Raw genomic sequence first — 126117 nt, 5'->3', positions numbered from 1 at the left:
CCCCCCCCCGGAACCTTTTGTTTGTTGCTGGAGCACTCATTTGTGAAACATAGTAAGAACGCAACCCTAAAGAAGTTAGTTCAATTAACTTGTAAATGAGTGCCATCACAGCTCCTGTTTTAATAGGGTGGATTAAGGGGCAGTTTAGTTTCCGGTAGTATTTGTTATTCTTTAACTAATCGTAAACTCAGTAAAGTGTTGCCTTTCATTGGTTGAGGAATGGAGGGCAGGTGAAAGAAGTAGGAGTTCTGTGTAGTGGAATGCTGCGGTAGTTAGAAGCAGGCTTAAAACTCAGCGTAGGTGTTCTTGAGAGCTGTAGTTGTGTGGAACGATTGCTCTGCTCAATGTGGAACGCCTACTGCTTTCTTCAAGGGCAGCATAAACTGGTGGTCTTGTTAAAAACGAATGCTGCTGTCCCTGTACAAGCACAATGAATTTCCACTGATTAAAAGGAAGAACGCTTTCTTTGCAGGCTGGTTCTGTTTCCTTACTGAAGGAGCAAATGGAACTTTTGCAAGACTTAACCAGATTCCTATATTGAGGTTGTAATCCTTCTGAAGTGTGATGGAATCATCTGAATTTAATTGTTTTATTGGTTGGGCGCTCCGCCATTGGGCATAAGTACTTGATCTAACACGATGGGTGTAATAATCTATGATTAGATGTAGCTGTCCTTTCCAGATTCTTTTCCACAAGATGAGTGTCATTTGCTCATCTAGCTATTGCTTTATGATAGCATTCATTTGTCAGGGAAAATGTTCTGATTCAGTGTTTCTCTGTAAAAACCAAACAAACAAAAAAACAGTGGAATATCCAGACTGCTCCTTTCAGCCTCCTTTATAATACACTTCTGAAAGTGCACCCTTTCAAGACTTATTTTTCCTCTGCTTACCTAGTCGAGACTTTATTCTGTACCGGTACCCTGGAAGGCCACCCACTTATGCTACAGACAATGGCTTTGAAGACAAGGTGAGGAGAACTGAGGCAATTTCTTATCCCTACCCCTGACTCCTAGATACCTCTGGTCCCACTTAATTGTGAAAACTTCCTACTGGAGTTGTGCTCTAACTCAGTCTTCCCTTGTGCATTTAAGAACAAACTCCCAGAGCTGACTTCTGCTCATGGTAGAAGCACATTATTTGCACAAGATTTAATCAAACTGTAGTACCTTTGCTACTGAGGGTTGATTGTGTGCTGTTCCCCTGTTGATCTTTTTATAACAACTGCTCATTGTTGGAAACAAGTCTAATTTTAATGGGAAGAGGTAACATAATTCCAGAATGCTATTTCATTTTTCTGAATTTTTGCTGAGTGAAAACGCTTCCTAGTGGAAAGTGGGCTGAACTGACTAGATACAGTGAGATAGCCAGGTTGAGTTTTGGAAGAGCAGAATGAGATGTGCACTAAGTATAGTGTATACACTAAATAGAGCATATGTGAGAAGGCATTCTCCCCAATCCTGGTGCCTCTCATCTAAAAGTCAGCTGAGATGTGGAGGTTTTCTCCCTGAAGAGGGGATGTTGATAGAAACAGATTAATATAACAAGTGACTCATTTAGCTGACATGATAGATCAAGTTCCATTAAGAAGGAGCTAATGAAACAGCTTAAAAAAAAAAAGGGAACTTATACAAGAAATGCTCTGTATTACATCCCATCTGACCCCTCTTGGTTTTTTTCTGGACTTATATTGATATGCCCATGCAATTATGTGAATAGCTCAAGTGTGCTGCCAGTGAAGTTGCTGCAGTGTACACTTCTGGATGGGCTATTATGTGTGCTCAAATGGTGAGCGTGTTCTGAAATCTGTGCAGCTTTAGCTCTTCTGTTCTTGGCTAATACACTGCTATCTTTATATGGGCTTCACTTGCACCTAAAATGTTCTTTTCCTCTGTGTAGATTAACCTCATTCCAAAATCCACTAACTTTAAAAATCAGGCAGTATGGTCTAAGTGAGCGTTTGTCCTCAAAGATTTTACCACCAGAGCTTTTGTTAAGAGTTGTCTGCTATTAGACTGCACTACAGTTCTTTCTGGTTTTGCATATTTCACCATGAGATGAGAGACTGTGTTGCTAGAACAGAAGGCACATGGAATTAAGAGTCCTGGCATCTCGACTCCTACTGGGTGGCTGGAGGCATCCTTGCTGGCACTGTGCTAACAACAGCTGCACAAGGGCTTTTGCCAGTTGCAGTTACCTATTCGTGGCCTTGTGCTGAGATGCAATGTGATAGCATGCATCTTCTATGTCTATCAGTGCATATGTTGCAGAAAGCATGCAGCTTCTCAAAATTCTGCAGTGTAAAGTTGATTAGTATGAGCAAAACTTATTAAAACTTACTGAAGGCGGCTAGAGCAGCAGGTGCTCTTCTGGTCCTCCAGTGGGGAAGTGTGGGAGTGTGCCTTTGACACTTACACAGTGTGCTTCATAGATTCTGCATTTGATGGCTTGTGTTTTAATGGTAGTTTTAAATGGTAACTTAATTTATGATAATTATAAATGGTAATTTTACCTCTTGAGCAGCTGATGGTTTCAGAGCGGAACTGGAAACAGGCGTTATTTATTGTTTAATGCATTGTGATATACAAAAGTATGGTTTTTGTTTATATAATAGCTGTAAAGTTTGTAAATAAATTCATAAGATCCAGTTTTAAACTGATTGTACAGCTCTTTCATATTCATCTTTGGAAGATTTACTGTTTCCTTAAGTTCACGTTGCCTATTGAATGCAATAGAACGTGAGCTAGAATATCAAGTAAGAAGTGTTGGGTTTTATGTCACTCCATCCTTAAAGTTTGTCTTCTTTATTTTCCCAGATACTACTGTGCTGTTCTGGCAATGGCCATTATGACTCTGTGTATACAAAACAATTTCAAGCAAATGCTGCTATTTGCCAGGGTAAATTTGAAATTATTGTGTTGTGTTTTGTTTTATTATGAAAGAGAACTGTGTGCTTTTGTATGTTTATAGGCTGTGCTTATTCTGGTTTCCAGAGACAGGGAGGGCGAGAGATGGCAGCTCATTTTTTGTGTTAATGTATGCATACTCTCAGTATACTTATCTGTTAAGTAGCATAATGAACCAAGTGCCCTCCATATGTCTCTTTTCACCTGAATTATTTTATGATCCTCTTCTTAATTGAATTCAATATATGTAGTGTTTTGTAACAGTGAATATTGCCTAAAGATATGCTTACCTTGAAAATAGGAGCTGTCGTACGTCTGATATTAATTTGTTCTGAGCTTTGTCTTGGTTTGTCCAGCTGTATTATATGAAATCCTGTACAAAGATGTGTTCCTCATGGATGAGGAAGAATTAAGGTCTGCAGTTGAGATGTTTCGAAGTGGTTCCAAGAAGAACAGAAACAGTGGCTGTGTAGAAAGCGAGGATACAAACTTCGATTGTCTGCATGAAAAAGTACCCAGAAATCCATCAGGAAAGAGGTAGTGTTTGATGGGGGGTTGTATGGTAGCAGGGAAATGTTGAAATAAATAAAGTTTAAAACCTTGCTAAGGGCAGTGGGTTAGTAGGCTGATTTCTCCAAGTTCCTTTGAATGCGCACGTGGTACTAACAGTGTTTCGTGGCATAGGCTCAAAGCTGAAGTGTGGTGTAGAAGAGACAGTGTACTTCAGAGCTTAGTACTGTCATGGAATTGGACATCCTCTGCTACTGGCTGTGTTATATTTGCATGCAACTTTGTAAAATGAGTGTTTGTAAATAAAATCTTCCCTTTGTCATCAGAGTTCTCTTGATGAGAGACCTACTAGCTTCCTCAGCCTCTTTAGCTTTGTACAGGCAACAGTTTATTGAGAAAATTAACTATTTGTATTTTTTCCTTAATTGAATTGTACCCCATATAGACAATTAAATGGGGGAATCGTTGAAGTCTGCTGGATCCGTTGGAGTGAGGGGAAGAAGCGAGCATACCTGCTGAAAACCTTGATGTTCTTTAATCACAAGTCACCACAAAGGCTTGAGGCAAAGTGTGTCTGTTAGTAAAAGCTTTCAGGTGACATTGGTTTTGTAGTGCCTGGAGCAGAGTGGTGTAATAGTCAGCAGTGAGAGTTCAGATGTATTCAGTGGGGTCATCTTCATCCTTTCCAAATGCAAATAGTGGCTATCCTTAGGGATAGGTTTGGGGGTGGTAAGGGTCATGATCTTAAAACTAGGAAAAGACTTGTCCTCTGCTCCCTTACAGCCTTTGTTTCAGGCAAAATCTGCCACTTGATGGCACTATGGTGCTTTTTTCAGGTTTTGTGAAAAGTTAGTTATTTTAACCCTTCTTAGAACTTATGCATTGCATCGTTTGTAATCTTATTTTAAATTGTTTAGAGGTGATGACTGGGAAGGCAATGATCCTGACAATCCAGTGGAAGATAAGTTCAGACAAGGCACTGAAGAAGCAAAGGTTTGGCAATTAGGGAAGAATTTCTTGTGTGTGGTTGGGTGTTTTGTGTTTTCTCCTCCTGTTGTTGCAGAATGTTACCTACGTTAGGGTAATGTTTCTACTTCTTAAAAATAACTTCTTGAAAGCAGATTGCTTTTTTTTTTTTTTTTCCTTTTTTTCTTTCTGTCTGCCTGTCTTTTGATTTTTTGCCAGTTTTTCTTGAATTGGATAAGCCTTACTCCTTTTTGAGATCCTCTTGTTCTTTTATAGCTGATGTCTGGCTTGTTGGGTTTTTTTTTTTCCCTCCAGAAATTGAGCTCAGCAGACACTTCCTGGTTTGCTGTTTGCTTGTCTGAAAAGTGGCTTAAGTCAGCCCACTTTCATTTTGAGCACAGTGTAAATATCTTTGGAACAGGTTTTAAAAGGCCTTTAGATGCCTGTTTCCAGATGTAACAACTGGAATTCCCACCAATTTTTAAGTCGTGGTTTCATTGGTCTAACTAGTTTCTCTTCACTCAGAAAGAATTGAAGGAATGCAGAGTGTTTCTCTTAAGACTATTTTTGATCTTTCTGTAGTCTGTCAGCTTAGCTTCTGAGTTGAACAATCCTCAATTCCTAAATTCATGTTTATGTTCTTGGTCTTTATTCTGCATAGTAGAAGTGAAAGTTTGGGGAATTTGGGTGTAGACAAATGGTCCATAGTTGGTAGAATAGAGATTATGCTGAACATTTTAAATGTGTTTGTTAATGATAGTTCATTTCAACTCTATTTCTAGACTCCAGAAAATTCCTCAAAAATGCCTTTCCCCTACAAAGTGCTGAAGGCTTTGGACCCAGAGATTTATCGAAATGTGGAATTTGATGTTTGGCTGGACAGCAGAAAAGGTATCTTTAAATCAAAAAGTCCTTAAATCCAAACCTTATTTTTGCTGTGAGCTCAGAATTAAATGTATGAATCTGATGCTTTTGACACCTTCTTTCAGTACAGCTGAGGTATGAAGGATATTAGTTAATCCACTTGATATTTGTAGGTAATATGTCCTCTTACCAGAGCTATTTCTTGGTTTCATTTCAAAATACCAGGTCCTGTTCTTGGTGTTGTATAATGGTTGTAAGGTTGCTAAAAATCTGACGCCTGATGCTTAATGGCTATAATGTAGGAAATACCAAGACTCCAAGCAGAGTACAGAACAGAATTCTGTGTTACTATTCAGTTGTGCTGGGAGTCATCCAAATTTGAGCCTACAGGTGTTTATTTTTAATGGTATGCCTGAGGACTCCTAAAGCAGCGTTTTAGATTGTGTTCTGTCATAATGAAGGTCTCAGCTTTAGCAGTGAGATATGTCACATGAAATGAGTTGTCTTTTGCTTCCCAGCTCTCCTGGGCTTGAGCATCCTAGAGAGATTTTGTGGTCTTTGTGGGTTCAATAGTTGCTGTTTTATGGCAATACACTGTGGCTGGTGTGTGAACAAGTTGCCAAGGAAGATGAATTTTGAAGTTGCATCATTGATATTTGACCAGGAGAACTTTGCATACTGAAGAACTCCAGCATCTTCACAGCTGCATAAGTAACAATGATTGTCATTAAATTCTTGAAATGGAGTACTGTAACTAATTATCTGTGTTGAGTACTGATATACAGAGAACCTGGGCAGGGAATGGGGGGGGGGGGGGGGAGAAAAGATTGAAGTCTGAAAACAAGGGAGAAAGCTGAATTAACACAGTACCATCATAAAGGGCACAAGCATTGCAGTACGTAGGTTAAGTAGGCCTACTACTTCATCAGCTAGATATTGTTAATCTCTTATGACTTAGGTAGTTATGGTCTAAGAGCAACTAGAGTTACTTCATCATTACGGTGAGGAATGCTTATATATACATAGGGAATGTTAACACACCTGGCCGTTAATTAGTAACTGAGAGTCATCATGAAGTATTTATAGGGTACTTGAAGAAAGAACAGTATTTATTAGGCTTTTCTCCTTTTTATTTATTTATTCGTTTGTTTTTAGAGCTTCAAAAAACTGACTACATGGTGTTTGCGGGGAGACAGTACTATTTAGGAGACAAGTGTCAGGTTAGTACTCAAAGGAGGTTCAGTTATGGTAAATTACTAAAGCTACTTCACATGGAGCATGGTAATCCATGAAATGACTTCATAGAATCTTCCAGGGCTTTTCTCATTTTCTGTCTTGTAATTATTAATTTTATTTTAGTTTTTAATTAAATTTCTTCCTAAAGATCTTTCTTTAAATATTGGGCGTGAATGAAAAGCTACTTGGAAATTCATTGAGAACCAGTGATACAAATAATGTGAATGCTGAGGTTCTGCACTGGGAGCTCAAAGTGCAAAGTATGTGCAAAACTGAGGTAGTTGTCTATTAGATTTTCACTGGAAGTCACCAGCAAGTCTGTCCAGTCTTCTGCTTCTCAACGGTAACGTAGCAGGTTTCTTTTAAGTAACTGAGAGGGAAGAGAAGAGTGGCTGGGAAATGCTGAAATCAAAGTCAACTTCCCTTTTGTTCTCATGTTGTATGTAGTGAAGGTGTACTTCTTAAAATCACTTTGAGGTGGTGCTGATAAGTCATTTAGTGACTCTTCTTGCTCACTAGAGCTTTCTTGCTTTATTTTTTGTTCTGCTCAAGTTCTTACATAGTGGTCCTTATCTGTTTGACACAGAGTGTGAAAGTAAGTTAGAAGGCAGAAATCGATCTTAAGCCTGTTTTACAGGAGTTTACACATTGCTTGCAAGACTGTTTCTTTTCCTTCTTTTCTTAAAGTAGTATGGTGCTGTCTATCTTGCCTGGTCTGTTAGTATTTGATATTGCTGAGCCCAGCTCATAACATAAAATCAGCTAGGGGGTAGGAACTTTGCTGGTTTGTAGGCAGTATTTGGTCCCCTGATGCTGTTTAGTTTTTTCAGGGTTTCCCTTGTTCTCCCTCCAGGTGCGTCTGGATCCTGGAGGTAAGTATTACAATGCTCATATCCAGGAAGTTGGGCAGGATGGCAACACGGTGACTGTTTTCATTGAGGAGCTGGCAGAAAAGTAAGCAATCTGGTGACAGTTTCATGTCTGAACTTTTTATAGTGGAGTCTGTGCAGTCACAGATGGTTAAGATAGGGTTGTTAAGATACTTTAAGAAGAAAAGAGAAATGAGGCTTTGAAATAATTGTGGCTGCTAGAGGGAGACTTGCTTCTTTGTTGGTTATCTCTCTTCAACTAAGATGTTACAGGAAAAATTCACCTATTTAAAATAGCAAAAATCATGATGCTTTATGTGGAGTCTTATTCTTCTCAAGAATCTCTGCAGTTTGGGCATAACTCCTGGATAGCAAGTTATTCTCTGCTACCAGTTTCTCTGAAGCTTTTATGTTGTAATCCCAGAAAATAATGGATGTTTATGTTGAATCTCATCACACTCACCACCTTGCTGTTCAAAGCATTTGCCCTTCTCCAAATCTGCAGTTAGGCTTACCTACATTTTGCAGAAATTCTGTCTCTTTAATTGCTTCCGGATAGACTTCTGAAGGCATACCAATGTAGGGAAAAAGGGCTTGACCTGTGAAGTCAGTAGCATTGGGACTGAATCCTACCTTACCTTTTCTAATGTACAAAATATACAAGTAACAGTAATACGTGCTTCAGAGAACAAGCTTTTTTTTATTCCCCCGAAGCTCCCTATAGTCAATGATTTTGCCTTTTCCCTATTTTCTTTTTTGTAGTGTTGCTTCAGCATATGTTGCTGTGTTCCTGCACATAATGTATTCTTGCAGCGCTGCTAACATGAATGTTTTTCATGTAGGCATACCGTTCCTTTGGCAAACCTAAAACCAGTGACACAGGTGGCACCTGTCCTTGCTTGGAATGTGGTTCCCAGCCGAAAAGGAGGAAGCTATCAGAAAGTAGCAGGTGGATACTTCTCAGGAATAGGTTTGTACAAGTTTTCCAGAGGTGTTCCTTCCTTTAGAGAGAGGTAGGATAGGGAAGGACAAATTTTAGCAATACCAGTCCCTAGATGTTGAAAGTAACTTAACTTGGCCTGTGATATAAAATCTAGTTGTGACAAGGACTTCATGTAAACTGATGCTTCAGACAGAAGGTTGAGTTTCCATATGTAAAATAGCAAACCCCTTGAAAATACACAGAAAGGTTCATGTTGCTCAGAATTTTAAGAAGAGTTTTGACATTTGAGAACTATTTATGAAGATTCGATCTGTGAGCCAAAAAGTATATCAGATTTGGCCTTAGAAGAGGTGTATGGAAGGATTAGAGTTTTGCTATTGAAGTAAACAGGAATTGTATTTGTTTTGTTTAGAGAATGGTTTTCTGATTGAATAAATGTAGCTTTTATGAAGGTGTTTGAATACTGCAAATACTAGTTTGATCAGTTGAAACTGGGAATGTGTTCATGTGAGCGAGGTGCTTGTATGCAGTTCAGAATGCATGTTAGGTTCTTCAAAATGAGGATATGAAGTTTGTGTGTTTTGGATGCTTCTTCCCTGCCCTGGAATAGGCTGTTGATTCTCTTCGATATATCTAAATAATGACTCTTCTCAAATGATAGAAAGAAAACATAGCTCTAGAGTAAGCTGCTTAAAGTATAAACCTTTGTTTTCTGTCCTTAACTGAAACTGCAGAAATGGATGTGAAAACACGGAAGAGATTGCTTAAGAAAGTTCGTGGAAAGGAGGTCTTTATGACAATGGCTTATAGTAGGGGCCAGCCAGTTCTCCCACCCCGGCTACAGCATGGTGTTCCCTCAGGGCGCTCTCCTCCAGTTCACTGTTCACAGGGTGGTGGAAACATGGCACCTTATGGACCCTATCATCCTCAGAATCCTCCCCAGAGGCATAACCGTGGATTTGGAATGCCAAGGTATGAAGCCTTATCTGAGGTTACTGCTTGTTCTCTGTTCTTGCTGTGGACTAGTTAGGAGAGAGCTTGTGCTACTTAATAGATAACTCTATAGAAGAGTTCCATCTGAGAGGCACTTCCTGGTAATTGCACCTTTTACCCTTTAAACTTAGGGGATCTGCCCGATTTATAAACAGGCACAACATGGTTGGCCCTCAAATAGCATTCTACCCCAGTCCAGGAAAGAGATGCTATCAGAGCTATGACAGTTTCTCCTGCAGGTCACGGTAAGTGCATACTAACCTCTTTACAGAACATTGAACACCAAAAGAGCTGGGGAGGGTGGTGGGAGAGGGATGTAGAGGGCTGAGTTAACTGTTAATGGCACAGTATTGAACACTGGGATTATTGTGCCTTTCTGAAGAGAGTTAAAATCGAGCAACAAAACTAAGGTGAAAATCCAGATAGCAGTAATTCTTAACCTTTTTTTTTTTTCTTTTAAGTTCATACAGCCGTAGCCGCCGTCAGATGCAGTGTGTGAATAAGGAATGTCAGTATGGGTTTGTACCAGAGAATGGAGAAGAGCCTCAAGGGTCAGAAGAAACAATAACTTTCTATGAAATTGAAGAAGGGGATGAAACTTCTTTTCCTGCTTTAGCAGTAAGTTATGAATGATGAGTATGTTGAAGCTTCTCAAAGCTTCTTAAAAAATTATGCATTATAATTAAATATTATTTTTTTCTTGGAATGAGCTTTAGCAGGAGGGGAAGGGAAGGCTGAAATTGGAGGAGATCTCGAAAGCTCTGCTTAAAGCATCTAGTTTTCTAAGCTTTTCCTTTCTTTCTCTTGTTCCTCTTTCTGTCCAGCAGCATTTGTTTTGTTTTCTCTTTAGCGTGTTTTAATAAAATTAGGGCTGTATTTTTACTTCCCATGACAATTTGAAAATGAGATTTGGGGGAGAAAAAATTGCTTCCTACAGTCAGTGTCTGTCTGATTGTAAGTATTGCGGGAGGTAGTACTTCAGTTGTTTTGCTGTACTCTTAATTTGTGGTTTGAGTAACTAGTTTCAGAAGCTGTACAGTGATAGCGTGGATTATTCCTAGGAATTCACAGTTGAGATGTTTTGGGCTAACATTCCTGAAACCATTTTTTCTGCTGCAGAGATGGGAGAAAAATCCAAATCTAGCTTCTTTTAAAAACTTCATAGTGTGCTACTTTCATCTTCAATCTAATACATTTTTAAACAGTGAAATCAATCTTTCAATTTTTATCTAAGCTTAATACAAGTTACACTTGCATTTAAATAGATGAGAGGATGAATCTGCTCAGTGTTTTTTCAGCAGCCTTTGTTTATTCATCTGCCTGTTAAATGTGTGATCTTTGCTCTTTTCTTCCAAGGCTGTCAAGAAGTAGGGGCAATATCTTATAATGCTCCTTTTTCTTCTCCATTCCCCCTCCCATTAAATCAGGATAGATTTCTAGCTTGTTTTTTTTCCTTCCCATTGCTAAGCTGTACACCTGTGGCATCCAATGAGTAGTTTTTCATGTTCATTCAGGCACTTTGTTAGTGTCAATGCCTAAGTCTCTTCCCTGCATCTTTTCTGTCTCCTTCACTGAAGGAATTTAACATGTCCTGGGGATAAATGTTTGTTGCAGAAAAATCTGCCATCCTGCTAGAGGCCTGGTGGGAGAATCTTCTGACTCAACACCGGTACTTCACTGTTGGAGATCTTATAAGCCTCTTTTTCAGTCTCATAGCTGTCCTATCTTCTGAGGAGAGAGTGAATGTCATAGTCATTACAAAAGAGTGAATCAGTTTCTCTTACTTATGCTCATAATCCTGTGTTCCTCCTTTTGAGGACTCTAGATTGTAATTGTCCAGCTAAGGGCTGGCTTTATACAAAGACAGTGTGGGAAACGTGATGAGCGCTGCTCCCTGAATATGACAAGCATGTCTGTGTGGATCCAGCTAGTGCAAACAGCGGGAGCTATGCCAGCTGCCAGCCATGTGCTATTTCTGGATGAACTCATTGGTTGTTGGTGTGGTGGGAGTACCTCAAGGTGAGGAATACAGGAGTATATACTGGAGGTAGAGAGTGGCTGGTAGGGGTCTGCTTCCTTTTTCAGCTTTGGTTGAACCTAGGTCAGAGCTGGCTACATTCTGAGAACATCTTGACCCTGTCATATAGGACAGCTGTAAGTCTTCAAAAATAACTTTTGCAAAAGATGGTAGGCAGAATGAAAGGTAAAAGAGAAATATGTCCTATTGGGTGCAGGGTGCAAAGAGATGGATGGAGGAGCTGAATTCTAGTAACCTTTGGTTACAGCAAGTTTGGTTTTCCAGCCTGTTTCTATTTGGCTGTGTGTTAAATATGGAAAGTCTTATACTATTTATAAATGCACACTTCTTATTTTGCTTTTTAGGGCCAGGGTAGCCCTACTGCAATTGTCCACAGTCCAGCAGGTTTTTGGGTAGCTAGAAGAGGCCCCAACTCAGTTCCAGCCAACAAGCAGCCCCTGAATCCCTCAGAGGAGGATGTAGGAGAAACAAGTGAAAATGGTGAGTTCTTAAAGAGTTAGTTATCTTTGTCTGATTTAAAAAAAAAAAAAAAAAGAAAAAGTCACTGTTCCATTAAAGCTTGCTAGAACATCACTATTTTGATAACATGGGTTTGTAGCAAGGCAAGCTGCTCTGTGATCTGGCAATAGCAATCTTGATATTGCTGGAATAGCAAAATGGGGAAGAGGATCTTGGATCTTGCTATTTTTCTGTATAAAACAAGATGATATTGAAAGCAGTTCAGTTAATTAATGCAGTGAAATACAATTTTAGTAACTTTGGCTTGAACTTCTATTTTTCTGGAATCAAAGCTTTCTGTTCGCTCCCTTCTAGGGAAATTTCATGAAGAATATCTGTATGCACCTCCAGGTAAATAAAATGTTAGTCTTTACAGATACTACGTTTGGTGTATGTGCTCATTACAACTTTTTAAAAAGGTTCTGAACAATTAGATATAATGCTGTATTTTTTTATTAACTTTGCCTATGTCTTTCAGATCCAGACTGTGAAACGGCAGCAGTATTTAGTTCAGCAGAACCTACAGCAAACTTGGTAAGTGTTTGTCCCTGCCTGTTCAGATTCCTAATCTTCAGGTATGTGTAACATTCTTCATGGAACCTGTCTTTGGAACCAGGCTTAACATACTAGGTCAGAAACTGGTTTTGTCACAAAGGATTGATAGTTTTACTTCTGTAGTTCTGCCCTCCCATCTCCTTTCTTTTTAAATGGTGAGGGTTTTTGTTGGAGTCTATAAGTACATCTAAACTGTACTTTCTATCTTTCCCCTCTGCCAACTGTCTGAGCACTGTTTACTTTTCTTCTTTTTCTGTTCCAGACAGCACTTGCTTTTGCCATGCCTCTCGTCAAGTCATGTACTAGTTAGTCTTATTCCACCCACCAATGTGTGATGGAAAATATCTCACCTTTGATAGAACTGGCATTGAATTTTCTTATCTGAAACTAGTCAGTGGCTACCTTTCAAGTTCTCCATTCACCTGCTGAACTACAGTGGGTGTGAAATCCAGTCCTGTGCACATCAGATGAAACTGATCTCTCATGAGTTATGAAAGGAGCTTAGTGTAGTTCATAATTGGAAGATTCTTAGAAATCCAGCAGTTGTGGTTTTGTTACTTCTCTGCTTCTAAAATGGAACATTACTTTGGAATCCCTTCAGGAAGAAGGGCCATTGGCTGTGTCACCTCAAGATGGAGTGGCTTCCTACAGCTATCCCCAGAAGGTAACATGTAGTATGTTACTGTGGTAGCTCTTTGGAGAGATGACTGCTGTGTTTGGTCTCTTTGGGATTTTATTCTTGCTCTCTTACACGGTTTTGTTACAAAGAATATAATCCTCTATAAATAAAGCATAATGGAATGGTGAAAAGATGTGTTTGCAAGTTCCTGCAACTTACTGTTATTTTCAGGTTGGCATTTTTCCAGCCAGTTTTTAGAGAAACTTGGATAACTAGCTGTCTGTACAGCTAGAGCTTTCAAAATGCATTTTTGTGAAGTGAAAACTTTTTGAGTCTGTGATGTTTCCATAGCTCTTGTCACAGCGAGTTATAGAGGTAATGTACTGAATACTCTGACTTTCTTGCAGGTGATGGTGAACTCTGCAGTAATTGCTACCTCCGCAGGTGTTAATGCTGCTCCACCTACAGTCTTCTCCTCAAACTCTGCCTCCACACAAGCCAGTGTCACAACAGCTGTTCCCCCACAAACAGCAATTCAACCTGTTCTTATATCTCCCACTTCTGTAGGGAGGCCAGGTAGAGTGTGCTAAGGCTTTGGTCTTTGATGGTCTAAGCTTTCAGTTGCCTTCTTCTCTCCTGCTTTGTTTCCACGTATCCAAAATAAATGTGGAAAATTACATGGCAATAAAGTTACACAGCTACTGATGACTTCCATGTTTCCATGCTTTGAAGGGGATGCTTGCCTCTGTTCTTGCATGGGAACTGGCAGTCTCTGCTCTGGGGTTGTTTCCCTCACCCCACCTGTCTTTATCCTTCAGTGCCAGGTGTTTCACTACCAGGTTCCTTTTTAAAGACAGGTTCATGGTTGCTTCTCCCTGTTTTGTATGGTTAATTTCTGGTATGTTGGGCTACTGGTGCAAATTTCAAGGTTTTACTGTATCTTCCAGTAGAGTCACAAGTTCGAGCACTGAATCCAGTTCATTTTTGTGAATTGTTTGTCTTAAGAAAAAGACTTCCCTTTTACAAAGAGGATTTTTCTTGGTTTCCGTACCTTTTTGTTTAGCATGAGGGGAAAAAAAGAAACCCTCCTTCTACTTTTCTATTTGTTTGATTATTTTTTTTCGCACTTGAGAGTGCAGTCGGTGCAGTTCTCTGTAAGCTGTCTACTTGATGACAGCTTTATGAGGAACCTGCCAGTGTTCTAGAGATGTGGGCCACCTAATAAATATTCAACAGAAATTTGTCTACAAACTTCTGCCTGATACTTGAACGTTGCCTTATTTTTGTAGGTTTATTGTGATGCTTTTGATGGCTTAGAGTATTCTGTTCCCTGTTCTAGGACAGATAATTATGTAAGAAAAGCCTGACCTACTTCTAGTATGAAGAACTGATTGAAAAAGAAACGTTTGTTCTTAACTGAAATATGAAGCTTGAGAACAGACAAACAGCTAAGGCATCTGAAATTGGAACCTTCCTATCTGGTTTTAAAATTTCTTTTGGGCTTCTTTTAAAGTGGGAGGGAAGCAATTATTAAAGAGAATTGAAGTTAGTCACTGAGCTGTAGGGAAGGAAGTCCAGGCCTGACTGTGTAACTTACCATTTTCCTTGCTCGAATAAGAAGCCATTGTAAACTTGACTTTTGTTTCCTTCTAATAGTACCAGTTTCTTCACTGCCATTCCCAATTTATTCAGCTCCTCTTCCTCCAGCCAATGAGATGGGAGAAGCTGGTGCCATTCCTCCACCTTACTCTTGTGATCCCAGTGGCAACGATCTGCCTAGAGGTAATGAAGATGTTTTGTTCTTTCTATTATTGCTGCACTTCAGCACACTTCTGACTTGTGTTCTTTATGATACTGAACAGAATACCTGTAGTGACAAGAAATGGCTCCCTGCAGCTCAGAGGCAGATAAAAATATTTTGATGCTTATGTTAAAAATTCCTAGTTCTGAATACTAAGTTTGTATCAGGCTCAAACATGATTTACCACAACTTTAGACCACATCCTAAAGATCCAGGTATCAGTGGAGAGTAGAGTGCATGTTCTGTATCTTATCAGCACTGCATGGAATAATTTTTCTGATAACTTGATTTTTTTTTTTTTTTTTTTTTAAATGCATTGAAAGTTCTGGTATTGCACAGTTCAGTGGATATTGTGTGTTGTCCTATATACTATATAGAAAAAATATATATAGTATATACTTCTATATAGAAGTGTTACTCTTAGATGCCATTCTGTATTATCATAAATATGAGTGTAAGGGTTTCTGTTCTGTGAATGCACAGCCTTTCTGTATACTGTCATTGGTTATAACAGCATTTTTTAAGGTGGATTTTTGCTCCCAAGCAACAAGCATGGAAGGACCAATGCAGTAGCCATAGCACTCAAAATTGGCTTTCAACTTTGTCAGCTGAACTTGAGTTTCGTTGTGGTGGTCTTTAATCAGCTGGCACTTTCTGCTTAATACCTGCATGCTGTGCAAAGTTGCATCAGGCAGCATAGCTTGGTAAACAGCGCAGCAGCAGTGCTTGATTTGGGAGTTTATTAATATAGCCCCTTGTTCTGTCATTGCGGCTTTCAGGACACAAATTGGGCCTGGAGTTTGCAGAATTCTGTTTAATAACCTAAAGATCAAGCCATCTGCTGTCCTCGACTGTGAGTTAAGTGCCTCAGCTATAAGAATGACAGTGCTGCTTATTGTTATGCTATGTATCTTGCTTTGCTGTAGGTAGGAATGCTCTGAGGCCCAAGAGTGCCACTATCACATCGCTGCACACATCTCAAAAGGCAGATAAAACTATTGTGATGCACTGTCTCAGCTGATAAAGAATTTCATGGCTGTATGTAGTTTTGGGCAGCTGTAGAAAATCTTTCTTCCCTGCGCATGTCCCCGTGCTCAGCCCTCTGATGGTGCACTGGCTCAAACTGCCCTAAGGAGTAAAATTTAGAAGAACTGTAAAAGCAGATTTGGTTACTCAACCTGCTTATTGAGGAAGGTTCATTTGGTCATAATGTCATGCTCAGGCTGGAGCACAGATGCTCTGGATGAGTGCTGGTGTTCAGTCATGGCTTACCTGTGTTGCAGCTGCAGTGAATACAACAGCTTCAGCTGTCACTGCCTCTTTTGGCAGGTAGCACACGGGCTGTTTTTGGCAGTACTGAGGCCAAGCTAAAGATGAGCTGTAGCCTGTACTTGAGAGCAGCAGTGCAGAACTGTCAGCTTGTGTTTGTTGTTCTTGCACTGGCTCTATCTCTGCGCGTTGGCCGAAAAACATGTTTTTTATGTATTCCTCTCATAAGACTGGGTTTGAATGTCTGTGTGTGTTTCTGTAGCCATCTAGAGAGACAGAGAGGCTGCTGTGACTTTTATCAAAGGCTTACCTTTAGCTGGAATACCTGAATCTCCCACTTTCTCTTCTGCTAATATGGACAAGTAGCCTTTCATTTAGGGTTGAACAAGGAAAAGAACCGTCTGCATAACTATAGGGTCTGTAAAATCCATTTCTTTTTCCACCATTTTGAACGCCACAGTTTCACTCTAGCTATCTGACTCGATTTCTTCACCACCATCACCCTGGAAAAACAAAACAAAAACAGCATACTCTTGGAACTGGCTGTATTTTAGATGTAGGGCAGTTCTGAGTTCTACTGCTTCAGAATAGAAAGCTTCTTACTTTTATTCTGAAATCTATTTGAAGGTGGAGCATCAAATACTTCAGTAATGCAAATTGTCTTCATGCTCAGTTCAGCATACTGCCATTTGAAGTAGTTTCATTGTCCCTGTGTGGAAGTCTCATGAAAGTACTAATCCTAGAGGGCCAATCTTAGATAATATAAAGAGCTACTGTTTATATCTACAGTTCAGATAGCTGCATCTGCTGGATTGTAAAGCAGCTTTGGGCCAGAACGTTAAGGATTCTTTCAGTTGCATTTACCATGTAACATGTTTATTTTGCCAGCCGTTGATCTGGAAGTAAGCAGGATGCAAAAACTTCATGGCAAGACTGCTCAAGGTCTTCTCTTAGAGGCATTGCTAATGTGTTTTGCAATAACTCCTTTGCTGGTATTCTCAATTGCTGTTTTTTAATCTGGAGTATTTGACTTCCTGCTTCCCTACTGCAGCAGTACCACTGGAGATTATTTTATATACACATCAGAGTTAATTGTCTTCCGCTTCAGTTAAATGCCTTTTACTGAGGCTTTCAGCACTTGGGAGAATTGGGTGTTAAGTATGCTGACAAGAATCTGCAGTGGATGTGGATTAATAATCTCTTCAGACCCTTGCCTGCACCTCTTCAGCTCTCTTATCGTCATATTGGCCATGTCCTTCTGGGGATAGGCTCCAATTTTTTTTTTTCTCCCCAGGATTTTATGGTTAGTAGCTATAAGAAGTTGCATGTAGCATTTTTCCTTTTCTACAAGGAGACACTGAGTGTCACTGCAGTGTCACTGCATAATCTTTAGGTTGAGAAATCCAGCAGTTTTGGAGTAGGGCATGTTAAAGTCTTTGTGTATATTTGTGTATACTTGAGAGTTCTGTGCAGTTTGCTTGAAAAAACAAAAACAGAAAACCTGTATGACTGGTATTTGGCCTGGCATGGTTTGAAATCTGACTTTAACAGGCTGAAGTCACAGACTGGTGAGGAAGACGGTGCCTTATTATTCATTGATACAGCTGTATCCCAATTCCCAGAGTTGCTGGAATATTTTTAGTGACATTTAGGGCTTGTGAAATGGCTTCTATTAACACAGTGACCTTAGGTATCTTACTCTCATCTGCTCCCTCGCGTTTGAAGCAGCTGCGTAGGCTGCTTGCTGTTCTGGAGACTGCTCCTTTCCTATGGCAGCATTCAGGATTGATCTGAGCTACTCACCTGAAAAGCAGACTTTGTCCTCATGCACCCTAAGATTAAATTTTATCAGTAGTTGATGTGATCTTCATATTTTCATGCCATGGTGGTGAACTTCTTCTGGCTTAGCTGTTATTTCACATGGTAGTTTTGTTATACTGAAGACTGACTTGACTTCTAGACATCTGAAAGAGGAATATAGACGAAAAACTGGTCCCCTACTGTAGTGGCTTCTGTTGCAGAACTCTCCAGACATCAGTATTTCCTGTTTTAGTTTGTCACCTCAGTCTTCCAGCTCCTCCTTTGTACTGTTATCTCTGTTATGAAGCAGCTGTTTCATTCAGTTCTTAGGCTTGTTTTGCATATATTTGCATAATCAATTGAAAAAGAAAATCAGATTAAAAAAATCATTTTTCCAAGGTAGACGCAGCTTCAGCTAGATACTAAGAAGCTGACATTTGTGTGAGCCTTCCAGTTATTTTTAATATTTAACTGGTTAATGTCAGAGCCAAATCAGCAGCACTTTTGAGCGTAAGCTGTTAGCTGTTTTTGGCAAATGCACACAGATCCTTCCTTGCGTTTAAGTAGATTGTGCCCTGATGTGTCCAATATGCTGAACAGTGAAAGAGTTGAGAATTGGCAAAAGAGGAACCAGTCCTCATTCATTTCAAAGTAGGGATTTGCATTTCCCATTCTATTCCTGCTTGCAGTAGACAACAATACTCAGTACTAGAGAAGAGCAGAGCTATGAAAGCATGCGTGTGCAGTAGCTGAATAGCAAGCAGGAAAGCCATGTGGAGGCTCTAGTTGAGGGAAGAACAGAGGTGGTAAGAAATCAGCAACACTTCCAGAGTTCCCATATAACTCACAGTTGAAATCCTTACTGGCTTGCTTATCTCAAGTCGTTCTGCTTTGCTGCTTTGATTTATTCAGGTCCTCTCAGTACTGATTGAGACCTAACCTGTTGCTGTGGAACAGGTGACTATCCTTCCTGAGCCTTTAAAACAAGTCTTTATTAAAGACTGAGAAATGAGTTTCTTATGCACTGTTCTGTTACTGCATCATGGGTTTAAAACATGCTTGCTTTTCTGCTTTCACTGGCAAACCTGGAAGGTTTTAAACAGCTTCACTCTTCTGGGACTGTTAAGACTTTGAAAATCATATTATGCTTGGCAACTCTTTTTAAAGTTCTTCTAAGCTGCTGGGATTGCTGGGAGCAAGTTCTCCAGTATACTGAATAGACATCTAACTGGATTAGCTTAAAGATGCAGTATTTATAGCAACCAGTTAAACTCAATATATACTTTTTACCCTTAAAACACTGAAGAAAAAATAATGCTAGAATAGTTACTGAAGTGACTTAAAATATTCTCGATGTATGTAGAATTCTTTATGCTCATCAGTTTATGCTCATCTGCTCTTTAATGCCGTATCCTTTAATTTCAGATACAAAGGTCTTGCAGTATTATTTTAATCTGGGATTGCAAGTAAGTGCTTTTAAAGTGAGTACAGCAAATTGCCTGTAAAAACTGCTGCTTTTCTTGGCAGATGTACTGATGTATTTAAGACTTCCAGGTGTGCTAAATGTGCATACTGTGTAGCTGACGATCATTACAAATAAGCTTGGTTGGAGGTGTTCTAACTCAGATGGTTTGAGTCCTCTGGGGTGTGCATGGCTCTGACCAGTTAGCACCATTTCTCTGTCTGGGAACCATTGCTCGAGCACTGTATGCAGCAGTTGTCTGTGCACCAGCAGTCATAGGTGACTCTGGAACTCTGAGAAGTAAAAGCACTATGCCAGATTCTTCAACTAAAGAAATGGAAAAATCTTGAATACAACAAAGTTGATTATAGAGAATCAGAACTCCCTCTTAAGAAATAAAACAGGTTAGAACTGAGTTGGTAGTTGCAGCTATTGCAGCAAATTTTCTGACAGTCTGTATTCTTTTTTTTCTCCTTCGTATGTAACATCATCCTACAGTAGCAGAAGGGAAAAATGCACATATTACTACTCTTTGATATGAAACAACTGGTGGTTTGGAGGAAGGATGGAGACTGTGGTTGTATGCCTGACCTTGTTTTCTTGTTTTTCTCCTCAAAGTACTATCACCAGAGTTACTGGCATTCCATGGTCTATGTACAGCCGGTGCCACCAGCGTCATCTGTGGAGGCTTATCCAGCATATGCTGAGCCAGCTCATGTCCTGGATCAGTCAGTACCTCAGCTCTATGATGCTGGGCGAGCTGAGGTCCATCAGGTTCCCCTCGATGCGCCTACAAATGGTTAGTATTTGACTATAAGAACACATACAGAAACTGTCAATAGTGAGGTTATGGCTTTCAGAGTATGGCTGCTCCACAGGAGTTGCTTTCTTACATCTTTATAGTATAGGAAGCATGGGTCATAGTGCAGACATTATAATGAGTTATTGTGAGTTCCTTAAAATAATGCTAGAGCCACTTTTGTAGGCACTGATGCCAAGGGCTGTTTAAAACCATGAAAAATAAGAAGTAGTCCTTTGTAGGTTTGTACTCGGTGAACTAATTTTTAGTTGGGGGAACTTACTCTGAAATTATGTTGAAGGTATATCTTCTTGCTCATTGATAAGCTAATAATTATGATATCAAAATAATGCCTGTTTTTAAAGTAAAAGAGACAACTCAGTTTTGGCAAGCCCTGAGCATTGCAACTTTCTGCAAAGACACTGCAAACCTTAGCTTTAGGCTCTGTGTGGAAAGCTACAGCAAAACTTAGTGTCACATGGCTGTGCAAGCAGCTTGTAGATGGACTTGGCAGTAAGAGGATTGTATCAAATGAAGAAAAAAATGTCAGGAAGGTCAGATGCCTGCCTCGACAAAATCTGAGGAATGTGGTGAATGATCAGTGCTGGGAAGGAGCGCATTTAACGGCGCTGTTGCTCAGATGTATGCAGGCTTAATGCTGATAATACTTCAGCCTGTTCATCAGGCGCAGTTCTGCTGTGTAAATATGTGTATTCTTTTCTTTCCAAGGTAACTTCCAAAACACAGAGCCTCCAGCCCTGTCCCATGGCACGGTGTATTACCCAGTGGTGTCAGACCCCTACAACCAGCCATCTGCTCCAGGATTTGACTCTTGCATCTCTCTAGTACCTGCCTATCACTGTATTGGCTCGTGGCATTCATTAAATCCCCCATATGGAAATTCTCCACGAGTTCCTAACGCTGTAAGTTCTGGACAGCTGCACCAAGTCAGCTATGTTGCCTCACCTAACCCTGCAACGCATTATGTGCATCAAGGAATGTAAGTCCAGGAGGGTGTGAGCTCATTTCTTGCACTTAGTTTTTCTCATGCCTTTTTTCATGAACTTACATTGTTTTGTAAGTCTTTGTCTCAGTGGGCTGGGGTGACTGATTAAATTGTGTTCGATTCCATGTTTCTTTCCAGGCTTATGCTAATGATAATCAGCTTGACAGGATGAAGTTTTGGTAGTTCATCTAAGGCAGCATAGGAGAGGCGTATACGTAAACTGTAGCACGGGGGAACACAATGTGTGTGTTAGACTACATAAAAAAATGTGTAAAAACATACTGTCACTAAGGGAAAATTGCATTACATACCCGTGTGAGTGGGTACACTGTAACACTTGAACACGTGGTTCTTGTACAAGCACAGCTGCCGTTACAACCACAGCAAAAAATTGGGTGCAGAGTTTGTTAGAGGACAGAATTGCTGGAAATAAGTTGGTGTTCTCGGATTTCACAAAACCAAACTTTGTTTGCCGTTGGTGATCACATATTTATAATATGTGATTTTGTTCTGTGTTGGCTTCATGTCTCTTAAAAGTGTAAGATACTGCTTCAACCTGTTCTACTGTATATCAGTGTGTGTTTGTAAGATGTGTTTTGTGAAAGCTGTTGCACGAGTGGTGGTAGTTCTGGTGTCTGATTTGCACTGATAGCACAAAATAAAAGCATCTAACCCGTGGAAATCCGTGGTTGTTCATTACCAGCACTTCATGTTCATGGGACTAAGTTACACAGCAGACAGCATTGAAGAAGTACTGTCTTGTTTGTTTCCTGCCTCCAGTGGGAAAGCATGGGCTTTTTCAGCATGAGACCACAGTAGCTCTAGCTGTTTCTGTACTCCATAGAACCTTGCACTGCATGTGCAGAATTATCATATGGTGGCTGCCAGCTGGAGCCTGCTCACAGCCAAGGACAGGGTGTTGGCATAGCCCTGTTCTAGGGGTAATGAGCAAGGGCACAGGTGCAGGTTAGGAGAGCTTGGTACCAGGGTCCCAGAAAAAGAGCAAAGTAATCTGTTTTCCCAAGGCTTGTGGGTTTGTTTTTTTTTTTTTTTTCCCCACATGAATTCAACGTTTGGGTGTTGGAGCTGCCTTCCGAAACTCACGGCTGCCAGATTTTGTAGGGAACTTGAGTTATTGTAATTGAAACACAGCCTGCATGGGGGACATATGGTACAGATAAGGAGGTGCTGTCAGTAGCTTCAGAAAGTGGCACAGTTGTTATTTGGTGAAGCTGAAAGTAATTGTGTGTGCCCCTGAATTTATACAGCTGAGCGGGGATGAAAAGAGGAGTGGCTGTGCTAAACAGAGGGAGGGCAGTATGCTTCCATCAGTATACCTGTTAAATAAACATGGGATTGGACCAAAAACAGCAGGAGAAAGTTGCTCATTATGAGTCTTTATAGGCTAGAATAAAACTATGAAGTTTTTTGCCCCTCTGTTAATAAAAGTGGTTATTTACTACTTTTGGCTAGGAGGTTGTATGCTTGGCTTCTAGTTTGTTTCTTCAGATCTCCAATTACTGCTGTACATTTAACTTGGGGGTTTAATAAAACTCTTTGAGTTGGAGGCGCCAGAGGGAAAATCAAGGTGTGAATGGAAATGATCCCTGATTAGCTGATATCATTTTGACCTGCTGTACTGCTTGGAAAAGATTCCCCAAAGGAACTGGAGACCATTAGGACTTCAGCCTCAGCATTTCTGCCCTTTTGAAAGAGTGCTCTTAACTTAAACAGGCCTTTATGAGAACAGGGAACAATGCCACAAGTTTTGTTAAAACTTCCTCCAAAAAATAATTCACTAGGTAACCTCTAAAGGGAATCTACAAACCATGTGACTAACTTTATGCACCTGAAGATTGAACAGATTTCAGAAGTGCAGTCTCCATCATGAAGTCATCAAATGTTTCCACTTCAGTCTTGAGTGCCATTATCTGTCACATCAAACAGTTGCTGTTAGCACTGGAGTGAATCTCTCCACTTGAGCTGTGAATAATGCCTCTTTCCTTACACTGTCAGTGAGACGGCCTTGCTTTTTTTCAGTGCAAATGGTTATTGTAGCTGGAAGTTATGTTTTATCTTTCTTTCTATTTGTCTCCAGGAGTCAACTTCTTTTTTTCCTCTTAGAAATACAGACCAACGATTGTGGTAGGGAGTCAAGTTTTTCTCTCTTCTCACTTATAGCAGCTAGATTTTTGTTAGTTGCATTAGTGACCCTGTTAATCACCTCAATTGATGTATATTTAAAAAGAAATACCACTGCGATTTTTACACTTGTAATCTGCGTCTGGTGAACTTGCTCGTGGATCTGATACAAACAGATACAAGCAGGCATCTCAGCTGTGATGTTTTTATCAGGGCTGTTGAGGCTCAGAAGCAATTCTTTAAAGCAGCACGCAGGGGTTGTGGAGCAGTTAATGTGCTGGAGCAGGTTCATCCCTGCCCTCTATAGGGTAGAAAATGTTGCTGCTGTATTACAGCATAAAGCTGTAATGTTAAAAATACACTGAAATAAGGGAGGGTCTAAGAGTTGCTGCTGTTGGAGTAGTGGTTTTGAGGACCTAGGCTTCACTGGGACCATGTGAAGGTGTGAACAGCAAGATTGGGGCTTAGGGTATTTTTTTCTTTTTTTTCTGTGAGGAGCCTGGTGTCGGATGATGGTCCAAATTTCTCATCTTTGGTTCAGTTACACATCAGAACCAGACCAACACTGTTTTGTGCCTGGCTGCATTGGGCACGAGCAGGGGAGTATGGCTTGCAGCCACATGCATATTTTAGCATTTATTTGAGTGGAGGTATAAAATCTTTGAGTATTGATTTCTGATTGGAACAATAATTTCCTTCAGATTGATTTTTTTTTTCCTCTCCTCTTTTGGTTTCTTGTTATATGTTGCATAATAATTAATTCTTTAAGTAGATTTGATCCTGAAATGCGTTGGTGTCGTGTATTTTTATTTTTTGGTGGCTGGATTTTCAGCTTGCCAAAGGGAGAAGGTTTGTGCTGCCAAGCCTGTGCCAGTCATGCTTGCCGCCTCCTTTTCCACACCACATTTCTCTGCATGAAAGGCAGCAGCTCGGAGTGGATTATCACCTGAAGACTGTGGGAAGGAGCCCTGGCACAGAACACTCCTGGCAGTGCAGGATGAAGTAGGCAGTGATAGCTGTAGTTTTCAGGTGTGGACTTTGTGTTTTTAAGTATTCCACCCTCTTCTAAGCTGCTACAAACCTTTCTGCCCTTAGAGCAGGCTCTTATCCAGCTGTTTGCCTACAGATCCGCCTGTGCCAGGGCACACGTCCGTTCCTGAGCACCGTGCACTGATGGCATGCTGCAGCCTGTGCTGGCTGAGGGGTGCTGGGCCACCCGGCTCCCTGCAGGCAGTGAGCTGCTCCTCTGCTTGTTAACATTCTGTACAGCGCTGCTGTGTGCTGAAGGCACAAGTCTCTGGAGTTTGTTGAATTGTAAAATCCATCTGTTATTGAAGGTAATTATTACAAATGCTGTAGAGACTAATCTTGCTGATTCTGCCTGCCGGCAGCATTGTCCTGCAGGGCTGTGCTGGCTGCTGTTCCCGTGCTGTTTTTCCCCATGGCCGTGCAAGAGTACCAAACCGACTCCTGTGGCTGTTGCTTTTCCAGCTCAGTTGTTTTATTTTAGCCTCCCTTTCTCTCTGCAGTGGTGCTGGAAATCCTTCTCGTTTATAAAATCACACTGTCAAAGGCTGCATGATGCGTGGGAGGTGCTCAAATTTTAAATCCAGACCCCCAGTTCAAAGTGCCCGCCCTTAAGAGGGAGGAAGGCAAAGCTCTCAAATTAGAACTTTGTGGCTTTGAAACAAGATCAGAATTTAAATGTTTCAAGGCAGAGCTCCTGCTGGTCGAGTCACTGCCACTCACAGCAATCTAGCACAGAGCAGTCCAGCCAGCAGTAGCCATAGACGATGGGCACTGCTCACAGCAATTCAGTCATTGCCACAAGCGTGCTGATCTGCAGCACCAGGAACACGTGTGTGAGCCCTAGCAGGGTGTTTTTACAGATTGAACTCATTTATGGTGTTCCATGTATTCCTTCTGCTGAACATTGCCTTCGCTGGAGCAGGTGAGCACTCTGCCACCAGCGTACCACGAGGTTAACAGCAAGGTAAGAGCCACACATGGCTGTGACAGCTGCTTGACGTCGCTGTGTTATGGAAGATGGTCCCAAGAGAAAGCGGTGCATCCTGCAAAGATGAAATTAGTGGACCTTCTAACTCCCTCTGCCCCTCTCCTTTGGGTATTTTTCCTGTTTTCTACCCTGCCTGTTGACATTCAAATTTCAAACTGTGGTTTCAGACTGCTTTTTAAACCAGTTTGTTTTGTATTTTTCAGAATTGAAAGCAAAAATGTTTAATATTTATGGTGATTACTTGAGCACATGATTTGTGTTTTCAGAAGTGCAGTAAGAGGAGATGGATTATACTGCAAAACTCCTTCTATCTCAGCCCACTTCCCTCCCTCCCTGCTCCAACCTGGTGTTCTCTGCTGCAGTGCATCCTTCTGTCCCTGTAGTCACTGTACAACGGAAGGTGTTTTCAGATGCAGTTTCTGTTCCTGAGGTAGAGAGCACAACTAGAGATTCAGGGTGCCTCAACTTTGAAATTCCAGGTTTTATGGTCGGAGTAAGGAATATGCACATCAAACTCTAAAAGAAAACAAAACCCAACAGTAATAATAAAATAAAATTGCAGCCTTCTCACATCCTTGGTGTGTTTACAACTCTGTAGCTGAGGACCGCTGCAGTCCTGAGCCTTGCTGCAGCTCTCACAGTGGGCTGTCTGTTCCCATGTGGGGCCACGTTGCCCAAACTGTACCAGGATCATCTGCATTTCAAGGAGAGGGGCACTGCCCTTGTGTAACTTCAGAAAACTCCCATTCTTCTGGAGGTATGACCAGGGGCTCCTGGTGGCTGATGGAAACCTTCAGAACTTCAACAGCGTGCCTCCGGTGCCTTGATGAGATCTGCGTGGAGGACTGCTTCACATTAGCAAATTAAGTTAACGAAGTTGGGTTGTTGCTTAATGACTCTTTCACGCTATTAGCTATATTGCTGCGTATTCCAAAGTGGATGATGTAGTTACGCTGGTCAAAGAATATCTTGAGGGAGCAAATTAAAATGGAACGATACGTTGGACTCCTTTGTACTGCAGTAATTGCATTCATGTGGTGCATTACATTTACCAGCGCTCAGTGTGGATTTGCTGCTTTCTGTTGCAGAGAAGATGTAATGATTGGGATTTTTTCAACTTGTGCGCAGTCAGGTGTGGCTCAGCTGCTGCCCAGGAACGCTTGCTCAGATCTGGCTGATTGACTTCGCTGCAGGTAAGCAGGCTGCACCATGTCTCTTCAAACACCAGCGTAAATCTCCACAGATATGGAGCCCTGAAGTGCTCCTTGAGGAGGCTTCCAGTGCAGAAGGTGGTAGAAATTACTGAATGTCATCTGCTTTGCTGTTCATAAATGTTTATTATCAATAGGTAGCTGGAAATGTTACATCCGAAAAGGTAGAAACACCTTGAATTTCAATAGGCTTACATTTTTGGGAAAAAAAGATTAAACACTTTTTTTTTTTTCTTCAGTTTACATTTAAGCTAAAAATACACATAAAATAAATAATTTTATTTATTATATACATTGTTTCATTTTTACATGTTACATGAGGGAATGACATGGGATCTGCACTATGGACAGAAAAGGTGCAAGTAGAAAAGTACGCAAAATGGAGCGTTTGTTTTTGCTTTTTGCTCTGCCCTCTCCATCTCCCCCTCTCTCGGGGTGGCTGCTACCACCTAATGGGTAAATGCTGAGGTCCCTGCTGTGTCTCTATCAAATACACAAAATTCTCTCTACATCTAAAACCTCTGTTGCCTGGAAAAGGCCATTTGATTTCTGACCAAAATTAAAGGGAAGAAGAAAATCCTCACCTTTTTTTTTTTATCCCATGAAATAAAACACATCTTCAACTATGATCTGCCGTGAAGCTGTTTCTGTGATAGCTTTTTCATGAAGATTTAATTTGATATTAAAACTGGGTTGATTTGAAACAAAACACCCACAACCATTTCCAGTGTAAGCCCAGTTCTCCAGGGCTTCCTGAATAGAAAACTGAGTACTTACACATCTGCAACCACCCTTTACTTCTCAAGGATCCCTAGCTCTCTAGTTTCCAGACCCACCTTATAAACACATTCAGTAGTTTTTAAATAAAACTGTACAATACCTCAAAAATAGCTACACCAAAAGCGCCCCTTTGCTCAAAAGCAACTATTTATAGTCAAAAGGCATTTCATTCTGTTGGCAAAAGGTATCACAGTGTTCTGTTAGCTCACGTGCTAATGGCCAGCTCCTTGGCTGATCACATCTCATTCTGAGTGCATTGTTTCTTCTGGCTTAGAGTCACTGCTGATGGAAATGCTTTAAATGGGAGGGGAAGAAATCCCCAGAGGAAAGAAACAAGCCATGCTGAAGGAGGACATGCCAGCCAGCAGGATGGGCAGTGCTCTTCTCCATAGTTGGTGAGCTGTAGGTTGAGAAGGGTCTGTGTGTAAAGAATGGAATGGTCAGGTTGGCCTCACAGTAGTGGGCGATGGGAGCTAGGTGGGGGCTTCTGTTGTTGGTTTTGGGTTTTGCTTTGCATGCCTTATAAAAGCAGAGCAGGTAGAAGAGTTTCCCTGAAACATAACATGCTGTCATACATTCAAAAGATGTTTTTGCCTTTTAAATACACTTCTCTTAGATAAAGCATATTCTCTTTTAAGAGTCATTCTTGATCATCAGTTTACTCCAGAGCAGCAGTTATTCTGGATGGGGGGAATTATGTGAATAATATATAAATGACTTGTTTGTACAAGTGTAATGGTCTGAAACAGGGAAAGCAGTGTAAAAATTAAATGCAATTGAATCATAAATGGTTTGAAAATACATTAACGTGGCCAGCCCAGAGTGCCTCCCACTGCCTCCAGAAACTCAGTCAGGGATTGATTTTATACTTGTGAAGGTTCAAGTTACACGTTCCCTGAAAACTGCAGATTATTTTGGTGACACTTTAATTTAGATGATACTCTAGTGGGTTGATTTACTATTCCCTGTAGTCTTACTGATTTCAATTAATTTTCCCTTTGCATGAATGGAAATCACTGATGCTTCTGGCACACCTGGGCAGGTGCAGCTGCAGAGGGGGGCAGCGACTTTCAGTGCATCCACCCCAAGGGCAGCTCCAGAGAGTCACTGGGTAAGTAACAGTTTTCATTTGTTCTGGGCAGCCTCAGTGGTGTGGATGCCTTTTGCTTTTTGTACTTCTCCATTCTGGATGTCGGTGGAATTGTAATGGGGCTGGGAGGCTGATGCTGCTGTTTTGGAAGTCAGCCTTGGTGGCTGTGCACAGCTTTCTCACAGACACGTGTGTGGGACACTTGGCACACTGCAGTGCAAGCTGACTAAAGGAGAACTCAGTCAAAAATGGAGCCTTTTTCTGGTGTGTGTGTGTGCATACATATAAAATATGTATTTCTGCGAGATTTTGGCCTTTAGAAAAGGAAAGAAAAAAATGAAAGCAAGACTGAGAAGTTCCAAGTGTTGTAGGACCTATACCTAATAGTGAGAGAGCAGTTGGTATTCGCCTGGTTTTCTGACTTGGTGAGATAGCCCTGGAGTAAAGGGAATCCCTGCTTATGCTGTTAGTACTTTTCCAAAGTGGAGGTTTCCCTTGTGTGCCTGTTTTTTTTTACTTCTGTGTGTACATAAACTGTGCTGGGCTGACTGTGGAACCTCCCCATGCCTGGAAGTCTGTTGTGACAACCAGCTTTAATCTATTTAAAGGGTAAGGTTTTGTATAGGAATACATTTATATAATAAGTACTTACAGTGGCAATTTCTGTTTAAAAATTGTTACAAGTATCACTAGAAAAAGGGTGAAACACAAGTGTACAGTAAGGTGAGCTTCCAAGTGAGACATGTCACAAAACCAAGGAAGTTAGCTGAGGCTCCCAGGTCTCTGTCTACTGTAGAAGTGCCCTAAAATCCCCTGGTGGGAAATCATGCTTTTTTTCTACATGGGAAACTATCTTAACATAGTGAAATCCTAACCTGAATTAGTCTTCAGAAGACAAAAGTACGTACCACTGCTACGAGCATTGACTAGTTACTGTATATAGCGCCTTTGATTCGAAGATCTGAAAGTGCTTGTAAATAATGAACTAACCCCCCTGCGAGGTAGGTAAGGAGTATTATCCCTATTTTACAGATGGGGAAACTGAGGCATTAGAGAGGCTGTGTGACTTGCCCAAGGTCACAGGTGAGTCAGTAGCAGAGCTGGGAACAGACCTCAAGTCTTGTTGTCTAGTCCTGTGCTCTGTCACTGTGCATGCTGCTTCTGTAGGGACCACATATACAAATAGTTGAGTATTTACATATATACCAGTACGTGAATAATATACAAATACAATTATCCAAATAATCTGCAGAGATGTTACTTAATTTCTTATTTCTAAAGCAACTTCAATCTCTGACCTGAGTACGCTGCCTTGTAGCTCTGTGACGGTCCGTGTTTGGGGGGTCTGACTGCCTATTGGGGATTGTTTGTAGGTTAAAAAGCCAGGTGAAAGTGATGCCAGGGATGGGAGGTGAGAAATAAAGCTACTTTGAAGAGCAGGAAACCTAAAGAATAGGCCAAGTGATCAAGACCTGTGTGATTCCAAATTCCAAATAGCATACATATGATGATTGTTGTTGGAGCATCCAGTACAGAGGCCAGGCATAGGCCAGTTGTGACACAGCTGTGCGCCCTGAACCAGAGAATAAGTTAATTCCTCACAGAAGATGCTCAGTGTCTCATAAGCTCCTACCCCAGCTGCTTGCACAAACTGCAGAGAGATGCTTCAACCATTCCTCTGAAGGAAAGAGTAAGAAAATGGAAGAATGTAAGTAAAATCCGCAACAGTCTGACTGCAGGTGATTTTAAAAAGGAAAAGTAAGACTGGGATCAATCAAATGTATTTTTTTCCACAAGATCTTTCAGTTTCTTCCCCTGATGCTCCTCCTTAACAGTAGTAATGATAATTCACGAGCTGCTATAAAGCCTATTGCTACAAAATGGGGTGCATAGATGTGATCAAACAATTTGGCCTTTTGGGGAGACCAGACTGACAATTTCGCAAACTCCTGGATAAACGTATTCATCACTTAGTCAAAGCAAACAGTTGTGTTCAGTGTGAAAGTCAGCTCAAACTACTTCATAGCTGGAAGCATCTGAGTCATGAAACAAATCCCCCAGGAGCTGCAGCCCAGCAGCCCTGTGATGTTCCTCTCCTGTTCAACAGAATGCTATCAAGAGATTATTGCAGTGCTTTATCCATCATGCCATTACAATGTGGCAGCTCCTACCCCTGCCCTTTCAGGACACAGCAGGAGGACATGACTCACACGATTTGCACAGAGGGGATTTGCATTACCCTCTGCCACTTCTATGTTTTTGAGGGGCGTTGCTGCAGTTATTTGCATTTCATTTTGAGACTTGTACCTGTTAATGTAGGGCTGAATTTGAATGACACCTTTTAATCGGAGCCAGCTCCAGTGTGCTTGATTTGTGGAAAACTTAAAAGCTCTTCTGCTGTCTGAGGATGTGAGCCCTGCATCTGTCCCAGCCTCCAACTCAGCTGATATCATCTGCACAACTAAACTCAGGTGGTTTTTATGCCCACTTGTTACACTGGTAATGTAAAGATGCGCTGCCCTAGAGTTCATAAGCTGCAGTATTTTTAGGTGAGGCATAAAATAATTCAAACCCTTCTCCTTACTCCCTGTAGCAGCTCACATTAATGTTCATGCTTCTAAAAATAGACTACATTAGATTTATTAAACTGTGGGCACTTATTGTGGGCTGCTTAGAGCATTCAGCTGCTTCTAACTGCAGCTCTCGTTAGGTGGGTGGGTTTGCCTTGTAAAAGACAGAGTTGTTGGATTTCTCACTGAGCAATCAGCAAACTGCTTCTGACCCCCAACATTCTGCACGTCTCCTTGTGACGCTTTGCTCAGCCTCACTTTCAGGAAGAGAAGATGCAATTGTCAAAGGCTGCTATAACCCTGCAGTAAGCATGAAAGCCTGAAGTCTATTCACGCTGAAGTGCTTTTTGCTCTCTCACGCCTAGCACAGCTAGAGGCTTACATCCTTTGGGCTGTATGCTGCGTGCTGCTAACAAGGAGAACATTTCTGAGTCTCTCTTCCTGGTTGCTCTTTTTTCTTAGTGCTGTTGCTTGCCTAAAGCCTTGCTTTCCCCCTCAAGTTCTGCATTCAAAGCTTCCTCTAGCCAAGCCTGTCAGCATCTGCAGGTCTGCTACAAGAGCTGTTCACAAAGTTGTTCTCTATAGGTGTCCTCAGGAAGATCCCAACAAGGTGGTGGTTTTCCATAACAGGCAAAGCATCAAGGCACCCCAGCATCTCATTTATGCAGGACTGCACTGCCTCTGCAGGAGAGGTGATTTCTGGCAGTACACCTCAGGATGTGCTCCAGCCCACATAACCTGTCCTGGAATAGAGCCTTCAGCCTGACACAGCCATGGTGTAAGGAACAGCCATTTCTCAGCTCCTGGTCAGCACTGACTTCTTCCTGGCAAGCAGCCAACTAACAGCAGTTCTTAAGCAGTACTGAGTGCCAATCACCCGTGTATCTCAGCAACAGCACAGAAAGTCCAAGTATCGCATTGTGGAGAATCACCGTGTCAACCATTTTGCTCTTGATGGGGCATCTTCTCCCCTTTTTGATGCTACTTAGGACAAATGAAACAATGGGAGTGCCCGGACATGGCCTAGCAGAAATGGAGGGGGAAAATGAACAATTGAAAAAACACTAACAGAAGGGTAACATTTCCTGCCATGCTCCTTTTTGTTGCACCTTCGTAAAGGGACTGCAGAGACTTCCCAGGGTGCCAGATCCAGTCCGGGCTGCTCTAAGAAACTTCAGTTTCTTTTCAGGAATGCAGCTCACAGACCCAGAGACATCACAGGTGGGTGGCTTCTGCCTGAAACGTGACATTGGCTGGGAAGGCAGCAAAAAGCAAATGAAGCAGTGGAAATAAGAGCAAGAATTTCAAAAACAGATGCAGCTTGGTGTAAGGGTGAGGTTCGGGGCTGGGTTTTGGTTTACCATTAGTGATATAAGAACCACACTGAGGTTTCTGTCTCAGGCAGCCACAGCTGGTTTTGGGTTGTTCATCAATGCAGAAGTTGGGAGCAAGGCCAGCTACTGGCTTCCCCTGCCTGCCTCACTGGGAGGCCATTCTGTTCCCCACCAGGGCAAATCATAACGTGTTCCAGTTGCATGACCATAGGTGTCTCTTAGTAACAATTTACAATATGAATATAATGACCTGAAAACTATACTACTGCAAGAATCAGAGGTTGTATTGCTTAAAGAAAACAAGAAGCCAGTTCTACCCTTCCTAAAAAGGTTTTACGTGACTCCCAGCCTCGTGCTAAGCCACTGCTCACCAGCTGGATGTGCTGATGAGGACTTCAAGCAGGAGGCAGAGTGATAACCCAGCCGTGCTGGGGTGATGAGGAGAGCACTGGAGGAATCCTCTACTCTGCCACTGGTGTATCTGAATTAAGTGGGATTCAAAGACTGGCTGCAGCTGAATGAGTACTGTGGTTTACAGTGATTTTGTAAATGGTAAAGCCTTCCATTCAGTTTTTGTGAAGATAAAACAAAAATAAAATAATAGAAGGCGCAGATAGCTATAAAATAGGCTAACAGAGTTTCACATTTGTTTCATCCTGTGGGCAGAAAAGAATTCATAATGCTGAACCAGGTGAGAGCAAACAATTACAAATAATAACAACCAAATCTTCCACCAGGCGTTAAGATAGCCTTACTTATAGTCGCGTTGTAACATGGTCCTCTTGCCCCTCTTTCCACTGGTTTATAAACAAGTCACAAGCCTCTCCCCATGAATCAAACACATCCTCTGATGAGTCTAAAAGTTTGGAATTAGAGGAACAAATACTGGAAGCACAGTGAAGGGAGCTGGTACAAACCACAGGGCACTCCTTGCTCTGTCCTGTAAGTCTTGTGTTCCTACTGTAGTCTACCTCATTGAGGTTAATTTCACTTTTGGAACAATTCTCTTCTCTCTCTTTATCAATCTGAGAATATTTGATGTCTTTCCACATGTAGTGTGGCTGAATAATTCCATCTGAAATAGTGTACATGGGCTCTGAATTTGCTTCAGGTACATGTCCATTCATCTTGGAGAACAGCAGCCCCAGTCTCTTAAAGGACTCTTTCTTGGAACTGGAAAGCCTCTGAACTCTATTTCCATTTCGGATGAAGGAGCGCTTACTGATCCCATTGCTTTTTGGCTTCTCTTCCACCATATCAATCCCAGACATTGTTTTAATTAGCGCAGATACATTGAAATCCTTTTTTTTGTTGGCTACATTGAAAGACACACTTTTGACTTTGGGTTTTTCTCCAGCACTATCCTCATTTGTTTCATCCTTTTGAGACACCTCTGTGCTACTGGTAGAATAACTTCTCCTCTGTGGCTTCCTGTTTCCCAGCAGGTCAAGGACTTCATAGCGAAAACTTGAGATGTCCTGTTTTAATTCCTAGGGCAAGAGGAAAAATGAGGTACGCTCAGCACCATTATCTGTGAGGTGAAAGAGTGACCACATTCTCTTGGGAGGATTGCTCAGAGGTAAGCAAAGTGCTGATACCAAATCATGCTTACAAGAACACCACATAGATGAACGCCTACATAGATCATCATTATTTGATGACAGAGGAAAAGCAAAAAAAAAGGTATTGTGAATCCTGACAAGTGGAAAGTTTGCAAGTTCTTTACCACCACAGGCTGTGGCCCAGCCTTTGTGAACACCCCTTTCCCCTTCTTCCTGCCTGAGCAGTGGGGGACAAGCTGAAATAAGGCATTTTATTATAGAAGTGATGAAACTGTTGGAATTTAGAAATATTACAGGAATCTTTTAGTTGGCGCAACTTTAACTTTGTTTACAAGTGTTCTTCACATCCACTAATCCAGCCTCAGTCTGGGATTAGGAGTGCGAAATTGATGCAAATCAAGTACTTTGCTTAAAGCCGTTGCCTACGTTCAGTATTGTGTATTAAAATCTGTGGAAGTGACCATATTAGAAGACACCTGAATGAGGAGTATTTTCTGCTCAAAGGGAAACACATGCACACCAGCTCCTGTAAAGGTTGAATTTCCACATTTTTCCCCCAATTAGTGGGAACTCTTCAAGTAGCTACTCAAATTAATATGATCATTAATGAGAGAAAAAGTTACCTTGAAATTTTCTTCAGTTAAGCCTTCATTGGTTTTGGAAGTTCTTATCATTGCTGCAACATATCTTTTTACAAGATTTCTAATCACTTCCTGAAATAAGAAACAACATGAATGATTCAAATTCTGGCTCTGAACAAATTCCATTCTTGGTGTACTGAGCACTTACTGACAGTGGTTCTCCCTGTTTTGCTCTCTTAAAATGAATTTAAAGAAAAAAAAAAAAAAAAAAAAAAAAATCACCATTATCATTGCTTTTTTTTTTTTTTTTTTTTTTGTCTTGAAAGCTGTTAAGTATTTTGCACTTTTCCAATTGTAAAAATTGTTCAGCAAAATTTTCTTATTATCTTAAATATCTTCAAGGTATTTAAATTCCTTCACTGCAGTTTTTAATCTCAGATGCCAAAAGTTCAAGGTTACCAGTCTCATGTATACTGCGTAGCTAAACTTGCCATTTTAAGATGGTTCATTAAATACTGGAAAGATGGTACAGCATCAGCAAATAACCTGAAGAACAGCCAGGACTCCACGGGGCAACGTTAACCCCCAGCTGCCTGGGTCTCCTCTGGTGGTGGATTTGAGAACTCCTTGCAAACCTGCTGTGGCATCCACTGACACTACTGGAAGTACTGATTCTTGCCTTTGGTGACTTCTCTAAAGGCTCTCACTCCTCAGTGTTAACCTGAAGACGTCTGTTACGGTCCAGATCTCTGTAGGATGAAATCCATTTTGCTTTGTGTCTGTGTCCCTCCTTGCTGGCTTGACATAAATAGACTGTTGTTTGAGGCTTCTATGGTTATCTGGCACACACAGCAGCTGATCTCTGTATACAGAAAACACTATCTCAAACCTTTCCTCCATTTTCCCTGTTCCAGAAACTGTGACACCAAGTCTGAGTATGACCAAGCACTAAGATGTTCTCTGCACCAAGGCTTTACTGAGAGGTGTTTAAGAAATCCCTGTACCAGGGAGCACCAAATGTACACAGCCAAAAGCGATCATTCTAAACATTGGCTCCAGATGCAAATACTCTTTAGAAAACAGGAGATGTCTTAAGAAAGATGAACTGTGGGGCTTTTGACAATATAGCCTGATGTGCTGCCTAACATTCAGGAGACCTTTTTTTTGGTTCTTCCAGCATGCTGGCGTAACGACTGCATTGAGTTCAGGTACTGAAGATGGTGTTTTTCATAGTTTCACCCTTTCATAGGTTGAATTTAATGAACTCGATAATGAACTCAGCAGGCTAAGAAAGTACAGAAACAGCAGAATTGAACACAGGAACAATTCCTCCTTCCTAAGCTGCCCAGAACAGAAGGAAATCTCAACCACTGTTTGATGTAGGATTAGGGATGCCTTGCAAAAAAGAGTAGAAGAGCAACTTGAGAGGCCTTCTGTAAAAATGCTGCAGAAACAGTTATAATCAGGGTGACATGGCAGCATGATCCCTCTGAAGTCACTGCTGATGCAGCCTCTGACTTAGCAATCGTGACACACAGTAATTTTTCTGCTACTTTAGAGCAGGTGGAAGAGTCAGGAGTGATTTAGTAAACCGTGTCACCTTTACTGAGGAAATGCTTTAATCCATAAGCAAAATCCTGTCAGAGTTCCTACATTTGTATATGTTCCAGAAGAAAACAAGAAGTGAGGTACTAGAAAATAAGCAGGAAGAAGAAAAAGCAAATGAAAATTTGATCTGCTGGAGAGCTTACCTGGTAATGTTGATTCTGGATGAGGTTATCGGCATGGCGCTCCTGGAAAGAGAAAGGCACAGGCACATTACCCATGTCATCCTACTTGTAATGATGGCTCTTGGCAAGTTATGATCCAGCAGCAACCTTCTACCACACCAGTGTACTGGTGATCCTGGTGACCCTGAACATGCACTCCCAAAAACTGAAGGTTAAAACCATGCAGCTTCTTACCGTGAATGTTTTGAGGTTTTCATGTCTCTTCTGCTCATTGTCAGAATCACTGCCCGGACACAGCTGATTGTGAATCCACTTGCAGAGGTACCAGAAAGACTTGGGACTTGGGATGATGTTAAAGGGAGGAGGCAGGGTGGCCCCTTCGTCAAAGTAACTCATCCAGAGCTTTGTCCGTGCAAACTTCCACTCTATGTCTGCATGGTCCTGTGGGAGGGAGGAGAAAAGAGCATCAGCAGTTTTAGGCGGGCTGTACTGGAGCAAATACCAGTGGCTGAGGAGGTGACATGAACAAGAAAGGAACTGGCTGCAGCAAAGCAGTATCACTTCTTCAATCTCCTTGCTGGGAGTGTACTTGAAAGTGTAGAACAGCTGAGTAGAAAAATACCATCCTCTCAAATATAATTATAGCAATATTCAGTGAAAAGGTTTGAGAAGCTGAAGCTTAGCTTCATCTTTAGAGTTGATGCTTATCACAGGCTTACCAGTAAATGAAGCAGGGATACTGTTTTTCTTTTGCTTTTTGCTAGTTTTTGTATTACCACAAACTGTTGTTTCTCATGTCAAAAGCCAATGAATTCTCACACTTTTCCCTGGAAAAAGATATTTCATAGTTTTTGTTGATTTTTTTTATAGCATCTATTAACTCAGCACTTGTTCATAAACAAGTGGTAACATTTTACTGCGTGCCATGTTTTAAATCTCACCTCTGCAATATCACTACACCAAATTGGAGACAGCTTACTGATTTTTTTATTTATGCTATCACCACAACACTGTGCCTGCTTGCTTTGCTCTAGTGCATTTCATCCCAATGAAGTAAAGGTGGAAAGTTACTTGCATCATTTTACAGCTACAGAGATACGTGTTCATACCATCACCAAAAAATGAATTGCAATGAATTGCAAAACTGAATTCCAAAATGCAAAATGGTGATCCCTGAATTGAGGTATTTGCCATTCAATCTGTAGAGCCTGGGCAGGCAGCAGCCCTCAAAACTACACCGTGAAGTGTAGGACAGGGAGTTAAATATGTCTGAACATCATGCCCCAGAAATTACTACACTGGCATTCTGGCTATGCTCCAATGCTCTGACATGGCTAAAATGTGCTCACAATTCAACAGTGAGGTGCAGCTCAACTCCATTTTAATAGCACTCTCAAGTTATGTGCAGCTCTTGATTTAAAACAACTGCCTTGGTGGCTGAGGAGCACATTAGTCTCTGCAGATGGTGTGAATCAGCTCAAAATACAAGGGCCTGAGCTGCATCTCCCCCTGGACACGCTCACTGCGAGGCAAAGGGGAAAAATCCATGTGAAGAGTGACTGCATGTGAAGAGGCTGCAGACAGTTGGTGCACTGATAGATCGAGTCTCTGAAGCACTCTGTAGGGAAATATGCAGATCATGCCTGGCAGCATGAGATGTGTTGGGTTACTCAGCCACGTTTTAAGGAACTACAGACACTTGGAAACACTGACAGCAATATCTGGGGGTTCAGCTTAAGATGGTGAGAGAGAGCACAAGGTTGTTACTTAGAGACACATATACACCAGGTTTGTTAATGCAGAAACATAAAGGTCCTAATGGGGAATCAGAGGGGAGATGTTTGTTTGGCTAGATATCCACCCTAGAAATCCATCCCTTCTACAAGTGTCCATGACAGCTGGCTGCAGCCAGTGCTGGGACAGGATCAGATGTGCTGACATGCTTCACCTGTACTTCTTCACAGTCTTAGTCACAGAGCACAGTATACCCTCATTTAAAAGAGGCACCCCATACTGTACTCCACGTGTCTTTGCTGTTTCTCTTCCTCTCTTTTACTGCTGTTAATTCCCCTGGGGTTTATGAACTCAGCCTGTCTCAGTTACTCACCTTGATGTTTTGAGAACCTGAGCAAATCAGCTGAGAACTGGCAGCAGTTCTGAGCTGGAAGTGCACAGAAGAGAGAGACTTCAGTTTTACTGTTTTTTGTTGTTTGTTTGTTTTTTTGTTTTGTTTGGGGGAGGGGGGCAGGAAACCACCATTTTCTTGGTTAGAGCTCTCTTCAGTGCTATGAGTAGTGAACCTGCATGTGAAGCAGCAGCTTTGTGAACTCACTTCCCTGTGATGAATACCAGCAGCACCACACTTCAGCAATCACCTGATACCCAGCCCAGGCCTGACCACCACATACAAAGCTCCACAGCTATGGACAGTCTGAAGGCTCCTGCAGGGCCACAGCAGATCATGTAATGTTTTCATACAACAACTTCTGCAACTTTTATAATAAGCTAAAGAAACATCTGTTAGCTTTGCAAGCGTGACCTTGTTGCATTAGGAATTTAAATCCAAGTTTGGAATTCTTTGTCCTCTCCTCAGGCTCCTGTTGTGTCGCCCTTGCTCTTGTCACTATTTCCTCTCGAGCACTGCTCATTTCAGCTGCAGAACACTCTGCTTCTAGGAGAGCTGAGCCCTCACACTCAGAGTGCGTGAACTTAAAGAAACAATGCTCGGTTTCTCTCTGAGGAAAAAAAAAAAAAGTATCACTTACAGTCACAATGCAGATGTGTCATACTGGCCACATAATCCTCTTGCAAATCTCTGCCATTTGAAGTTTAAATTAATCTCCCATAAAGATTTCCCTGGGGGATTGCTGGAGCCATCTTACTGCAGCAGTTGTGAAGATTCTTTAATTCAGTCAAAGTGATGAATTCACAGATGTGCCAGATTTTAAATAATTACCTGCTACATTAATTACACAGGATAATTCAAGCATTAATCTCCATCTTCATCTCTGTATAGAAAGTCTGTTGTTTACATCTTGTAATTATTATTATTATTATTATTTTAAAACACAGATCACTACTGCCATCTCCTTACTGGCCATATGGTTTAGATCACGCATTGCCAAATAACTTCCTGTTTTTTTGGCTGGTACTGCACCAGCCAGCACAGCCCCAGTGCTGGGAGGCTCCCTCATACAAGCAGGGAAACACAAAGGTTGGAAAAGACCTCTAACATTATCTATAGTCCAGCTGTCCACCTACCACCAATTACTGTCCTCTGAACCACGTCTCAAAGTACATCTCCACAGTTCTCCAGCTCTCCCAGGGATGGTGACTCCATCGGGCAGTCTGTGCCAGTGTCTGACCACTCTTTTGGAGAAGTTTTTCCTAACACTCAATCCCCAACCTCCCCTGGCACATGCTGAGGCCATTCCCTCTCTTGCTATTGCTAGCATGAGAGGGCACTTTCATCCTTGTGTCAGGTGGCTACTGCTACCACTCCACCTGGGTTCCTCAGCTTGTTCTTGGATTTAGTGCCTAGGCTCCCTGGTGGCTGAAAAGCTGAAGGAAAATACTGTCACTTGTAACTTAGCACAATCCTGTTGACAAACACAGGAGCCTAATCTCATGGCTCTTGAAGCAGCATCCCTGAAAGCTCTTGATGAATCTGAGTTTCCATCAGCTCCGGTCTGTGTAATGCTATAATGTGATGGAAAGTACAGCAATAACAGCAGGGTGGATAAGTTTTCAGCTACAGCAAACAAGAGCAAGCCCAAATACAGCAACCACAGACACAAAAATAAAGGAAAACCAGCTGCTTACCTTCACAAGACTTCAGATAGGCAGGGAGCTCCAACATGATACCCTCACCTCCTCCTGCCAACCTTTAAATGAGGTATGGAAAGGGGTTGATCCTGGCTCCACCCCTTCCAATCACTCAAATACACTGCATGCACCTGGGCTCTCCTGGGTTGGCCCTGCCTTCCCACCAGGTGCTCAATCACTGCTTCAGGTTGTGACTTAGCATTTCCACTGCAGGCTGAAATGGGTTCTGACAGCTCCATACTCACTGATGCTGCACCCCTGCTCAGCTTGCGTGAGGCTGGTGTATGGCCATGGTACAAGCACTCAGTGAGAGCAGCAACAGTAAAGTTGGGCATTCAGGCGATCTGATACCTTCAGACTTTTCCACAATCACAAAACAAGCAACTGCTTCAGCTTCTTTATGCTACGAAGTGTTGCACGAGGGCTTATCTCTTTACTCAACAGGAATAAAGAAGTGTGTTCCTAGGATACAAATCCTCCCCACACCCCTTTGCACAGAATAATGAATAAAGATGTCTGGCATCTTTCTAGCTGGCACAAAAAGGGCCGCGTATGCCTTTCTTGTACTTTATTACACAACAGTCAGTGGGCTAAGCTGGAAATCAGGCTGCTGCCTGTCAGATGCAGATATAGATGGCTGTGATAATGCCCCCAGGACCAGGCTGTCTGGCAGTGGCTGAGCACCGCAGAAGCAGGGCAGCGTGTTGTGCAGGGAAGGCTGGCAGCAGCCAGCAGGATGTCTGCATGGACAGCTCTGCTGCTATCCCAGGAGGTGCAAAAAAGGTCAGGAAGGGCCCAAGCTGTATTACTTTCCTCCAGGGAAGAAGGAGGAGATGCATCACCCACTTTTAAAGGAGGTCACAGACATGTCTTATTTGCAGCTGGTGAGTAAGGGGGGGGCTCATTCCCTCAGAGGCACAGGAATGTCAAAGGTGCTTTTTGTTGTATCATCAGCTGAGCTGCTAAGAGTAGGGGAAAGTCATTAAACTGTATTTAGTATATTTCTATCTCCTTTGACTCTTTATTGCTCTTTGCAGGATAAATCCAGAGAGTGACAGCACAGAAAATCCATCAGTAATGGCTTTCAAACAGGCTAGCACAAAAAATATGCCCTTGTGTGTCTTGAACAGAAAGCAGTATAGAAAGAGGGCCAGGAGAAAGTTAATCTTTGCAGAGCTTGACACAGACAACTTTTCTGCAGTTTCAAGACTGTTAATTTTGTAATACGTGTTGTGCAAACTGCTAATAACATCAGCAGAGATTGGGGGCTTAATAACAAGCTCAGAGAAGCAAGCAGCAAAAATCCAAGCAGGCTGTTTGAGCTGGTGCTGCATATTTTTCAAAGAGAAATATTTTGTACAAAGGAAAAAGCCATCTATGAGTGAAATCTGGGACCTACAAAGGCAATTAATGCATAGGTAATTCAGCTGCAGCTGACAACAAATGACTTTGCTTTCAAAGCTGGGGATGACATACTGAAGGATAAGAACTTAATGGGATCAATCACAAAAATAATACAAGAAAAATTACTAAAGGAGGACAATCTAGCATTAGAAAAAGCAATTAGAACAGTCAGGGAATGAGGCAGACAAAGGAGAGATGAAAGCACTGTCTGGCATGAATCGCACCATGCCAGGCAGAGCATCCAGGCCCTGGGCAGCAGCGGGCAATGCCAGGAGCACGGCCAGGGGGATGGCTCTGCAGAGACATGGAGCAGCACACACAGGGTGGAGGAATACCCAGGGTGAGGAAGAACATGTCTGGAAAGCACAGAGCACACAGCATGCAGCATGGCAAGCAGAAGGGATAGTGTCGGCATTGGAAGGGAGTGCTGCTCCTCAGCTGCAGCACAGAGAAGCTTTTTCATAAAGCCTATGCAGGTCTTCAGAAATATGCACAAATACTGACATGGGGCTACAAGAAAAGTGAATTCCTGGGCCAAGATACAGGTGAAGGCTTGATTTCAGCAAAGTACAGGAGGCAGTAAGGGCTCAGAGATTGAGCCTTTAAAACTTGAACGCCTGATAAAAGCCTAGCTGTGGTGCAGCCCATTGCACAACATGCTAACAAAAAGAGCTATGAAAGGATTTTGTTTTGAGGTCCCCAATGTCTTCCAAGATCACTTCAAACAGACCAAGGAGATGGCCAGTATGACATGCAGCACAGTAATTGCTCCATGTCACTAGATGGATAAAGGACACCATATTCGGAGCATAGTCAAACAAGATGGAAAAATATAGAAGAGGAATTGGTCACTGGTTGCAATGGAGAAGAAAACCACTCATGGCTTCTGAAGACACAAGGTCACGTGAAGAGCATGGGAATTCTCTGCTGGGACACCACTGCAGCACTATACCATGCACACAATAGTGCATCCAGATGTGAGCACTCCAGGAGAACCTGGCAGGGAAGCAGCATGGTGTGCCTTTCAGTGCCCAGTGGACCCAGCTGTGCCAAAAGCGTGCCTTCTTATGCACAGGAATAAAGCAGCTGACATATCAAGATAATGTGACCCCCCCCAAGAAAATGAGATGTAGCAGTGAAACAGAAAGGGAGGGAAAGAAGGTGAGAAAGGTGCAAGAGACAACAGCACCCCTAGCTGGCATGACTGATGCTTCACCTGCATCCCTGCCCAGACAGCATTCACCCTGCCAGCAGGAGAGGTCTGCAGCCTCTCAGCAGCACTCAGCTGTGTGCTGCACTGCACAGCCCCAGTAATGTCCACTGCCACGGGCTGGTGGCAGCAGGGCAGCCTGTGCTGGTGCTGCAACACGGGAGGAAGCATGGTGGCTCAAATGCCCACAGGAATGGTAGTCTTAATGCTTTAAACTGTATTGAAGAAAATAAAATGTAAGTTATCTTCACCATCTTCACAGGGACTCCTGCATTAGGAGCTATCAAATCTTTTCCAAGGACTTAGCATATAAATCTGACTGCACCTCAGCATTAGCTGGTTGCTTTCTCAAGCACATATTCTTTCCGGGCAAGGTTAAGTCTGATGGGTCCCAGTTAATTTCCATGAAGTCCTTTTGGGAATTTTTTCTCTCTGTGCTTGGGTATTGCCCCAGATATGCTCTGGGCCTGTTGGGCAGTGAGAAGAACCAGTGATGTTTCTGTTGCGTAGCTGTGTCTTCCCCAAAATGCACCTCTGTACTGATTTCCCCAGCTCCAGGGAATCAGTTTGTCTGTACTAGGAAAATGCATGCTTGAGCATCTCTATTTATATCTTCCACGTGCAGAATATATTCATAATTAAAACTTTTATTATAGCTTGCAGCGTACCACATTCCACAATGTATTCAGGTTTTCATCAATTACCTTTAATCTCCCACCAGCACACTGGATGGAAACAATGATAACTAATGAGAAGGCCAGGGAATAGTGTATTGGAGAGAACACAGAACTGTAGATTGTGCTGGTTTTAGTGCAGTTAAATTATTTGAATCTACTCTTTTCTGTTCAGTCATATTCTGACAAAATTCAGCTTTTATATTAATAGTCAAATAGAGAAGTGTGAAGGTCATGTAGACAAATAGTTCTCTAAGAACCTTGGCAAGAAGAAACAATGAGAGAGGTATCAGTAATGCTTTGTTCTTCCTGTCATCCACTCTCTCCCTTATCACTGCTGATAAGGACATCCTTTCAAGCTGGAAGTCAGAGAGATAAGGAGTATCTGTGCTGATAATGGTAACTACCTCCAGCCAGGTCAAAATCAAGTAATTCACACATGCCCGTGGAGAAATGGTGGGCTGAAAAACTGTATCTAACCTGTAGTACTTGAGCACTGATGACCACGTTAATATACCATGGCAAAAATGAACTGAGAAAGACTCAGTTCTGCTCACACTATTTCCAGAATATCACATTTATTTTTTCTGCATAGCAGATCAGCCTGGGATTTGAGTCTTCAAAGGAAGAAGAAATACCCTGAATTTTATTGCTAGACTGCTGAGAGGCAGATATAAAGGAGAATCACGTACTTCTCTGTAACTGTTCTTTCCTATAAGAGCAAGTGGTCCCAAGAAACAAAATCCCAGTTCAGATCCACTTGGGACTCTCAGATCCCAGGATCCAGTCTGTGCTGTCACAAGGGTGTGCTTTCACCCAGGAAATGTGGTGTCAGCTACTCCCGCAGGCATTTAAAGCCCCAGTGGCTCATTTTATGTGTTATCTAGATTGAGCCATTTGTAATTCTCAGATCTGAGCTCCGATTATGATTTTACACAAAATACAGCTGATGTTCTTTGCCACCAACTCCTGTGCCACACAAGTATTAGGAAAATATCTGGTCTCATCCAGCTAACCAGGAAAGGCAGCGACAGCAGAACATTCGTTACTGATCTGACCACAACTGTTTTCATGTACTGCAGGAATGTCCCTGAGCATCAGTATCTCTTTAGGCTTAACAACCTCTTTATACACATACATCTGCAGCTTTAGATTCCATCTTTAAGTGCCAAAAAAGAACAGTATGAACATCCCCAAACTTTCAGAGTTAATAAAACCATTCGGGTACCAAATGCTTTTCTAACTTTTTGCTTTTGTAACTGGCCATGACCTGCCTATCTTCAGCAGGAGTGGAGACAGACTGCGTCTGTTATGAGTCTGTAAAGGTCATAGCCACCAGTGGGAGAAGCAGCTGCTGACAGCTCCAGACATCAGCATGCATAGGTGCTTAAATAGAGTGCAGGAGCTTAGCTGCCAAAAATTGAAAAACTGCTCAAAAGAGAAGAACCAGGGCTAAGTATTCTGATTGTTTAAATATATCCTTGAGGCAAAAGAAAGGGAACCATTATAAATGTATGAGATCATTCAAATCCCTTAACTGAATCTTGAGCCAGACACACAGCACTGATGTAAGAGATGAAGGCCCTGTTTCTCCTGTTTCTCCCAAAGATCCTGGGAGCAGGGTCTGCAGCCATGGGGACACCAAAGCTCTACCGGCACAGAACTGCAGTCAAGGACCTCCAGCACTGCACCCAGGTTAACAGACATCTTCCCATTTAATTGGATGGAAATGTATGCATCCTGTTTCACCTGCGTAATTAGCATCATCTTATTTGCTATATTTCAGTATACTGAGGAGGAAATCCATGAAGCACTGGAATCCAAAAAGGCATGGTTCAGAGGACTCAGTATAGCTGCTCCCATTGCTCATTGTCAGGTGAGAGTTTAGAGGATAAATCCCTTTTATTTTTGACTGCTTTTCCCTCAAAAATATTTCTCCCATTTCTTTCAGTTAATCTTTTTTCCTCTGCTCTCAAAAAAAATAAAAAATAAAAAATAAAAATCCCCTTGATGCAGAAGCAGAAGATAATGCTAATTGAGCTTGTCAGCTCTAAATAAAAGATGGGATAATGCAGGGGGCTGCAACCTATGTAGTTCCATCTGGATACTTCCATTTCTATCATGTAGCAAGAGCAAACCTTGCTGTGCTGCTTCACACATAATGGGCAGAGAATTATTGACCTGTCCTGTGGGCACTGGTGTGCTAACTACAGCAGAGGAAACAAAAGCTACCCACACAAATGCCAGCAAATTTCTTATAATATCTTAGATCAACCAGGGTTAATTGGCACATTGGAAGCTCTTCTTGTTCTTTACTTAATTGTAGTGTTTCCACTGCTCTGAATAAGCTCCAGACTGGTGTGGACACTCTGGCACATGCGATCAGATGAAGATTAAAAACAACAGAAAGCATTCACTTTTCAATCCTGCTGACACATGTACAGGTGTGGCCTTGCAGAATGATTGGGCCTAGGATGGAAAATCTGCTTGGTCTTGTTTTAACAGCAGAAGAAAGATGCTGCACATGAAGTCAGAGCACATGGAGTACTTCCATTTAGAGGCTCTGCAAACACCAGGCGAATATTAACAACTTGATTCAAGTCCATGGGTTATATGTAATTAGGCCAGAGCCAGCAAAAAGACAAACAGTTCTACACCTTCAAATGAATCCTTCAGCTTGCTAACAAAAAGCAATTAAGCCGACTGCCAGTCTACAGGGCTGATTTCACACTCAGGCCTCTTGCTGCATGGCAGTACCACAGCACATCGTTGCTGCAGTGCATTTCCCTTCACTTTCAAACGGGAATCCCTTGGGAGTCCTCCACAACCCTTACAAATTCTAGAGGCTGCACCCAGCGTGGGGAGACAGTCCTGCTCCTCAGAAGAGGCATTGCAGCCACGAGGAGGGAAGTGGGAGCAGTGGAAAGCTGTCTGGAGGTCACAGAGAAACTGGGTAAGTTCAGGAGAGTTAGTGATTTCATTTCATTATTACTGATGGCATGAGTGAGTTTCGAGAGCACAGTGAGAGAGGGGTGGATGAGCACAGCCACACTGCAGATTTGAGAAAAGAAGTGAGCACATTATCCACACCTAGAGCATGGGGCTGTACATCAGGTGTGAGGAGCAGCATGTGAAGGGCTGGCTCAAGCACCAGAGGGCCGTAAAACTGGGGAACAGATGGCAGAGTACTTCATTCAGCTTGCCAGCCAAAGGAGAGGCATTTAACTCGCTCTTTCTAGAGTCCAGTTGTTTTGTTACTCCATAAAAAGCTCCGAGATACTAATCCCAGCTCATACAAGGGCATAATTTCATTTCCTGCTGTAAGAAAGAGTTCAAAAACAAACACATCTCAATTTTGACTAAGAAATTTAAATTAATGGTTCTGAAACAGAGCTTACAAGACAAATACACCCCAATGCTTAACACAGCTTGAATATTAGTGTGGACTTTAGAGCTGGCATTACCTCTCCAGTGGGACAGCCTACCACCCCACATGCTGCCGTGTGCACAGACTGTCCAGCTGTGTATTTTAAACTAAGTTTTGGGATTTGTAGAATTCTTTCTTAGCCAAAACACCAAGAGAAAATTAAATGTACCAAAGTAACACTTCCATTTTCATGCACAGCAGTAGTATTTAAGGACGATTTTTCCCAGACCTGCTCTGGTGTGATGCTATTTCTGAGGCATGAAGTATCTCTGTTCTTTCCTAAAACTTCCAGAAGCTGCAAGGGCTTGCATCTCTCCTAAACATGTCAGTGGGATGCTTAGTGCTGCAGTGCTGTTGTGTACCACTTACTGCTCTAATCTGCTTGGAATCCAGATCACAGCCCTATCATTTTCCTCCAGAATGAATCTTAGTTCCCATTCTTCCATCAAACTTGTCCCCACTGTTCCTGTGGCTGTACAGTCAGAAAGGTTGGTACAGATCCAGTGAGTAATTCTTGTGTGATTTCCCAGAATCTCATGGAGCCATAGGGAATATGCTTTCAAAAAATACATATTACTTATAGATTAAATCCAGGCAAGATGCACCTGCGCCACTCTACATCAGAAAGGCCAAAATACCCCTGTGCCCTGAGATCATAGGAGATGTGCATGCTTGGGTGTCAGCAGCATCCACAATCACATTATTCTGAAAATACTACAAACTAGCAGGAGGATTCTACAACTAAAGAGACAGCAATTTTATGAGAAACAGTCTATCACATAGAATCTCCTCATTACCCACTCTGTTACTGCATGCTACTCATGAGTGATGGAGCCACCTGGCTTTTCCCAGATAAGTCCCATTGTCCTTCCTCTTGTCATCATGACATATTTCTCTTGCATACATCAAATGATGGTATTTCTGTCACATCTGGAAAGGTATTCTGATGAGAGACCCAGCAGTGCATGACATCCACTTGCATTCTGTGCTGCTTGCATAGAAAATTCTGATCCTTACAAATTGAAACAGCCCACAATGCATGGACATCTCATTGTGTGTGGATTTTGTTTACTTTTCTGTGAAATATAATGCCTCCTGTAATCCACTACTGACAATGATTTGGCAAAAGCAAAAAACATCATATATGAAAAAAGTCAGTATTGAAATTCCATTAGGGTATCACCAGAAAAGTATGTTTATTGAAGTCTGAAATAGCTTAGAAAAAAAAATAAAATAAAAAATAAAAAAAAATAAAAAAAAATAAATAAAAAAAGATTGTGGAACAATTCTTCCTCCTGTGAGTCAGGAATCCCTCCAAGCTCTGTAGATGTTTTGCTCTTTGCTTGCCTTGATCTACCTTGCATAGATTCCCAGCAACGTCACATTGGGTGCATACAGCTCTTAACAAACTCTGAAGCCCTACCTCTTGTACTGGGCAGGTATGATGAAGAGCAGGGAAAGAACAGCCCAGATTCTACTTCCTCTAACTTCACAGCAGAAATTCTTGGATAGAATCTTAATGAATATTAAGATGTTATAATTACAAAATAAACAAGAGAGTTAGGCAAAGCAGCTTACGATAACAAAAAGAGAATAGATAGAAAGCTTACCCCTATCCTGTGCTCACTTACAAAACTCCAGCAGAGCAGATCTCCAGAAGAGATCCTTCCCACTGGTAGCCAGCTCTTAAATAGGTCCAGGATGGGTGGCAGCACAGTGAATTGCCTTCACCTGTGCTCCTCTGGCTGGCTCATGGCTCGCCTCAGGTGATCAATCAGAGGTTCAGGCCATGACTCATCAGTTCCCATACATGAGACAGTAGAGAAAAGCAAACCAGAATAAAAGCTGCTGTGAAGTGATTGACAGACTTAGTTCTGGGAGAAAGAATGCTCACACAGCAGCCACTGGCCTATTAACAAGTGGAATTAGAAGATGTGTTCTGTCTGCTCCAGCATATGTAAATGAACATACAACAAGAAAATAAGCTAAGGATCAGGAATGAATCACTGTCATTCCTGATCCTTAGCTTATTTTCTTTCTCTGCAGCCCTACATGGGGTAGAAGTTTTTCTCCTGCTGTATTTTAGGAGACCTTCACCCCACTTCAAGGGTGACATGTCCCTTCTCCTCCTCTCTCCCTGGAATGCCATCTCTCAATGTACATTCAGTGTGATATAAATATCAGGAGGAGGAAACGCCCTGTTCAGCAACCTGCCCAACTGTGATTCAGAGGGGGGTAGACTACAGGAGGTTGAAAAATGACCTACGGTTGCAAAGCTCAGCATTTATTAACAATTCATTTGCTTCAGTGAAGAAATTAATTGATATTTGCCCTTAGAAGCACATGAAGCAAACTTGTCTCCAGGAGAACATTACGAGCACACAGGAACATCAGTTTCAGAAAACAAAGCTTCAGTGCAACATGCCAGCAGGGGCTGGGACTGACAGTCTCTTGTTTTCCCGAAGGTCACTGCTCTCAGTAGCAATTGCAGTATGGCAGGGTAAGTGTCAAAAAAGCAGCATCCTGTAGCATTCCCACCGGCACTACTGTGAGGAGCTGCTTGTTTGCTAGGCTCTGCCTCATGGTTCCAACCTGTTACACCGGTCTCCTAGATATACTTTCAGATGTGCCACTATTGTGATGGATCTAAGTCGTGTGGGGTTGTCTCACTGCATCACTCAAATTATTCTGGGAAAAGAATGATGAGTGGTTTCTATTTCAGTGAATAACAAATTCGTTCATTATTAGGCCAGTCCAAGGTTCAGGCTTTGTGTTGGTGACAAGCCTATCTGATGACAATAAAGCAAGGGGAATGGGAGAAAATGCTGAAGAAACCATCTTTGTTTTCCACCCCTCATTCCAGTCTCCCTGGAATGTGATGAGTAGCAGTGAACAAAGAGAAGGCTCTTTAAGCACTGAAGCGGACTTATAAAGGAGTGATGCCTTTGTGCTAAGCTGCTTTCCTCCTTGTTTGGAAGGTCAAGGGGCCAGTTTTTCTCTCATTTTTTGAATGTGGCAAAGATCAGATGTTCAAAAATATCACCAATTTGTCTGGGTTTGTACTCAGTTTGACCAAATAACCGTGCTCCATCCTGTTCTAGAGTAAATTCAACAGTCATAGAATGCAGAGCAGGCAGTTTCTACTTTAGCTGTCCTTCTGAGTGACCAGCTGAGGACACAAACGATTTTCCTAACACCTGTTTCTGTCACGGTGATACACCTCTTCATCAGCTCACTATCTCTAAGCCTACCCTACGAGGCGTCAGAACTGGAAGCACCCACTTGTTTACCTTAGTGCTGCACACACAACTTTGAGCTTTGCTCCATATTGTTTCTAAGTAGTTCACCTGAAGACTTTTAAAATGCAGAGCCATGTTGCTTTAGTTTTCTATCTGTTGACAGAATGAAGTATAAAAGTACTGATTGGTTTTAGGCACACAGAATGCAATTACAGTAGAGAAACAGTAGAATTCTGAACATTTGACTGAAGATAAAGTTTGAAGTTTGAAAATGGCTCCACGGCCAACTGGCAGCCATGAGCTGCCTCAGTTCAGATCCATCCAGCACTGAGGCTACCCAGGAATCTCACATTACAGGTTTACAGAGTTAGCTGCCAGGAGACTGGTTGTGAGTTCCAGATGGAAATGATCTAATTTCAGTGGGAAGACTACGGAATAAGAAATTGCACGTTGGGTGCCCAATACATATCCCTTCAAATGAGAAAGCAGTGGTAGGAGAGAAGCAACAAATATACCAAAAAAATTATGCAAGTTAGAACCAAATGTGTTAGGAAGTGGTGGGAAGGTTTCCCTTTCTGTGCCCTCTTTGCTCCTAAGTAGTCAGTTGCTAAGGACAGGGTGATTGGTGAAGTTAGTTTACAAGAGAAGACAAGGGCAGAACACAGGTGATAAGCCTCTTCCAGAAAAGAAACATTGTAACAGAGCAAAATGTCCTCCACCAGCATGATTCAGGCTAGTAACAGAAATCCCTATCATTTTTTGTCAAGAAATGGGGGCAGCAGTCCTCAGCACCCCAGAAGAAACACACGGCCAGGCACACAGATTAGGCATATAATAAAAAATGAATGCAAAGAGAGAATCGGATAACTTACAGCGATGAGCTGATAGGAGTTGTTCATCATGGCTATGAGCATGTTCAGCAGCACGACAAGAGAGATGACGTTGTAGGTACCAAACATAGTGGCCCCAACAAACTCTGTGAACTCATGTCTGGCTTTCACATTGGTGACGTAGAGATTCAGCAGTCCAAACACAGACCAGAAGAGAGACTGGAGGGTCTCGAAAAGTCTGGAAAAACAAACAAACAGAATTTTACTTGGCTACTTGGTTCTGGGAAATGGAAATCAATGCCTTTAGGGACCCTGGATTTGTTGAGGATGGGTGTCACCTGGTGTGAGAGGTCTATTGGTAGCATTGGAAGCACTCCATCACTGGGAGCACCGACATCAGGTGGGGAATACACCAATATCAGGAGCTGGCGAGCATCAGTACAGTACAGAGCTCAGCAGTGCCCTTTATTCTGTATGCACTCCAGCCACAGGGACCCACTGGCCAATGACTGCAAGAGTTTTATCACATCAATAAAATTCACCACCTGTTTGAGAACCATATCCATGTGAGATGCAACAGCCTAATTGCCATGAAGAAACCTGAGGTTCTATTCCTACTCTATATACATGCCAAGAACAAACACAGTATATTCCCTTTAATTAAAGTTGGCACAGAGTGCTAGTGTTACTGCTGTTATATATAGATATAACTGTTGAAGCAGTGCATGCATCATTAACATGTCTATAAACTAAATGCTTAGAAAGTCCATGCTTTAGTTCTGCATGACCATAGTAGTTAAATAGTGCTCTATCACAGGGAATCAAAAGGTGAGAGATGCAAGAAATCACATCCACTTGAACCTCTGCACTAGGATAGGCTGATAGCTTGTCATTACTTTGACTGCAAGTGAACCAGGCCAGTGTTCTAACACCCCATTTGACAGCACTGCACGTGGCCAAAAACACTGGTTGTGATGGCTTGTTTGTGAAGTAGCTCCCACCCACCACAGTGCAGTGCCCTCAACATCATGCTGCAACAATTGATCAGTAATGACTCAGATGAAAGAGAGTCATCACATTAATTCAGCTTGAAAGGTTTTCTTCATTTGAAGTCTTCCATCCATAGAGGAACTAGACCTGACCTCCCATGCTTTACAGCTGATGAGATCATCCCAGGTCTCTGTTTGCTTCAGCCAGACAAGTGACCTTTTGCAATCACGTCAAATACATAATCAGCAATCTAAATAATTGCTCTATTTGGGCATCATTTGTTTTGGCTTTCAAAAATGTGGCATTTATATCATCAAAAAATGACATTTATATGCCTGTTTAAGAGTTTCCATTTTGGCCTAGGGTCAGTGGATATTTTTGAATGCTCTTACCAGAAAAATAAATAAAAATAAATTCAGATACGTTACAAACCAAGAATCCATTCTCCTGAATTCTGTGTGCATCTTTTCCATACATAGTGCCATGCTTTACATGGGGATTTAGTTTCTTTATGTTTTGTGAACAGAGGTTTTCACTGGCCAAAATCACAAAGATTCTTTAAAGCAAAAATCCTTTCTCCCAGAAGTCAAGATATTGGGCTTATTAAATAAGCGAGGTAATGGTATAATAAGGATTAAGCAAAGAATGATGAGCAGTTTGCTATTATGAACAGTGGAGTAGTCACTGTCTTTTAACTTATTTTAACTACTGGTGGTAGAAGTACTGATTGGAGTGTAGGCTCAGGAGAAACTGAGGTTCTTGTCATGGTTGAAACTGAAATAAACCTTCTATGTGATTTGTGCATTGCCTTGAATTCACAGTTATAACCACGACTATTATTGCACCAGGTTGCACCCAATATATTTGCATGTAGGCATGTACACAGAGAAAGCAGGTGTAAACAGCACCTGGTTTTTGCAATTTTGAATAGAAATAAGACTTCGTCTTTTGTCCCTGTTTAGTAACAGGTGAGAACCACAATCTCTTTCACTAAGTGTTTCAGGTGAGGCTCATACTACTTCTAAGAAAAGAATTTTGGTAATACAACTGCACTCTCTTGTCGAGTATGTTTTGGACCTTAAGCAAACAGGAGAAATCTCAGAGCTCCAACATGCTCCTGAGCAGCTAAGGAAGAACAGGTGCCCCCATCTCTGCCAGGAACTCTCCCAGCCTCCTGCAGTCACTGCCAGGAAATGATCCCAGCTGTCAGCTTCACCCTTCATGAGAACGACCTCCCAGACAGTCAGGTGTAATGGCTTCTTCCTTCCCTTCCTCCTCTTCCTCTATCCTCTCCTTTCTCCATCTACCAGGATCACAGTGCTAAACATACATTTACATTAAGCAATAGGCACTCCGCTTTCTAAAGGATGGTTAGGGCAGAGCATAAAACTTAAATTATTCATGACTTCACCTCATTGCTATCACAAAGGAATATTACTTCTCCATGATCTGTGTTTGTGATGCCGAACACTTCCACACCTAAAAAACATTAAACTCTTCCTCCGGGAGCAATAGGAAATAATGCAGCAGTAAATAGGTGTCACATTTTAAACAAGCTGTACAAACACGAACAACGCCCTGCTTTTCCTTCCCTTACAAAATTAGATCTTATTGTGTGACTGCCTAGAAATGCTGGTAGGAATCAAAGGGGACTGATTGAAAGCTTTTCACATTTTTTCTTCCATTAGGGATGAACTATGAGCAAACTCGAGGCAACACCATCTCTGATTTGAATTCACTGCAGTCGTGCTTGCTTTCTCCAGCACAACGGTGTAATTTTCTGTTTTGCAGGTTGCTTGTTCTTAGCCATTCACCCATGCTGTGCATCTGCTCAAGGGCCAAATGTCAGCTTGTACTGGGGGTGTTAATAATGACTATTTAAACTTTTAAGAATACGCTAAATAAATTTCTTAAGCGAGGCTCCAACAAAAAAGTAACTGCAGAGCATTCTGTCCCCTGCCAGCAGACCTCAGTCCTAATGGATCCCCTCCCACTGCGATTCTGTTTTAAACAAACCTCTGTCATAAAGGCTGAGCCCCCTCAATTTCCTTCCTGTGCTCTGTTCTCCTTGGCAGGGGGCTTAAAATGAATGGTAGGGTGGGAGAAATTGTGGTTTGTATTGAAGCCGATCCATACTCCTTCTGTTAAGCGGTTCTGTGTCATTTCTAGTTCCAAAGATGTTGTGCCTTCTTACTGACTTACAGATCTTTTTTTTTTTTCTCATTCCTGCTGAACAAATGCTCTTTTTCTTTAGTCAAATCCTCTTGTTGCTTCCTTCACTAATCTGCCAACGCTGAAAACTAGTTTGTAATGGAGACAGGTCCAAACTAGAGTGCAGAACTGGAACACATCTGTTCAGTGTCGCTCTGGGGAAAGGCACACTCCAGTCCTAAATTTCGTGGGTTTGACCCTTCCTGAGGTAGAAGCTGTCACTTAACAAACATGGTGCTTGCCAAGCATTTCTCCCTCTGGCTACTGCATCAATATAGATGTAGATAAGGAAATAGCATCTGTTATTTAACTCCTTTGCAAGGACAGCACAATGCATTTTTGGAGCATTCAAAGCAATTAAGACAGAAAAAAGACTGAAGTCTTTAATTCTGTTTTTCATTAGCACAGTGCAGTTCCATTCACTTCCTCCAGATATAGATGAGTTTAATGAGAAAGTTAATCAAGTCTGTGGTGTTCCTCCTCTGCAGTGGAGAAGAGCAGCACACCTGGCCTACCAGGACACCTCTTGTGAGTTTGGACTTCATCCTTAGAAAGTCTCCCTCTTCTTGTAAGAATGGAGCCTACAGGATAGTACCAGAGCCTTTCCTCTTCCAACCTAGTCATGTGGCCTAAGCTGTCTTTGCTTTTGATAACAATGCAATGTCACAAATCCTTTTTTTAACCTCCAGCCTTCAGCTGAAGAAGATTGGAGAATTACTGGGCATGATGACAAGTTTTATTTAATTTTGCCTGACGTGGTGGACAACAGTTTTGTTTTGCTTGCTTGCAGGTCTTAGGCCCTTTTCTAGATGGTGCTTTATTTATTTCTCTTCCTGTTGTGTGTTAAGTACTGTGCAAGCAGCAAGAACAATTGGAGGGGGGCTGATTATTATAATTATTTCCACTATTAGTAATTAAAACAAATAGATCACAGAGACAATTCATGTTATTTTTCAGCATGTGCTATCACTTTCAGCCCTGCCAGCTGTCATCACAGCAATTTCCATGCCAGCATCTCAGTAATGTACTAGTATTTGCAGCAAAATTGATTTTGATGTGATTTTAGTCTCACCCCGCTGCAAGGGAATCAGAGGAGCCTGCAACATCATGTGTGGATAAAAATGGCCTAGATGAGCTTGTTGTTGTTGTTGCTCTGCCACATTATTTATTAATACAGCTTTTTCCTACGTTCATCTCCTGATTTCTACATTTTGTTTAGCTTTCTCTCCTTTCTCCCAGAATAAGACAAAACAGTTATTGCAGCGAAAGGATACCTGTTCTCTCACATGCCAAAACTGAACGCAGCAGTAATAACATTTCAGTTGCAGGATGATGCAGAGAGACTCTCTGGACCAGAACTAAAATGATTGTCTCTCACTTCCAGACCTAAGAGGCTTTCTGACATCAAAGCTCAGCAGAATGTCTGCCCCAGTTAACTCACACCTTTCCTGCACAGTCAAGCAGCTCACCTGATATTTACAAATGAATAAATAAAGTTGCTTTTGGTGCAGTGATACACAGCATGCAAAGGCAGGTAAGAACAGAGGACAGTCAGAGTTGTCCTCAAAATCAGACAGGAAAGAACATCTTACGTGGAGAAGGCATTGTTCTGTTTCTCACATCGGATCCCCTTGCAGTTGTTGGGTTCCTCCGAGGCACTGGTCTCATAATAAAAATAAAGCTGGTTCAGTCCATTGGCAAAAGCCAGAAGCACCAGACAATAGATAAAAAGGAATTTAAGGATGTCTAGCAGCATGCGTCCCAGAGAAATCTGCAGGGGTCCCAGGTGTGAATTTGCTGTAAACAGGGATATGAGACGCAAAGAACTTAAAATGTTGGATATTGCAAAGAGGGCTTCTGCAATGAGAGTCGGGTGCCACATTTCCCATTCCTCCCTTGGACGTGAACCGTTGTACTGAAAGAAATAACACAGGTATAAAAGTGAATTACGTTGTAATCATTTTGAGGTAAGCTTGAAACTCAAACCTGCTAATACTAATGCTTTACCTATAAACATTGACCAGACAAAGACACAACAAGTACTTTTCAATTCAAAGTATCAGGATCCCACTATCAGTCAGGATTCACGATTGAAGCTCAGTTCATGAGAACAAATCTTTTTAAAGAATTCTTATGAGATCCTCTACAGATTTAGACTGTTCTCTAGAGATATTTTTGGGATATCAGCTTTTCTCTGGGGGTTTCTGGTATGTGGGCTGTACTGAGCTAAAGTTTGATAACAGGTCTTTGGAATTGGATAACTGTGGGTAATTCAGGTCCTTGCACTGATATATAACATCCTTCTCTTACAATATTTAAAGGGGTTCTGACTGCTCCTTAGCAGGTACAGATCATTTCCAATTACCTTTTTTCTCTTTTTCCTCCTGAATACTACCATACCTTTGAAACATTGCTTATTCCAGGATGAATGTGAGAGAGAGACAGAAAGGAGAGAAGAAGGCAAGCAATGAACTAAGGAACATAAGAAGTGAATGCTTTCCCTCTGCCAAAAAAGCGCCAACAGCCCAGAACCAAAACATGTTCTTCATATTAATTTTCTTATTAGTTAATTTGCCGTGGCAATTTTAGGAAAGTTGCTTAGGCAGAGGTCATAATTACAGCCAAAATACTGGATACAATTGAGTGCATCAGTTATAAAATTAACTTGGTTTGTAACGCAGCTGTAAAAGCAGAAGCATTATCTGGGCCAGATGCAGCCAGATGTAAATAGGTAACATGAAAGAGCTGGTTGTAAACACACAACTTCTCTGGCAGTAGAGAATGGAGTTCAAGACATTTTAACATCGAGGAATTATTTATCTTTTTTAACATTTATTTCTGCTGATTTAACACATAAAAAGGCAATAATGTACTTAGGATTGTATTGCTAGTACTGTAGCCAGAATGTTTAGGACTCTAAAAACTTTTAAAATACTTTTTAAAAGGAAATGGTATCAATATATCACTGGCAGATGGGTTTGTAGGGACTTCCCATTTAAATCTGAAGGTGCAATACATGAATTCACATTTTTTTCAAGGAGGCAACTAAAAACAATAGTTTTAAACTGTTCCTCCATATGAGGGCACTGAGACATGATAGAATTTCAATGTGACATGTGATTGCTTCTGAAATTTCCAAACTGTTCATTATTTCATGAACATAACAGCCTGAGCTTGTTAACTTGATTTGAAGATGGGTCTTAAAACATTTACAAACAGGTGGACATTTTAAACTTTTCTGCCAATAATCAACAGTGGGAGTGGATAGATGTGATCAGCAAGCCTCCCCTTCCTGGAGGGAAGATTTGCACAGCTTCCTTCTGCATGCTGACTGAACACATCAGCCCTGGGGCTCTCTGCCAGGATAGGATGCATGTAAAGGACTGTGAAAAGGTCCTCATCTCACATCTATTTTTAAAGCAATTTGCTAGGATTGTATTTTGGCTCCTTGCTTGGAAAACAACAATCACTTTTGAACTGTCAACTGCAGGTAGCAGAGAAACTGATTTCAGAGTTACCTAATGAAAAGGCTAGAGTTGTTCAATTTAGGCTTCAGAAGATGAAAAACAAAGTATACAGAGTAGTTCAAACAAGTTATAACAGACAGGCATATTTATCCTTCCTCATTACATGATAATTCAATGCAGAAAATGAAAACTGATTAAGAAAGTATTTTTACCCTATAATTAGACTGAAGATTTCATTGTTACAGGACAATAGTGAGGCCAGGACTTGAAACCAGTCAAATCAGGGGAAAAAAAGTCTCCACATAAAAATCAGGATGGAAAACATAACCGTCAGTATACAATTTATTTTCCTGATATTTGGCAGAAGGCAGAAACGTCCATGTAATCCTTTGGAGTTCTAAGAAATGTTGGACTATGGTGTATTGGCATATATACCAGCCGATTCCAGCCCTGGGCTGTTCTACAAATAGCAAAAACCTTTACAAGTCTTGTTGCAAAAGACTTTGAAGCCATTATCAATGTTTTAAATCCTCGTGTCTCAGAGCATACTGCAACCTTTACTTGACATAGGTCAGAACTTCTGTGGGCATGCTGTTTCAGAGCTACCACTGTAGAAGGTTTTAAGCGCTTCTCAGTATTGTTTGACATTGGTCCTTATCAAGAGCAGATCTTAGGTTAGCCAGGTTTAATTCAAGTGGCACTGATCTGCACTCAAACGGATATATCCCTGCAATTATTCTGTATTCTTTTTTGTGCTGATGTACAGCTCTTTGTGGTTAGTCTGTGTGTTTCTGTAGTCCTTACAAAGTATATAAATGAAACTGTACTTCCTTTGTATGTCTGGTTTGGCTGTAAGTTTAAATCTCAGTGTGTGACCATGTAAGTTTGTGGATGCAGTGCTCTTTTGGTAATTTGTATGTGAGAGAGAGAGAAATAAAAAGATTGTTAGCATTTTAGGATTTGTTTGTGAATGCTACAATTTTCAACATTTTCTGTATTGCTCACAGATTAAAGACCAGCCTTTCAAGTCTCTAATTTCCTCACTGGTTCTGAATGCCGGGAAAAAAAGATGTGACCTGTTTTTGCTTTGATGCTGTCACAGAGCTGCTTTTTCAGAGAGTAGCAACTGTCTTGAAGTTTTTCCCTTGAAAAACTAACTCACTACCATACATCCTTCCGGATTTTCAACAGGCCCTGAAACAATACAGTTTTAAAGATCCAGCATGTTGCTTTGTCATTTTCTTGCCTACAGATTAAACCTTGAATGTATATTCAAGAGAAGCTGACTACTTTACATCAGATGGAAGCCACCTACAAGCAGGTGTGCTCTCAGCAGACTTTTCACAGACAAGTAATCTACAGATCATGGGTCTCAGTGACTACAGATTGTAAATCTTGGTTGTAGATGTTTTCAGATAACCCTATTCTTCTTGTTCCTTTATTACTTTATTTAAAAATCACGCCTTCATGAAATTTAGCATTGTTGAAAGAGATCCAATGTCAGCATGGAAAACAAAAGGTATCGTGGGCAACTGAGTAGCTACAAAATGCACAGCAAGTGGGGAAACTTCCACCCAGTGCCCAAACAATCTAATTCAATATTAGTCGAGGAGTAGTGATGGGAAGGAAGGTCATTCTCTACGCAAATTAATAAAGCTTTCCAGGTGAATTTTCAAATCTGAACTGTTGCGGTAGCAGCAATTCTTAGATGTCTGTAATTGTGTGCTTGACTTTCTATCCTGTATACCAGGATATTGTGTGCTTTGACTGTTTCTATCCTGTATACCACAGTTCTCACAAACAAATTACAAATTCTCTTTCCCAAGTTACTGTACCTTGACATAGGCAACAATTTTAAGGGAGATAGTTGCAAGATAGAGGGAGTTCATTGCAAAATCCATCAGATTCCACCAGTCATGTACGTATTCATTGAATCCACCGTCCCACATTTCCTTGATTTCTCCCCAGATAAAACCTGTTGAAAGAAAGAGTGTTCACTGTCATGAGAAAGGTATTATTTTCCATTAAAGCATTGTGTATATGTGATGTGGTACAACTATAAATTAACTGTGTAGAAAAAAATGCCTCATTCCTTCTGTCTTCTAGAAAGTAAAACTGTGCTGATTATGAGGCATTTTAGCTTCATTAGGAATGCTATCTAGAGAGATATGAGAAAGACCTCCATTTCCTACGTAGGGCTGCAGATACAAACACAAGGACACTATCTGAAACCTGAAGTTAGCTGTAACTACCTGAAGTTAATTGCAACTAGCATGAGTGGATTGACTCAGATGAAATTTGTTTTATACGATTGAAGTATTTAAATCACTGTATTTGGTATAGTTTTTAGTGTATTGTCTGCTTCCACAGTAATCTGTGGCTCAGATGCACAGTACAGATTTTTTCTGACCTCCTCTGCAGAACATACAACACAAGTGTACCAGCTTCTGCATACCAGTATGTTCCCTCCCTGACCTGGGAACACCACAGCAGAGATGAAAGAAGTGAGTTCATTCACTACACTCAGTCACTGCATTTATGCATCTTGCTGCACAAAAAGCCTAGGGACTATTTGGGGGTGGGGGGGAAAAAAAAAAAACAAAACTAAAAGGTACAGCTCAGCATGAAAAAGGGCACTGCAGCTTGGCATCATATCTCTCAGCAGTGAGTCACATCATGCCAACCACGGCTATGGGTTTTGTGAGGTGAGAATTTGTTCCCAAAGCTATGGCGATAGCCCATCCTCTTTACTCTGAAATGCCTTCTGGTAATAATTGGTAGCATTTGCTAACCTTCACTTTACCTCTCTGCTGCTGCAGGGGTAAAACAGTGAGCTTCCATAGCTCATTATCAGACTGCTACCTGGCATAACAGTTTTATTATAAGTAACTTATGTGCCCTTTATTTAAGACCTATTTAAGTACTTTTAAGAACCTAAGCCCAATTTAAAAGTGAATGGCAGGTAAGCTCCTAGGTCACCATGTTTCTGAGTACATCCTTAGAGCTCTCAAATGTTTTGAAATAGCCACTTTACAATATCCTTGAATGAAGACCTGAAATGCACATGAAAAGAGACAGAACAAAATACACATCAAGCTGTACTACCGCTGCAGTTACTCAAATATCTACCCATGCCCAACCACGAATACTGCAGTGGTCACTGAAATGCCAGTCCCAATTCATTTTTAGGACCTGAAAGTTCAATCTGAAAAGCAGACAATGTTGAAATGAACCGCTGCAAACATCCGAATATCAGTCTCAGCCCTTCAGCTTCCAGTCAGGTCAATGGTCAGACAAGCATAATGTCAAGGCCAATAAGGTAATTTTATTACAGCTGCCTCCAAAATCTTTGCATGCACACAAAAACATAGAATAAATCAATGGAGAAGAGTCTGTTGAAGAACTCATACACTGTATTTATAGTGAGTTATCACTGCTGGTTACTATAGTTACAGCAATGCTGTGTGTGCTTGTTCACTCTCTCTCCTTTTGTAGTGGAAGATATTTCATAAATAATTACCTTTAATCGGGTGAAACTGTTCTAATTTCTCCATGCAATAAGCAATCCCACAATATCCCTATTTATCTGAAACAAAGGAACTCAAAAGTAAGAATAGAAAACTGTAGCAGGCTATTCTGAAAGGCTTTTTTGTATGGATTATCCTTTCATCTGCACATCAATTTTGCTGAAGTGCCCACCATTTCCTTCAATTTAAACCATGAAGTAAAGGATAAAATGAAGAAATCACCTTAGTTCAGAAAAGACATTCAGTTTTCTCAGCTTATTCTGAAGTTTCTACCTGCACATACATTTCAATGCCATAACTTAGTTTAATGAGATAATGAGGTTTGAGTTACCTTTTTTATGTTGCAATGAAGCTACACAAAGAACAAAATGCCCTCGGTCATGATGGAAAGTGATTTGTGAGCATGATTGCAACTCTTTTTCTTTACGCATTTCCCATCAGCAGTTTTAGCTTTGGCGCAGTGAAGTCCACTCAGCACAGAACCCGTTTGCTGCTGAGCCACCACAAGAAAGAGCTGGGTCCTGGCACTAGGCCAGGAGAGGCACCAGCAGGGAGAGCAGAGGTGGACACATAAGAAGCAGTGAGGAGCCACTAGGAGAGCTCTGGAGATGGAGGTTTGCTGAGAGAGATGCCCTTTACTGTGCTGTCTACAACAGCACAAGCATGGTTTTCCAGGCCCTTGACCCCAAGCATAAAACTGCAGCTCACTAATAGCTGGGGGTTGTGAACTGAGCTAGAGTGCACAGAAAGGCTGAAAGAGAGACAGGAGAGCATGAAAACCATTGCCCCAAGTGTGCCTCGTAGTATCACCTCAGCTCTCAGTGGTGCTACATGCTAATGGCAGAGCAAAGGAGATGGGGGCCTAAGGAGAAGAGAGATAATATTCCTAAGAATCCTAGGTTTTCACCTTCTGTTCCCTTTGAGCTCAGTTTGAAAGGATAAATACACCTTACCAAAAATGCACCTAAATTTGCTTCTCTGCTCTTCTCCTCCAGTGGCTTTATTTACTTTTTCCCATCTCACCTTGCTACCTCCTCACCCGTGCATCCTGCCTTTGGGGTCCAGGCACCCCACAGTTCTTGCCCAAGCCAGAACAGGTAACAACCTGAGGCTCAACCTGCTGTATTAGATACCCCTTCTTCTGCCTATACTGGAGTGATTGATACTGATTTGTTCAGCGTATATCAGCACAGAGGCATAAGGCAGAATGAGATTTATCTTCCCTTCTCTGCTATCCTGTGGCCCAGGAACAAGCAGGGCAGGTACCTGTGTGCTGACTACCAGAGCACATCAGCGAGAAGGCAAAAGCCTTTGGCTCTGCCCCCTGCCATGCATCAGCCAGCAGAAGGAAGCCAGCATTCAGGTGGCTTTATCTGATACTACCATGACCCAGTAGCTAATTCTTGCACAGATGATGTGGGAAGCGGGGAAGAGAGCTGTGTCTGTTCAGATTTACTCAGGGTCATCTCTAAAGGCATGTCACATGGCAAAAGGGACAGCAGAAGAGCCCTAGGCCAACAAAATCTGTTGTACCAGAAGGAGCCCAGCTGTTTCATGCAGCTACTGAAGCTGGCTGCCAAATCTCTTTACATGACAATGATGCTGACATTAAGTCTCCATACAGTTGCCATGGGTGCGAGGCAGGAGACTGCAGATCAAGCATTCTTGTGTTCCTGACTTACCTAGAACCCAGGGCAGGATCATCCACTCCACGATGGTGGGAGGTGGTCCCTGCATGTGAAGGTCAGTCCTGACGATATGCTGCGATGCCAGCAGGAGCATGAAGAGGAAGGTTAGGTATGAGCCGGTGTGGCAGATAAACTTTATAAATGGCTTTTTAATGAACAGTCCCAGCCTGCTCTTCGGTGCAATCAGATATGCCACAGATAGCACAGGGAATAGCAGTCCGATGGTGACACAGGTCAAGAGTTTTACTGCCCAGTGTTTCCGCCTCCAGCCTGGAAAACCATCATACCAAAGTGTTGCTAGTAGCTGCTGGCAGTTTGGCTGAGCAACAAACTGAGGAGGAAGAAAAAAGAAAGCTTATTACTGACTCGTACTTCATGTATGCTCTTCCTTATCTTACAAAGATCCTTATACAAAACTTTGGGCTGGATATGGGGTAGAACTCCACTCTTCTTTTGTACACAGGATTTCAGATTTCTTCTAAGAGATCTTTTCTATTTGAATTATCATTCAGTATATCAGGTACTCGCGATATATAAAGCCTCATCCAAAAGTGATACAACTAAAATTACTATGAGCTTTTTCTCTTCTTATGGTTTTCCTTTCAGAACATTTTAGGTTTCGACAGTCTCAAACAAATCACTGTCAGCATCTTTAAAAAGTGACTAAAAGAGAAGTCAGGAGGGAAAAGATGGAAAGCTCCAAGTGTGTGCGTGTGTGCATGTGTTAGAGAGAGGGAGAGAAGATGTCTACAAATTGTGTGGGGTGCTGCACATGATTTTGTGCAAGGACTCCAGCATATGTGTGTGTGGGCTGAGCTGGGCATGAGACAGCATGCAATAATGCAAAGTTCAGCCAGGTGACATCTGCTGAGAAGCAGGACGGCACAATTGTAAATGTGTCTCTTTATTAAGGAAGAGAGCAATTGTAAAATGTAAGAGATTAAACAGAAGCAAAAAGAAACCTTTGATCACAGCAGCAAAAATGACATTTGAAAGTTTACTTTCTCGCTGTAAAATAAAACAGCTTTGTGTTGGTGATACGTTGCATTTCGGTGACTCCATACAAGAAGTGCTCAGGTTGTAACTCCTGACTGTTTTAATATCTAACAACCCTTGGAATTTCAGACTCAAGCCAAAATATTTCTGGCCTATGCCAGAAGACTTATGTTCTTGATTATAACTAGACAGCCCCATGGTTTCCTAAACTTTTCAGACCCACAGCTAATTAGAGATATCTGCAAGATCAAGAAGGTTGCATTTACGTATTGGATTTTTAACCCATATTAATGAAGCTAAGCAATGACACAGGTTGCCTTGAGAGGCTGCAGAATCTCCTTGGAGATCTTCAAAGGCTTCTCAGCATGGGTCTGGGCACCTTGCTCTTGTGGCCCTGCTGGAGCTGGAGCATGGGTGGCACCAGCTGGACCCAGAGGTCACTTCCAGTTTCAGCAATTCAGCCTTTTTAAACTCAGATTTCTGACTGTGCTCTGCAAGTTTAAAAGCCAACTTCTGTTTTCAGGATATCTGTTATTTTTGCTCTAATTACATTTAAAACAAACAAGCAAAAAATAACCAATTGTTTGAGCATGGATACAGCTATCAACAAAAACAATCCTGTCACAGCATCTGTGACAGGACATAGCTGTATCAAAAGAATCACACTTCCAATTGACTGTACTACTAACAGCATTCATCAAGAAGAAACCTCTGAGCAACCTGAAGATGATACTACTGTTTATTACACTTGGCTCATACATATTTAAAAGGGTTCTCTGTGAGGGATGTAGTGCTAACATGCTCTACATCCCCCAGCAGAGAAGCCAGATTTTATCAGCAAAGTACTCTTTCACCCCCATAATTCAAAGCAGCTCTTGGAAGGAAGATCTGTGGTGGCAAAGGGCCTGGATTCTAAATACCAGATTCCTTCTTAGTGTTCAACCCTGGAAGAAGCTCCCATCAGATACCGTTCCCCACAGTGCTGACACAGGCCAGGGCTACAGATACATAGTCGTCCTTAACACATCTTTGATTTGTGCCTAGAATTTGCCATAGCTCTTAGTTACCTGAAGATCACATGTGGTGTAACAGAGACTTCTTAAAGGTAGTTTCAGCACACACCTGTATCTTTTAAAGATTCTCTTGCTGCCAGAAGTGCTTAGCATTATTTAGCATGCACAGGGACTTTCTATATGCAATTCTCAGCACTCTATACCAGCAGAGCACTATCACTGCCATGTTCAAAATGGGAAACCAACGTGAAACAGAAGAAAAAAACAAGATTTGCTCAGTATCAGAGGAAAGACGGCAGCAGAACTCATGGCTGGGGTCCCTCAGGACCTGATCCTGAAGCACAAGTCAGCAACAGAATCCCAAGCTGCTGTTCTGACAGCAAGTAGTATCTGAAGGCACTTCTCTAGAGCTCCCACAGGACCTGAACACAGTCTGGGATCAGCACCAGGAACAATGTACAGAGGGAGGGGAAAAAAACAACCAAATAACTTTTCCTGCATCTCTTGTATTTCTCTACTTTTTCCTAGAACAGATTTTTGGTGTGAACAATGTTGTAGAAAACAAAATAGTATGTGACAGAAGTCAGGCAAAGTCTGACAAAACCATTCATTTCTGCAGGTATTTTTTGATTTTGTGAATGTATCTTAAACGCTGTAACAGGCTGCCTGTATCAGAATCACACTGCTTTTGGCTTTTGGTAGTTCAAAGATATGGACTGACCAAAATTAATACTGAAAACAAAATCTCCAGGAGGCATAAAAGGCATTTCTGAAGTTGGACATTTACATGGTATTACTACAGTAAATGTGGTTGCTGCATCTTACATAGAAGCGACACAACACAAGTGGGCACAAGAAAAGAAAATAAAAGTGCATCTGATTTGGGATTAACTTACACACACAGCAGAAACTGGGCAGTAGCTGATATGGAGACGAACTCCAGAAAAAGCAAAGACCTGTTGCTCATAACTACCTGAAAGTGTGTGATGGTGAAATGCGAGACCTGGGGATGGTGATGAAAGAAACAATTCTACAGAAATGGAAAAGAACATCAAGCGTTGATTCTCACTTGGTTTGTTTTTTAATCTGTTGTTTCAGAAGGGTCAGGACGTTAGGTTTAAAAGCAAGAAGATACGGAAGGCTACACTGCAGTATTTTTCATTTCAGATCACAAACAGGAGCTGTGACCGCTAGTGTTCTGCAGTCATTTGCATGGTAACACATACTGCTGTTTCTCAGAGATGAGACACAACTTTCTGTTGAGGGGAAAAATGTATATACGCATTTTCTCTTTATCACATATGATAGAAACCTTTAAGGGAAGAACAAACTGTTTTTCCCTTGAGTCAAAGTCAGAGTCATTTGAGAAATCAAATGACTATGTTCCTCTGGTTGCTGTGCAACTTGTGAGCATCTTAAAAGTGCCTCCTCTCTGCCTAATAGCTCATTTATAAAATCTGCTTTCCAAATTGCATCTGATGTTAGTTCTTCAGATGGAGAGAAATTCACACATCATGAAAGCACAGCTTTAAAGATCAGGTTGGCATAAGGCAGCGGAAATGGAAAAAGCCATTACATTTTCCAATCAAGCCCATCTCAACATCACTAAAAATGGCCTGGGGGAAATTTAAGCACACCACACTCAAAAAAGCCCTCCTAATGTCATAAACCACCAAATGTTGCCATTATTAAAGATAAGTCTAAGCACTTACCACTGCAGGATTTCACTAACTCGTCTTAGTAAAACTCATTAATCACAGTGTTAAAATTAGTAAATACTACAGCTTAGCTTCCACATGGCACAAAGACTACAGCTGGCTGAAATGCAATGTTTTCAACCTGCAGAAACACTGCAATTATCTGTCTACTTCCCTGCATACTACTGCAAATGTCAGTCTCATCTTTGTTTCTAGGTGTTGTTACCAGAACCCATTGGCTAAACCACTGATGGCTCAGCTCCTTAAAGACTGTCCAGCACTAGTGAGGCTATAGCAATACACATAACATTCAAAACAGGGAAAAGCTCATCTCTAGCCTTTTTTAGGTGTGAAATGGCCTGAAATTGTAATAGAATTGTGGGACTTTTGTTTTCATTTATAATTTAAAATTTATTTACAAAGTTTAGGAAACAACCTTATTTTTATTTTGCAAATAGGCGAAACTGAGATCTGGAAAAGCAAGCTGACTTCTCCAGTATCACTTATTTGAAGGCCTTTCCTGAATATAAGTTCTGTCTCAATGTAAGTATGGTCCCAAAGGCGTTTTTCATCTTTTTTTTCAAAGCCTTTTCTTTTTGCTGTAGGTAGAAATACTGCATATCACAGTCTTTTATCATTTCACATGAACATACCATATGTGACAGGACTTGATATCAGTTAAAGCTTCTGCACAGTGAAAAGGGAAGATCTTGACCGTTTAAAAAAAACTACACATTGTTCCAGTTTTGTAGGTGGTCCACAATCAGTGGCAGATGTTCTGTACCAGGTGCTCTGTTTGAGAAGACGAGTATGAGTTGTATTTCTGTATTTCTTCAGCAGCTAACAGGCAGGGCTCCTTCTCATTATCTGACGAGAAGAACCTGTCCTTAGCTGAAGATGCAGTCATTCAGTGAGCAATAAGATGCAATTCAGAGTGCCTTCCTTGTAAGGACAACGCTGTTCTGTGGGCAAGACGCTTCGTCTAGCCTCTGAAAATGGAGATAAATTACTCCATCTTTTGAAGAAGTGAGATCAGCAACTTCACTCATGATTGGGAAACTACTGAGGGCAGAAACTACTGCAGTATGAAGTCTTCTGTGTTCTTTCCTTTCCCTTTTTCCTTTCAGTCCTGCCAGGCTGTAACATTTGGCTTGCATCTGGATTGTGCAATTAGAGAATTTCATTCTCAATGTTCATCATACTCATTGTCACCTGATTCTCTACCAAGGGGAATGTTTTTAAGGGAAAACAGCAGCTGCTGGATGGAGTATCTTTTTCTTAATATCTAATCTTAACTGATGTTTTAATGTCACCTATATTTTATTTCTTGGGAATTAAATGCTTTCTGCAAGCTGTGCCATTAATATAAATATCAAACACAGAAATTATATTCTACCCCCCTCCCCTTATCTATGGGGAAATCCCTTATCTCTCACAGTCAGAAGTAATTTAGGATCAGACACAGATGGGCTGAGATGTGAATGCCTCGGGGAGCATCTGAAATAGCTCCCTGATAGACATCACAGGGGCTGAGCACAGTATCTCTCTGTGTTTATTCTGATTATCGTGACGGCTGCCAACAGGCTCTTCTGTTTGGAGTTTGTTGGAGTTCTTTTCTGTACTCTTGCTGCAGACAGCGATAGTGAATGCTCTTCATAGATGAATAAGCACTAATTTGTAACTGCAGAGCCCTGCATTAATAAGCAGGACCGAGTTCTTCTGTTAGTCAGCTACATCAGCTCCCAGTGAGGTTAACACTGAGAGCCAAATGTGGCATGAGAGCCATAAAATTAACTTTGGTCTCCCTGTCTGACACTTACATTGATAAGTTAGACTTCACCAATAGTGCTACACCCCACAGCAACTACCCAAAACACAGCAGCTGGATGCAACACTTTTTGAAGAGTTAGCTGCATTTGGGGTTATTGCTATTTTATATACTACAAGTTACTTATTATAAACATTATATTGCACTACATTAAATTACACTATATTACAGTATTATGTTATGACTATATTCCATAGTAATTATCCAAAACATGGCAGCTGCATAGCGGCAAGGTTCCTGTGTTTGACGGTATTATTATTTGCACTGTCCTTTACAATTAAAGTTATTCTAGCTTTGAAAAGGCAGACTGTCACACAAACTGAGCTGGATTTTGCAGTCTGCGTGACAGTTGGGTAAATGCAGCGTCTGATGTAGTGGCATTAAGTATATATTTTAGCTAATTCTGTAAGAAATGTAGGATTCCTGTGAATCTAATTATATCATGAAAAAGATAAATGCCATTGCCATTCTCCACTCACTGCACGTCCTGCCAAGTGCCGTATGCTCTCTCCCTGGGGCAGTCATCAGAGTGAAGATGTCTCTGAGGACACACACAGCCCCAGTTCAGGTGAGCAGATGAGGCCAGGCTGTGCAGCAGGACTGTGCCCCTCTTAGCCCATACTGACACAGCTCTGGGGAGCATATCATTCTCCTTCGCTTCCAAATCCTCCAGACGAGCCTGCACGAGTAGCACGATGCATTTCCATGCAACAGAAAAACTATTCTGCCTCCATTTTCTAACCAAGGAGAAGAAAGGAAAGGTGATTGTTGTATCAGTTTGAAATTCCAGCGGCAATACTCAAAAGAGTTACATTTCTAAATTAGCTCAAAAGCAGAAGAGAGAAACTATCTGTGGCCTCATTTGAAGCCTGCTGCTGAACGCAAGCGAGCCCTGTGAGATCTGATATTCTATGTAAGAAATTCCAGCCCCTCCAGTGTGCAGCGTTGCAAACAGTGAGATGAATAAGAAAATACTCTTTCTTAGCACTTTTTTTTTAAAGTTCAACCTTGTTAATGACTGCAAAGTTATTTACATTTTGCTGCTAAAGCATGAACTGCAGAGGGTAAACACCTAATGGTTGTTCATCCCGTTAATTAAGTACTTTCTGCAACAGAGAAAAAAGCAAAAAATGAAACAAAGAAGCCTGGAGGGGAAGCTGGGTAACTCAGCCATAGCTACAGACTGTAGTTCAACATTCTCCATCAGGCACTTCCAAGAGATCATATTTTTCTGTGTGTTTTTTTTTATTTTTTTTCCCCTCAGGAAATTACAGGATGAATATCCTATGAAAACACAGCTGCTATTCACATGTATGTTACTTCAAACAGTGAAGCACTGATGCAAATCCAGTCATTTCTGTCATTAGAAGATCACTAGCTCAGCTGGAAGAGTCCTTCAGGAAAACCTGGTGCTACCCAAATCACTCAATCCCTCTGCTGGTGGATAAAACAAACTCCAGATCCTCCACAGATGAACATATGGCCTTAAATTATACAGAATTTTGTTTAATCTGTTCTTAGAATATTTTAAGTGACGATGACACATGAATCTTAACTAAAGGTCTCTCATTCATAACATGTCTTGATGGTAGCAGACATGAACTGAGTTCAAGCTGTAGCAGCTAGTAAGTCCCCTGTGATGTGAATGCTAGCAAAAGGTAAGACTGCACGAGTGCCAAAAACCTGCTACCATTCCATCAAGATTCATAGTTTTCATGAATTTATGTTGGATTGGTTTAAACATTTAAAGAGAAGAGGCCCTGTATATTCTAAGAGGAAGGTAAGACCCAGTAAATCCTGGGTGCCCACACACAGAAGAAGCAATTAACAAAATATTTAAGCTTGACATTAAATTCATCTCTTCTCAGAGTGTTCAAATGTGTGTTTAGCTATAGATTTGTATTTATGGCTTCTGCCAGCAGGATTTAAGTGCAGGTGTAAATCCAGCCTTGAATAAAGGCGAACTGCTGAACAGTGCTTCTGGAGACAAGCTGTTACCAGCAACCTCAGCACAGCTCTTCTGGGTCAAAGCCTGAGCACAAGCCCAAACGAAAGCACAGAGCTTTCTAGCAGGAAAAGAAAAAAAATCAGTATGTATTTTAGCAGATAGCAGAATGCAGCTGATAAATAAATTCACGTAGAATTATCCCAGCAAATATTTCAGAGTAGAGTTGTGTTGCAAAGGTTAAGCAGGCACAATTCAGATTCCAAACAGAGTATGCTACAGTGTGCAACTAAGAGAGGGTCAGTTAATCCACAACACGCTAACTGCTCTCCCAGAGCCAAACAGACTCCTCATACAGGAGCACTGAAAAACCACTCAGGCTAAGAACTGCTCAGAGGCAAGTCTTGCAGACTTTCTTATGTCCTCTTGCAGGTAGCAAGTTACAGGTCTTGCAGATGAACACTGGGAGCTCTCGCAGGCTTTAGCTGAAGTGGAGAAGATACTGACTTTTAACTAAAGGGTTGAGTTTATTCTCCCTAGTGAATGTTTAACATTTATATTAAAAAAGTGGTAAGTAAAGCGAACACAAGAATTTTAAAAGTCATTCACAAGTATTTTTAAACACATGCCTACTTTACCCTATTAGTGTTAATAAAAACTTCTAAAAACATTTTCTATTTTTTTCCTTTCTAACCTGAGAAATGTCTGTGCTGAAACTATTTAACTTTGGTTTCCTTTTTCTTTCTACCTTACCTTCTTCTCCAATATCCAGGAGAGACCAGCATATTGAAAACACTTCTTGCACCCTTGGGAACCTCTGAAGTCTTGCTCTGTTTCTGAGTGATGCCACTGCCATGGGTTGAGGAGTACATACTCTGTGCTCAAGGATGTTTACCAAGTGGCCAGGGATTGTGAATAAAGAACAAGAATGCAAAAATGGCAATCTCAGCTTTTAACTGCTATTTTGCAGAAGATCTCAGCTGGGGGGATTATGGTTGACCCATCCATCCATCTCACTTTCCCTGGAGTGAAGAACTGTGGTGTAACCATGTCTCCAGTCACAGAACATCTGGATGATGATGGATCTGATGCATACATAAGAGGCATAAGGGGAGTAGGATCTCAGTTCTTTTGTTTGTGGACTTTCAAACCACTCTTCACTGAGAGACAGAAGTGAAGATGAAATTCATAGAAATCAGATAATTAATAATGCTCATTTCTATATACAAAAGGGAGACTATACAGAGTTTATTGTTCTGGGCTATCATTCAAAGTGAATATGAAATAATAAGATATACTTACTTGAAGACTGATATAAAGCTGTTTCTGAAAGCCATTCTAAACTTTCAGACAAGGTACAACTGAGCACTTTGCTTACAAATACCAAGAATGTCACTTTTCCTCTCCAGTTTCTGTTGTCTATAGAAAGCCAATAAATCACACCCTGTACTTTAACTTTTGGCTTTTCGGGCCTCTTCTCTTGCTAGCAAGAAGACTGATGGGATACATGAAGCTAAGGGAAATGACAAACACAATAAATCACTCCTGAATGCTCTTAAAACAGTGACAATCCCTTTAGCTTTCAACATACTTCCTGTCTTTGTCCAAGAGATCATTTAAGTCAGAGGCACAAGGCACCAAAAATGACTTCAAGAACGATCCAGGCATTTATTGCCTGATTCACATTACACTAATTCAAACAGAGTCCTTGTCCTTGACTGACATAACAGTCTTATGTTGTTTTTTAAAATCTCTGCATGACAAGATTAGTCAGAGATGATTTTGCTGTCAAAAGAGAGTCTTCTGCAGTTCTGTTCTGTGACAGCTGCAATATGCGCCTAACCTTCATCAAGTTAGAACATTTTGGCGTTACGTGAATAATATATCAAATAATACTGTTTCTTCAAATAAACATTCAAGTCCACTTTGTCAAACTGATGAACCATCAGACCTCTGAATATTTATTCTCCTTCTTTCAAGTCTGGCAAGAAGTCACACTTAAGCACTACTACTTCTCATTTTTGTAACACAGTGCAGCTGTATGGTTAATTTCCATGCTAATTTCCAAAACTGAATAAATAAATCTGACGACACAGCCCATATAGCAGTGGCTCCTGGATACACACAGAAAAATCTCGTCTTAAGGGTGCAAATGCAGATAGGTCTCCCCATCAGTCATTTCAAAGTCCTCCTCTTGAGACTGTTAATAGCAGCTCTGTTAGTACCCCATACATGGAAGATGTTGCAATGCGGTCATCAGTTTGATTGGACTGAGACTGAGAAAAAACAGCTTCCTTTAGCAAAGGCCACTGTTCACACATCAGATGGCAACTTAGCTGCACACAATAATGAATGAATGCTGATGGAAAATGGAAGGTGATAGATGAGCACTGAGTGTTCCAGAAATCCCTAAACCTATGCTCAGGTTTATGGCGTAGGATAGAGCTGGAAACAGCATAGCTGCACCATCCTCAACATTCCCTCTGAAGGATACAGCTCTTTCAGGTCATGAGAAAAGGAAAAAGCTTCCACAAGGAGCAGCTTTGCCTGCCCCATCTAGTCCTAATAAAGATCTTTTCATGATGTTGTATGATTTCATTCTACAAAATTGGAAGTGCAAGCCTTTTTATTAATCTCTTCTGAGTTCTACAAGCTCACTGAAGAGCTCTCTTTTTATTGTGCTCTTAAAGAGTGTAATAAAAATATTCAGCCCTGTATCATACTGCCAGTCAGTGTGGCAAGAAAACAGACAATGCCATGGGAGAGCAACTCAGCACTGGCTGCAAGCAAAGACTGGATCTTGACTATCCGTCAGGATACCTGAATGGCTTTCAAAACAGGTAAACAAGCTGCAGTAAACGAGCTTTGATTTTCATAGCCCTTGCACGGCGTTTTTCACGCATCTGTGATATTTTTAAAAGCTCCTGTTACACACTAACTGAAGTGCCCTTAGAAATTCACCAGGTTTATGCACAGTCCCAGGAGAATGATGCTGTGCTTCTAACTGCAGCTACACAGCTGAAAGTCAAGACACAGCTAAAAAATATGTGGCATGGCAGGAATGATTATTCATTCACTCCAGTACTGTCTCTCAGGAGGTACTCGGCTATGTAAATGACTTCGAAAAAAGAACTAGAACTTCTGAAGCTCCATCCTGAAGAGAAAACAGCAAAGAGCACTGTTTCTGAATTAGAAAAGCAAACAATTCCATTTCTTTTCTGTACTTAGAGTACAGTCAGTAAAAGAGACCAAGGTAACAGTTTCTGAGAGGGAATTTCATGCAGTCCTTTGATGTAATGCAGTGAAAGTGCTAAGGAAAATGGTCTCAGATAAAATACATTTTTTCTGAGCGCTTTGTGTTGTGCATGTTTCTTACAGATATATCAATTGAACCAACTACTAGTACTGGAAAAATAGAAAGTATTAAAACCCCACCACTGTGATGTTTTGAAGATGTGATTGACCTGTGATGGAGATCAGGAAAGTCGAAATACGGTGAATACATATTGGTGCTATTGTGGTTATCAGATTGTTATATACACTTCATGCAACTTTCAACTACACCTCAAGAAGTAATCTGCTATTTTAGACTTGATTAGTTGCTGTACTATGGTTGCTTTACAGTACTTTGGCAATCTAAAATACATTGAAGGACACAGAAATTATATCTGCATTCAGCCTGTTTCTATTATTTAATACAGTGACAGCACACTGTAATACAACTGTGCTTTAAATGACTATCAAGATCTTAAGACATGACTTTCCTCATCTTTTCTTAGAAATCCAAACAAATTAACAAATGCAGAGCTAACGTGGTGCCAGAACAACATAGTGAACATTGATCCCCAACAGCTGAGCTGTGCCTTTTTGTGTTAAGCTTTCAGCACCTTTTTTTCTTCCAAAATTAGTCATGAGTACAAGAATTTCAAGCTGGGGAATGTAAGATGGAGTACAGTCCTGCCAAAAAGGACTTGGGTGAACTGGTGGGTGGCAAGCTGGCCGTGAGCCAGCAATGTGCTCTCAGCACAGAAAGCCAACCATAACCTAGGCTGCATCAAAAGCAGCAAGGCCAGAAGGGCGAGGGAGGTGACCTGCCCCTCTGCTCTGCACTGTGAGACCTCACCTGGAGTGCTGCATCCAGATGCGGAGTTCTCAGTACTCAGGAGAGACGTGGAACTGTTGGAGTGCATCCAGAGGAGGGCCACAAAAGTGATCCCACGGATGGAAAACCTCCCTGCGAGGGCAGGCTGACAGCTGGGGCTGTGCGGCATGGAGAAGGGAAGGCTCTGGGAGACCTGAGAGGGGCCTTCCAATGTCTAAAGGGGGGCTCTAAGAAAGAAGGGGACAGACTCTTTAGCAGGGTCTGTCGTGATAGGAAAAGGAGAAATGGTTTCAAACTAAAAGAGGAGAGATTTAGTCTGGATGTAAGAAAGAAGTTTTTTACAATAAAGGTGGTGAGGCAGTGGCACAGTTTGCCCAGGGAGGTGGTGGAAGCCCTGTCACCAGAGACACTGAAGATAAGATTGGACCAGGCTCTGAGCAACCTGATTGAGCTGTAGATGTCCCTGTTCATTGCAGACGAGTTGGACTAAATGATCATTAAGGATCTCTTCCAACTCAAACGATTCTATGAAGATAAATCCCTTGTACTACAGAGCATTTATAGGAAAGCCTACTTTTCTCTTAGTACAAGAATTCATATGATCTCATGAAGATTATTTCTTCCAAAAGTGGAACTGAAGAAGTCTGGTTTTCACGGCCTGCCTGGGGGGATGCTTACATGGCAGTAGTACTTACCTGGATGGAGCCTTTGCAATGAGGCCAATGTTAAAAGTACTGAACCAATGCAGTTTCCCTCACCAACCAGCCCTTGATCAGTCTTCTGTGAAGACTGAGGTGCTTGTGCCAGATTAAGATACGAAGTTTCATGTACCCTGAACATGCTCATTGGATTCCAACCAGGGAACAGGGAGCTGTATTGATGGCAGGGGAGACTGCTAATTACTTGCTAAAATTAACATACAAGAGCAGATTTTTCTCCAACAGTTAGGTGCCAAAACATGCAGATAATTTAACAGTGGAATTTCAAACTGCATCAGCAAGATAAGCATCTAATCTCCAACAGGTTTTAAGCACTTACCCAGATTATTCTGTTTAAAATCTGATCTCCTACTAACCTGCAGATTTAGCAACTAACTAGCTTTGAAAACCTTTCCACCAAGGATTCCGTTTGGAGCAAGAACTATCAATAGGTGTCTAGGTGTCATCAAGACTTTTTTTCTGTCCTGTATCTTCACTTGCTCGAGATCATCAACCTGCACCAGGACTTCGAAGGCTGCTATTTTTCTGTATCTGGAGCAAAACTGGCACCTACTTTTCAGTATCAATGTGCAAAGGAAACAAAAAAAGGCACAGTAGTTTCAGCTCAAATGACCTGGAGAGAAAAACACTGAATAATGTCTGGTGAAAAGTACTCTGAATTCCCAGTCTACTGATGCTAATACAAAGCAAGAGTAAGTCTGAGTGTACTCTCTACTCCAAAATGTACAGTATAGCACCTCCATCCAAAGGCAATGATCTGTTTACCAACTCCCTTTAAAAACAGCTTCACTACAAAAAATCTAGAAGTTGAACATACCTGCTTGATTAAGCTGAAATTGAATAGATTTGTATTTTGTGGGATTTTTTGACATTTATTTCACTCAAAAAGAAAAAGCTGCAGAAAATTTTCTCTTGCAATTCATCTAAAATCAATGTGAGATCACACATTCCTTATGTTGAATATAAAGAACTGCCAACTGCGGTAACAATTTACAGTCCCAGAAAATAACTCACATTCACTCTGGATTTTCATCTATTGCTATTGGAGATTTGACTTGTAAGGTTGTCAATGCTAAGATATAAAATAATTCTGCGGAACAATGATCTTCTACAAAGTCTGCCATTTCTGCAGAACTGCCTTTCATTAAACCAGTCTTGTTTCCATTTCCTACCTTGTCCCTCACAAAAATTCTCTTAGTCTGATACTTTTCAGTCATGATTAAAAGGCATTTCTCAGTGTCTCCCCACTAAATATTTGTACTCTTTTTTTTTCTTTTTTTTTTCAGAAGCTGGCAGTGACATTCGTATCTTGCTTGGTATTTTGTATTGGACTAATTAAGACTATGAAGAAACTACTGCAAGATTTTGTTGCATAAAAACATAATGCTTCAGGCTGCATAAAACGCTTGTGAATAAGCAGATAGGATGAGTGGTTCAGTAGTGCTGGTTCCCTAAGCACCTTCATTCTGTCCCTGCCCTGGTAACAGCATTAGCTGGCAACACAGTTTGTGCTCATTTGCTATCATTCATGTGCTGGAATTGTCATGAATATCCCACAAAACATGGAACTTGTCCATATGTTTGGAATTCAGTCAAGTATATCCACCCCCATCTCCCTGAAAATAAAATAAAAGGATGAACACTGTCAAGCAAGCAAGCTTATATTAAGAGTTTGTTACATGACAATAAAAGAACCTCATGACTGTTCAGCACTACATCTCAAATACAGTGAACCTCTTCCAACTTATGATATCTTAATATGAACACAAGACGAGGGGAAGTCACAAATTTGTGCTTGGTGTCAATAGTGAGCCAGAACTCTGACACAATACCAAACTGTGCAGTGCTGGAGGTGTCCTGCTGCTGAAGGGCCCACATGAGGGTTATGTCTGCGGCTACCTGGACAGTAAAAAAGAAGCATTTTCCTGACCTTTTTAGATTCAAGGAATATCTGAACTGATATACTACACTACAATTCTCCAGACTAATTCTTCACTACTTGTTTGTGTCCCTAATGCACTTATGGTGTTACCTAGAACTGTCAGCTGGCATTAAAAGCAGAAATTGACATGAAGAGCAGTGAGGCCAGTGACACTATACTGAAATAGACCAGCAAGAGCAGTAAGTGACCACATGTTACATTGTAGAAAGCCTGAGGCTTCACCTCCAGTTTGCTGCAGCAAGAGGCTGGCACTCAAGAGGCGAAACGGACAAAAGGGAACAAAGGAAAATCTGCATCTTTCACTCCTTGACTGTTTTACCTCAGGTGACAAGAGCAGCCTTTCTGGGAGGGGGAATGTATCTTATCAGACTGTTCCCATCTGGGTCAATGTATAAAAAAATAAACCCTCAAATACAGGGAAAACAGTGAGAAGAATAATGTGCAAGCTTTTCCACCATTCCTGTCACCCTCCAGACACAGAAAAATGTAATAGACATTGAAATTCACTTCCTCAACCAAGCAAACCAAATTCCTCTTTCAGATAACCTACGAACATTACTGGCCAATAGCAATATATCATCTATTAAACTCTGTCCAGGTTTGGAAAGAGAAAGAAATTCCAGAGCCAACTAATGAAACTGTGTCAGCATTCTCTCTGGGTTCATAGCCTTTATTGAATCAACTTGTAAATATCTAGATCTGCAGGGCTTTTGAAAGGCTCAGTGCCCTTTACCCATATTATATCTTTCCTTTCTGGTAATGAGGGCAGAAGTCTGATTTGGGAAGTGATCCTAGGACCCTGGAGACACGGCTGAATCAAGAAGCAAGAACCTACCTGAGATGCTTCAGGTGTAAAGTATTTGCATGATTGAGATCTACTTCCTAGCATCACACAAGCATTTTCAACTAAAAAAACACCTCTGTTAATGTGGGAACCTGAGACACTGAGCACTGCTTTTCTTGCGCTGCTGTAGCCCTTACAGGTTAGTGCTGAATGGGTGCTAGGAAGTGTGTGGTGGCTGGAGGAAGTGAAGAGTGTATTATATTTTCTAAAGTCAATATCTCTATTACAAACCCTTCTAGTCTTTGGTTCCTGTCTAAAGGGAACAGTTACTGGGAAAAGCTTTCAGAGCAAACAAACCCGTAAACTGACGGCTGTTCTTTGTGGGGCTGGGTTGCAATGAAAATGGATTCAAGTATCTTTGAAACAGAAAATGCCAGTGCCATCGAAACCATAACTTCCTGCAGCAAGTTCCACTCCTGCTGTCAGATTCCAGTCCTGCTAGCAGATTCTCACTGTCACAGCAGTGCACCAAACCTCTGGGCTGCGACTAACCCATGTGCACATGGTTCTCCACTTGATCCAAATCCACTCCTACTGGTTCCCATCTAGCAACCATGTCTTTCCTAAACAAACCTATGGAGACCTGGAAAAGGAATCATTCCATCACATGTACAGCCCTCACTAACCTTTGCATTCAGATGGCTCTTACCTCTTTCTGGTGGTACTTTATTGCTACCTTTAGTTTTGCCAAATCATGACATTTTTGGGGGTCCAGCTCTTCACTTTGATCATCTCTGTGATTGAGAATAATCTCTAGTTCTCGGGAACTCCGTGCTTGATCCAAAAGGTCCTTAGCAAATCGCTTGCATTGCTGAGAAAGCTCTTCATATTCAGCCTTGAACTCATTTTCCACTTTGCTGAGCTCTTTCAGCTCCCAGCCCAGTCGAAACGCTGTCAAGATGGGGTCCTCACTTGATAAGGCAATCAATGAGGGGCTGGCTAAGGCTTTGTAGATGTTCAGCCTTGACCTGGAATGCCTCAGGCTGTCCACCTCCGAACTGGAGACACACTCCACACAATTGCATCTGATCTGATGTGGGCGTGGAATAGTTACCCGTCTTTGGACAAGCAGTTTGATGATTTCATAGTTGTTGGTGTGAGCCGCCAGCATTATTGGTGTGATATCTGGAGTGAATTCTGAAAACTGTGTGTCCATCATCAAGGTTGGAACCTATATAAAGGGAAAAACCATGGTCATATTTCATTCGGGACAGCAGAAAAGTGATGTTCCTCCTTCATACTGGTATACTTTTAAAGTGATCCCATAATAAAACAAAGTTTTTATAACAACCTATGTGCCTTAAATCCTTGTGTTCAGGTGTATGCATACAATTCTATTCTGGCAAAATCATCTTGCCTCAAATCTTGACTCTCTGCCCCCAGAACAGGATTAGGTTGGTGTAAAAGTAAGTCACAATCCCATTGAATGCTTTATATGTGAACTCAGTCTGAAATTGCTACTAGTTCATATACCAAAAGGAGAACTTGCATAGGAGAAAGGAAGACAAAGGCACAAGTAATTACACAGGAAGAAAAGCCTAGAAACACTGCATACATTCCCGTAACTATCATTATTTCCATCATATACATGCATTAGCAGACCAGGAACCTACTGGCAACAGGCACTATACAAACCAAACTGAACTCTGGTCCAGAGTTGAGCAAAGCTCCTCCTCACCTTTTCCCTACTATTTTTATTTGAAGTTACTTTTCAGTGGAAGGATACATTACATAACTGCCCTCAGAATAGATTTGTTTTTATTTTAATGGGTTTGAAAAAAAATTTAAATGTAAAATTAATGAGCCATAGTCCACTACAAATAAGACACTCCAGGGTGTGCATTATTCAGCTACCGTTGCACTTCTCAAAAGATGAGCTTAATGCATACCCTGTTGTGTCTTATTACTATATGCAGAGTGCGAAATTAGACCAAATGCTCTTACATCCCAAGCACACAGTGTGTTTCCATTTGCAGCACAGGCAGCTCTCTTTGTTGTGTGTTAATCATTACTCAGGCATACTGTACTTCATGTGCCCACCACTCCTGCCCCGGCAGCTGGCATCCTGCTGCTCAGGGGGTGATTGCTGGTTTTGGTGAACAGTAGGTCTGCTTCCCCTTGCAAATGTCAAAGGCATTTCATAGAAACAACTGTCAAAGAGTTCTAACGACAGGAAACATTACTCAGTCCATAAAAAAACGAGAGTAAAGTAACGACAATTAGCATGTAGCAAGCAGCTAGCAATCTTTCTGTGGGCTAGATGTAAGACAGGTTGTGAGACAGTGAACCTCTGACCACTGAAACTGATTTCCCTAGGAGTGAATTGCCTGTGTAGCACTAAAATGCTGAGGACTCCTGGGCAGGTGCTGATTAATAAAGCTCTACATGCAGCAGGACTCAGCCTATTCACCATGCAATGCTTTCCCAAAGGCCAGCAGCACACTGAGGTATGGGGTCATTTACTGGAGCAGGGCACACTGGGAGCCTAGAGGCATTCCTGGAAATGCTATGAGTTTGCTACCCCAGGGGCAGCATATGAGGAGTTAAATCACACACAGGGGCAGTCATTGGTAACAAGGCTCTTCCCACAGAGGCAGTCAGAAGGGAATCTATAAATACAACTCATGGCAGGGAAAACAGAGAATTGTAGTGATGGTTTTCTGCAGGTCATGGAGGGCTTGGTGTCTCTGTGCAAGGTTGGATAATGGTATTTTAAGATCTGTGGTAACAAACTGCTGAAAGCAGCTCTCTTTGTAAGGTCTGTGACATTCTTTCTTTTCCTTTGTTTAGCTGGTTTAGGTAGTTTTTTAAATGTCAAGAGAAAGGTGCATGTTCCTCTTTTCTTTCTCTCTCTGAAGTGTTTTTAAGCCCTGCTGCTTGCATAACTGCCTTTATCTTTCTTCTCCTCTTTCTCAGTCAGTTGCTGGCTGCTGCGTTCAGAGCCTCTGCCTCAAAGAGAAGAGCGCTTTCCCCATCTCTATCACCCCTATTACTGTCAAATTTAATCTTGTTTTCCTGTATGGAAATTACTGTACCCAGAGCTGTAAAAAGAATTTTCAGCTTTGTCCAGATGAGGTATTCTTGTTGCTCAGCAAAGGGAAAAAGCCTTGTAGACAAGGTGATAATGTTACAGGTGGGGACAGGGCTACAGGGCTGAGTGCGTCTGCTACTGTCCTGCTCCTGAGGCTTCCTAAACCTGGATCCAGGGCTCTCAGAAGAGTTGTCTCAAGGCATGGGATCAGACTGGGGGTATCTGCCAACTGATCTCCCATCCCTTACTCTGGCTGCTATCACAAGCCTTACCCTCACGGTGAAGCTCTGCTTTGGTAGGAATGAGGCAGCCACTCAGTAAAAGATGTATTTGCCTGGGCAGCTTGCAGCACTTTAATTAAAAGGACAAGAAGGGCAATGGCAGTGCAGAGAAACAGGGGCTCTCTGGAGCCTGGAAACAGATCGGCCTAATGCTTCACATTACAGGAACTGAAGCTCACTGCTGATTATAGCAGAACAGCAAAACAAAGCAGCAGAACACAGAGCAGGAACTGTGTAAGGGATGGCTGCTGTGGCCTCTTCCCTGTGTCTAGGTGACCCAAGGACCATGCACTAGCCAAAAATGACATGGCTCGCAGTGATCATTTTTGTTGTTGTCTTGCACAGCTCTTTGATAACTTGCATCTTCATGAACAAACTGTCATGTTTTAGAGATGGGGCTATGCAAGGAAAGCCTTTGCTCCTAAGGCTACTGTCACCAGAGGGGCAGCAGATTTTAAAACAAGATGTTGTAATTGCTGATGTTCCTCCTGCACTACTGACAGGTTGAGTTCATGTTTAGATCAGCTTTTTCTGTGTCTTGGGTTAAGTTAGAGTGATGGAAGCAGAAGAGGAATAAATTATTTCACCCTCAGAGGTCTCTGCTAAGCTTTCCCAAGGTTATTTTCATTAAGTGACCTGAATAACAAATTCTTTTCCATTAACCTCACCAGCTGACACAAGCTGTTAAGCTGAGTCCTTCAGAACCTTACTGTCAGTGCTTGCATAGGAGCATGTGCCACCCCTGTAGTTCATCTTAGTAATGTTCGCTCAAGAAATTGATGCCACTACTAACAACTAGCAATCAAATGCTTGGTACCTTCTTTCTTGGATTAATCCTCATAAATGTAGGCTGCTCAGCACTATACCACTGCTTCTCTGAACGATACCGCAGTGAGTGAAAAATCTCATTTAAAATGGAGGGGAGGGTGAAACAAGCTTAGTTCTGTAGAGGAGAAGAAGCTGGAGGATTACCTCACATAAAAGCACTGTTCAGTATGGCAGAGCTCTCCTCTGAGCAAAAAAACCAAAAGTTTTCTGCTAAATAGCATGCTGCTGGAAAGAAGCTCTGGATAGGAAAAGCAGGAATCACTGCTCAAGCTAGTAATTAGTATGGTGTAAAAGGGGAAGAAATATCAAGAAGAAGGAAAAAACAACAACAACAAAAAACAACAAGCCAATCTGATACTGAAAAACTGAAGGCTGTGATTGGCCTTTTAACAGCTTTACTTTGGTCTACATCTAGAGCAGTATGAGTGCCTCCAGAGCACAGCGTCTGGGTCACAGTGGTGAGAAGCAATCCAGCTGAGGGGTTCTATGCTGCTCAGCAACGTGAACCAAAGCAACCTGAATGGAGGGGACAAAGAGATACCTCAGATGGAGGCAAAGTAAATATAATGTTTAAACACTGAAGAATTTCGAAGCGAGCTATGGTGCTTATACAGTATCATCCACTTCAGCAAATAAGGACAAGTAGGTGAAAAAAGCTGTTCAGGAGAGAAACTTGCCATCAGGTTAACAATATTCAGCTTTGATGAAGGAGCCTGGTTCTGTCTACTATTCGAGAATGACTTTCTGTTTGTCTTCAGCCTCTTTGTACTGACAGTCCTCCTAATTACAGCCTGGTAACCCTACTACCAAGTCTCCTCCATGTACAGGGCTCCACAGTGCTCACCCGGACTGCAGTGCTTAAAACTGCTGTTTCCCCAGGTAAAACCCTTAGTGCTCCAGGCCTGAACTGAACAGACCATGCAGCAAAGCCTAAGCACAAACCCCTTCACTCCCAGCTCTGTTCATCTGTCAGCAAGCTTCTTGGGTCAGAGGCTGCTTAAATACGCATCTTGTTTTGAGATGCACTGAAAATGTTCATTAGGAGTGCTACTACTTGTACTTGTTACAGATGGAGTTGACACATTCTCAGGCTATCTCAGTTCTGTAAACTAGCACCATACCTGGGCCACTGTAACAAACGGTGAGTATAACCACAACAAAATGTAAATATACTGGTCAACATTATTTTCAGCTAGGATAACCTTTTGATTGGGCTCTGATTATAGATGTTTCTCTAAGTGTCAAAACAATGCTTTATTAAGCAAAACAAAGTCAAACAACTTCATGGAAGATTTAAATGCAATGCAAGCAGAAACGGAAGCTTGGTTAGTTTTTTGAGCAAAGATTACCTATTTGCAGTTTATTTTTCTGTATGCAGCCCTATGGGGGAAGTGCATACACCATCCATGAGCATTGTAGCACTGTACGACAATTGCTGTCATTCTAGAAAGATTTTGTACTACGTCAATTCAGCACGAGGCTCAGTGGTCAGAAGGAGCTTTAGCAGTGACTATTTTGTTCAGAATCGCAGTCATGTGGCACTTTGAGACACAGCTCTATAAATAGAGAATGAGTGACAGTGTTGCTAGACTGCAGATCAGCCATGTTACCAGCAAAAGTGTTGTGGAAAAATGTCTATTGTGGTGGTGCGACCATTCTCAGCTTGCTCCTTGCTTAAGCCCAGAAACAAACTGTTTCATGGACAGAACACCATGGGCAACTGTGGGGCTCAGGGGAAAATGCTGCACACTTCTAAAAACCCAGGCATGCATTTTAGGTGGTACAGTAATGTTGATTTCAATAACTGAATATCTTCATCAGGCATTCATTGGGAGACATCTTTTATCACTGAGAATGATGGCAGTTTCTATATTTAAAAGGGTGTTGTCTTTTTTAGCTAAATAGCAATTCACTGAATATCATTTCATTAATGAAATATATTGAGCAGCACAAACTGATAATGAAGTAATGTACTTTAAGGGGTTTTGTATTGGTTATGAGTAAGTTCTTATCTCTGGCGTAAAGACTGCTTCATGCAGACATATTTTTGGACAAGCTCTGCTACCGTTGATGTATTTTGGCAATTTCAAAAAAGCTGTCCCAGGATGCCCAGTTGAAGAAAAGGTGTCCTTTTGATTCGAAATGTGCTTAGTAACTTGTATGGACATTAAGTCAAATAGTCTCGGCACCTTGTAGCAAGCTAAACACTAAGATAAGGTTACTAGATGAGGTATGTTAACATTAAAATATGTTTCACTGAATTTAAAATTACTAGACATAACACATTGTTACTGAAATAATGCAAAAAATTAGGCTTGTGATTCTTACATAACCAAACTTTCTTCATTGCAACCAATAAACAAATGCAAAATACATTAATCAGAAGTTTTAATTCAGCTTCTTGCTTTTGTGCTAAAAAAGCTGAGACAGACCCATGAGATTGGTTATCAGAGCTAAGCCAAAGCCCAGTGCATGTGACTGTGGCAGAGCTGCATCTGAGCCTGCGTTCAGCCATGCGTTCAGGGAATGCAGCGCAGCCAGAGATTGTCAAAAGATGTCACCACTCTTATGGCTCATGCTACATAATTTTCTCTTCTTCTGTGGATTAAAAAAGGAACCCAGAGAGAAGCCTTTAGAATGAAAGGATTTTGCAAAAATGCATTTAAATGGCCTGAGGCAACTCATTCCTGCGAGTGCACTTTCTTCTCCAAAGCACTGCCCCTTTCTCATGCAAGTGGGGGAAACAAAATGAGGAGGTTGATGATTAAAACTAAGAGTGCAGCCAATGTAGTTTATTCTCCAGATCACAGGGATGCTTTAACAAGAGTCAGACGGTTTGTACTTGAATCTCTTGTATTTAAATTAAGATCTTGAGATCCAGATTCCTGTCTTTCTCTAATGAAGTGCTGAATCCAGTAGGAAGAGTAGCTGCGTCTTAAGACCCGATTTTGCTCTTGTTCAGAGGCGGAAGACCAGATGGTGGTGTGCCATGAGCAACTGCAGCCTCTTCTGGCTGTGACTTTTTTCAGCAGTTTAAGAGTGGTGGAGAACTTGACTGTTCATTATCCATTTTGTCACGTTATCTCTCATATGACCAACCATCAAATAAATCTTGGTTTTCTCATATGCTTTCATGGCTTGGGGCTTGCTGAATAACAATACTTGCCCAATTAAAAAAACCAACAAGGTACAAAAATTCTGGAATATTACAAGTCTGGACCTTATTTAAGATGCTATAGAAAACGTGGCATAACTGAAATGTTTGCTATGGATCTATCCCTGGCCTCACCAAAATGCAGGAATTCCTGGCCACTTGCTAATTTGTTTCCTGAGATCCTGTGACACCAAGTTGGCTACAAATCTAGTATTGCTTCCAGAAGTAAACTGAATTCCCTCCTTACGTTCAGATAGGCAGACTGGATCGTATGCCTGAAGCAGTTTTTTCCCCATTTGAAACCATAAACCTGTTTACTCATTTTTCACTACTTTTCATTGCCATTTGAACAGTTGCTCTGTGGCAGGAGCTGCTGTTTTGTTGGGCTTTGTTTTGTGGGGCTGGTTTTTTTTTTTTTTTTTAAATAAAAAAGACCTTGACGATTTTTAATTTTGTTTTTATGTCTGGAAGTTAGTTTTGTTACAGAGCTTGCTTAATCCAGTCCTGGTAATTTCTCAACTACATTAAAGGCCTTGAATGTCACTGTCTCTTACAGACTTGAAAAAAAAATTTTATGTATAAATTCTCGCCTGACCTCAAACGTGCTTAAATACAGTCCAGAGTTAGCTCAAAATTTGCAGGCTCTGCTTTCAAAGTCTTCTCTGTTTTATTATGACCATCTTTCAAACATTTTCTAGATATTTTTCCTGAGAGGGAAGAGTTGTCCAACTTTTTAATCAATTTTATCTGATCTCTGTATTCTTCTTTTCTGACTTAGTGGTAACAAGGACAAGATGTGCTAGAATAGTCCAATAATCATGCCAGCTGTAGCCTTTCATATCACCTTCGTACATAAAATGTCACCATTTCACGTAATTTATTACTGTGTGGATGAGAGAGGTTTCAGGGAGTTCAGGTGAGGTAATATGTTGCTAACAGGGCTGGGAAATGGGGGTGGAGGGTTATGTTGCTACTGAATCATATAACTTTAAAAAATAATTTTAAAAAAATCAGATTTCATTGTAAGACAACATCACAAAGCAGAATGAGTGCATCTGGTGGCAGCCTGTGCTACGTGATGCTGCACAAAAGACATCTTGATGCTCACAAAGCAGGTGGCTGTTTCCCTCCATTTTGACTTTTAGGTCATGCTTTTTGCCATCTGTTTTTTACTAACCAAGAAGACTGCTAATTCTGAAAAGCTCCCAGCATTTGTGCTAGCAAAGAAGTGACAACCTGGAGAGGTGGCATGGTCCCACACAAGACTGAAGTCTGTGTGGTTGCAATCCTCCTGTACTACTACTTTGGCAGTGACAGCCTTTGTTACTCCTACTGCAAAGTAGATGAAAACACCAAGCAGATGATATACCCCTCCTGCTGTAGAGGCCAGCTCTAGCTTGTATGTCTGCCTTAAGAATCTCTAAGTGGAGCACACAGGTCCTCACTCCACAAGTGACATACCAACAGTGCATGTGACTATGAGCCTCTTGCAGGCCTAGAGTGGTTCCCGTGTGCTTTTCCAAGGCAATGATGGAGCAGAGAACTCAGATGTGCTGGGTTCCCTCAATGTAACAACACAGGGTTGACCAGACAGAATACTTTTGTTCACAGTTGATGCCTTTTTGATTTCCCCCACTCTCATTGCCACCAAAAGGCTCATAACAGCCTGATCATCACTGCTATATCCCAGATCATCACAGGGATGAACAAGACATAAAGATGCTGTTCTAACTTGCACACACAAGCACAGCTACATTCAACAGCCTAATTGGGGTTAGGGGGCTCCTACTAAACAGTTCTGCAGTTCTTGATAAATCGTAGACATCTGCTACAGGGGAACCTGTAATTTCAGTTCTCTTTCCCCACACAAACCAGCTTCCCCCTGACAATGTGTTACCACTCTAGCAGCAGGCAGACTCCCCAGCACATTCAGGTCGGTGAAGTCCGGATAGTCATTTCAAATGCCCTTTCTGGGTGCCAGAAGTCATGCAGACCAGAGGCAAAAATGTGCTCTGTGACGTTGAAGTACTGATGCAAGGGAGCAGCTAATGCCGTAATCAGGACCCAGGAGCAAAGGGTAGTGAGTAAACAAGATGCATTCTTGGATGCTAAGTGGGTAAACAATTTTTTTTTTCCCCAAAATTTAACACCTTAATCAGCACATCTATAGAGAGACCAAAGGCTTATCTATCAATCCAAACAGGACTATTTTTCCCTACAAATACTTTGCTCCAGGCAGTCCATCCATACACTGATATCACTCCCAACTGAAAACACACACGTTAGTGCATAGAACACTCTCTACTTGCAGGATTTCAGACCACCAGTAGCCAGTTCATTGCACTGCATTTCTGCTTTTATGAGCTGTGCTGTTAGCAGCTGAAGCAGGCAAGTACTGAGATCACACCCATAAATGAATAAAGAAAACTGCCCGGGAAGCACCTCATATAACAGCACTTCCCTGACTCTCCCAGCTGTCTATACACTAGATGACAAGTACAACATGGCTGTGTGTGCTGCGATGCAGTTCTTGGACTAACCCCACCAGCCCCCCTAGGAGCTAATAACAGACCTGGTGTTGACCCTGGCAAAGGAGCCAGACTTATTTGCTGCTGGCACCACAGCCTGCAAGCCTCTGTTCTGATGCTGCTCATTAGTTCTGTGATAAGGCACTGAGTTATACTGTTTTTGCCTTGCACCTTCTCATAGATTTAAGATTATTCTGGGAGGAAGGCACTGGGGAGGGAGAAAAGAGATTCCCAGTTAGATATAATCATTAATTGAAGCGATCTTTGATTTCTCTGTTTAGTTTAATTAGACGGAATTCATTTTGGAGGCAGCCGCTGATGTCAAAGGCATGTTAACTATAGCTGTGAATTATTACTGCATCAATAAAAATAATGAAAAGCCTGGATGCTGGCAGAGCCATTAGCTTTGGAGCAGTAACAGCTAGTTTTCCATTTTCAGACAATCTTTCTTCCTTATAGTGCATTTCAAATATTTTCATACTGAGAACCCAAGGCTAGTTTTTCTCTTTTGCTTCAGTTTTTCATTACCTCCTCTGGCTGCAAGCACATCCACCCAGGTTCAGCATTCCCCTTTCTGCACCTCCCATTAACATGGAAACAGCTGGTCTGAGTCATACCAAAGGGCACAGTATCTGTACTGAGTCATATCACCTTGCCTCTTACCTTCTTTGTTACTGAGTTTTTGCTGTGGAGCACTGTCAGATCAGGTCAAGCCTATGCACTTTCCTGATACAAACTTCTGGGTTTCAGGAACCCAGCACTTCAGCCTCCCTAAATTAGCTGTTCCTGTAAAATCATGGAAGAACATAAATGCTGCTTGTATGTACTGACCAACACTGCAGAGGGGCATTCTGGCCTCGTTTTGATTCCTCTGCTGTACCCCATGCCTCTGTAACACCCTGTATTTGCTGGCACATGCCTTATCCATGATGCCCCAGAAAAGGAGTGTACATGCAGAATATGTTAGCACTACCAAACAAGACATCATCTCCAGCTAGTCTGTAGGAAGAATCCTCTACCTGCATCCATCCTCAGCTCATGGGTAAAGAGTGAGTTCTATAAGGCTTAGCAATTTTAGACAGGAAGTCCATCCACAAGTCTCTTCTTTGCCTTTAACCATAATAAGTATCAAGGAAACCGACCTTTTAACTGCAGGAAATGAGGTAATATTTCTCATGGCCACAAATCCTAGGTCCTCTGGTCCTACCACAGGCACCTCCGTGTACTTTGCCTGCAGGTAACACAGATCCACAGTAACCACTCAGGCAAGCCATAAGGAATATCAGCAACTTCTAAAACCCTTCTCTGATTCTCTGCAGAATTTAACTCCTACATAACTGACAACTGATCTGCTTCCTTCGACGTAAGAACTCTTGTCAGTGACTGCACAGGTCTGACAGTGCTAGCAGGGAGCTTAGACATCCTACACCATGGGCTGTTGGTAGGAAGGATTCAACTTTGCACTGGACTGTGCATAGAGGAAGAAGAACCCTATATGAGTAAGAAAACTCAGTTAAACCACACTATATCAGAAAGTTACTGGATATGGACAAGAACAAAGTGGTTTAATGCACCATTTAATTTCTGGTTCACAAGAGGACAGTTTCTTCGTAGCTGCTGATCCATTATATTTACACTGATTGCAACAGATTTTCACTCATTAATTCATCTAAAAGGGGATTTTTGATGTCAAATTTTAAGTTTGAAAATACTATCAAGTGTATCAACCTTATATCAGCAAGTATCTGAGGATTAGCAACTAAAACTTCAAAACTTGCCTCTTATTCTCTAGTTTCCCCTCTACAATGGTATCCAGGGCTAGTTTCTTGTTAAGATTCTTCTTCTGAAAGACATAGAGATAGGTAGCTGTTGAAATTCTGTTGACTCATAAGGCCTTTGGACGGTCGTTACAAATTGAATCATGGTCATAAATACTGAGGTCCCTTTTCTTTTTATTCTCATTATTGAGGAATTGCATTTGTAGTCCCATCTGTGAACCAGATTAATTCGAAACCATCTGCCATGAGCAAATTGCTAATTTTGGCAGATACCAGAGAGATGCTAGTATCTTCCTTATGTAAACATTTGATGTCAGCTCTGATTGTTGTGAAGAAAACAGCTACCAATAAAGGTGCTTATGGCCACACCATGCACATGGAGTCATTCAGACAGCTGATTACTGCTTCTTAAAGAACAGAAGTGGCTCAGCAGTCAGCACAGATTGTGCCCATTGCACTGCAAATACCCACTGTAACAAGGCAAGAAACAATGTGAGATCTGTGCAAGCTGAGCGAGCTGCCCTGTGAGCCGTGATGCATGTTTAACAGGGAGCCAGGGCCATGTTGCAGAATTCACACAGGAAGCTTTAGAAAATTCCTGAATGTTCCTAAGACTTCATCTGAAGTAAAAAAGAAACTCTGCACCGATTTCAGCGGGATTCAAAAATTGCAGAAATAAAACTATTATTAATGATAAATTGAATATGATTTAAATGCATGGGAAAATGTGAATTTTCAGCCTTATATTTCCTCTTCCTCCTTAGAGCTGTTTAGGTGCAGACCACAGCCTGGCTGAAACCACAATCCAGTGTACTGACATTTGAATGGCCAAAAAAATTTCTAATATGACTTCCAGCACAAAAACAACACACCAAACTTGAAAATCAAACAGATGGGGAGACAGAAGATTTTACTGGGAAGGAGAATTTTTTTCACGAGGCTTCATGTACATATATATTCCCTCACTCCTACAGCAGTATTCATTTCAAAAATGAAAGAAGTCACTTCATATTCCCTATTAACTCCAAATCCAGTGGCATATGTGAGCATGTCTGCATGGTTTTCCTGTGACAGCAAGAATAGATACTTGAACCATAACAGCTCTTATCTACCAGAGGTGACAGCATCTTTCCCAACATCAGTAATTTCATTAGCCACAGAGCTGTTCTGACTGTAACTAGAGAAGTTTTCTCCCCAGCTTTTTCAAGAGACTCTAAAAACATTACACAAAAACATGCACTAAGATGTCAGGACCAGGCAGAACAGATTTGAGGAGAAACGTTCTAAAAGAAAATATATCTACCTGAACACATCACTGTTCAGCACGCTCATTTATCTTGTGCTTTGTAGAGGTGTTTAGAGAAGGGCTGATTTGTGCTCCTGCCTCTCACACACTCTACATGTAAACAAAGTCACTTCTTCCCCTCCCAAGACACCCCTTACGCAAACGGCTGCAGTGCAGGAGATTTCTGTTGTTATAGTTACTGGCTATGACTTACCCCTGCCACTGTCACAGTATTTTCAGTAAATGGTGCTTAAACAGCAGCATAGCAAAGGTTTGCGAAATGACTGCTTGCAGTCCTTCAAAAACAGGATGTGAACATCTCTGTTGCATGGTCTTCTTAGCTGTTTCTAACTGTCCCTTACATCATGAACAAGACCCAGAGTCTCCTACACAAGGAACACAACAAAGGTCACTTCAAATATAAGAAGATTTTCTGACTTCTGTTCCCTGGGAAGGTCATCACACAAGAGAAAGCAGAGCTCTTCCCCTCAGGCAGATGGAGAGCCAGGTCTGCAGTGCCCAGGACACATCACCTTTTGCAGGCTCTGTAGTTGGTGAGCCAAGCTTTGAGGTTAAGTCTGAATGGGAACACAGTGTTTTCTACCCCTTGTGCTGTGTTTGGGTGCATCTTTTGTTATCTAGATATCTAGATCTTTTGCTATTTGTAGCCCCACAAGAGGCTGGCATAATGCAACCTGTGACATTTTCAGTTGGGGTTGCAATACAAGGATAAGGTTGTGGGAACGGGCAAAATAAATGCCTGTAAAATGGATTGTGCTGCTCAGCTGCCTTGGAGATGCAAAGAATAATTAACTGAGCTGACATGAACAAGCACAAAAAAGAGCAGCTCCTCATGCCTGACAGTTCAAGAAACAAGATTTTGGTATGGAGGCAAAAAACAACCTCTCAGAAGTAGAAAATAAGAAAATGGGAGCTAGGAGGTTTTGGTAAGCCCCAGGCTCTGTTAGATGAAGGAGGAGGTGCATTTTGCATTTAGGAGCACAGTCAGAAGATGCGTCCTTTTCACTTCTGCCTGGTGTACAACAGAGACAAAGAGCCAGCCCCAAATGGGCACAGGCTGCTACGCCTCAGCCAAGGAGCTGCCTTCACAGGTTTGTTCAGGAAAACTCAACCTTACGTAGGTTTCATGAACAGATTAACTTACACCTTATATACAAGCATGTTTGCTCAGACAAGAAAGTTATCAAAGTACCAAGTACCAATATTAATTATTTTACTATCTTACAAATTCCTCATCCAAGCAGAAACTATTCCAAGATATATGAATTTTGGTATTTACTCAACCAAAAAAAGCAGGTTTCTGTATGTTTTTTAAAGATATGAGTAATTGATTAGGAAATGTTGTGCTAATCTGATTTAACAGGTGCTTTCTGTGAAAGTAATTAGATTTGGGATTCCCAAAGGACTTTCTGAGAAAGGGTCCAACAAAGATAATTACTGAATGTGCGCTGATACTAGTCTCAAATTAGCCTTAGGAAGTCACATTCTAAAAGCTCTCATATATTAGTTTTGTGATTTGACAAGCTCACCAGTGCATCCCACCTTTGCTTAACTAAGTACTTCTTTACAATTGTTGTAGTATTAACTGTACATGAAATAAATTTTAATTACCATCATTGCATGGACTATCAGTGAAACTGGAAAAGTGAAAGGTCAGTCCTGCAGCCTTCTGCTGACAGCATTTCCTGCAGTCCACAGAAGACCATGAACCATAAGCTGGAGAAGTAAATTCTGATTTCCACACAGGATCATGCATCAAGCCAGCACCAGCTGAAAATTGTACCAATGAAATCTGGTCTTGCAACTAACCTTGTAAATAAAGCTGAAACTGGCTCTGCATCTCTTCTCCCACACATATTCCCCTTCAAGTTGTAAACTTTGCAGCAGATATAAAACTAGCTAGAGAACGAAAGCTTCACACTGGTAAAAATAGAAAAAAAAAAAAAGACACAGGCCTACTATGAAACGCGTCACGGACAGAGAGATGCTGGAGATGAGATGCAATAAAGCCATCTTATTTCATGGGCGTCTGTTCCCATCAAGTTATGCCACCAAGGCTTTGAACTTGATTGGACAGAAGTTGTGGTGTTCAAGAAATCTGACAGAAAGCCACAAGAATCCCATCTCTTGCTTTTCATGATATTTTAAGAGAAACTTGTCATTAGTCTGCAACAATTATTCACAGTGCCTCATGCTACCTTGGAAAACATTTAGTAACATGATCTATCCTTCTATTTTACTTTCTGCTACATTGGGGCACAGGATGATCAAACTTTCTAGAAGATTGATTAAAAAAAAAGGGCTCATTCTTCATCTGTGGCTCATGTCTTGCTACTTACATTTTGACACTTTAAAGCCTATAGACTAATGTTTCCATGTTTAGGTCTAGTAGAAGAGATTCTCCATCTCTTTAGGACTTACATCACATTGCTATAGCACGCTGCAAGTTGATGTTTCTAACTACTAAGCTGAGTACTCTTCAGTGTGGTCAGGGTTAGCCTTCAGTGTTTCCTTTTTTGCTTTGGCTACGTAAAACTGCTATTTAAAAACTATGTACCAAGGCCCACCCATTGAAGAAATTCTTACGGCTAAGCGACAGTAATCTTTTTCTTCCTTCACACACAAAGGGCTGCATCCAAGTAGATCTCAAAAGAGGATTTGAGAAATCAGGACCATCAGTTCTGAAAGTTCCTTTCAAAGCACTGAGCTTGTAAAAATTGACAGTGGTCAGTAATGCATATAAACTATCACAGTTATTGGCAGTGTTAAGCACAGATGAAAAAAGCTAGGGACAGTGTGGTACATGACACTTAAAATGGTAAGATTTGTACTTTGTGTTTTTTCACAAAGATTCCTATATGCCTTAGTGGTGGCTTTGTAACTAATGATCTTTCCTACAAGAAATAGCTGTTCATTGTTCAGATATACAGCACCTCAGCTCATGCTGCAATGTTATGTACTGCCTCTGCATTACTGAACTAGATTCCCCAGAGATGGAGACCAAGATACATGTCTGTACTACAGCTAAGTACTGAAAGCTAGCAGACTGCTTCCTTGGTTACTATTATTTATAAGCTTATATGTTTTCAGGATTTACTTACAAAAAGCAATTCCACTTATTAATACCAGTGCGAGAGCATGGCAGTACTTCATATTTATAGATTGTAATATAATTTCAGACAGCTCCAAGTTCCTTTACAAAGTGTGTGTCTATAAATCAGCCTAGAAATCCCTATGTCCACAAACACTGTAAGACTAAGAAGAACACTGAGTGAAATTGAAAATGTCGAGTTAAGTCAGGCTGAGCACGTTTGCTCAGACAAGAAAGTTATCAAAGTACCTCATTCGCTCTGGGCATTTAAAGCAATGAATGCACATTAAGGAGTTCGTTTTATGACTCTTGAACAGCACCTTCACTGTGGAGAATCTCTTTCCTAACACAAGATTTTATTAAAGTAACAGCTTAAGTCTGAACTGAAACACCTGACCAACCTGTTTTTCACCACTTGGCTTCCTGTAATTCAGCAGCAGCTCCACAGCTCCCACCACCTCTTTCCGTATTGCATACAGCAGAGCATCTCCCACATACACGCAGTGGCTCAGAAGTAACTCCATGATCTCCAGATTTTCATTCTCTATGGCTATTAGAAGGGCACTGCGACCAAGAGGATCCATACAGTTAATGTTGATGTTGTAGTAGATCTCTGCCTCTTGTAAGGCATGTTTCACACTGGCATAGTCCCCCTTCTCCACAGCACTGAGGTAGGCCTTCTCTTCCACTGAGAGCTCTGCCTCTGCTCGCACAATCTGCAGTGGGATCCGATCTCTGTATGGTGAATAGTTTACCTTTTTGTAGTATAGCTGGGCCATTGTTCATAGTGACCAGACAACCTGTGGGGGAAAAATAAGTACACATAAGTGATAAAAACAGACAAGCAACCCTTGTCTTCTCATTATGGGGGGCAAATTTACAAAGGTCTGTTGCAGTAAAAGCTTCTGATCACTTTTTAAGGTGTTTCATTTTCAACAAAATGACTGCAATGCTCCATGACCAATCCCACATTAAGGGGCTACCTGAAAAAATTAAGGTTCCACTACAGCTCAGAAGACAATGACAGACACCTGGCAGTTTAAATAAGGCATGGAACATTATTTCATCGGTTTCTTTTCATTCTGAAAAGGAGTGATCTTGTTTATGGATTATCTATCACCTTAATTTGGTAGATTTCTCATCTTTGTTCTTTTTTTCATTGCTTACTGTTCTTCTCTCCTACTTTTCATTGAGCCAGGTTCTCAAAATTGAAACCACAAGTGATAAGAGCTGCTGACTTACATCCCTTATTTACAGCAACAAGATTTCTTCTGATTATTTTCACTTCTTCTCTTTTTCAATCTCTTGAAATAGTTTTCATTTTTCCATAACGTTTACTTTTTGACTAGGTCACAGAGTTTTTTTTTTGAACTATGCATGTTTTTTTTTAACATAATTTCTCACTCTACATTTATAAATACAATCTAGATAGGTTGATGGAGAAAGTCCCCACCTCGTATTCCAGGAGCAGTGATGTTGCTTGTAGTCTAGAAAAGTAAGAAGTAGTAAATCCTGCCCTGGAAAGAGTGCAGCAAGGTGAAGGAATGATTGCTCCATGGCTCAGAAAGCCTAGAAGTCACAGGGAAGGCATTCACTCTCTCTCACACACACACCAAAAAAAAAAAAAAAAAAACAACAAAACTATGGTAATCTACCTCTGTTTAGCATCAACAAACCACACCAAATCAGGACCAGAGGTTTAGGCAGCTGTAACTAATTCAACTATTTGGATGATCTTTTCCATTTCCTTTCCCCTGTTTCTGTAAAAATTAGCCTGATTTTTATTCCATTTTATTTCTCTTTCCAGGGGAAAGAGGTAATGAAAAGCACGACCTTGTGGTTCAGAAGTTGAACAAGGAATGAGATGCTGGGGGTTCTACTTTCGCCATCCCTCTGCTTGCCAGAAGGCAACCATGTTCAGCACAGCCTATTTGCATTTTGCCTTCAGCTCCAGAGTTATGGGCCTGGTGCAGAGGAAGTGGGTGGATCTGAGCTCCAGCCCAGCTGACACTGCAGCACAGTGGGTGGCTGCAGCACACAGCACAGTTACATCTGCGAGTTTCCTGGTGAGCCACAGATTTGTAACAAGTTTGGCATACCAAAAAAATGTGCTCTTCCAGTGTCGTGGTTCCTTACAAGCGTGAGGAAAGTTTTTGTTTGTTGCGTTTCAGGAATTACAGCTCTATGCAGATGTGCTTCAATTTGATGGCACACTTAAGATCTACATACAAACTACTGAAAATGATGATTATAGATAGATATATATAGATAGATGATTAGCTAAGCTCTGGCCCTTCCCTTCCCTTCTTGGTGAAAAATACCCAGGATAGCATTTGCTTTGCTAGCACGGCTATCAAACACCAGCACGGTCACAGCTACGGCACTGATCAATGGCAACACCAAATCCATTCCATCGGTTGCTTCAACCAATCGTTTATTTGTCACCGCTTGTGAAAATGTCCCACAGAAAGTCCTTGGCTGGACTCGGGCAGGCAAATGCCAACAATAGCAACGCCACAACAAGCCAACAGCAAAGCTCCCCCTATGCGCGCCCTTGGCAACGGCATCGCAGAGTCACAGTCAGCCCTTGAGCTCACAATGGGCCGGGTGCCTATAAATACCCAGCGGGCCCAGCCTGCCTTGAGTCTTGCTGGCGACTCTCGAGGTGTGAGCGTCTTCCTGAGGGAGCACGAGACACTGAGACTTGGCCAGTGCGTGAGACAGGAGTCTTGCGAGTGGAGGCGCAGAGGCTGCCGACTGCTCCGCAAGAGGCAGCCTCCAGCAAATCCATCCTTGGGGCTCCGAATCCATCCTTGGAGCCCCACAGCGCCAGGGCAGCTGCAGCCATGAGCCAGGAGGTGGCTCCCAACCGCAGGCGCAAGGCGTGGGTCTGGCCGGTGGAGGCCCGCGAGGACCGGTGCCCCATCTGCCTGGACCGGGTCACCGACACCATCCGCGCTCTGCCCTGCAGGCACATCTTCTGCAGGGAGTGCATTGAGGAATGGATGGCCAACAGTCCTCGCTGCCCCCTGTGCCGGCAGAGAATATTCGCCAAGCAGCGGCTGGACTGGCGCCCCTCGGCTGTGCCCCCGACCTGCTCGCCCCAGGGGAAGCTGCAGCGCACCAGGGAGCGGCGGGAGGCAAGATCTGCCCGGCGCTCCCGCAGCGTCCCACCACGCAGCCCGCCGCGCAGCCGCTCCAGGTCCCCCCGCCGGCTGGTGCGCAGCTCCTCGTGGCACGGGGAGCTCCACCAGCGCAGCCGCTTTGAAGAACTGCCGCGGCAGGACGAGGACCGCGAGTGGCTGAGGCGGGTGGCACGGGAGCGGCAGATGGGTGCCGGGGAGCCCGCGCGGCACCCCGTCGGGCCCCCCTTGTGAGCGGGCGGCCCAACCTCAGCCGGGAACGGCACAGGGACTGACCATCACTTCTTACCATCACTTTCCCGCCCTGCTGGAGCAGACCACCAGCAGCTCCAGCTCATCCTTCCGTACCCCGCTGATCGGCCTCGGTCAGCCCACAGTGCCCAGGTTGGGGCTGCTGCTACCAGCCACCCAGGCACTGCACGGAGCCCAGCAAATGGCGGCCGAGTGGTGGAAGAACACAACATCTCCGCTACAAGGACGGCGCTGGGATGGCCCTCCTGGAGGCCACAGAGAGGGTGTGGGGGGATCTGGGCATAAACATTCCAATAAACATCCACACACCCTCAAATGAGCAGTTGTTGTGTCTAGTTCTTTCGGGAAGCTAAACCGTAAGCCTGGAATCCCAGTGCAAAACAGGGACGGGGAATGAGGAAGGGGTCGGCTGGAGAAACCAGCCATTGACTTCCAGAACCCTGAGAGCCCGAGCTCTGTGACTGCGTGGCAGCACGCACTAGGGGGGCAGAGGGCTTAAATGGCACCATGGAGTGCCATAGTGAAGTCAGAGCAAGTGAGGTGTGCCCGCAGCACACAGACAGCAGCCCCTTGCAAGCAAGACAGTTGTGTCAGTCAGGAGAGTGCTGACATGGCTTGTGTTCCTCCCAGAAAACAGCCTGAGGTGCTACTGTAAGCCACCACCTGGATGTACACGATAGGCATTGAATCCAACGCAGCGAGCACGAGGCCTGGCACCTGGTTTCCTTGGACAACCAAGAAAAATCTTGGACATGATGTTACTGCAACCTCTTTTGAATCATCCATGCTTAGCAGCATTTCCAAACACCTCCCCTCAATTTCTGCCTCCAGAAAGTAAGAAAAGTTGCCTTCCCTTGCGTAAATCTGATCTCTGCTGTTGCTACAACACTTGCAAGATGCATAACGTGAGGGCCACCCTACACACACTTTAGACTAAGCAAACCTCCCTGGGTTTTATTCCAACAAGAAACACTACAGCTCGACCAACCTCTCACGCTACATTCAGCGACACTAATTCCCATCACGGCTGTAAGCAGCTGAGCCTTGGCATTCCAGCCCGCTGGCACACAGCCCAGCCCATCCTGCAGCCATCCCCTGCCATCATGGCGCTGACTCTGCCCCACCAAGCGGCTCATTACTGCTTGTGAGGCTCACCTGCCCGCGCAGGCATTCAGTCTGTACCCAGCTATGCTTACAAGCAAATCTCATGCCTCTTGCGTCTGGATTCCAAGCCTTCCAGCACTTAAAGGGAGCTTAACAGGAGAGAGAGCAACTGCTCACACTGTCAGACAGAGACAGGACCAGGGGGAACAGTTTTCAGCAAAACAGAGGGAGATTTAGGTTCCACGCAAAGAGAAATCTCTTTACTCAGAGGGCGCTGAGGCCCTGGCGCTGCTGCCAGAGGAGTGGGGGGGCCCCATCCCCAGAGGCATTCAAGGCCACGTTGGATGGAGCCTGTGATGCCTGAGCTGCCACATGGAAACCCTGGCCATGGCAAAGGGCTGGAACTGAGCGGGCTTGAAGGTCCTTCCCAACCGAAGCCATCACGTGAGTCTAAGCATACGGAGAGATGCAGCAGTGCTTAGAATCGCTCCCAGGGAAGTCTGCTGGGGAGGGAAATCTGAAAGTTTCAGACTATTAATGTGCAGTGATTCACTGCAGAGATCAGGCTACAGGAGTGAAATGCGAGTCTGTGACGTGAGGCAGGGACCTGAGGTAGGGAAATGAAGCTAAGAGACAGGGCTGCAAGCTGAATGACCACATTCAGATGGCAGCATGAGATGCTTACGTGCTAGCAGGGCCATCAGTAAGTGTAGCCTTTGGGATACAGTTGTAACTGTGCCACGAAACAACTTCACCTGGAAAATGACTCGGGGCAATCTGCAAACAATGCCAAGCTGAGATACCTGTGCCCCTTGGCACCTCTGCAGATCTGCTGCTCTGCCCGAATTTGGAAGAACTGCAGCCACCCTGCAGGCTCTTTGCAGGGGTCAAAAGTGGGTCCAGTCCCACAGAAGAGCCTCCAGGACGATCTGGAGTGACGGAACGCAGCGTACCCGCACAGGGCCGCGCAGGATCCCAAACTGGGAGGAGCGGCTGATGCAGCAGAAGGCTGTGCAGCCATCCAGAGGGATCCGGGCAGGCTGGAGAAACGGCTTGAGGGGAATCTCAAGGACTGCACAAGGGCAAGTGCAAAGTCCTGACCTCGGGGAGGAACAACCCGGGGCACCAGGGCACGTGAGGAGTGACCAGCTGGAAAGCAGCCCTGCAGAAAAGCCCCTTGGCCACCAACGCTCTGCAAAGCACGCTTGGAGGCGGCTTTGGCAAGGGACATGAAGACTAACAAAGGCTTCCTTCCGCAAGTGCATTGGCCAGAAAAGGGAAAGGCAACGTATGGCCCCAACCAACCAATAAATAAGAGCTAATGACTAACAACTGACGTGGAGGAGGCTGAAGTTAATGTTAAAATTCATAGCCCTAATGAGGATTACACATTCCAAGAAGAATATACAACGATGATGTTCATGACCCTCCTCCAAAGACATGTTAAAAGTCACCCCAAAAGGGAACAGATTAGGCTAGGATGTGAGGGAAAGTCCTGGAGGGTGCAGAGGAATAGCAGGAAGAGAGATGAAGTACCTGAAAGGTGCTTACAGTGAGAGCGGGGTAGGTCTCTTCTCACTGCTGGCAGGTGACAAGACGAGGGGAAATGGCCTCAAGTTGCGCCAAGGTAAGTTTAGGTTGGACGTTAGGAAACACTTCTTTACAGAAAGGGTGGCTAAACATTGGAATGGGCTCCCCAGGGAGGTGATTGAGTCACCGTCCCTGGATGTGTTTAGGAGCTGTTTCGATGTGGTGCTCAGAGATACGATTTAGCAGAGGGTTACTAGAGTTAGGGTACTGTGGTTAGGCTGCGGTTGGACTTGATGATCCTTGAGGTCCCTTCCAACCTGAGTATTTCTAGGATTCTAGGATAAAGACTCACAAGACGATTTGCCCTGAATTCTTCTCATGCAATCATGTACAGCCTAATGCAGATTGTCTGCTATGCTGGGAAATGATGCATGCGAGTGTCAGAACTAATATACTTCTGCCTGGGTTACATGGACAACTTTAGCTAAACATTGAGCTTTTGAGCAACCAATCAGGTGAGATCCAGCACAACAGACAGATTTTCCAAACCTGATGCCTTTCTCTCCTGAAACCAGAGAACAAAGCATCAGCCAAGCAAGTGCACGCACTCCAACATGGAACAAGCGACTCTAGTGACATCAAGGATCATAGTCTCTCTCATAGTCTCCTCCCAGTGTCACTGATCTCCTGGAAGCAGCATCACTTGGTGAAAAAAACAATCAACACAAGTATATCCTGGACCACTTGTTTTTTCCAGATTGGTACTACTGCCTGCTTAACAAATAAGAAGTTACAAAAAACATTGATGAAGTCCAGATAAGAAAAGGGGAAGGCAATTCTCAGATACCTACAGAGAAAAAACATTTAAGTACTTGAAAGCAGCAAAAATTAAAAGTCGCATTAACATTTTTCAATCTGCAGAAAGCCTGAAAACACACATTTTTCCATACGACATCTCTGTCTAGAGAGGCATTTTCTACTACCTGAGTTAATATTTGGGGCAAGGGAAGTTTTTTGTTTATTTGCACTTGATTGCAGGTGCATTAGAGAAAATCCAGTGGCTGGCTATCTGCAGCACAAACAAGGGCAGAAAATGGAGAGAACCACATAGCAAAGATAAGAGGAAGATCATTTATCACTCATTTTAAACTATTATCTCCCTGCAGTTGAGTCTCTCTTCCCTGTAAACTATTAGTCCAAGTCTCCAAGCCACTTCAGCCTGCCACATGCAGCTTGTGTGCTGTGTGGCAAAGAAAGAGCTTGAGCCTTTGAAAAGCAGCCATACCTGGCAGAAACAGCTTGTCTGGCATGCAGAAGGAAGGTTTCCAACTGCATTCATCTAATGACACTAAATAACTTTTCTATCCCAGCAAAAATTTCTCAGCATCATCCAAGACTCAGGTCAGACACAGCCATGCCCGCATCAAAAGGGACAAACTTCTCTCTCTGGAGAGAGAAATGGCATTAGAGCTGCAACTGCTGGGTTTGAGAGTTCTCCTGCCACCTGCATTTGGACCAGACTCTTGAGATTACAAGATCACAAGGGAACTGTTTTACTTCATTAGAGAGCAGCAGAAAGAATGAAAAATACCTTTTTTTCTGCTGTTTCTTGTAGGAGAACAACATGAAAACAGCACCAAGTTCAGATCCACATGCAGCAGCATGAGAAAGGGCAGGCTGAGCCACATGAGGCGAGGGCAGAGAGGAAAAAGGGCCAGGGAGCAGCACTGAATGGCTGCCATCCGTTAGAGGGATATGGATAATGAGGACAGATAGGCAAAGGTCTCTCAGCAGCACTGCCTTTCCCCACTGAAATTTTCATGAGTTTTCACTACAGACTTTTTTAGGAACTGCCCTCCCTTGTACCATACTTGACAAGCAATGCACACCCACACGCCTCCGCATCTCATGGGAATGAGAATAACCTTCACAAAACAGAAGGAATAAAACTGAAATGGTGGGAACCAATGCCAGTTTACAACCAGGCAACCACCAGGCCTCTTGACATCCTTCCTAGCTTTTATTTACTTTTATTTTCATTTGACTTTTCTTGATGCTGATGGAGCAGAGGAAAAGCATCTGATTGCTGGGCTCTCCGTGCGTGGAAGGAGCAGCGATTTGCAGGGGTTCTGAATTCAGCTGTAGGAGCTCATTGCTCCCAGCTGATGAGAGCAAATCAAACAGCAGATCGTGAATGCAGATCAATAGACAAGAGCTACCTTTCCACTTGATATGACTCCATGTGAGCAGCCAACTCACATCACACGTTAGAGCAGACAACAGAACACCCCATCTGCCAAGTTGCAAACAGAGTGGCTGGTTGTTCCCTCCCACTGGAGATTCACTCTGATACATGTTGGCAAACCTGTGTGTGTGGCTGTAAATGTCACCACAGCTTCTTGCTCAGATCTGCAGAAAGGTTTACATGCTGGAAAGCCTGTTTTTTCTCAAGCCCAATAGAAGAGCTGATCTCCTGCATGTGACCTCACTCTCTCACTCCATCCTTCTTTCCAAGGCTGCTACTTCTTTTTAGTATTTCTGGGAAAGCATTCTCCTCATTCGGTATTTCCAAGCTGGACCTTCAGTGGCAATCACAGACCAGTACAGACCACTGCTGCTCAAATGGCCAGTCTCCTCCATCAAGCCCTGTGGCTGTGCATGCAGCAATATCGATCATTTTGGAAAAGGTCATAAACCTGAGTTACGAAATAGTCCATAAGGGCCACTTAGGCAAATAATATTACATTCAGTTAATGGACCAATTGAATTTGTGATTGGATCCTTCTTTTAAGTGCTCTAGATCTTATTTACTAACAATGCTTGACTGGTCTCATGCCTGCTATAATCCGAGGAAATAAAACTTACTTTATAACATTGTGCAATTGGTTTTCTTCTGCAAAGATACTCTTTTGTCCCAGAAAATTGCTTTTTCTATCAAGTTTGGTGGAAACTAGATTGCTACCCTAAGTTTCATTGCCTCTCATGACATCTCCGTATCATGCTCACCAGTCCTCTCATCAGAAGCAAGAAGTTTTTCCTGTACTGCTAAATGCAAGAACAGCCACCGCTCCATGACCTCGTAAGTTTCTGAATATTATAAAATTGCAATGGCCTTCTGGTATATACACCAGTGTAAGTTTCCTTCAGCAAAAGCTTTATGATCTCAGAAAGTTTATATTCAGCTCCTAAGTTATAAAAGATATATCATTCCCCTAGAATAAGTGTTTCCCAAAGCTTGCAGAGTTGCAGTCCAACATGAAAATGAGAAATTGACAGCTAATAAAACTGAAGATGAGTGGTCTAGTTTCACTGCCCAAGCTGAGTGAAAGGGAGAGCACTAATAAAGAAAGTGATAAAAATGCAAGGCTGCAGTTGTTCATGATTCACATTGGTGGATACGTCCTTAGAAGATGAGGAGAAAAACTCTCTTTAGAACATTTTTTGCTCATCATCACTTAAAGCACAGTTAAGAATAAACACAGTCATTGGAGTACTGCACGTAACCTTCTAATCTGATATATTTTTTTTTTTTTAAAGAACACAGCCTTAAGCTTCAGATTATAGATTTACAGAAGCCAAAAAAGAATTCTCTGCCAGTAACTCAAAATGTCATTATTTGACTCAAGTCCCAATTGCAATTCTGCTCTTCCTGGGTAGGATGACAACTATCAAAGATATATATGTTTGGTTTGGAAAGGCCAATTCTTTGGTATAATTCTCTTCTGCTGCACAGTCAATGAGTCATGACCAACTGCATATGTATGCATAGATACATATAGATATATGTATTTAAAAAATCATTACAACAGATATCATGCATGTAGTACATTGTCAGGCTCATGAAAGCACCTGTTTTTCTCTAAGCAATCAATGAAACTTAGGTATGTAGCTCAATTCTCAGTCTTCTGGCAATTGTGTGCTAAACTGTGTCAGTCCAGGTCACCTATAAGGCAACCTAATGCTGGAGGATGGAAGTCTTGGCACAGCTGAACTGTCTATGAGACAAAAAGCTCTCCCTACTGGACAAAGCCTTTTTGAGAGCCAGTATGACTGTGGATCAGACTTGCCCAGGACACTAGGAGCACTGTTACATCTACCGCTTTCCCAATTGGCCTGACCTTGCCTTCTCAAGCTAAGGAGTTAACTATGTATTTCAAGGGAAAATAACAATCCAATGTGATCCACCACATATGCTTAAATCCTAAAGCCTTAAAATACAGCACGTAATGTGAGTCATGTTGTCTTGGTAAAGAGCTGAAAGGCTCTCATGTTCTGGTGATGACTAAAGACTTCAGGAACCTATAGAGAACACAGTGCAACTGGTTTCAGTACCAGGCTGAGTTCTGCAGGCCTAAAACATTCCATGGGTTTTGTAGGGGCTTTTGTAGATGCAAGGCTCAACCTCGGCGTATCTCTACAGGACCAAAGCCAGTTAGCAGGCAGCCAGAGCTGGTTCTCAGGGTGGAGAGAAAAGAATACCACTACTTCATTCACCTACAGATGTAAGAACAGAAAATGTGTAGAACAAATAGAAAAAGTTTTTCTATCTGCTGCCGCCAGAAACAAAGCTGACAGGTATGTCAGCATGATAAGTTTGTTTCCACACCTGAACTGACCTGACCATAGAGAAGAACTTGCATGATAAGCTCACACATTTAGAAAGGTCGGGCTCCTGATTCTCCTAGCCCTTCAGGCCAACTCTGAATTCTGCTTTGTTCTTGCTAGGTTCTTCTGCTGAATCTATAGCTTCCATAGCTTCATAGAGTGGGGACAAGAGCAGCCCATCACTTCACAGGATGAGGACATTGCCATAAAGCTTTTTTCTGAGGAGCTGCAGCTGGCTCATACTGGCCCACTGCTAGCAACCCAGAAACATCACTCTTCTCTCTCTGTTCCCCATCTCCACCTGCTGAGATTGATGTGCCCTTCAGCAGAACCGTATTCCAGAAAGACATTGTCCAGTTTTAAGGTTTATACCTCTGTGACTTACATAAGCTTGTATTTCCTCAATGGGAAACTTATTTAACATGCATTTCTGAGTATTTTATCCGCATTTTAAAACACACAGAGAAACAACAATTCAGTACACACACGCTTGCTACATTTTGCGGGCAGTCTGCTTAATTCATCCAGATGAATAATGCCCTGAGTTTTAACAGTGCATGGGAAAAACACTTCTCTGCCTTTCCATGGAAGAAAACGACTTGCATTTGCCTGGCTCAGCTCAGCATATTTCTGTTTCCTACTCCTCCATTTGCACACAGCTCCCAAGGCCTCCTGCCTGAGGCACGATATACTGGTGTCATACACAGGTGAAAAATCACCACAGAAACAGTACTGGGAAACCTTAATTTGTGTTACAGCCTCCGTTAGCTGCCATTTCAGTGCCTGTATAAATGCTTCTTTCAGTCCAGTTGCATACAAGTTGTTGCAGCATTTCATATAAATCTGGAAAAGCCCTGGGTATGTGGGCTTAAACCAGAACCCATCACAGCCTGGGAGCAAGCCTGTACCAGGCTATCAGCCTTATCAAGCCAATTCAACAGCAATTTCCTTTACTTAGGAAATGATGGTGAAAGTCAAGGCTTGCCTGAATTTATCAAAACAAATTCTACGTACACGTGTTCTAAATGTTTGCATTCCAGGAAAATTGCTAATGTCTGACTTCAGAGTACCTTCAGTCATCTCTGAACAGTAATAAAAAGGACAACCACTCCTTATGTGGGTGATGAGTGTGCAGCCTTAGCAGCTCAGTAAGACAAGAGCCATGAGTTTGGGACAAGCAGCAGCCCACCCACCTCCAAGCCTGACCACGGCAGGGTCTGTGTAGCCTAGACTTAGTTACACCTGTGCTGAAAGCAACACACAACTTCCATTACAGTGTAATGGAAAGGATGAAAGAAAAAAATCTAAGGTAAAGATCAACTGCAAAGCTCCTGTCTGGACTACTAAGTGACCTCCTGGGAATGGAATGGCCTCCAGTGCGTGCTTTTAGCTACTATTACAATGAAGTATTTACAGTTCGCAATTTTCCCCCTTCTTTCCTCACAGCCACCACACAGGTGTGAGTATATAAAATGTACTGTGAGGAGCTTTCTTCTTTTTTTTTTTTTAAAAAAAAAAAAAAAAAAAGCAGCCCTGGAATACATTCACAGTGTGCATCTTTGCAAGTGCAGACAAAATGGAAAGCTTATTTTGCCTGTCTGACATCACTGCTCTACCCCCTACTTTTTTGAGATGGGATATCTATTCATTTTCCACCTTCTGAAAACAGAAAAGAGATGTCAACCTATCTGAGAAATACTGTCAAGCAATCCACCCCATTGTCTTATTTGCTAATGCAGCACTAATGTGGCATGACATCATTATCATTTCTGTGCGTTATGTCCACTGTTTCTGTGCCTGCTGCTTGCAATCTCGGGCTGCTGTAGCTAGAAGAGATTTTGTTCCTGTTCTCACTTCTGCTCAACAAACATTGTAATCATTTCTTCAATCAACAAGATAATCTCTGAACATCATCTCAGGGAGAGCTGATGGCAGAATGGGCTGTTAGACCTGCCTCAGTCTAGCTGAAAGTGCAAGTAAACCACCCACTCATTGAAGGAAAATACAAGATTATGGCACACTTGTCAGGATGAGGAAAGGGCAGTAGCAGCAAGCTAAAAACTACTAACAGTGACAGCTGGTTTGGCTCTGTTTCTCATCTCAGTAATAGGCAGATTTATTAGTGGTTACCAGCTATAGTTCTGAAGAAGCCATGCTGGAACTGCGCTCATCGGTACAGCAGCCATCACCTGCAGCCCCTCTGCTGACCATCTCCTGCCTGACTGCGCTGGAAAGACCCGCTACAAAATGGTGGAGACCAAGCCTTGTGGATTCCAATGGCACTGCAACCACAGCCCATCTTTGTCATCTTTTTTGCACAAGTCGGGCCTGGTGTGAGCAACCTTCACTGCCACTTCTGTTGAGACAATGCCTTGTCTCAACACCTCGGCTGTGTGCTACAGGAGCGTGTTTCATGAGGAGATAGAAATACCATTGGGGGGGAAAAAAATCTTTGTAGAAAGAAGCTGGAAGGGAGCTTCCCCTGAGAGTGATAACAAGCAACAGTCTGCAGATAAAACAAACATGCAAAGCCAAATCCCATTCATTAAGATAGCTCAGGAACCACAAACTGGACAGTTTTTTGAAGATCTGCAGAAAAACCAGAGGACATAAAACATGTCCATTTACAACTGAGAAGTATTCTCAAGAGAATTAAGCACATGAACCTACAAGACACAAACAAATGCTGCACAGAGCAAACCAGGAGTAATGCTGTTACACTACTGGTAAGCAAAGAAATGCATAGGACACAGAGCTGCTTATATTAATGCCCTAATAAGGTTCCTTAACATCTCCAGCATAAAACCTGTCTGTTCAATCACCAGATCATACTTACAAAGCCAGAGATTTGGGTCAGAGATGTGAAGGAGTAACCATGTTATTTCTTAATCTTCGCATACTTAAAATGTGCCCATCAGCTAACAACTATAATAACATCTAGTTCTTGTATGGCTTTTCAGCCACACATCTGAGAGTACTTTTTATAGGACAAAGTATTCATTCTCTCCTGAGAGGATAGATAAGAAATCTGCAGCAAACAGAAACAAAGGCATTTGCATCACCCTTTCACGAAAACAAGTGACAACTGGCCAGAATCGCACAGAAATACACACACGCACACACATATCTCTGCATGTGTAACAGACGTCTACTCAGACATAGCACAGTGTCAGAGCAATCTGGAGCCTGAATGCCTCTGGGAAAGCTGAGTCACTGATCCCCTTTAGAGGAATGTGAAATGCTCTTCCCCTGCCCTCTGCCCACACATGCTCCTTACCTTGCAGGCCAAGGATATGGTAACAGCAGTACTGCTGTCCCTCTTCTTTGGGCATGAGCCTGAAGTGCAGATGACTTCCAGCCCATGATCTTGCTGTTGGAAGGCTTCTAGCCCTCTGTTCCAGTCTTCCTCCAACCATTCAGAAACCTGACAACAGTGATTTTCCACTCCTATGGTCCATCCTCCTGAGGGGCTGTAGTTCTGTCCCCACAAAAGGAAGTACAAGAAGTGATGATGAAAAACGGAAATATCTCACCTTGTTAAAACAACACCTTATTTTAAATATTCCACAGGGCAATTGTGTCACATGCTGCAAAATCTACAGGACACTGTCTTGGATATCAGCCCCGGTCTCCCTAAGGGAAACTTCTCCTATGGGCCTAGGATGCTTTCTTCTTCCATCCCAAGTTCTTGTCTGCAGCGTGACATAATGCTGCTGCTGCTGCTTCTTCTGTATTTTCTTTCTTTAAGATACTATTCTAAGATTTTCTCCATTTTCTTTTGGATTTCATTTTGCAGTTTGCTTCCCTCTTCAGTTATGTGTTCATTCAAGATAGCTATCAAAAGATGTCTAAGGTAAGGCTCATCAGTTCTTCAGAAGAGATTTATTTTGTACGCTCCCAGGTTTAGGCTCAGCTACAGTATAACTGCAGGGGGTTCATGTTTAAACTGAGCTGTATTCCACTGGCTGCAGGAGTGGAGCTATGCAAAGAAAATGCACAAATCCATAAATAAGGCTTGGCACAATTTCACTGCTCTACTTAATGCCGATATTTGCAAGTCATGTTTTCCCAAAACTAGCTTCCACATCCCTGCACCTGCTAATTTCTTAATTCTGTTTTCAGTCAGTTTAGGCTTGTGCATTCTTAATTATGTTAACGAAGGATAAAGTATTTAAAGTATTAATGTTTCGCAAACTTCAAGAAGAAAACAGTTAATAAATACCTTACTCCTGGGTCTGCTTACAGTGTTGGATTTACAGACTGGTCCAGGGTGTTACTTTCACTGTCCTAGACTCTCAAGTAGATAAACAGTTCTCCCTCTTGCATCTCTTCTGACACAGCTTCACTTTTCCCTTTTCTATCTGATACGTGCTGAGAGGAAGATCTTGCAGGTTAATGAGAATCACCCCTGAACTGGTAATTACCACAGCTGTCTCTACTAGTTTCCTTTTCCTCTCTTGATATCGATCTCCTCTCTCCTCCAAGGCATTGTGAAGGATCTTTGCTTCTACTCTCTTCCAGCTGGTGCTCCCAACTTGTGTCTGGAATATGCTGCAAATTATCAGGATGCCAGTGTCCTCTGTCCCCTTTCTGTTCTTCAGGCACCTCTCACATCTCTCTGCCAGGCAGGAGAGTTACACTTCTGGCAAAGAAATGCAGCATGAAATCACTGCATGGTCCCTACAAAGTGGTAGCTGTGGTCTCTCCTCCCCATATACCTACAAGTTCAAGACGTTGCTCTTCTGCTTTCCCTGAATGCTGCTTTGCAGAACCAGTTTGTTTTCCTGGCTTCCACATAAAATGTAGGTCAGAGCCACGGGAGACGCACATCAAAACTGTGGCTTATTGCACGAGAAAAGAGTGAACACTGAACCAGCAAAGAAGAAAGGCGACTAATTGCTTAATTTACCCAAACAACATCCATAGGCAAAAGATCTTTGCTCTTGGCTTCTTGGTTTACCTTCCTTCATGTGCATTCCTGCTGCAACTTTTGCTATTCTTCTTATGTGCCTGTCTTTCCTGGATGCCTACACAGAGCTGCTAAAATCATAGATCTACAACATGCAGGGTATCGTTCTCACCATCTCCCTAAGAAGATAGCATTGTTTCTTACAGTACAGATGGCTTACAGATACTGATCTCTGCCAATGGAGCAGCACTGCACTCTCTGTAAAGTGACTGAAAGGAAGTGTTTTGGCATTAAGATTGAGGATAAACCAAAACACAGTCAGGGCCGAGCAAGCCTCAAGAAGGCCATTTAAGCAGTATCGCTCCCACCAGCATATCAAGGAGTTATTCCACCCCAAGAAAGCAGCTTTCCCCAGGGTTGCACAGTCTTTATAACTGTTCTCAGTCTGCATGACTAGACGCCACTAGATTACAGTCATACCATGCTTGTCACTTCCTTGGGAATCTAGCCACATTTTCTAGGGTTTATTTTCAGCCTTGAGCTTTGGGAGTTCAATAATTACAAGAAAATGTCGTCGTCTTAAAAATACTATGGGGGGGAATAGAAAAAAAGGGGAGTTCTAGCCTCTAGGATGTGAAGTAAAGAGTGTGAGTCACTGAGTGAACTTTACTGATGCAGAAACCAGGCAGAAAGTGTCCCAAATTCTAGGTTTAAAAACCTTATTAACATTAAGCCAAAGTTTGCAGATCTGAGGTGTGGAGTAGAGAGAAGAGATCTGTGGTTTTGGAGGCCATGGCCTTGGCAGTACTGTGGCTGCCTGACTACGGCACGCCAAACCTTCTCTGCAGGACACAGCACCACCTTCTCTGCGAGTCCCCTTCTGGCTGGCAGCAAATAGCGTTGTCTGTACAGCAAGGGATGTCTTTGTGCTCTGCTGTGGTCCCAGGCAGGTCAGAGCAGAACTGGCATTTTGTACTCTGATTCATGCTTACACACTTAAAGATTGCCCACTCTGCTATTTATTAAACTACAAGGGTGTTATCAGTCCGTCAACACAGTTCAGAAGCAATTACTGAGTGTTCTTCATGAAAACAGCTTTGTAAATCCATTGAATCCTGCCAACTAGATATCATACAACCTTGTTCACATGTAGTCTGAGAGGATCCCTTTGATTCAATCAGACAAAACAACCACCAATTTAACACCACTTCTGACAGAGAAGAAATGCATTTCCACACATGCCCACTTATAGCCAATGCCTGCTGAGGCTTCTCTACTGCAAGACACTTCTATTACTGCCACACAGAGCTTAAAATCAGCTGAAAAAGTGTGTTACACATGAGACAGCTTTATTTAAGCATAGCCATAACTGCAGCTATAGACAGAAACGCAAATAGCATCTACATTACCAGACAGGCAATGTTTTCAAATTTCCTTCATTCTTCTTCATGCTCCTAGGTTTAAGAGCCCTCATCTCACAAAAACGGCTTTCGCTTACTAGCAATTCTCACTAAGGATCCCTGCAAGATGCAAAATATCATCACCCCCATTTCCAGGCAAAGAAAAGCCAGGAGACTTTGGACAGAAGCCCAGGTCCAGCAAGTCATTTCTGTCCAAGCTCACCTTTACCATCAATCGACAACTGAAGCACATGAGGCAGACAGCAGCAGAGTAAGGCTCCAGGGCAGCACAGCTGTTTTCCCTGCTGATGTTTTCTCTAGAACAAAGCACTGGAGCAGCAGATGTACTGTGACAGCACACCGCCAGTTTCTTCTGACAGACACTGTTCTCTTGAGTCTTCATTTACTTTCAGCTACCTCTTGATTTTTTCCTCTCTTGATCTCTCATCTGAAAGCCTCCATCTATTATAGCAGTGAAGGGGTCTAGAAAACATGGATATCTGATGCTTAGACAGCTACACAAACTAGCAGAGAGCCTGGGAAAGGGGCAAAAGGCTCAGAGATGCCCCACTCCATTTAGTGAAGGGTTGATTCTGGGGCACAGTCATCAAGGCATCAATGCAGATTGTGAGTACAGTCCTTACACAAGAGTTTCCATTACTTAGCCTTCTATATTTGAGTGATGTTTGAAAATACCCTCTGGTATTTTGCTTGATGCAGCTGAGGCCACATGTCCAAGCCTTGGGCATATGTGAACTGAACAGAAAAGGTGTCAGGCTGAAGGTGCTCACTGAAAAGGAGAAAACTCAGAGCCAGTGGATTTAAATTACAATGCATACTGCTGGAGGGACCAGTGCAGACACCAGGTGCCACTCAGACGCTGTTTCCTCTGCCTTATACTACTTTTATGAACAAAGACCAGTGAAGCACTTTTACATTTTGCTTGCTTGGTCTGACCCCTGTTCAGGACTCAGAACTACCTCCTACTGTCAATTCAGCATTCAAAGTAATCCTTACTTGCAGAGCTACTTCTTGAGGAGCTGCTCTTTTGACATGGACTGGAGAAATGAGTATCAAGCTAAGATCCCCACTGTCTAGCTACCTGAGGCTTAGCTTTCTGCAAATCTTCAAAGCTGTCAGGAGGGCTGGGGACAACCTGTGGGATCCACAGAATCAGCATAACCAGATCAGTACAGCTTTCTCACTGATCATCAAGTCTAAGGCAAAACAAGTAGAATTAACGTGTGGGAAAAGAGATTAGTCCCCAGCTCTGCTCTGACTTTTACTTCTCCTGTCAGAGCTGCAAAGGGTCAGGCAGCTCCCACCACAATCAGGCCTGTCTGTCATAAAGGTGGGTAAAATTCTCAAGGTGACTTTTTGTTTCCCAAGGGTTGGAAAAAAAAACCTGGGATTCTAGCTGGGAGTTTTAGCAGCAGGATTTGATCTATCAGGCAGCCACATCTCAGTCACATGAGAGACTGAAGATTTCTCAGCTGCCTTTCTGGTGTACCTTTGGGCAAATAATCCTTCAAATCCGTGCTTCTGTTTGTTTCTCTCATTTGGTTTTAGGGTAAACAAACAGCATCACTAGGAGCTACAGAGAAGGACAGTGAAACGCTGTGGTCTTGCTTTCTGTAACAGGAATTTATATAGTTCATAAAACTCATTTTTTCAGCTTCCTCCCACCTTCAACAACTTGCTCTCACTGCATAGCTCTCACTTTCAAGATACTGTCAGCACTGTTCTTTACAGACACATAAAAGAGATAAAGTGTCTGATTAAAAAACAGATCCAAAAGGATAAACTCAGCTTGTACAACAAACAACGGCAAGGATACTAAATGGAGACCCGCGGATTTCTTCAGTTACATTTTCAGTGGGCATGTACGTAATGACCATGTACAGTTCTGTAATTTCAAGCTCTATGGTTAGCAACAATCCCATTCTACATACATATTTTTTTTCTTTATCTAACTGACTGTTAGCATTCTTAAACGCTGCCCATTAAATTTTATCACCTACAATCAAATTTTTGTAACAGTATAGCAAAAATGACTGAAAAAGGAGTATCCATGAAAGACGATGTTACATGCATCGGTGCAAGAGAAAATTGAGACTGCTCAAATTCAGAATTGTTCCTGGATGAACTGCATGACTAATGGAAATCACAAGCCTGATTTTGCTAGTGGGCATACTGACAAAAATCTTAACCTCAATCTACTCTTTAGAATAATCCTACATCCCTACTAGCTTCATTATACACAGAACTTGACACAGCTTCAACAAAAGTAGTCAGGTCCACAGTTCTCTCAAGACCTTTTCATTCTTTGGGCCTGTTTTTATAACTATAATAAATGAATGGCTTTGTATTTAGAAGCTAGTTCCAGCCAGCACAAGCATGCAAAAATAAATTAAATCATGAAATTTTTACACTGATGAATTAAGACCAAATTATCAACATCCTGCGGTTACATTTCCTGAGCCCTGTGTCCTAAAGTGCCATAACAGACCAGAATCTTTCTATTTCATGTTTCAGTGCTTCTGGCCTAAGTATCTTTCCTCAGCTTCTCCAGTCCTCGTTTCTGAGATTTTCATCCCCTGCCCATCAGATACCTTTGCACAGAACAGCTCTTGAGTGGGAAGTCAGACTCAGCACTGATTTTCCTATGCCCTCCAGCAATCTGAGGAGCCCTTGCGTTCTCTTTTTCAGCTGGATTTTCCTGTCAGTGAAGAGCTCTTTCCAATTTTGTGTAAAATGCTTTAGGCCAGTTACCCGCTATTTGCTTTCTTGTTTGTGTACCTTTGGGCAGCAGGTCTGGCTCCTTCCTTCCAAGCTTATTTTCAGAGCTACAGGTCATGTCCATCTGTACTGACTGCTGATCAAAAGACTGTAGTGCAGTCCTTGCTGACTAACAGCAAACTCCGACAGCCACAATCACTCCTGCAGTGTCTCCAACCAGAATAGATGCATGCAGAAACCAAGACAGATGCAACTTTTACAAGCATATGCAAGCACAGAAAAATATCACTGTACAGTTCCTAGGGCAAGAACACATGTGCTCTGTTGTCAGCCTTTCTTCTTGCAAGAGGGGTGTTTCACTTGAAGGGAGAACTGGTGCATCTCTTCAAAATGTTTGATCCACTCATGGATTTCTCATGTCCAGAAATACACTCAAGCTTTTCTGGGATTAATTCCATGTCAGCTTACTAAGTGTCCCCTCATGATGAAACCAAGCACTCCTGTGTTTGTTAGAAATGAGTTACTTGGATACATCTTCTATATTTTGGTATTTGCCCACTGGTTGCCCCTTTGTCTTTCCTATGGAAATGCAGGGCTCTACCCTATTATGATGACTGCAGCTCCTCGTTCTGTACTGCTCCAAGCTCCACTATAAAATAATTAAAGATACTGCTTGCTTCTGAAGCAACTGCCCCCCAGCACAGCATTTGTTACTGTATCCCTCCTGCTGTTCTTTGCCCTCGCAGTGCCTACTTGCCTCCTGCCTGCATGGTTGTGCAAAGCGAATGCAAGCACTGCAGTCATTGCACCTTTCTTCAAGGCCAGACCCTGAGACTCCCTGTGGCTTTTTTTTTTTTTTTTTTTTTTTTTAAATATGGCAGATGCAATTAGGAGGGATTCCAAGTAACAGATGCTTTTCTACCCCACATCTTCCTTTTTTGTCCTAGTACTCTGGATTTTGTTCCATCCTTGCGGTGTCACAGAACAGCCCAACCTTGCTCGAGTCATGGATGACTTATTTTCCTTGGCAAATTCAAAATGTTTTGCAAAGAGTACATTCTGGGCCTTGAAGATTTTTTTGTTCCCCTGTATGGATTATTGTCCAATTTCTCTTCATTCACGCTTTGAATTTTCTTTAGTGCTTTTAATGGCAGCAGCATTCAAGCCCTTCAAGTCCACTCAGATAAAACAAACAGTGCCCCAGTCAGCTGGTGCAACACCCTCTGAAGCCAACAAACCTCCCCCAAGTACCATGCTAGTGCCAACAATTTCTCCCAGATACCAGGCACTGCCATCAAGCAGTTACAGGAGCAGGAGGTCTGGATGAAGAAGATGGACTCCTCCAGCACCTCCCCTACATGTCAGGTAAGCTGTCACACTGACTATCAGCGGGCTACACTGGTTCCATAAATGCTACTTGGCTGGCATTTTGGATTGAAAAAGTCAACTGCTATCTATATGTTTCTTCATTTCCATTCTGGACTTCAACTTTCTGTAAAAGCAAATGTGGGGCAATAATAGCTGTAGGGATACAGCTGTATCAGCTGCAATAATAGCTGTAGGGATACCGCACTCCTGTCAAGGATGCTACTGTTTGAGCTGCCCCAAAATAAGTTCAAACACTGCACTAAATAATGCCACAGAGGATAAGTTAAAAGCTGGCAAGAAATGCCCTTCTTCAAGCCTGAAAAAGGTGAAACCACTCACACACACACACACACACACACACACACACACACACACACACAGTTTCTCCCTAGGGGAAAAAAAGAAGGATCAGACATTCTGGTTTGTGTAGTATTTGACCAGAGCTGTCCTCCCAAACCCATTGTACCAGCCAATGAGCCAGGCAGTCTCCTAAATCCGTTGCTGACAATGAAGCTGTTTGTTTGTCATCTCGAGGCTGAACAGCAGTGACATTTCTGTTGCAGTGCAGTAAAAGGTTAGCACTTGCATAAGCTGACAAATGTGAAGTCAAGGTGACTCTACGTATTTCATTAGCATAGGACTGCAAATCCTTAGGGCACAAAGAGAAATCTAAGCAAACAAGATAAGCAACTGCAGCACTGCAACTGAAAACATCCCAGGGAAAATACTCCCCTTGGGGAAAATCACATATAAAATGCAGGATGAAATCTCATGACATGTTTGCAGTCTGCTGGGATCAGTGCAAAGACAACAGAACAAACTGATGTTAAGGTGCACCAGATGAAAACTGCTTATTAAAAAAGGAGATGGTGAAAAGAATACAATAGAAAAGTTAAGTTGAACAAAAAAATTGGGAAGCAAGTTTGGGAAACAGCACTGTTTCACTGCAGCACCTGCATGACTGGATGACTAAATTTGTTTTAACAGACTGCTGTTCTGATACTGGGCTATAACAAAATACTGTGGAAAAGTGAGAAACTGAGAGCTAGCTTTGAGATTTCAGATAATCTTCTCCTAATTAATAGTCCGTGTATATTTATGTCATTTTACTGCAGCAAAACACTCAGAGCTCTCCTTTCTTTTAACTTCCCCTTCCTTTTCCCTTTTGAGTGTTAGCTATTAATTTACTATGCTCTTTCTTCACATTACTTCAGCTAACACAAGGCTAAATTGTTTCAAATGCCTCTTATACACTCTGCATCTCACTCCGCCTATGCAGATTCACTTGCCTTGCTAACTTCAGTGACATAATTCCTAATTGCACAAGTAGAACTGAAAAGAGAAGCTGCTATTCTGGATTCCTTCCTGTTCCATTACGCTGGGCCACTGCTGCTGACTAAACTCACCAAATTAAAACTCTCCTCTAACTCAGCAGGGAAGGCGCCACAAAGCTTTGGTAGCACTTCAAAGCATCTCCATGCTTTGCCTGTTCTTTCAAGTCCCACCGATGTCGTCTGTCACATGCTGTTATGTAACTCCTTCAGTTCTCAGCCCCAGAGCCCGCTACCTTTTGAGTCAGGCTATTGTCACTCACTTCTGAGCTCTATCTTCCCAACTCAGTACCACCCCAAAAAGGCGAGAGAAGAGATCAAGTGTCAACTGAGGAATACGTTCCTATCCATACGTCACCAGTGCTCTGCTGGGCTCAGATATGTGCAACAAGGCAGCTTTAGGACCAAATAAAGTACAAATTTGCAGCACCATCTCCTGGCACCTTATATATGTGCATACAGAGATAGGGTGGCACTGGAAGGTTCTCTGCCAGTGCTGTGATAACTCTATACGTGAGGGTGAAGAAGGATGCTCCGGCCATGGCATGTTCCTGAGCTGTAACAAATACAAACTGAATTCTACAGGGAACCACACATGGCTGGGTTCTAGCATTCCCCACGGGCTAAACCTGTTCTGCCCCATAAGGTCTCCCCAGCTGCCCAGACACGAAAGGCACTGTCACCAGTGCTGTGAATACATACTAGGCTGGTCTAAAACCAAACTCATTCTTCTGTAGTATTCAACAGTTCCACAGACTCAGGCGGTCATGCAAACATCTGTGAAAACTGAGATGGTAAATTAAAAATAAGATAAAATAAAATGGTATTCAAACAGCTCCCTGTCTCCAGCATCTCCAGTGCACAGATGCAATCCACATGGGCTGGAAACATTTTCTGATCAGAGGAAGTTGTTTCCAGGGTTCATTTTTCAGGTGCAAGAGGTTCTGCTTAGGACCCACCTGACACTCTCAATAAAGATAATTGATCCATATGGAATCAGCAGGAGTGCTGGACCAAAAACAGTAGATAAGGGCTCTGGATCCAAACCAATAATAAAAATGAATGAATTCAAATGAGAAAAGAGTAGGTCTACTGATGTGTTGGTTAATTTGGGAACAAACCAGTACTTTTGAATAGCATCAGTTACCCATGATAATTTTAAATGATCTTTCCTGTAAAAAACTTCACTGAAAAGAAGGCCTGCTCATATTATTCCCATTTTATACTTACAGATGAGAATTCAGAGCTATTTACCCTGCTTTGGGCAGACTTGAGCAGCATTAAGCCCCCATCAGCATGCTGCAGGAGCTTCTACAAACTCTCTTGCTCAAATTCTCCCTCTAAGAGGGCTTCATAACCTTTTTATCAACATCCTACTTTACTTTTCTAACTTCTCAGCTGCTGGTCCCATTTTAGCACTGGACACATGTTTACTATTGAGTTTAAGCTGTTCCTAACAACATGATGCAGGCTCAACAGCTAAAGGTCTCTTCGTGGGGAGCAGGCTGAGCTCTGTGCCCCCCACTGAATTTTTTTATGACCTGAGTCCCCATTCACCACTCAGTAAGGCATGCTGTATATGTTTGGGCTATAAAAGATGATTAAAATAGGAATCCATCCATTACAAAATCTAGGCAGCATGTTGGTTTCCCTCATGTAACCACACTATTAGTAGCAAACTGTGCTTTTGCTTCTGAATTAATAAACTGAACTCAGTGACAGCTCTGTGTGGCACAGCATCAGGAAAGCAGAAAGATCCATCTCCTGCCTCTGGATCTTGCATGACTACGGATGCTACTGAGCTTGCTTCCTTGTCTGTGAATGGGTGATGCTGATGTTCATCTCCCCTAACTGCTCGCTAAGAGGCTTAACCCATAAAGCAGATTTAAACAGCAATATGGGCACAGTATTGATATCATTTAACATACTTCAGGTTTTGCAGAAATGAACACGAACTAAAAGCCTAATTCAATTTCTGTTGAACTCCACATTCCCTGCATAATGCTTCAACAGTTAAGCTCAGTAGCACGCTGCAGAACAGCCCGTGCTGCACGTACAAGGCTGTACCACCACTGTGTTCCCACTCACATTTGAAAAGCTACCACTCAAAAAGGGAGGAAGCCTCATGCTGTCCTTTGTGCAGGAAGGGCATCTGGTTGCTGACAGGCATTTGAGCAGCTCCCAAGACCAAGTATCCATGTCTGGTTTGGAAAAGCTGCATCCTGCAGCTGCCCACATCTTCCTCCAGGCACCACAGCAGTGACAGAGCAACCTACAAGGCACTGCTGCTAAAAATGTGTTTGGCCAAACAGACAGGAATACAGACAGGATCCATTTGTAGAAGTGGGATCAGATTCTCAAATGCCCATAAACCACACCAACAAAATCCATCTAACAACGTAATTGCTGAGAATAACCTGACAGCAGTGGAGACTTGACAGGACTTTGTGGTCTTATCTTGGTTCAAACATAGGATTCGGGTCCAACAGTCAGAGACCTCAGACTGTGCCACTGCTCATAGCACTCAAGGTCTTCAGCTGGGCAGAACAACCAGTTTAAAAGACACTAAAAAGTGCTGCCAAGGAAGGTGCATTGGTTCAGGACTAATGTGTGACACCATGTGGAACAAGCCCCAGATCCCATCACAAAGACACAGCGCAAAGACAAGAGCTCAGCTTTTACCTGACCACTCTGTGCCTGCCCAGGGCTGACCTGAGCACAGCCCCACAGCCACACTGTCATCCCCTGCCCAGGGAGGCACACAGTGATGCTCTGAAGAGGTCATCTCTACCTGCCTGGCATGGTAGTGAAGGCAGCGTCCTGCTCCACAAACACAGCCACAGAGGGGAAGCTCTGAGCGCAGAAGCAAGAAAAAAAAAAAAAGAACAACTCTGATCCCAAAAAAGCAAACACACAAAAAAGCCCTTACCTGGCCTCCTCCACATAGGTCAGTGATAAGGTAGGGATCTTTGTCTCCAGATGACTTTTGTAAGAGAAAAAGATTAAACCAACACATCGGAAGGTCACAGCAGCAGCCCTACTGCTTTTTTACATCCCAAATACTTCACACTTCACTTTGGTGCCATCGGCTAGCAAGTATTAAAAAAAGAATGAAACCACAAAACCAAGTAAACTACTCAGAGGACAACCAAAATAAAACACTGAGCAGGGACCAAACAGGGCTAATAGCTCTGACAAATCTGACAAAAAGCCTTCAGGCCAGGCCCACCCTTGTCTTGGTGGCCTGAATCCCAGCCTTTCCTTTTCTTTCCCCAGCCCTCTGATGAGCAATTTAACTACCAGGGTCTTGGCTTCTCTACATGTTCAATTTCATGCAGATAATTACATATTTTCCAGCCTTGGTGTCTGTTATGTTTGCAGGCTGAAGATGAACAAGATTTTTGGAATCTGTACATTTTTTGGAGGAATAAGAATCCCAATTTGTTCTATTCAGAAGTACATCCAAACCTTTGTCAACGAGGGAAGACAACTGAGGAAGATGTGCCAGCACGCATACTACCTGAGCCTCTCCGCAGGGATATGGTCAGTGCAAGTAAACTATTTGTGCTGGAGGTCAGGCATAAAGCCTTGCATGGAGAACTAGAAGACTTCTAAAACACTGCTTCCTTTCATCTGTTGTAGCATCCTGCCTGCATTACTTTCAGCCAAACCACCCTTCAACTTCTTTTGCAAAAACTATTTCAGCCAACCAGGGGTTCAAGTGGCTTCTGTGGACAGCAATGGGTTTATTTTGGGGAGGGGTGCCTACCCTCACTAATTACATTTTGTGCCAATAGCTAATGTGATGGCTTGTTGACTGCTGATATTCATACCCATGTCTTTGACAGGCACGGCGCCCACTCACCAGCTGCTCAGCCTGTTTGATTAGGTTACAGACAGGGTGCAGGGAAAACTGCGGGAGCTAACATGGAAGTGAAGCCATTTTGTGTGCAGGCATGTGTGCATGCAAATCCACAACTTAGTGCTCCCCGTCATCACGCCTCCACGTAACCTCAGTGGTGTGCACATACATGCACACCAGCAGCAATCCCTGGACACGTGAAGAAACAGGAGAGCCACAGAGGTTCCACTTCAAACTTGGCATGATTTCAAGATCAACAGAATCCCACAGACAAGTGTCAGAACATTTGCCCTAACACTCCATAAACACAGAGCTCTGGCTTTCGCTCTGCCATTCAACAAAGATGTACATTTGAAGGTGTACACTTATTTGAGACCTGGAGTCAGAGAAGTTGGAAGCTCTTTTCCCAACCATAAAGTATACCCCTGCTTTGAGTTCAGGTTATGTCCCTACACGTACAGCACTGAGAGGGCACTTGGTGCCTGTCAGGAACAGGGACGTAGCCAAGCTGTATTTATCTCCTGTTGTGCATCCTGCTGACAGCAGGGCATCAGCTGAGACTCATAGGAGCCGCTCTCCCTGCCAGGGAGCCAGGCAAATAACAGCCCTATTCCCTCCTGCAATCCTTCTGAAGCCACTGGAAACAGTGAGCTTCCAAATCAACCTCTAGGGACCTTTGTAAGAGGAAGACAGTTCTTTGTTTTCCCGAAGAAAAAAGGTACTGCAGGAGAAGCAGGCTTAAGACAACTTTTAGGAGCCGTAGCCTGAGGATCTCGATGGTCTTATACAGGAAAGAAAGATCTGGGTAAAGGATTTTCACTACAGCCTTAAATATACTGCAGGGACTTCACACCTTGTGTTCACACATTCTCTAAGCTATCCTGCCCTCTTCCTCATCTCCAGATCTGCCTTTACTTCCTTCACCAGTGTAATTTCTCCTCTACCATTAAAAAATCCCGCTCTTGCAGAAGATGCTTCTCTTTGAAACAGCCTTCTTGGCAGCACCATGGGAACCTGCCCTACTGCCCTCCCCAGTTACCAGGTGAGTGCATCCCCACACCCAGTCTGATTTCCCAGGGAACTGGGTGAAGTGTCAGTGATGAAGAGCTGGGAATCTTTATTCCTTCTGTTCCCAGTAGGAACAATTTTAGGACACTAGGACAATTGTAGAGACCTGGACATCTCTCTACCTGGAAATTTTCAACTGCTCCCATACACAGTACAGATACTTCCATTAACTGCAGCTCAGGGCTAAGAGATCAGCACCTCCATTTCATACTACAGTACAACACAGACTGAGCAAGACGTAAAGATCGAATGAGAAAGTAGAATTATTTTATCCTCTTGTCCCAAATGTAGCCCTGAGCCCCAGATGGCTTCTTGCTCTCACACTACTTCGCCAGTAAGGCTTCACACAATAAAATCCTCACAGCATTCTACACTAATCCATTAATACCTGTGAGAGCAAGCTGACATCTCTACTCTGATATCATTCTGGTACCAAAATGCTCAATAAATTCTGTTCGTGTTCTTCACTCTTTATTTTACCAAAAAGGACACAAATTGCTCTGTTTCAGCAGGCTATGGGTGTTGGTTCAGAACGGAGGCACAGCTCAGACCCCCAGCCCTGCCTTTCAGCACAGGACGTGGCCTCTCCAGCGGTGGGAGGCAGTGTGTGCCACTGCTTTGACAGCAGCTGGTCCCTTCTGCATTCCCCTGCATCTGGCAATCTGTACAGAGAGCCAGAGGTCACATCCAGACCATTGTGCCTCCTACCCACTCTGTTCTTTGTGAACTCACCTCTCCTTTTTTAACCTGCTTTTGCTCTGCTGGGCATCCTGTGCTAATGAGTGCTACAATTTAATTATCGGACACGGGAAACATATCTGATTGTATTCAGGTGCTTAAGTCAGTGTTTCTCAAACAGTGGGTCAGGTTCCCAGCTAAGGATACAAAAGGGATGCAGGGCACATGAAAGGGGCCAGGAAATCGCCTTAGTTCTGACTGGAACATGTTCACTGCATGTGAAAAAAAGGGAGAGACTGAGAGGAGGGAAAATGGAATAAGGGCAAAATAGCTTCCTGGCATGGATCCAGAGACTGCGCCAAGAATAAATAATAATACATGTCCAACAATCTAACACAAACACCCATAATTCCTATTAGCAAGGATGTGATCTGAGAGCTTTGTCAGTCAGTCCTACTGCCTGAGTCTCTCATCATGGCCACTGCTGCGACCAGTGCTGTATAAAACCTGACGTACTGTAAAGAAAAAGAAAAAATAGAGAAAGGAGGACTGAGGTCTACCTGCTACACAGACACAGAAACGCAGCTCCTTCCCTTCACAGCTATCATCTGACAGAGATGTCTACAGCCATGCTTGACTTCTGAGACTCCTCCCTGACAAGAGCCATATCTCAGCAGGAGCAGGTTGAACAGGGGCACGCAACAACACAGCAGCCTCTCTTTAAGATGATGGCAGAAGCGGACAAAGCCAGAGGCAGGCAAGGCAGCAGGGAGGCAGAGCTCTGGGGCAAGGATCGTCCCACAGCAGAAGGGACCAGACCTAGTGCTCATCTCAGCCCTGGATGCCAACACATTTCTCACTTCCCCAGGAGCATTAACCTAACTTGTCCTGAAGACACACCAAAGCGTAACAGCTCAGACAGCTGAATGGAATAAAAAACCTGCCCCAGACTCATGGCTGCAGTCTTCACCACCATACAGACAGCTCATCTTCCTGCGCCTCTTCCCTGTGATACTGTCCTCCTCTGCATTGAACCTGGGCACACAAAGGGGGATCTGACTGGCAAGATGCTCTGCTGCAGTGATTTGTGCCTCCTGGGCATCTCCCTTGGCAGGGAAAGCAAATGAGAATAGCCTTTGCCTTGCTCCAATTTTGTCCTAGAGACTCAACTAGCAAAAAAGAAATCTACCGTTGATATAAAGCCACAGATCTGCTCTGGTACTTCCTAATCTGAACAGTAAGGTGGACCTTGATCCTTCTGCAGTTCATACTGATACCACAATATTAACCAGTATTTCAGGTTCAGAAACTTCTGGGAACCACTTGCTGGCTTGTAATTTTTCCCAAACTGGATGCTGTGGAGACTACCAATCATCAAGAGATCCTCCCTCTCTCAGAGAGAATCACAGAATCATTAAGGTTGGAAAAAACCATTAAGATCATCTAATCCAACCAAGAGGCAGTATTCCTGATTACCCACTCTTGTGCAGGCCACCTAAGTGTGCCTTTGACACGAGCCAGCTCACCTCTGTGCCAGACTATCAGCCCAAACAGCTGGAAAACTCTGCTTGGCTGCAATACTTGCATTAGGGCACTCGTTTTCTACAGGTTCCTCTTGTTGCCAAGGTAAAAGACTGCTGTAGATTCAGTCCTGAGTGTCTGACAGATCAATCCTGCTGAGCTCGGTGGTCCCTGCTGATCAAGTCACTACAACCATCTCACCCATGGGAATGGCTTTTCTCTTTTCTCTCCCTTTATCCCTTCTCTTTCTCTAGCCAGAAATGATTTACATGTTTGTTTACTCTGAGCTGTTCGTTCAAGTCATTCAGCAACCCTCTTCCCACAGTCACATTACAGCAGGTTTTCAATTGGGATCTCTGTTGTTCTGAATACACGAACAGTGCACTAAACTGTAGGCCAGTCTACCTCTGGGATTCAGGAAGAACTCACCTTTGTTACAAACACTTAACAAGCCAACATCGTCATAATCCCTTATGTTGCCTTACGAAAAAGGAGGAACTCCAGGCAAAGAAATCAGTCTCTATTTACACCAGCATAACAATTAGTAGAATTTGGCTCGTTTTGTACAAGTTATACTACTGTGCTTGTAGGAACAATCTTTCTGTTTCAAACTAATTTTAGCCACTCTTGAGTAGTGATTATCAAGCTCTTCCATCTGTTGCAGAAAAAAATTTATTTGCACATAGCTTTTGCAAATTTTCTCCTCTGAGTATGTTTTCAAGAACTCCATCCCTCAAAAACCAGTGTAATCATATTACTAGAAGGACTCATAACTCAGCTGACTGTGCCTTGTCTATTAAACCCCCAGCATGAGAAGATCTCAGAATCGACATTCTAAGATTTTTAAAGGCTGCCTGAAAATAAATTAGTTTGCAAAAAGCAAATTAATCAAAGAAGGTGTGACTCGCATTACCTCAAATGCAGAGATCCTACAAAAGCAGAAAGTAGTTAAGAAAAATAGCAAGGCCTTCAAAAAAAATACATTACAAGAACAATGAGATTTCAATATGCTCAAATGAAAACAATGCAGCTCAAATCAGAAACTCTCTTAGACTCCCAGCAACCAAAATATGAAATTATGTTAACATTCTATATGTTTGCAAGACAAATTAAAGCTGGTCAGAGATCATTGTCAAACTCAAGTCCATTTCCATTTAGTTTCTTTTCACAGCCTAACAACGACACTCAGACCTTTTTCTTTAGTTTAAGTGCTAGAAATGCACTCTGCAGTAGTCCCTGAGATGCGGTTCTATCTTAGGAAGACTCGCTCTGAGCAGATAACAGACTGATCTGTACTGCATCTCAGAATTAAAGTGCAGTCAAACACAACAGCAAAGCTACACCACAGACCAGCGGGCTCACGCGGGGCCGATGTGATGCCATGGTTGGGGTGAGCTGTTCCATGCCTTCAGTCAGCACTTCTGGCTTAAGCAGTACGAGACAGAGGTGTTTCCTCAGCTGATAATTACCACTGGGCTACATGGAAAGAAACTAGAGGGTAAAAATTCGCAGCTTGAACATGGAGTGACATGGTGACATCCAAAAGCGATAGATTTTTTTTCCTTGGAAAAAAAAAAAAAAATGACACTTGCAGGGGATTAATGCTCCAGAAAATAGCTCCTTCAGCCTGCTTTGGAGATGTCTGAAAATACATTTGGTCACGTATTTTCAATAAACTTCCTAAGGACACTGATGTAACTTCTGAAAAGCATTTCAGAAACAGTAACGTATTACTGTAGTCATCTGCATTCACACAGTACCTCCTGGCTGAAAAGCATTTTCAAGGGCTTCTGAATAGCTTCACAGCTGAGACGTAGCAGCACAGGAGAAGCCACTATCTTATGCAGAAAGCAAGCAGCACCACAAGGATCATGAGACCTGCCCACGGTAGGGCAGAATGCCCACAGCAAATGGAAACAACCCTCAGGTTTTGTCACCTGGAAGCCCGCACACGCCGCAGTGTCACCGCCTGACCATCCTTTCCCCACATCTTCCTTCCATTTTCCCTTTCTGTTCCGTATTGCATAAGCCTCCTTGCAGGGAGGTGCACCTCGCACAAAACTTGGGGTTCACACCTCACCAGCCGAAAGACCAAACGTTTTCACAAAATCAGAGAAAAGTTAAGAGGAAGGGATGAGCCGGACTGAAGTTCGCAGCCACCTCACTCCTCCAACGCAGCAGCAAAACGCAAGGCCGTCCAGGACCGTTCAGCCACGCTATTCAGGGCACGAGGAATTTAATGGCAGAGCGGTGTATTACCATATTCATAACCATGACTAACAAATCTGTTGTCAAAGCCGCCAAAAACATCACGCAAGCAGAATGTTTTCACACCAAAGAGACCACAGGAGTCACAGCTCCGTAGTAAACAAATGAACTCGGGAGGAGTCCTGAAATCAGCGCCGACTTTTTCGGGCCGGGGAATTCGCTAACTACGAACGGCAGGAAGCCGCGGACCGAGCGCCGAGGCACCGTCCTGCACCGCAGCAGAGGAGCTCCGCACCGCGGTTACCTTTCCCGACTCCGGGGCCCGCAGCTCGGCCGATCATTCGCGGTTCGGGCAGAGGACCACTTCGTTAAGGACAATTTCGGCTCCGCCAGGCGGCCCGAACCAAGCACCCGCCGCGTCCCGCGGCTCCGGCAGAAGCAAAGCGGGGCCGCCGCCCCAGCAGGTGGCTTCCCGCGGGCGGAGCGCAGCGCTGACCGGCCGCGGCTGCGAGATGGGCGCCCACCCGCCCGCCCGCCCCGGGTGCCTCTCACCTCCGCGCCGCTCCGTCAAGCTCTACACGCCGGGATGCCCGGGGGCCGGGGCCGCCGGGCCGCGCCGCTCATTTGTAATCCGCTCCGCGCCGAACGCCGCGGGGGCGGGAGCCCCCATGCCG

General features: G+C 42.5%; 2 protein-coding genes across 2 annotated transcripts in view; one reads left to right on the top strand and one right to left on the bottom strand.

Annotated features, from left to right (window-relative positions):
- ALG13 (ALG13 UDP-N-acetylglucosaminyltransferase subunit) overlaps nt 1-21572 on the top strand; it is a 29257-nt gene extending 7685 nt beyond the window's left edge. Inside the window, exons 9-28 of the mRNA XM_042825391.1 lie at nt 897-969; nt 2816-2897; nt 3262-3442; nt 4333-4408; nt 5164-5272; nt 6401-6465; nt 7335-7435; nt 8193-8320; nt 9028-9265; nt 9418-9531; nt 9748-9904; nt 11669-11804; nt 12138-12173; nt 12301-12356; nt 12979-13041; nt 13404-13572; nt 14653-14778; nt 19292-19332; nt 19947-20127; nt 20857-21572. Of these exons, the coding sequence (XP_042681325.1) occupies nt 897-969; nt 2816-2897; nt 3262-3442; nt 4333-4408; nt 5164-5272; nt 6401-6465; nt 7335-7435; nt 8193-8320; nt 9028-9265; nt 9418-9531; nt 9748-9904; nt 11669-11804; nt 12138-12173; nt 12301-12356; nt 12979-13041; nt 13404-13572; nt 14653-14778; nt 19292-19332; nt 19947-20127; nt 20857-21131 (2407 nt within the window). The 3' untranslated portion in view covers nt 21132-21572. The remainder of the gene's footprint in view (nt 1-896; nt 970-2815; nt 2898-3261; nt 3443-4332; nt 4409-5163; nt 5273-6400; nt 6466-7334; nt 7436-8192; nt 8321-9027; nt 9266-9417; nt 9532-9747; nt 9905-11668; nt 11805-12137; nt 12174-12300; nt 12357-12978; nt 13042-13403; nt 13573-14652; nt 14779-19291; nt 19333-19946; nt 20128-20856) is intronic.
- An 11460-nt stretch (nt 21573-33032) lies between these two features.
- TRPC5 (transient receptor potential cation channel subfamily C member 5) lies at nt 33033-94504 on the bottom strand. Its single transcript, XM_042825202.1, has 10 exons — nt 94127-94504; nt 78378-78899; nt 62637-62973; nt 59263-59402; nt 55553-55875; nt 50802-50997; nt 36385-36591; nt 36172-36213; nt 34463-34552; nt 33033-33767 (listed from the first exon to the last, which is right to left on the bottom strand). The coding sequence occupies exons 1-10, from the start codon at nt 94502-94504 to the stop codon at nt 33033-33035; spliced, it is 2970 nt and encodes a 989-aa protein (XP_042681136.1).
- Between the last annotated feature and the right edge of the window lie 31613 nt (nt 94505-126117).

The sequence above is a fragment of the Centrocercus urophasianus genome, unplaced genomic scaffold, assembly GCF_019232065.1.
Source record: "Centrocercus urophasianus isolate 14NV4802_14NV808 unplaced genomic scaffold, USGS_Curo_1.0 seq_24, whole genome shotgun sequence".
Lineage (NCBI taxonomy): Eukaryota > Metazoa > Chordata > Aves > Galliformes > Phasianidae > Centrocercus > Centrocercus urophasianus.
Note: the sequence above shows the minus strand (reverse complement) of the source record. Positions and strands in the feature narration are given on the sequence as shown.

What these genes read in the sequence shown, in the direction of transcription:
- TRPC5 (XM_042825202.1), bottom strand. Translation starts at nt 94,504, where the DNA reads ATGGCCCAGCTATACTACAAAAAGGTAAACTATTCACCATACAGAGAT. An exon ending in CAGAACAATGCCTTCTCCAC is followed by an intron (nt 50,998 to 55,552) that starts GTAAGATGTTCT and finishes TTGTTTTTCCAG; the next exon opens with ACTTTTCGAGACCCTCCAGT. An exon ending in TCCAGAATCAACATTACCAG is followed by an intron (nt 34,553 to 36,171) that starts GTAAGCTCTCCA and finishes TTCTTATTTCAG; the next exon opens with GAAGTGATTAGAAATCTTGT.